General features: G+C 43.2%; 1 protein-coding gene across 1 annotated transcript; it reads left to right on the top strand.

Annotated features, from left to right (window-relative positions):
* The first annotated feature begins 1,388 nt into the window (after nucleotides 1-1,388).
* LOC124016424 (TOX high mobility group box family member 2-like) lies at nucleotides 1,389-92,705 on the top strand. Its single transcript, XM_046331986.1, has 8 exons — nucleotides 1,389-1,396; nucleotides 4,300-4,501; nucleotides 48,085-48,324; nucleotides 51,309-51,539; nucleotides 74,939-75,019; nucleotides 78,596-78,994; nucleotides 87,876-88,012; nucleotides 92,494-92,705. The coding sequence occupies exons 1-8, from the start codon at nucleotides 1,389-1,391 to the stop codon at nucleotides 92,534-92,536; spliced, it is 1,341 nt and encodes a 446-aa protein (XP_046187942.1). The 3' UTR covers nucleotides 92,537-92,705.
* The last annotated feature ends 29,229 nt before the right edge of the window (nucleotides 92,706-121,934 follow it).

The raw sequence follows: 121,934 nt of genomic DNA, 5'->3' as shown, positions 1-121,934 counted from the left end.
ATTTGATGAGCCCAGCTAGTTGAAGCAGCACTGTGGAAAGTTAGCTCAGTGCCAACAAAGATAACCTGGAAAGCTTCCCAATCGATGATATTTTCCCTCTCATTCCATCCCCACACCAACTGTCTGTTCATCTGTTTCTCTTAAATGAAAGGTGCATTAAAATGTGCGCCAAACTCTCTGAAGACCTCCGCACTTAATTAAAACAGAACAGACAGGCTGCGTCTCAAATGGAACCCTATAGTGCACTACTTTGGACTAGGAGCTTGTATAGGGAATAGGATGCCATTTAAGATGTAGAAAAAAATGTTTGCAACTTTTTTTTACCCAGAATAGATGTGGAAATGTTTTCTCAAATGGAATGCCAACACTACTGATCAAGAAGGAGCCACCCCCCTCTCCCTTTGTGAGAGTGAAGCCTACAAATTGTGTGAAATAAAATATGGCATTGTGCATTAGAATGGAATCCATAAGAGAAGAAGCGCTTCGAGAAATAGTGGAGGTGCCTTTGTTGGAGTCGACGCCGTACAATGAGGACAGACTCTGGCCTTTGTGAGCCATCAAACACATGCCTACAGATGTAGGATATGCATTTGATCACCCTGTTGCAGGATAACGTTCCTGCAGTGCAGGACATTTTAAAATAGTTGTGTATTTGAGGTTTAAAAAGACTTCTGAAGTTTCTCATTTCCACTTTGACATTTCAGACCTGCGTTACTAAAAATGTATCAACACCTACAAAAACATGTCCATTAATTATAATCCACATAATAATTTCCTGTTGCTGCAGGATTGTTTTTCTGCTGTAGCAAACTGGCTCAAATGAAGATCCTACATCTGTACATATTGTTTAGATGTGACTTTTAAAGGGGAAAGGAGGAAGAGTATGCATTAGCTGCAGTATAACGTGGCTCTGTGTACTATACATTCAATCTTAGTCTGTATAGAATATGAACGATTTATCCTGCAACTATTCAACTGGGACTGTCCTTGATATTTACATTTTACCATCAAGGTCATCCGACAAGGCTCCAGAGTAATGTAAAATGTTACTCTTATTACTCACTAGCCCTCTCTTACGAAGTTGAAAAAAGCTAAGGATTGGATTTGATTGGAAGAAGTGTTTCTCTACTGTGGAAAAACCAAACACATTGTCCATGGTTGATTAACATGCCCTTTGTACTTATGATATAGCATAAACTGTAAGATATTTAAGATAAGTGATGACTGTGCAAAGGGCCTGTCAAGGCTTAGAACAATGTCTGGTTAAGGCTGAGGCTGCGTACCAAACAGGGCTAACAAAATACTGCACTATGAAGGGAATAGGGTGTCCTTAGGGACATAGCCTCAATCTTAACAGTACCTAGTGTCCAACCTCATTGTGAAAGATCATGGAGATGTGAGTTCTCCCAGATGATTCAACGAGGTACTCACTTCACACAATGGCTCCAATGTTTACAACAGACAAGTTCGTTTCCTTCCAACAATTATGAGGGAAATTCAATCTCCGGAAATGTTTGTTTTCTTGTCCATTAGACCAAACAATTACACAATCCCCAAAGGTTTACAAAAACATTTGTCTTCAAAGGACAATTTAGAAAATGTATATCCACGCTTTCCCAGACAATGCAATTACATTTTTTTCCCCTTTTCCCATTCATGGTCACTAGTTGCGAGGAGATGAATGTTTAAGTGTTGTGTTCGTTCAACGTCTACATCCCTCCTTTACAATAAGTCATAAATTGCAATTGCAACTTCGTTGGCCGTGACCAGATTGAGGCTGGGTTTTTTTGTTGTATTTTTCAGTCTATGTCTTTCATTTGCTGTAGGGGTTATTTAGCATTATAAACTGGGTGGTTCGTGCCATGAATGCTGACTGGCTGACATCCGTGGTATATCGGACCGTATACCGCATGTGTGACAAAACATTTATTTTTCCTGCTCTAATTACGTTGGTAACCAGTTTATAATAGCAATAAGGCACCTCTGGATTACTGAAGTGATCAAAGAATCTAATGCATTCAAATGGCTCTAATTAAGCAATAAGGCACGAGGGGGTGTGGTATATGGCCAATGTACCACGGCTAAGGGATGTATCCAGGCACTCCGCGTTGCGTCAAGCAGAAGAACATCCCTTAACCGTTGTATATTGGCCATATACCACACCCCCTCGTGCCTTATTGCTTAATTAGAGCCAGTTGAATGCATTAGATTCTTTAATCACTTCAGTAAAAGCTATTGGTGGTGGGTTGACTTAATATGCTCTAGCGGTTTTGTAACATTGTACCCAGTTCAATGCATTTGATTATTGCATCATTTTGGTAAAAGCTACACAATAGACTGGTGGTGGGTTGATATGAAATAATTGTGTCTTACTACAGTACTGACAGTAGCTAGCTGTCTACTACCTTTCAGTTATTTACTTCAACTTTAGTAGAAAATGGTTCTCTGAGAATTCCTTTTTCCTTTGCTTTGCCTTGTATTTTCTGAAAAGATTCTCTTGAGATAAATGACCACTCCAGTGCAGAGGATGACAGCCTACACAAAGATGATATTGAATTGATTTCTGAAATGTTTCAGAACTGACATTTTTAGGTATACGCCAAGAAATGAATCATAAAAAATTGATTAAAAACCCCTTGAATGGCTGACACAGGAATATTATTTGTGATGATTAACTTGACTCAGTCATTACAGAGGGAGTCAAGTCAGAGTGCCTCAGACAAAATTGCTTTTTTCGTTCCCATTGAATTTCCCAGGTATTTATTTATTTTTTTTCCCGACTTTAGAATTCAGAATGATATTTTTCCTTATTGCAGCACGATGGACCTATTGATAGTACAGCAATACACATATATGCATACTGGTATTCTGAAAACATGGAAACAAATGATGTGCTGTATGTCATGTACATTTAGTGTATTCAGATGTCTGAAAGCTCATGTTACTGTTATGCACTAGAGCCTTTAAACATGAGAAGCTTATAGGTAGGGTGTAACTGGGGACTGTGGGTGGAGAGTGGGGTTATAGGGAGATGTACCCTCTATCATTGTCATAACAACCATCCCTGGGGTGGGGGGTGAGGGGCACCATTTCCTCATTAAATAATTGACTGTTCTCAAAATGACCTCTCCCCTACACACCTCAGATCGTCTAAAATCCTACAGTTCTCATGACTAACCTACCTATACGCTACATCAGTCCTACAGTTCTCATGACTAACCTACCTATACGCTACATCAATCCTACAGTTCTCATGACTAACCTACCTATACGCTACATCAATCCTACAGTTCTCATGACTAACCTACCTATACTACGCTACATCAATCCTACAGTTCTCATGACTAACCTACCTATAAGCTACATCAATCCTACAGTTCTCATGACTAACCTACCTATAAGCTACATCAGTCCTACAGTTCTCATGACTAACCTACCTATGCTATCCTACAGTTCTCATGACTAACCTACCATACATCAATCCTACAGTCCTACAGTTCTCATGACTAACCTACCTACATCACAGTTCTCATGACTAATCAATCAATCCTACAGTTCTCATCAATCCTACAGTTGCTACATCAATCCTACAGTTCTCTAACCTACCTATACGCTACATCAATCCTACAGTTCTCATGACTAACCTACCTATACGCTACATCAGTCCTACAGTTCTCATGACTAACCTACCTACGCCATCAATCCTACAGTTCTCATGAATAACCTACCTATACGATACATCAATCCTACAGTTCTCATGACTAACCTACAGTTCTCATGACTAACCTACCTATAAGCTACATCAATCCTACAGTTCTCATGACTAACCTACCTATACGCTACATCAATCCTACAGTTCTACCATGCTACATCAATCCTAAGTTCTCCTAACCTACCTATACGCTACATCAATCCTACAGTTCTCATGACTAACCTACCTATAAGCTACATCAATCCTACAGTTCTCATGGCAGTACATACAATCTCACATCATCTCCCTCTCTGTTTGTCCTTCCAGAGCTATTCCGGACAGGGAGGAGGAGGAGGCATGACTAACCTACCAGTTCTCACCTGGGAACGGTGCTACAGGACTAACCATCAATCCTACAGTTCTCATGAATAACCTACCTATACGCTACATCAAACCTACAGTTCTCATGACTAACCTACCTATACGCTACATCAATCCTACAGTTCTCATGGGGACAGTTCTCATGGACTACGAGATACAGTTCTCCCCCAGTTCTCATACCACGCGCTCCATCAATCCCATGAATAACCTCCTAACCACAATCCCAGAGCCCTCCCTACTCCACCTGATGGACCCAGAGTCGCTACATCAATCCTACAGGCTACCTGTGCCACTCCCATCATCTCCCTCTCTGTTTGGGCCCACCACAACGGCCTGCTCAACCCCTACTCCTACCAGGAGCTGCCCGCCCTCATGATGTCCAATATGCTGGCCCAAGAGGGCCACCTGCCCTCCAGCCAAATGCCCTCGGTGAGTCCCCCACAAGCGGTTTGCTTTGATATCACACCTGGGTTGAAATACTATTCGAAATCATTTCCAATACTTCATCTGTGCTCTATTTAGTTTTCCTGTTGCAACGGAGCTTGTAGACCAGTTCTACAAACGACTGGTCCGCCCACCTGGCAGACCAGGCAGCCTTAAGCAAACACAACAAAGTATTGCAAGTAGTCGGTCTGATACTGATTCACCCACTACATAATTTGGTGGTAGCAACAACTGGTGGTCAGAGGGTTGTGTTCCTTGTCGCTTGCCTGAGGAGACTAGTATGCCTAAAATAGTTTGCAGTTTGAAACAGATACAGTTTGAAACAACTGTCTCAAAATGGGCATTTCTACAAATAGTTTGGATGAGGAGAACATAGATGGTTTGGATCAAGGGAAAGTATATAGTTTTATTTTGCTCTAGACTGCCTACTCTTCTGCTTTGTAACTTTTTGAATAGTCAAATTTTACATTAACAACACAGGCTATGTAAATCATGTCTCTGTTGGTTTCATATGACATGCAATATCAAGAAGAAGGTAAAGTAAGAGATTGCCCTGTGAGCTCTGACACACAAAGGTTTGTGGGTAAATCCAGCAGTGTCAAACATCCAATATGAATACACTGATTGCTATAATGTATGAATACAGCCTCACTCAGCCTTTTTACACAAACTTCTTCAGTGTGCCACAAGTTGTCATCCTTAGCCATAATTGTATTCATGAGAAAAGGCAGGAAATCGACATTGTTTCCATATGTCTGGAATGAGATCATTCTCTATAAAACAGTCAAATGCATCCCAAATGGCACCCTCTTCTCTGCAAGGTTCACAACTTTTGACAAGGGCTCATAGGGCTCTGGTTGAAAGTAGTGCACTATGTAGGGAATAGGGTGCATTTTGGGACATATTTATCATCTACTGTATACACCATCAGTATAATGAAACTGTCTATATAGAGAGTAGAGACACTTTCATGTACCTGGTCAGAGAAACAAAGTGTCATTTTAATTGAGAAAATTAAATCTACTTTTTTTTATACAGAAACTGTATAGAGACTGAGAGTTCAAGGTATTAACTTAGGACCAGCATATCTGATTGTATACTTGGTCATACTGTATCATCAATACACACAATTATGGCTTTGGAAATGATATCCGCACAAAAACAAATATCAGCTTTTTTATTACTATTAAAAATATTATCCAGACAGTAAATATGGATATTTGATATTTCACAAAATAACTTTGGTTATGGTGTCTTTTGAGAGTCTTTTAATGTAGCCAAGTAGAGGACATGGAGGTATTTTCTACACTAAACAGGATGAGACCTTCAAGCGTTCAAGAGTTTATATGTCTTTGGGTTTTTGAAAAGCGCTATATAATAAAGTATTATTGATCAAGTATTACTATTATTTATTATTATTATTATTATTATTATTCACAGCCATACATGTCTTCCACTTATAGTAATGGCTGCATCTTATTTGATCCTTACAGATCATCCAGGTTGTCAATTTGTCTTTTGTAGAAGCATATACAGAGAGAGCATCCATACATTGTGTACTAGATAACATCATGATTGTATGTCATATACAGTGCCTTGCGAAAGTATTCGCCCCCATTGAACTTTGCGACCTTTTGCCACATTTCAGGCTTCAAACATAAAGATATAAAACTGTATTTTTTTGTGAAGAATCAACAACAAGTGGGACACAATCATGAAGTGGAACGACATTTATTGGATATTTCAAACTTTTTTAACAAATCAAAAACTGAAAAATTGGGCGTGCAAAATTATTCAGCCCCCTTAAGTTAATACTTTGTAGCGCCACCTTTTGCTGCGATTACAGCTGTAAGTTTGAAATATCCAATAAATGTCGTTCCACTTCATGATTGTGTCCCACTTGTTGTTGATTCTTCACAATAAAATACAGTTTTATATCTTTATGTTTGAAGCCTGAAATGTGGCAAAATGTCGCAAAGTTCAAGGGGGCGAATACTTTCGCAAGGCACTGTATATGTTTGCCCCAAATACATGATACACACAAGATTGTATACGTGGAGAAATATATAAATACTCATGTACACAGTATTGTTTCGAGGACAAGGAGTATATTTGAATGTGATTAATCACTATACTCATGTGACTTCACATCTGTATACTATATATTAGTGTTGGTGTATATAGTTGTGTATATATTGGTGTATATATTAGTGTTGGTGTATATAGTTGGTTTATATATTGGTGTATATATTACTGATGGTGTATATAGTTGGTTTTTATATTGGTGTATATATTATGGATGGTGTATATAGTTGGTTTATATATTGGTGTATATATTACTGAATGTGTATATAGTTGTGTATATATTGGTGTATATATTAGTGTTGGTGTATATAGTTGGTTTATATATTGGTGTATATATTAGTGTTGGTGTATATAGTTGGTTTATATATTGGTTTATATATTACTGATGGTGTATATAGTTCTATATGTTGGTGTATATATTACTGATGGTGTATATAGTTGGTTTATATATTGGTGTATATATTAGTGTTGGTGTATATAGTTGTGTATATATTGGTGTATATATTAGTGTTGGTGTATATAGTTGGTTTATATATTGGTGTATATATTAGTGTTGGTGTATATAGTTGGTTTATATATTAGTGTTGGTGTATATAGTTGGTTTATATATTGGTGTATATATTAGTGTTGGTGTATATAGTTGTGTATATATTGGTGTATATATTAGTGTTGGTGTATATAGTTGTGTATATATTGGTGTATATATTAGTGTTGGTGTATATAGTTGTGTATATATTGGTGTATATATTAGTGTTGGTGTATATAGTTGTGTATATATTGGTGTATATATTAGTGTTGGTGTATATAGTTGGTTTATATATTGGTTTATATATTACTGATGGTGTATATAGTACTATATGTTGGTGTATATATTACTGATGGTGTATATAGTTGGTTTATATATTGGTGTATATACTACTGATGGTGTATATAGTTGTGTATATATTGGTGTATATATTAGTGTTGGTGTATATAGTTGGCATATATTGATGTATATTTTAGTTTTCAAATCAGAATCAGAATCAAATCAAATTTTGTTTGTCACATACATATGTTTAGCACATGTTATTGTGGGTGTAGCAAAACGCTTGTGTTTCTAGCTCCAACAGGGCAGTAATATCTAACAAGTAATATATAACAATAGACACAATCTAAACTAAAGTAAAGTAAAGTAAATAGATATTCATTTTTTGACAAGCAATGTCAGAGCGGAATAGATTAAGATACAGTAGAATAGGACAGATTACAGTATATACATATGAGATGAGTAATGCATAGACTAAGATACAGTAGAATAGGACAGTATATTCATTAGACTAAGATACAGTAGAATAGGACAGACAGTATATACATATGAGATGAGTAATGCATAGACTAAGATACAGTAGCAATGTCTAAGATACAGTAGAATAGGACAGATTACAGTATATACATATGAGATGAGTAATGCATAGACTAAGATACAGTAGAATAGGACAGATTACAGTATATACATATGAGATGAGTAATGCATAGACTAAGATACAGTAGAATAGGACAGATTACAGTATATACATATGAGATGAGTAATGCATAGACTAAGATACAGTAGAATAGGACAGATTACAGTATATACATGTATATGGGGGTGACACTCTAGACCCAAACTGTTACAGACCAATATCCATCCTGCCCGGCCTTTCCAATGTCTTCGAAAGCCACAGTTAACAAACAGATCACTGACCATTTAGAATCCCACCGTACCTTCTCCGCTGTGCTCAAGGTACTAAATGATATCATAACCGCCATCGATAAAAGACAGTCGTCTTCATCGACCTGGCCAAGGCTTTTGACTCTGTCAATCACCGTATGCTTATCGGCAGACTCAACAGCCTAGGTTTCTCAAATGACTGCCTCGCCTGGTTCTCCAACTGCTTCTCTGATTGAGTTCAGTGTGTCAAATCGGAGGGCCTGTTGTCCGGACCTCTGGCAGTCTCTATGGGGGTGTCGCAGGGTTAAATTCTCGGGCCAACTCTTTTCTCTGTATACATCAATGATGTCGCTCTTGCTGCGGGTGATTCCCTGATCCACCTCTACTCAGACAACACCATTCTGTAGACATCTGGCCCTTCTTTGGACACTGTGTTAACAAATCTCCAAACTAGCTTCAATGCCATACAACACTCCTTCCGTGGCCTCCAACTGCTCTTAAACACTAGTAAAACTAAATGCATGCTCTTCAACCGATCACTGCCCGTACCCATCCGACTAGCATCACTACTCTGGACGGTTCTGACTTAGAATAAGTGGACAACTACAAATACCTAGGTGTCTGGTTAGACTGTAAACTCTCCTTCCAGACTCATATTAAGCATCTCCAATCCAAAATTAAATCTAGAATCTGCTTCCTATTTCGCAACAAAGCCTCCTTCATTCACGCTGCCAAACATACCCTCAAAAACTGACTATCCTACCGATCCTCGACTTCGGCAATATCATTTACAAAATAGCCTCCAACACTCTGCTCAGCAACCTGGATGCAGTCTATCACAGTGCCATCCATTTTGTCACCAATGCCCCATTTACCACCCACCACTGAGACCTGTATGCTCTAGTTGGCTGGCCCTCGCTACATATTCTTCGCCAGACCCACTGGCTCCAGGTCATGTATAAGTCTTTGCTAGGTAAAGCTCCGCCTTATCTCAGCTCACTGGTCACCATAACAACACCCACCCGTAGCACACACTCCAGCAGGTATATCTTACTGGTCATCCCCAAAGCCAACACCGCCTTTCCTTCCAGTTTTCTGCTGCCAGTGACTGGAACGAATTGCAAAAATCGCTGAAGTTGGAGACTTATATCTCCCTCACTAACTTTAAACATCAGCTATCTGAGCATTACATTTTTTTTTACATTTAAGTCATTTAGCAGACGCTCTTATCCAGAGCGACTTACAAATTGGTGCATTCACCTTATGACATCGAGTGGAACAGTCACTTTAAAATAGTGCAGGGGGGTGAGAGGGATTACTTATCCTATCCTAGGTATTCCTTAAAGAGGTGGGGTTTCAGGTGTCTCCGGAAGGTGGTGATTGACTCACCGATCGCTGCAGCTGTACACAGCCCATCTCTAAATAGCCCATCCAACTACCTACCTGTTCACCATATTGTTTTTATTTACTTTTTTTGCTCTTTTGCACACCAGTATTTCTACTTGCACATCATCATCTGCACATCTATCACTCCAGTGTTAATTTGCTAAATTGTAATTACTTCGCTACTATGGCCTATTTATTGCCTTACCTCCTTACTCCATTTGCACGCACTGTATATAGATTTTTCTGTTATTGACTGTACTTTTGTTTATCCCATGTGTAACTCTGTGTTGATGTTTTTTGTCGCACTGCTTTGCTTTATCTTGGCCAGGTCGCAGTTGTAAATGAGAACTTGTTTTCAACTGGCCTACCTGGTTAAAGAAAGGTGAAATATATATATATATATATATTTTTTTAAATAAGTAATGCAAAATATGTAAACATCATTAATATCAAGATTCAGGTATGACCCAGATGCAGACAGTGTTGAAGAATCAAACGTTTATTACTAAAACAGGTGCAGGAAAATGGCAGGCATATGACAGGTCAAAGGCAGGGATGGATCAATAATACAGAGAGGGTGCAAAGGGTACAGAACAGCAGGCAGGGTCAGGTCAGGGTCAGGGTCAGGGTCAGGGTCAGGGTCAGGGTCAGGGCAGGCAGGGGTCAATAATACAGAGAGGGTGCAAAGGGTACAGAACAGCAGGCAGGGTCAGGGTCAGGGCAGGCAGGGGTCAATAATACAGAGAGGGTGCAAAGGGTACAGAACAGCAGGCAGGGTCAGGGTCAGGGTCAGGTCAGGCAGGGGTCATTAAGCCAGTAAGGTGAGGTAAGGTACAGAACGGCAGGCAGTCTCAGGGTCAGGGCAGGCAGGGGTCAACAAGCCAGTAAGGTGAGGTAAGGTACAGAACGGCAGGCAGTCTCAGGGTCAGGGCAGACAGGGGTCATTAAGCCAGTAAGGTACAGAACAGCAGGCAGGCTCAGGTTCAGGGCAGGCATAATGGTCAAAACCGGGAAGGACTAGAATACAGGAGCAAGAAACAGGCATGAGCAGGGGAACGAACTCTAGTAGGCTTCATGAACAAAATGAACTGGCAACAGACAAACAGAGAACACAGGTATAAAGACACAGGGGATAATGGGGAAGATTGGCGACACCTGGAGGGGGGTGGAGACAAGCATAAAGACGTGAAACAGATCAGGGTGTGACAATTAAAGTGACTAGTGTTCCAATGCTTAAAGAGGCCAGTGACTTCAAGTCTATGTATATAGGGCAGCAGCCTCGAATGTGCTAGTAATGGCTATTTAACAGTCGGATGGCCTCGGTCCCAGCTTTGATGCACCTGTACTGACCTCGCCTTCTGGATGATAGCGGGGTAAATAGGCAGTGGCTCGGGAGGTTGTTGTCCTTTTTGCCTTCCTGTGACATCGGCTGCTGTAGGTGTCCTGGAGGGCAGATAGTTTGCCCCGGGTGATGTGTTGGGCAGACTTCACCACCCTCTGGAGAGCCCTGCATTTGCGGGCGATACAGTTTCTGTACCAGATGGTGATACAGCCCAACAGGATGCTCTCAATTGTGCATCTGTTAAAGTTTGTGAGGGTTTTAGGTGCCAATCCAAATTTCTTCAACCTGCCTAAGGTTGAAGAGGTGCCGCTGCGCCTTCTTCACTACACTGTCTGTGTGAGTGGACCATTTCAGTTTGTCAGTGATGTGTACGCTGAGTAACTTGAAGCTTTCCATCTTCTCCTCTGCTATCCTGACGATGTGGATGGGGGCGTGTTCCCTCTGCTGTTTCCTAAAGTCCACGATCAGCTCCTTTGTTTAATTTACATTGGGTGAGAGGTGATTTTCCTGGCACCACAGTTCCAGGGACCTCACCTCCTCCCTTTACTATTGGTATATATAGTTGGTGTATATATTGGCATATATATCAGAGTTGCTGTATCGGTGTGTATGCTGTTGTATTGGTGTTGTTGTGACAATCTTTTTCTACTGTATATATTTGTATCATGTTGTGTTGGAACACGGCTCAATGTGTTGTTGTGGCCTCTTTTTCTACTTCTTCCTCTCCATAAACAGTATCTCTGCTCTTGAAATGGATCTAGTACATCTGGAGGTCAGCCCTTACATTCAGTCTTGAGCACATTGAAAAAAAATCCATTAGGTTTCATCTTTCCTGCATCAGCCATTCTATTGTGGCTCTGCAGTGAGATCTGTTTTCATCAGAAAGATTCAATACGTGAGCTGGACAATGAAAATAGTGCAATGGGGATGGATGGAGCGAGAATAAGAGAGAGGGAAGGGGGAGAGAGAGTGAGAGAAAGAGAAAGAGAGAGAGAGAGAGAGAGAGAGAGAGAGAGAGAGAGAGAGAGAGAGAGAGAGAGAGAGAGAGAGAGAGAGAGAGAGAGAGAGAGAGAGAGAGAGAGAGAAGGGGAGAGAGAAAGAAGAGAGAGAGAGAGAGAGAGAGAGAGAGAGAGAGAGAGAGAGAGAGAGAGAGAGAGAGAGAGAGAGAGAGAGGAGAGAGAGAAAGAAAGAGAGAGAGAGAGAGAGAGAGAGAGAGAGAGAGAGAGAGAGAGAGAGAGAGAGAGAGAGAGGAGAGAGAGAGAGAGAGAGGGGAGAGAGAGAGAGGGGAGAGAGAGAGAGAGAGAGAGAGAGAGAGAGAGAGAGAGAGAGAGAGAGAGAGAGAGAGAGAGAGAGAAAGACAGACAGACAGACAGACAGAAAGACAGACAGAGACAGACAGAGAGGTATATTGCTGAAAGGGAAAATAGCTCTCATTCTAAATGGGCATTTATCATCAATTTTCAACACATTTATTTAAGGACTTGAGTATTAGATGTATAAGAAATGATGCAGTTCAGGAAAAGAGGTTCACATATTTGGCCCTAACATAAATACTGAAAGACTTATGGGCTTCAAACCAAGCCCTTCCAAATTCAGTAAACTAACAGAACACCAGAAGTAATACGTAGTTTGAAGGCAGAGCATAACTTGGGTGTATAAGACAAATCTTTGCATATACTGTAGCTTAGTATGTTATCTTATATTATATGCATATGTTATATGTATTAGCTCCCAGTGTTAAACATTTCAGGCCCAGCTGCCTTGTGGGAATATATGGCATTTAGTGTGGAGGATCAGTGGATGGTGCTGGTGTGAATTAGCATGTATTAGCTGAAAGCTAATGGTATTGTTAGCTAGTGATGAACCTGCAAGTACGCATTTCGTTGCACTGTGTTCTCCATGTATATCATGTGTATATGACAAATAAATTAACTTGAACTTGAAAACCTAATAAGCTAAAAACTAATAATAATAATAATAATAATAATAATAATAATAATATTAGCTAAAATCTTATAAGAGTGCGCACATTCATTTATCAACTAAAGCTGATAGCCTCTTCTTTCTGAACACTCCCAGACCGCCCTGTGTGCTAAATGCTAATGCTAAATGCTAGCTGTAGGTGCATACCTACTGTACAGCTTTACATCATCCCTATACACCCACACCTCTTCTCCACAAACATATGTCTTATGATTTGTGCTTCTTTTCAAAACTTTGCTCAGCTTCTTACCCAAACACACCTAAAAACACGTGTCAATCAGCAAGCCACAAACACAGAGTGCTGAGAGACAATAAAACGCTCCCTCTCATCTGCATAGGTAAAGTACTAACTATGCTGCTGTTGTTCTTCCCCCAACAATTAGGCCTGAAACATATCCTTGACTGTACTTCCCTGATTTGGTTGAGAGGCATTTTCAATTCATAAGGGCCTAAACTGATGGTTATTGTGTTGCAGTCCTGAGCCCGTCCTGGACGAACCCGATATCTTTCAGAGAGCCTTTTCTCTGATGCACTTGGCAAGCCCCCCACTCTCTCTGTCCAATGTGTTAACTGTCATAGCATCTTCCACAAGTTCCAAAACACATTAGACATTTAATATCCACGCTCAGGTTGCACTGAATTTATCCATACAGTTTAGGGAGATAACCATCGGCCTATGGTAGAGGGTTTCTGGACAAGAATTACGTGGTGGAGGGTTTCTGGACTAGGATTAGGTGGTGGAAGGTTTCTGGACTAGGATTAGGTGGTGGAGGGTTTCTGGACTAGGATTAGGTGGTGGAGGGTTTCTGGACTAGGATTAGGTGGTGGAGGGTTTTTGGACTAGGATTAGGTGGTGGAAGGTTTCTGGACTAGGATTATGTGGTGGAGGGTTTCTGGACTAGGATTAGGTGGTGGAGGGTTTCTGGAATAGGATTAGGTGGTGGAGGGTTTCTGGACTAGGATTAGGTGGTGGAGGGTTTCTGGACTAGGATTACGTGGTGGAGGGTTTCTGGACTAGGATTAGGTGGTGGAGGGTTTCTGGACTAGGATTAGGTGGTGGAGGGTTTCTGGACTAGGATTAGGTGGTGGAGGGTTTTTGGACTAGGATTAGGTGGTGGAAGGTTTCTGGACTAGGATTACGTGGTGGAGGGTTTCTGGACTAGGATTAGGTGGTGGAGGGTTTCTGGACTAGTATTACGTGGTGGAGGGTTTCTGGACTAGGATTACGTACTGGGTCCCACAGTTGTTTATTGTGCCCTGCCTTGGCTTGTGCATTTGCTTTGGAGGTGCCCTGTATGTGTTAATGACCAGAGTGCGAAGTTGTATTCCAGTTTATTCGTCCTGCTACTGGTCTGTACTACCTGGCCAGTCTACGACTGGTCTCTACTACCTGGCCAGTCTACTACTGGTCTGTGTTACCTGGCCAGTCGACTACTGGTCTGTGTTACCTGGCCAGTCTACTGCTGGTCTGTGTTACCTGGCCAGTCTACTACTGGTCTGTACTACATGTCCAGTCTATTACTGGTCTGTGTTACCTGGCCAGTCTACTACTGGTCTGTACTACGTGGCCAGTCTACTACTGGTCTGTACTACGTGGCCAATTCTACTACTGCTCTGTGTTCCACCTGGCCAGTCTACTACTGGTCTGTACTACGTGGCCAGTCTACTACTGGTCTGTACTACGTGGCCAGTCTACTACTGCTCTCTGTGCCACCTGGCCAGTCTACTACTGCTCTCTGTGCCACCTGGCCAGTCTACTACTGCTCTCTGTGCCACCTGGCCAGTCTACTACTGCTCTGTGTGCCACCTGGCCAGTCTACTACTGCTCTGTGTGCCACCTGGCCAGTGTACTACTGCTCTGTACTACGTGGCCAGTCTACTACTGCTCTGTACTACGTGGCCAGTCTACTACTGCTCTGTGTTCCACCTGGCCAGTCTACTACTGGTCTGTACTACGTGACCAGTCTACTACTGCTCTGTGTTCCACCTGGCCAGTCTACTACTGGTCTGTACTACGTGGCCAGTCTACTACTGGTCTGTACTACGTGGCCAGTCTACTACTGCTCTCTGTGCCACCTGGCCAGTCTACTACTGCTCTCTGTGCCACCTGGCCAGTCTACTACTGCTCTCTGTGCCACCTGGCCAGTCTACTACTGCTCTGTGTGCCACCTGGCCAGTCTACTACTGCTCTGTGTGCCACCTGGCCAGTGTACTACTGCTCTGTACTACGTGGCCAGTGTACTACTGCTCTGTACTACGTGGCCAGTCTACTACTGCTCTGTGTTCCACCTGGCCAGTCTACTACTGGTCTGTACTACGTGGCCAGTCTACTACTGCTCTGTGTTCCACCTGGCCAGTCTACTACTGGTCTGTACTACGTGGCCAGTCTACTACTGGTCTGTGCCACTTGGCCAGTCTACTACTGGTCTGTGTTACCTGGATATTTCCAGAAATACTGCATATGAAGGGTGCCCTGAGTTTTTGTTCTAGAAATTGTTCTTTCTGAACACAGTATGCTCATCCACCTTTCATCATGAAATTGCTGTCATCCTAAACACAAACAGTACTTCAACTTGAATCATGAATCTTTGACTGGGTATCTTATTCATACCTTGCATTTACTTATCTTAGTCATCATCATTGTCAACATTAAAGTGTTCATATTAAATAGTTATTGATCCATGCATAGATCACCAAGGGATTTTGTTATTAGCTTCATTTGAATATCAAGGTATTAACGCTACTAGCATGTTGTTATGCTAATATGCTAATATTTCTTCATTTGATTTATTGTGTGTTTATTGATAGATTAATGTTTTGTTGTGTTTAGGGCTCGCAAAAAAATATGTTACACTGTACTTGTGCACGTAACATTAACTTGAGACTTGAAACTATGCTCATGTACCCTGTTACAGGATGCATGAGGACAATGAGGGAGGGCAATTAGTTGACCCCCATTGTCATGGAAGTTAATTAACGATATTACAAAGAGGTAGACGCCAAGGATTCTCATATTCAGCTTGCAGCTTTATATTGGCTTTTGTTCCAATGTTTTAAATGCAAGACTGAATTAACAATCCTTTAATCTCCTAACTATTATTCCAAGGATGAATTGAACGGTATTAATCTTGACCCGGTTGTCATGTTAAAGGTGGCAGCGAGATGGGTTTCCGGTCTCCGGAGCTTAAGGCAGGTGTTCTCTGAGTGTATGTGAATGAAAGATGAGCCACAATGTCAACTTAACTTGTCACAGACAAAACTAATGAATTAAGGAAAAGATACTAGAGGTGCAGCTTAATGTGTTCTCCCTAATGCCAGCTTTCAGTCATTTAACTAGATTTGCACATTGCCTGCCAATGTGGAGAGATGATGCAATGTAGATTAGCAAATGGATAATGCATTTGACATTTATTATGTGCATTGTTAAAATAACAAATAGACCATGGCTACTTGCTGTACATTGATTTTTCTCTTGTAGTTTCAAATTATGTTTGATCAAATGTATTATTTTTCAAGGCAAGATGATTTCTTACCCAATCTACTTCAATTGAACTATTTAATGTAATTGAACTCATGAATTTCAAGTCATTGATCCATCTGGTAAATTCAAAGAGGTCTTAAGTGTCTGTTAAAAAGTCCATAGTACAATCACATAGTTAGGTTTTAGATTTCCGTCAATAACTATTTTTTTCAATTTTACCCCCCTTTTTCCTCCACCATTTCATGGTATCCAATTGTTAGTAATTACTATCTTGTCTCATCGCTACAATTCCCGTACGGGCTCGGGCATCCAACCCGGAAGCCAGCCACACCAATGTGTCGGAGGAAACGTTGTGCACCTGGCGACCTTGGTTAGCGCGCAATGCGCCCGGCCCGCTATGAGGGTTGGTGGTGCAGAATGAGACAAGGATATCCCTACCGGCCAAACCCTCCCTAACCCGGAAGACGCTAGGCCAATTGTGCATCGCCCCACAGACCTCCCAGTTGCGGCCTGCTGCGACAGAGCCTGGGTGCGATCCCAGAGTCTCTGGTGGCACAGCTAGGGCTGCGATTCCCTAGACCACTGAGACAGAGCCTGGGCACGATCCCAGAGTCTCTGGTGGCACAGCTAGCGCTGCGATGCCCTAGACCACTGAGACAGAGCCTAGTGCTGCGATGCCCTAGACCACTGAGACAGAGCCTAGCGCTGCGATGCCCTAGACCACTGAGACAGAGCCTAGCGCTGCGATGCCCTAGACCACTGAGACAGAGCCTAGCGCTGCGATGCCCTAGACCACTGAGACAGAGCCTAGCGCTGCGATGCCCTAGACCACTGAGACAGAGCCTAGCGCTGCAATGCCCAAGACCACTGCGCCACCCGGGAGGTTTTAGATTTCCATCAATAACTTCTATCGTGTTTACCAGGTAGTACTAGCCTGCTATAGATTTTCTGCAAAGGGATTGCTACTCTATTCTACCCTCTTTATTCAAATAGAATACATTATGGTTAATGGTATAAAACCCATTTCTCTATCTAGAGACCTTCATTCTCAGTGATTGGTTAAAAGGATTATAGCGTCTCTAGGGAAATGATAGATCAATTTCTTTAGTTTAGTTTTTTATCAATGTTCGACACGCATGACAAAGGATGTATCTTATATATTGTATGAAATATTACAATAGGCTCGGACAGATGATCAATGCCTCCAAAACAAATGGGGAAAAACATGTTTGTGTTTGATAGCCCTGTGAAACCTGTGAAAGAGAGAGAGAGAGAGAGAGAGAGAGAGAGAGAGAGAGAGAGAGAGAGAGAGAGAGAGAGAGAGAGAGAGAGAGAGAGAGAGAGAGAGAGAGAGAGAGAGAGAGAGAGAGAGAGAGAGAGGCCTGCTTCTTAAACAGATTTTCTTTTCACCTTTTGCGATTATTTATTTTCAAATAGTCCTTCAGGCTAATGTTCCATTTTCTTATTTCACAGGCCCTTTTTCCATAAATGAAGCATTGTCGTAATAAATCATTGGACAAACAGAGACTTGTGCAAACCCTGAAAGGTCTAAAGATTTATGTAACACATTCATGTTTTCCACTTCCTCATTTTAGTACTCCACTGGTAAAGCTTGGCTAATAAAAGGTCCTATTAATATTTCCTGTTGCTAAGCAACCGCCAGCAGTCAAGTAATAGCATTCTGGTGGAAAAATAGATGACCGATAAGGACAAATTCAATTATTTTATCATCTCCTGGGAAAAGGTGCCTTATTTCTCTGGAAATGTGATATGAAACTGTAGTTGTATATTGTGAAGAAATATTTGAGTGAAATAGAAAGTTATTTCCAATTTCATTGTGTCAAATAGGACTTCTTATTTATGATAAAGTCAATTAGCTTTAAGATTAATTAAGCTAATCAAGGGATAAGGTATGGAATACATTTTATGTTTCTTAACCTCTAAAAGTGTAACGGTTTTCTAGGTGTGTTGAAGGAGAGTCGGACCAAACTGCAGCGTGTAGATTGCGATCCATGTTTAATGAACAAAAAAACGTAACACGAATCTAAAACACAAAAATTACAAAAACAAAGAACGTAACGAAAACCGAAACAGCCTATACTAGTGAAAACTAACACAGACAGGAACAAGGACACTAAGTACAATCACCCACGACAAACTCAAAGAATATGGCTGCCTAAATATGGTTCCCAATCAGAGACAACGATAAACACCTGCCTCTGATTGAGAACCACTCCAGACAGCCATAGACTTTGCTAGATCACCCCACTAGCTACAATCCCAATATATACACACCAAAACCCCAAGACAAAACACACCACAATACAAAAACCCCATGCCACACCCTGGCCTGACCCAATACATGAAGATAAACACAAAATACTTCGACCAGGGCGTGAACGCACCTCAAAACAATAGGGAGGGTCCGGGTGGGCGTCTGTCCATGGTGGCGGCTCCGGCGCGGGAGTGTGGACCCCACTCAGTTAATGTCTTAGTCCCCCCTCCTTGCGTCCCTGGATAGTCCACCCTCGCCGCCGACCATGGCCTAGTAGTCCTCACCCAGAACCCCACTGGACTGAGGAGCAGATCGGGACTGAAGAACAGCTTGGGACTGAGGCAGCTCGGGACTGAGAGAAAGCTCGGGAGTGAGAGAAAGCTCAGGGGTGAGAGGAAGCTCAGGAGTGAGAGGAAGCTCAGGAGTGAGAGGAAGCTCAGGAGTGAGAGGAAGCTCAGGAGTGAGAGGAAGCTCAGGAGTGAGAGGAAGCTCAGGAGTAAGAGGAAGCTCAGGAGTAAGAGGAAGCTCAGGCAGGTAGATAGATCTACCAGATCCTGGCTGGCTGGTGGTCTCAGCAGATTCTGGCTGACTGGCGGATCTGGCGGATTCTGGCTGACTGGCGGATCCTGGCCGACTGGCAGATCCTGGCCGACTGGAAGTTCTGGCAGATCTGGAAGAGTCTGGTTGACTGGCAGATCTGGAAGATTCTGGTTGACTGGCAGATCTGGAAGATTCTGGCTGACTGGCGGATCCTGGCTGACTGGCGGATCCTGGCTGACTGGCGGATCCTGGCTGACTGGCGGATCCTGGCTGACTGGCAGTTCTGGCGGATCCTGGCCGACTGGCAGATCCTGGCCGACTGGCAGATCCTGGGCAGACTGGCAGTTCTGGCGGCGCTGGGCAGACTGGCGGTACTGGCAGCGCTGGGCAGACTGGCGGCGCTGGGCAGACTGGCGGCACTGGTGGCACTGGGCAGACTGGGGGCACTGGCGGCGCTGGGCAGACTGGCGGCGCTGGGCAGACTGGGGGCACTGGCGGCGCTGGGCAGACTGGCGGCGCAGGGCAGACTGGTGGCGCGGGCTGCGCTGGGCAGACTGGCTGCACTGGTGGCGCTGGGCAGACTGGCCGTGCTGGGCATACTGGCGGCGCTGGGCAGACTGGCAGTGCTGGGCAGACTGGCGGCGCTGGGCAGAATGGCGGCACTGGTGGTGCTGGGCAGACTGAAAGATCTGGCTGCTCCATGCTGACTGTCGGCTCTGGCTGCTCCACGCTGACTGGCGGTTCTGGCTGCTCCATGTGGGCTGACAGCTCTGGCGGCTTCTTACAGACTGGCAGCTCCTTGCAGACTGACAGCTCCTTACAGGACTGACAGCTCCTTGCAGACTGACAGCTCCTTGCAGACTGACATCTCTGGCTGCTTCATGCAGACTAACAGCTCTGGCTGCTTCATGCAGACTGACAGCTCTGGCTGCTTCATGCAGACTGACAGCTCTGGCTGCTTCATGCAGACTGACAGTTCTGGCTGCTTCATGCAGACTGACATCTCTGGCTGCTTCATGCAGACTGACATCTCTGGCTGATCCATGCAGACTGACAGCTCTGGCTGCTTCATGCAGACTGACAGCTCTGGCTGCGTCATGCAGACTGACAGCTCTGGCTGCTTCATGCAGACTGACAGCTCTGGCTGCTCCATGCACACTGACATCTCTGGCTAATCCATGCAGACTGACATCTCTGGCTGCTCCATGTGGGCTGACAGCTCTGGCGGCTTCCTACAGACTGGCAGCTCCTTGCAGACTGACAGCTCCTTACAGACTGACAGCTCCTTGCAGACTGACAGCTCCTTGCAGACTGGCAGCTCCTTGCAGACTGGCAGCTCCTTGCAGACTGGCAGCTCCTTGCAGACTGGCAGCTCCTTGCAGACTGGCAGCTCCATGCAGACTGACAGCTCTGGCTGCTCCATGCAGACTGACATCTCTGGCTGATCCATGCAGACTGACATCTCTGGCTGCTCCATGTGGGCTGACAGCTCTGGCGGCTTCTTACAGACTGGCAGCTCCTTGCAGACTGGCAGCTCCTTTCAGACTGGCAGCTCCTTGCAGACTGGCAGATCCTTGCAGACTGGCACTCTGGCTGCTTCATGCAGACTGACAGCTCTGGCTGCGCTGAACAGACAGGAGACTCCAGTAGCGCTGTAGAGGAAGAAGGCTCTCGCTGCGCTGAACAGGCGGGAGGCTCCGGCAGCGCAGGAGAGGCGAGGCGCACTGTAGGCCTGATGCGTGGTGCTGGCACTGGTGGTACTGGGCCGAGGACACGCACAGGAAGCTGGTGCGGGGAGCTGCTACCGGAGGGCTGGTGTGTGGAGGTGGCACAGGATGGGCTAGACCGTGAAGGCGTACTGGAGATCTTGAGAGCAGTGTTGGCACAGGACGTGCAAGGCTAGGGATGTGCACAGGAGGCCTGATGCGTGAGGCTGGCACCAACTTCACCAGCCGACTAACACGCACCTCAGGTCGAGTATGGAGCGCTGACCCAGGTGCCATCAAATCCCCGACACGTTCCGTCGGCCGAATTCCATGCAAAAAGCACCAACACAGCAACTCCCTCATTTCTCTCTCCTCCAATTTCCCCATTAACTCCTTCACGGTCTCTGCTTTGCTCACCTCCAACACCGGCTCAGGTTCTGGTCTCCTCCTTGGTTCCTCACGATAAACAGGGAGAGTTGGCTCAGGTCTGACTCCTGACTCTGCCACACTCTCCCTGAGTCCCTCCCCCCCCAATACATTTTTGGGGCTGACTCTCAGGCTTTCTTGCCAACCGTGTTCCCTCATATCGCCGGCTCCTCTCTCCGGCTGACTCTGCTCTCCTCGCTGCCTCCACCTGTTCCACCTTTGGGCGGCTACACTCCCTTGGTTTAGCCCAGGGTCCTCTCCCGTCGAGGATTTCCTCCCATGTCCAGAAATCCTTATTTCGCATCTCCTCTTTGGGCTGATCCTGCCTGTTGACACGCTGCTTGGTCCATTTACGGTGGGTGATTCTGTAACGGTTTTCTAGGTGTGGTGAAGGAGAGTCGGACCAAACTGCAGCGTGTAGATTGCGATCCATGTTTAATGAACAAAAAAACGTAACACGAATCTAAAACACAAAAACTACAAAAACAAAGAACGTAACGAAAACCGAAACAGCCTATACTAGTGAAAACTAACACAGACAGGAACAAGGACACTAAGTACAATCACCTACGACAAACTGAAAGAATATGGCTGCCTAAATATGGTTCCCAATCAGAGACAACGATAAACACCTGCCTCTGATTGAGAACCACTCCAGACAGCCATAGACTTTGCAAGATCACCCCACTAGCTACAATCCCAATACATACACACCAAAACCCCAAGATAAAACACACCACAATACAAAAACCCCTTGCCACACCCTGGCCTGACCCAATATATGAAGATAAACACAAAATACTTCGACCAGGGCGTGACAAAAGCCTAAGCTAACATATGGAATTGTTTTAAAATGGTCATACCATGGATCATTTAGCTATTTTATTTTGAATAATAGGACCCCTGTAGGTATTTTCATATATAAAAAAGGGGTACAACTATAGTCCATAGAATTGCATTGAGTAACACATTCATAAATGGTTTAAAAAAAAGACAGTCATAAAATATATCATAAGGAATAAGGTTTTGAAGTGTCTGTCTTACAGGACATAAGAAAGGTCAGGAAGACGTTTTTTTGGACACATATTTTTTTTGTCACTTAACTACCTCCATAATTCCATACATTGTTTCAACCGGTACCGGGTTACCTTCAGACGAGTCCCGTGACACTTGTAGGGGTTACCTTCAGACGAGTCCCGTGACACTTGTAGGGGTTACCTTCAGACGAGTCCCGTGACACTTGTAGGGGTTACCTTCAGACGAGTCCCGTGACACTTGTGAGGGGTTACCTTCAGACGAGTCCCGTGACACTTGTAGGGGTTACCTTCAGACGAGTCCCGTGACACTTGTAGGGGTTACACTTGTAGGGGTTCAGACGAGTCCCGTGACACTTGTAGGGGTTACCTTCAGACGAGTCCCGTGACACTTGTATGGGTTACCTTCAGACGAGTCCCGTGACACTTGTAGGGGTTACCTTCAGACGAGTCCCGTGACACTTGTAGGGGTTACCTTCAGACGAGTCCCGTGACACTTGTAGGGGTTACCTTCAGACGAGTCCCGTGACACTTGTAGGGGTTACCTTCAGACGAGTCCCGTGACACTTGTAGGGGTTACCTTCAGACGAGTCCCGTGACACTTGTAGGGGTTACCTTCAGACGAGTCCCGTGACACTTGTAGAGGTTACCTTCAGACGAGTCCCGTGACACTTGTAGGGGTTACCTTCAGACGAGTCCCGTGACAATTGTAGGGGTTACCTTCAGACGAGTCCCGTGACACTTGTAGGGGTTACCTTCAGACGAGTCCCGTGACACTTGTAGGGGTTACCTTCAGACGAGTCCAGTGACACTTGTAGGGGCCGTAAAGCAAAATGGAGAACACCATCGTGTTTGTGAGAATCTGACTTTTTATTCGTTTGTAGCCCAAACAGTTCGGTCGCTACAGACAGACGTTGGTACATCGGCATTACTGATTTCAGCCGAGTCCCGTGGGGGTTGTGGGGGTCATACGCAAAATGGACAACATCATCATATTAGGTTCTAGGCTAAACCATTCAGATGCTACAGACGTTTTCGTGAGAAAACCGATTTTCGTCTCTTGATCTGACAAACACCGCTGTAGCTCAGCCACCTTCCACCACAGATGGGATGTCTCCTGGTCTGACAAACACCGCTGTAGCTCAGCCACCTTCCACCACAGATGGGATGTCTCATGGTCTGACAAACACAGCTGTAGCTCAGCCACCTTCCACCACAGAAGGGATGTCTCATGGTCTGACAAACACTGCTGTAGCTCAGCCACCTTCCACCACAGGTGGGATGTCTCATGGTCTGACAAACACCGCTGTAGTTCAACCACCTTCCACCACAGATCGGATGTCTCATGGTCTGACAAACACCGCTGAACCTCGCCACCTTCCACCACAGATGGGATGTCTCCTGGTCTGACAAACATCGCTGTAGCTCAGCCACCTTCCACCACAGATGCGAATGCAGTGGATTGAGACACAGCCCATCTCTAGCTTAAACTGACAGATTTTTGTATTATGTTACTTAGACTGAGTCACGGGTACGTCAATAGACTCAATCATGCACACCCTCGAAAATAGTGTAGGATTGCATGTATAAGCATGTTATAACACGAGCCAGATCCATTGCATTACAGACACATAAGAGTGTTAATACATAATATAATTTTTTTCAATAGGTTGATTTCAATTAATCTATTGTGTTCATTGTTTCATTTCAATTACATTTCCATTGGTTGTTTCATTGTATGCCACTCTGTCTGTGGTCTGAGTGCCTACCTTCAGCCCACTCATTTCACTGTATCATATCAGTATGGTCAGGAAAGGTCAATGCAACAGAGTGGAAGTAAAAACACATCTCCAAACAAATTATGAGAACTCATAGAAAGCTTTCAATTCCTAAGTGCAGCTAGACAGAGTGTTGACATATCATCATGTTTATGCCCATCACCCGAGTTGACCATTTGGGAGGCATTAAAGCCTCATTGGGCAAAAAACAACAACAATGTGTGATAAATTGTACCCCATTCCCTGTACAGTAAATCCTATGGACCCTGGTCAAATGTAGTGCACTAAATAGGGAATAGGGTGCCATTTTGGGATGCAAGACAATAATGACACCAAACAACCCAGCTAGCACATTTGGTTCCCTGGAAGTTGTGGCAATGTCAGTTTTTGGTTTTCCATTGGTTCTGGGAATGAAGCCTTAAGTTTCCTGACCGGTAAAACTGAACGTTTTTTAAACATTCTAAGAACAGAAGTGAACATTTAGCCTATTCTGGGAATGTAGATTTTGCATGGAGGTTCTGAGAACGTTTTACTAATGGTTCCCTGAAAGTTTCCTGGGAGGTTTTATTAACGTTCTGAGAAGGTAAATTCTAAGTTATCTGGAGGTTTTTGAAACTTTCACTGAATGTTTAAATAAAACCTCTGACTTATTTTGGGTTAACATTCAAAGCGCAGATAGGACAAATTAAATGTATTTGATTCTATAATCTTCTGTTCTCTTTCCATGGAATTAGTCCACTGTGCCACCAAATTGGAGCTCACAAGCCATGCCATTCTTTTTTTAAATTTAACTAGGCAAGTCAGTTAAGAACAAATTATTATCTACAATGACGGCCTACACCGGCCAAACCTGGTTGACGCTGGGCCAATTGTGCACCGCCATATGCTACTCCCAATCATGGCCGGTTGTGATACAGCCTGGATTTGAACCAGGGTGTCTGTAGTGACGCCTCAAGCACTGAGATGCAGTGCCTTAGACCGCTGTGCCACTCGGGAGCCCCCCACATACAAAGCTGTTCATTTTTTTATTTTCAAACAGCCCACATTTCAAATCAGATCAAATGAAATCGTATTGGTCACATACACGTGTTTAACAGATGTTATTGGTCACATACACGTGTTTAGCAGATGTTATTGGTCACATACACGTGTTTAGCAGATGTTATTGGTCACATACACGTGTTTAGCAGATGTTATTGGTCACATACACGTGTTTAGCAGATGTTATTGGTCACATACACGTGTTTAACAGATGTTATTGGTCACATACACGTGTTTAACAGATGTTATTGGTCACATACACGTGTTTAACAAATGTTATTGGTCACATACACGTGTTTAACAGATGTTATTGGTCACATACACGTGTTTAGCAGATGTTATTGGTCACATACACGTGTTTAGCAGATGTTATTGGTCACATACACGTGTTTAGCAGATGTTATTGCGGGTGCAGCAAAATACTTGCACATTTCAAAGGAAACAAGCGTTCATTAAGTTCAGGTGTGGCCAATTAGTGGGTGCTGCCAACACACCAGAACACACTTAACAAGATAGAGGATAGAGAGTTTTGTTGATGCTGAGAACAGAATGTATATGTTTTTATATAATGTTCTTATAACATTCTCTGAACGTTACTAATGTTTTCTTGTGGTTTTTATGGAAAGTTTTCTTGACGTTCTCTGAACAATTTTAGAACATGTCTTTAATAAGAACCATGAGAGAACCTGTAGGAAACGTTATGCTGATGTACTAAAACCACACCCCCCCCCTCTTAATGTTCTCTCTGAACTATTTGAGAACCTTCCCAACGTCAAACCAGTTAGAGAACATTCCTAGAACATTACCAAAATTAAAATGAAACGTAACCACGTTTGAACTTTTAGGAAACGTTCTGTTAAATTAATGAAAAAGCAAGAAAATAACATGATTTTGTCAAGTTCCTTAAATGAGGTGAGAATGTTTCAAAGCCAATCAACTATCCTGCACCATTCCCAGAACGTTGTGGGAAGGTTGTATGCAAAATGACCATAGGACAACCACACTCTCACCAAGTTCTAACAAACATATGGTTCTCAGAACGTTGTGTGCTAGCTACGAAGACTCAGCTGCAGCAGAAGATGGTCCCAGTCCTGTGATGCAGTTCCACAGATAAAGGATTTCATATTTCACATTACATTCAGCCACAGGCCCCTGCTGCAACTTATCATCCCATGAAATCGTGTCCATATTGCTCGGTGCCATATCTTCACCATCTATCAGCTCATTCTGTTTCGTTTGGAGGAATATTCACCCCTGTTGGCTATTGGAGAAGATCCCACATGATCGCAGCTTCGCCCACTTCCTAATGTCTCCTCCAGTGACTAATGTTCCCTCCAGTTTGTAGTACTACTTTGGATAATAGGATGTGCAACTGTAATAGTGGGCAGATCCAAAATGGTAACACTATCTCAGCTATACCATTGACATTGCCCTGTCAGATGAGCCTATTCAGACATACAGTATGTCAGCTACTCATCGGTTTGGCATTTCTGCAGCTGGCTCTTCGGAGATCCACAGTTGCAGCAGGTGAAGAAGGTGCCTGTCAACAACAAGTGAAGACAGTGTGTGAGGAGTTAACACTCTCGCAAATCACCTCGTGGTTAACTCAATTGTTGCTGTGACTCCCTCGCCCCTGTGTGTGTGTGTGTGTGTGTGTGTGTGTGTGTGTGTGTGTGTGTGTGTGTGTGTGTGTGTGTGTGTGTGTGTGTGTGTGTGTGTGTGTGTGTGTGTGTGTGTGTGTGTGTGTGTGTGTGTGTGTGTGTGTGTGTGTGTGTGTGTGTGTGTGTGTGTGTGTGTGTGTGTGTGTGTGTGAGAAAGGGGGGTGGGGGACTTATTTGACTGTTAGTTGAGGCTCTCGTTAGAAGAAGCAGAGCTGCTCCGAGTCTGCGTCCCAAATCACACCCTATTCCCTACATGTACTACTGTAGACCAGAGCCCCGTGGCACTAGTGCACGGTGCGCCGCGGAACGAAAACAGGTGCCATTTGGAACACAGGCTCAGTCTTATAGGCGGTAGCATGTGTCCCCGCAGCTCCTGGCATGTCAGACGAGACGTTTGCTCAGATGCTCTCCCTTTGTAAAGGTGGAAGACAGTCATGGGATGAGGTGCTTTGAAAGAGAGAGAGAAAAGGGTCCCGCTGACATTACCAATAATGAGGAAAACAACGGTGGAAGATGCCGAAGGGGACACTACGACATTTCACATCTGCAGCTCACCATTTTCAAGGTAGTTGGTGGTTAGTAGTCACTATTCAATCATATGTGGTAGAATATCAACCCTCTTTTTTATGGTACCTGAAGCACTCCAATTTGTTCCTATTCTATTCAACGGCACAATGCTGTTGTAGTGCAGCCAAGCTTGGGAAATGTGCTTGCACCTATCATTGCCTTATTAGTGACTCTGTCTCAGCATATCTTCAAAGAGAGACTTAGTGACTTACACTCCTACTCAGGGCGGCTCAGGTGTGTTTAAATCAGCGCTGGTGAGACAAACTCAGCTGCTCTCAACTCAAAGCTAATTCCATGCTTCTATATGGAGTGCCAGGTTTGTGTACACTGTACAGGTCCTGAATGAAAAACATCCACATGGTTTAAAAAAAATCTCTCCCCAGAACTTTGACACTCAGGGATGACAGAATGATAAAAGAGACACTTGGAATGTGTGGACACATTGGAAATGAATTCCGCATGCTTTCGTTCCAATGTCATCGTGAGACATGATCAGCTTCGCTGAATTATATTCTGATACCGCTCATTTGAAGAGCTTTCGCCATTTCTCAGCCAAAGGGAGTGAACAAAGTACAGTATGTTTATCTTTGATTAGCGTCCAGTTGGAGGGATCTGAAGTTGTTCGCTTGGTTGTTGCTTAGTAAACACAGGTGACCTTTGGCATGTAAATGCTATGAATTCGATGTAGGATTTACAGCTAATTGGGAATGACTGAATTCATTCACAAAGAGCTGCCGTATTACAGTTCCTTTCACACAGAATGCTCATGTCCGTCTAGAATGATAACCTACCTTTCACACAGAATGCTCATGTCCGTCTAGAATGATAACCTACCTTTCACACAGAATGCCCATGTCCGTCTAGAATGATAACCTACCTTTCACACAGAATGCTCATGTCCGTCTAGAATGATAACCTACCTTTCACACAGAATGCTCATGTCCGTCTAGAATGATAACCTACCTTTCACACAGAATTCTCATGTCCGTCTAGAAGGAAAACCTACCTTTCACACAGAATGCTCATGTCCTAGAATGTCTCACACAGAAGAATGACAACCTTACCATGCTCATGTCCGTCAAGAATGACAACCTACCTTTCACACAGAATGCTCATGTCCGTCTAGAATGATAACCTACCTTTCACACAGAATGCTCATGTCCGTCTAGAATGACAACCTTCCTTTCACACAGAATGCTCATGTCCAAGAATGACAACCTACCTTTCACAGAATGCTCATGTCCGTCTAGAATGATAACCTACCTTTCACACAGAATGCTCATGTCCGTCTAGAATGATAACCTACCTTTCACACAGAATTCTCATGTCCGTCTAGAAGGAAAACCTACATTTCACACAGAATGCTCATGTCTGTCTAGAATGATAACCTTCCTTTCACACAGAATGCTCATGTCCGTCAAGAATGACAACCTACCTTTCACACAGAATGCTCATGTCCGTCTAGAATGATAACCTACCTTTCACACAGAATGCTCATGTCCGTCTAGAATGACAACCTTCCTTTCACACAGAATGCTCATGTCCGTCAAGAATGACAACCTACCTTTCACACAGAATGCTCATGTCCGTCTAGAATGATAACCTACCTTTCACACAGAATGCTCATGTCCGTCTAGAATGATAACCTTTACCTCATTCACACAGAATTCACACAGAATCTCATGTCCATCTAGAATGATAACCTACCTTTCACACAGAATGCTCATGTCCGTCTAGAGATAACCTACCTTTCACACAGAATGCTCATGTCCGTCTAGAATGATAACCTACCTTTCACACAGAATTCTCATGTCCGTCTAGAAGGAAAACCTACATTTCACACAGAATGCTCATGTCCGTCTAGAATGACAACCTTCCTTTCACACAGAATGCTCATGTCCGTCTAGAATGATAACCTACCTTTCACACAGAATGCTCATGTCCGTCTAGAATGATAACCTACCTTTCACACAGAATTCTCATGTCCGTCTAGAAGGAAAACCTACATTTCACACAGAATGCTCATGTCCGTCTAGAATGACAACCTTCCTTTCACACAGAATGCTCATGTCCGTCAAGAATGACAACCTACCTTTCACACAGAATGCTCATGTCCGTCTAGAATGATAACCTACCTTTCACACAGAATGCTCATGTCCGTCTAGAATGACAACCTTCCTTTCACACAGAATGCTCATGTCCGTCTAGAATGATAACCTACCTTTCACACAGAATGCTCATGTCCGTCTAGAATGATAACCTACCTTTCACACAGAATGCTCATGTCTGTCTAGAATGATAACCTACCTTTCACACAGAATGCTCATGTCCGTCTAGAATGATAACCTACCTTTCACACAGAATTCTCATGTCCGTCTAGAAGGAAAACCTACCTTTCACACAGAATGCTCATGTCCGTCTAGAATGACAACCTTCCTTTCACACAGAATGCTCATGTCCGTCAAGAATGACAACCTACCTTTCACACAGAATGCTCATGTCCATCTAGAATGATAACCTACCTTTCACACAGAATGCTCATGTCTGTCTAGAATGACAACCTTCCTTTCACACAGAATGCTCATGTCCGTCAAGAATGACAACCTACCTTTCACACAGAATGCTCATGTCCGTCTAGAATGATAACCTACCTTTCACACAGAATGCTCATGTCCACCTAGAATGACAACCTTCCTTTCACACAGAATGCTCATGTCCATCAAGAATGACAACCTACCTTTCACACAGAATGCTCATGTCCGTCTAGAATGATAACCTACCTTTCACACAGAATACTCATGTCCGTCTAGAATGATAACCTACCTTTCACACAGAATGCTCATGTCCGTCTAGAATGATAACCTACCTTTCACACAGAATGCTCATGTCCGTCTAGAATGATAACCTACCTTTCACACAGAATGCTCATGTCCGTCTAGAATGATAACCTACCTTTCACACAGAATTCTCATGTCCGTCTAGAAGGAAAACCTACCTTTCACACAGAATGCTCATGTCCGTCTAGAATGACAACCTTCCTTTCACACAGAATGCTCATGTCCGTCAAGAATGACAACCTACCTTTCACACAGAATGCTCATGTCCGTCTAGAATGATAACCTACCTTTCACACAGAATGCTCATTTCCGTCTAGAATGACAACCTTCCTTTCACACAGAATGCTCATGTCCGTCAAGAATGACAACCTACCTTTCACACAGAATGCTCATGTCCGTCTAGAATGATAACCTACCTTTCACACAGAATGCTCATGTCCGTCTAGAATGATAACCTACCTTTCACACAGAATGCTCATGTCCGTCTAGAATGACAACCTTCCTTTCACACAGAATGCTCATGTCCGTCAAGAATGACAACCTACCTTTCACACAGAATGCTCATGTCCGTCTAGAATGATAACCTACCTCTGGAATTGTCCGCTTCAAATTGCAAATAGCCCATGGATCCAATGTTCCAACACATGGAATACTTGAATTACTTCCATTATCACAAGCCTTGCCTGTCTTTTCCCTTCGTGAGCATCCAAGGCATCGTCTGCCAATCATACTTTATTACTTTGCATCCCTCTGATGACGCTCAGAAACCTAAAGAACCAGCAGCAGGCGGTTTGCCTTTTTTTGCTTTGAGTCTTTAAGCAGTGTATGATTTCTAAATCCACTTTCTTATTAGTGCTCCTGGCCTTTTTTAAATGACCCTCCCGGGTATATGGAAGCTTGATGAGGTTCAGAAATGAATGGAAGGAAAGGAGGAGGGGGAGTAGGGAAGGATGGAGGGAAGAAAAGAGCTTTGAGGAAGAGTGCTGTTCGCGCTTTTCCCCCGAGGGTGAATGAGGACTTTTCTTTGAGGGCTGGGTGGTAGGCGTTATGGGGGCCGGGTGGTAGGCAGTATGAAGGCTGGTTGGTAGGCGTTGTGAGGGCCGGGTGGTAGGCAGTATGAAGGCTGGGTGGTAGGCAGTATGAAGGCTGGGTGGTAGGCAGTATGAAGGCTGGGTGGTAGGCATTATGGGGGCCGGGTGGTAGGCAGTATGAAGGCTGGGTGGTAGGCAGTATGAAGGCTGGGTGTTAGGCAGTATGAAGGCCGGGCGGTAGGCGTTATGAGGGCCGGGTGGTAGGCAGTATGAAGGCTGGGTAGTAGGCCGTTATGAGGGCCGGGTGGTAGGCAGTATCAGGGCCGGGTGGTAGGCAGTATTTATTTATTTACCTTTATTTAACTAGGCAAGTCAGTTAAGAACAAATTCTTATGTTCAATGACGCCTAAGAACAGTGGGTTAACTGCCTGTTCAGGGGCAGAACGACAAGTGTGTACCTTGTCAGCTGGGTGGTAGGCAGTATCAGGGCCAGGTGGTAGACAGTATAAAGGCTGGGCGGAAGGCAGTATGAAGGCTGGGTGGTAGTCAGTATGAAGGCTGGGTGGTAGGCAGTATGAAGGCTGGGTGGTAGGCAGTATGAAGTCTGGGTGGTAGGCAGTATCAGGGCCAGGTGGTAGACAGTGTGAAGGCTGGGTGGTAGGCAATATGAAGGCCGGGCGGTCGGCAGTATGAAGGCTGGGTGGTAGGCAGTATCAGGGCCGGGTGGTAGGCAGTATAAAGGCTGGGCGGAAGGTAGTATGAAGGCTGGGTGGTAGTCAGTATGAAGGCTGGGTGGTAGGCAGTATGAAGTCTGGGTGGTAGGCAGTATCAGGGCCAGGTGGTAGACAGTGTGAAGGCTGGGTGGTAGGCAATATGAAGGCCGGGCGGTCGGCAGTATGAAGGCTGGGTGGTAGGCAGTATCAGGGCCGGGTGGTAGGCAGTATCAGGGCCAGGTGGTAGACAGTGTGAAGGCTGGGTGGTAGGCAGTATCAGGGCCGGGTGGTAGGCAGTATGAAGGCTGGGTGGTAGGCAGTATCAGGGCCAGGTGGTAGGCAGATTGAAGGCTGGGTGGTAGGCAGTATCAGTGCCAGGTGGTAGGCAGTATGAAGGCTGGGTGGTAGGCAGTATCAGGGCCAGGTGGTAGGCAGTATGAAGGCTGGGTGGTAGGCAGTATCAGGGCCAGGTGGTAGACAGTGTGAAGGCTGGGTGGTAGGCAGTATCAGGGCCGGGTGGTAGGCAGTGTGAAGGCTGGGTGGTAGGCAGTATCAGGGCCGGGTGGTAGGCAGTATGAAGGCTGGATGGTAGGCAGTATCAGGGCCGGTTGGTAGGCAGTATGAAGGCTGGGTGGTAGGCAGTATCAGGGCCGGGTGGTAGGCAGTATGAAGGCTGGGTGGTAGGCAGTATCAGGGCCGGGTGGTAGACAGTCTGAAGGCTGGGTGGTAGGCAGTATCAGGGCCGGGTGGTAGGCAGTATCAGGGCCGGGCGGTAGACAGTATGAAGGCTGGGTGGTAGGCAGTATGAAGGCTGGGTAGTAGGCATTATGAGGACTGGGTGGTAGGCATTATGAAGGCTGGGTGTTAGGCAGTATCAGGGCCGGGCGGAAGGCAGTATGAAGGCTGGGTGGTAGGCAGTATGAAGGCTGGGTGGTAGGCAGTATGAAGGCTGGGTAGTAGGAGTTATGAGGACTGGGTGGTAGGCAGTATGAAGGCTGGGTGGAAGGCAGTATGAAGGCTGGGTCGTAGGCAGTATGAAGGCTGGGTGGAAAGCAGTATGAAGGCTGAGTAGTAGGCGTTATGAGGGCCGGGTGGTAGGCAGTATGAAGGCTGGGTGGAAGGCAGTATGAAGGTCTGTGGTAGGCAGTATGAAGGCTGTGTGGTAGGAGTTATGAGGGCCGGGTGGTAGGCAGTATGAAGATCGGGTGGTAGGCAGTATGAAGGCTGGGTGGTAGGCGTTATGAGGACCGGGTGGTAGGCATTATGGGGGCCGGGCAATAGGCGATATGAGGGCCCAATAGCTGGATGACTGGCTCCCCTACTACCTAAGGTGTGTTTGCTGTTGCTGTTGAAGTATCAGTCTCGAACGCAGCCCTAATTAAAGCTGTCACGGCTGGGCGCCTGCAGAGATAATGTTCTATTATTATAGTAATTTGTTTCAATTAAACGCTCAGTGATTTTACAATAACAATTGTGAATCTCAGTCAGTGAGACATCACTCTCAAACAGGTTTGCTCCAATCAGGGAGGGTGTGAACAGGGGGATTGAAGGCTTAGTTAGTCTGGGCAGTAAAGCAGGGGCGCTATTCAATCACACTGCATTTGTACATTGTGTGAAAATGCTTTCTTCAGCCAAAGGAAGACATTGAGACCATCCTCCGCTCACGCTGTTTCTCTGTTTGACATGACAATGCTATGTATGGCCACACATACGGACAATGCTATGTATGGCCACACATACGGACAATGCTATGTATGGCCACGCATACTGACAATGCTATGTATGGCCACACATACGGACAATGCTATGTATGGCCACGCATACTGACAATGCTATGTATGGCCACACATACGGACAATGCTATGTATGGCCACGCATACGGACAATGCTATGTATGGCCACACATACGGACAATGCTATGTATGGCCACGCATACTGACAATGCTATGTATGGCCACACATACTGACAATGCTATGTATGGCCACACATACTGACAATGCTATGTATGGCCACACATACTGACAATGCTATGTATGGCCACACATACTGACAATGCTATGTATGGCCACACATACTGACAATGCTATGTATGGCCACACATACTGACAATGCTATGTATGGCCACACATACTGACAATTCTATGTATGGCCACACATACTGACAATGCTATGTATGGCCACGCATACTGACAATGCTATGTATGGCCACGCATACTGACAATGCTATGTATGGCCACACATACTGACAATGCTATGTATGGCCACGCTTACTGCAATCCTACCATTCCAATACAATACTACAACGAGCAAATAGTCCATGCATAGTGGTGGTCCAGTCAATGTTATTGTATAGTATTTAATCAATCAGTCAAATGTATTTGTAAAGCCCTTCTTACATCAGCTGATGTCACAAAGTGCTGTCCAGAAACCCAGCTTAAAACCCCAAACAGTGAGCAATGCAGATATAGAAGCACAGTAGCTCGGAAAAACTCCCTAGAAAGGCCGCAACCTAGGAAGGAACCCAGAGAGTAACCAGGCTATGAGGGGTGGCCAGTCCTCTTCTGGCTGTGCCGGGGGGAGATTATAACAGAACATGGCCAAGATTATTATTATTATATGTTCAAATGTTCATAGATGACCAGCAGGGTCAAATAATAATAATCACAGTGGTTGTCGAGGGTGCAACAGGTCAGCACCTCAGGAGTAAATGTCAGTTGGCTTTTCATAGCCGATCATTCAGAGTATCTCTACCGCTCCTGCTGTCTCTTGAGAGTTGAAAACAGCAGGTCTGGGACAGGTAGCACATCCAGTGAACAGGTCAGGGTTCCATAGCTGCAGGCAGAACAGTTGAAACTGGAGCAGCAGCACAATATTAGTATTGGCTCCTAATAGTGGTCCTTTGTAGCTCATCTGGTTTAGAATGGTGGTTGTAACCCCAGGTTAATGGGTTCGATTCCTGGGCCCACCGTTTTATGTCAAATATGCATTTAGTTGCATGTGTTAAATGTTCATATTGTCTCTTTAGCCCTCTAGTTATTGGGTCCTAAATACAATTACACATATGGAGATGATTTGAATAATGTGAATTCATTCTTAGGATAAAAAGTAAGAAGTATCCATTCCATACTGCCTCTCTCTGTGAAGCTCTAGCTCTGTAATTTCCTTCAATGTGGTATTACAGTTGCTGGTCAGATCTCCTTAGCTAAATCATATTGTGCAGGCAATCTGAGCTGCGACAAAACCATTTCAAAGGTAAAGCTAGAGGATCATAAGCTTTCTGATGTCCCTTTATAATTGAAAAGCTTTTGTTATTTGACTGTCATTTCACTATGATGCACAGGATGTGAATAGAAAACATGGCAACCATAACAACAGCGGAGAGAGGGGAACAGATTTGCCCCAAAGGTTTGTCCTGCTTGCCTTTGCATCACAGTTAGGGTCAGCTGGCTGTTCATTCGAGACGTTGGAAATGCAATATCAAACTGTCTCCCAGCCGCGTGTGTGTGCGTGTGAATTGTGTGTGTGTATGCATACATACATGTGTTTGTGTGACTTCTACATCCAGAAGTGTAAAAGAATAAAGCGAAATTCTCCTTTCACAATGGAGATGGCTGATTTATTACATCATCGCCCGTTGCATCATCATTGCCCCTTTTAGAATGAAGAAAACATGTTGTCTGTCTGTCCTGAGGGGGATGCGAGTCAGACAGTAATGGCCAAATGAAGCCTGTTACCCAGACAGCACCCCCCCACGTCTAGCGATGATACCGTTTACAAATTAGCATACAGTACCTATGGCAACAGGCAACCTTTGTGAGATTCCGTCATAATGTTTGTACATCCATCACCCACCTACTTTATTTAGCTCAGGGTGACTTCTCTCTCTCTCTGAGTCTGAAAACCCTCCAAAACATTTAATAAAAGTGCCTTAAAGATAACTATTTGGTTAGACAACTGTTGTGTAATTATGTGACTTCTGATCATGTCGCGTTGCACTAATAAGGTTTCTACATGTACTGTATAGAGGGTCTTGCATTATGGTGTTCATATCTTAATGCACTAATAGGGTTTCTACATGTACTGTATAGAGGGTCTTGCATTATGGTGTTCATATCTTAATGCACTAATAGGGTTTCTACATGTACTGTATAGAGGGTCTTGCATTATGGTGTTCATATCTTAATGCACTAATAGGGTTTCTACATGTACTGTATAGAGGGTCTTGCATTATGGTGTTCATATCTTAATGCACTAATAGGGTTTCTACATGTACTGTATAGAGGGTCTTGCATTATGGTGTTCATATCTTAATGCACTAATAGGGTTTCTACATGTACTGTATAGAGGGTCTTGCATTATGGTGTTCATATCTTAATGCACTAATAGGGTTTCTACATGTACTGTATAGAGGGTCTTGCATTATGGTGTTCATATCTTAATGCACTAATAGGGTTTCTACATGTACTGTATAGAGGGTCTTGCATTATGGTGTTCATATCTTTAATGCACTAATAGGGTTTCTACATGTACTGTATAGAGGGTCTTGCATTATGGTGTTCATATCTTAATGCACTAATAGGGTTTCTACATGTACTGTATAGAGGGTCTTGCATTATGGTGTTCATATCTTAATGCACTAATAGGGTTTCTACATGTACTGTATAGAGGGTCTTGCATTATGGTGTTCATATCTTAATGCACTAATAGGGTTTCTACATGTACTGTATAGAGGGTCTTGCATTATGGTGTTCATATCTTAATGGCGTGAAATGTAAAAGGTAATAATCTACTGAACAAAAATATAAAACGCAACATGTAAAGTGTTGGTCCCATGGTTCATGAGCTGAAATAAAAGATCCCAGAAACATGTAAAGTGTTGGTCCCATGGTTCATGAGCTGAAATAAAAGATCCCAGAAACATGTAAAGTGTTGGTCCCATGGTTCATGAGCTGAAATAAAAGATCCCAGAAACATGTAAAGTGTTGGTCCCATGGTTCATGGGACCAATAAAAATGAAATAAAAGATCCCAGAAATATTCTATGAAATATTTCTCTAAAATGTTGTACACAAATTTGTTTACATTCCTGTTAGTGAACATTTCTCCTTTACCAAGATAACCCATCCACCTGACAGGTGTGACATATCAAGAAGCTAATTAAACAGCATGATCATTACTCAGGTGTTACTTGTTCTGGGGACAATAAAAGGCAACTCTAAAATGTGCAGTTTTGCCACACAACACAATGCCACAGATGTCTCAAGATTTCATGGAGTGCGATTGGCATGCTGACTGCAGAAATGTCCACCAGAGCTGTTGCCAGATAATTTAATGTTAATTTCTCTACCATAAGCCGCCTCTAATGTCATTTTGACCTGACTGCAGTTCGGCATCTTAACTGACTTCAGAGGGAAAATGCTCACCTTCGATGGCTACTGGCACGCTGGAGAAGTGTGCTCTTCACGGATGAATCCCGGTTTCAACTGTATTGGGCAGATGGCGTCATGTCGGCCAGCGGTTTGCTGATGTCAACGTTGTGAACAGAGTGTGGTGGGGTAATGGTATGGGCAACAAACACAATTGCATTTTATCAATGCTAATTTTAATGCACAGAGATATCGTGATGAGATCATGAGGCCCATTGTTGTGTCATTCATCCGCCGCCATTACCTCGTGTTTCACCATGGTAATGCACGCCCCCCTGTACACAATTCCTGGAAGCTGAAAATGTCCCTGTTCTTCCATGGCCTGCATACTCACCAGACGTCACCCACTGATCATATTTGGGATGCTCTGGATTGATGTGTACGACATCGTGTTCAAGTTCTCGCCAATATCCAGCAACTTTGCACAGCCATTGAAGAGGAGTGGGACAACATTCAACAGGTCACAATCAACAGCCTGATCAACTCTATGCGAAGGAGATGTGTCGCGCTGCATGAGGCAAATGGTGGTCACACCAGATACTGACTGGTTTTCTGATCCACAACCCCTACCTTTTTTAAGTTATCTGTGACCAACAGATGTGTATGTGTATTTCCAGTCATGTGAAATCCATAGATTAGGGCCTGATTAATTTATTTCAATTGACTGATTTCCTTATATGAACTGTAACTCAATAAAATCCCCAAAATGGTTGAGTTTATATTTTTGTTCAGTGTATTAACAAGACGCGTTCTGTACTGCTCCTTAGTTTTTAGAGGGCCAAATTCAATTTCTTTGAATTGACAACATGCAAAAGAAACTATAGTGTATGTTGTATATGTTTACCTTATACATGGATGAAACCCCTTAGTTTCAATTGACACAATGCTTCTGCTATTTACTTCTCAATGTACGTTTTGCTCCCATAATTGCTATTTTCTTGTGTTGGCATGGTTTTGGTGATTGCACAAGGGAATACAGTCGATACAGTGTTTGCACACACTATCAGAACCCAATGCAAGGTGTACTAACCTTGGTGAATTCATTCAACTAATTTCTCACAAAGAGACTGTCATGCAGGTGAAAGAGGACCCAAAAGCGACTTGGCGAAAACAGAGTCTTTAATCCAGTAAAGTAAATACAATCAAAAAAACACAACTTTCACTCGAAAAGACGAGGACAAACTGGAGACTCGATCTTGAACAGCAGGTGAACAGCAGGTTGCCTCGGGAAGGCACTTGAACCAAACAGACTCAGACACCTGCTCACCACGCAGCATCTGAGGAAAACACGACACGACAGGGCGATACACAAACACAGCACGGTGAATTCTAGACAAGGAACCGACAGGGCAGAAACGAATAACAAGGAGAGAAATAGGGACTCTAATCAGGGAAAAGGATCGGGAACAGGTGTGGGAAGACTAAATGATTGATTAGGGGAATAGGAACAGCTGGGAGCAGGAACGGAACGATAGAGAGAAGAGAGAGCGGGAGAGTGAGAGAGGGAGGGGAGAGAGAGGGATAGAAAGAGGGAAAGAACCTAATAAGACCAGCAGAGGGAAACGAATAGAAGGAGAAGAACAGGGACAAGGCATGATAATCAATGACAAAACATGACAGTACCCCCCACTCACCGAGCGCCTCCTGGCGCACTCGAGGAGGAATCCTGGCGGCAACGGAGGAAATCATCAATGAGTGAACGGTCCAGCACGTCCCGAGACGGAACCCAACTCCTCTCCTCAGGACCGTAACCCTCCCAATCCACTAAGTATTGGTGACCCCGTCCCCGAGAACGCATGTCCATGATCTTATGTACCTTGTAAATAGGTGCGCTCTCGACAAGGACGGGAGGGGGGAGGGAAGACGAACGGGAGTGCGAAGAAAGGGCTTGACACAGGAGACATGGAAGACAGGATGGACGCGACGAAGATGTCGCGGAAGAAGCAGTCGCACAGCGACAGGATTGACGACCTGGGAGGCACGGAACGGACCAATGAACCGCGGAGTCAACTTACGAGAAGCTGTCGTAAGAGGAAGGTTGCGAGTGGAAAGCCACACTCTCTGGCCGCAACAATACCTTGGACTCTTAATCCTGCGTTTATTGGCGGCTCTCACAGTCTGTGCCCTGTAACGGCAAAGTGCAGACCTCACCCTCCTCCAGGTGCGCTCACAACGTTGGACAAACGCTTGAGCGGAGGGAACGCTGGACTCGGCAAGCTGGGATGAGAACAGAGGAGGCTGGTAACCCAGACTACTCTGAAACGGAGATAACCCGGTAGCAGACGAAGGAAGCGAATTGTGAGCGTATTCTGCCCAGGGGAGCTGTTCTGCCCAAGACGCAGGGTTTCTGAAAGAAAGGCTGCGTAGTATGCGACCAATCGTCTGATTGGCCCTCTCTGCTTGACCGTTAGACTGGGGATGAAACCCGGAAGAGAGACTGACGGACGCACCAATCAAATGACAGAACTCCCTCCAAAACTGTGACGTGAATTGCGGGCCTCTGTCTGAAACGGCGTCTAACGGGAGGCCATGAATTCTGAATACATTCTCGATAATGATTTGTGCCGTCTCCTTAGCGGAAGGAAGTTTAGCGAGGGGAATGAAATGTGCCGCCTTAGAGAACCTATCGACAACCGTAAGAATCACAGTCTTCCCCGCAGACAAAGGCAGACCGGTAATGAAGTCTAGGGCGATGTGAGACCATGGTCGAGAAGGAATGGGGAGCGGTCTGAGACGACCGGCAGGAGGAGAGTTACCCGACTTAGTCTGCGCGCAGTCCGAACAAGCAGCCACGAAACGGCGCGTGTCACGCTCCTGAGTCGGCCACCAAAAGCGCTGGCGAATAGACGCAAGAGTGCCTCGAACACCGGGATGACCAGCTAACTTGGCAGAGTGAGCCCACTGAAGAACAGCCAGACGAGTGGAAACAGGAACGAAAAGGAGGTTACTAGGACAAGCGCGCGGCGACGCAGTGTGCGTGAGTGCTTGCTTAACCTGTCTTTCAATTCCCCAGACTGTTAACCCGACAACACGCCCATAAGGAAGAATCCCCTCGGGATCAGTAGAAGCCACAGAAGAACTAAACAGACGGGATAAGGCATCAGGCTTGGTGTTCTTGCTACCCGGACGGTAAGAAATCACAAACTCGAAACGAGCGAAAAACAACGCCCAACGAGCTTGACGGGCATTAAGTCGTTTGGCAGAACGGATGTACTCAAGGTTCTTATGGTCTGTCCAAACGACAAAAGGAACGGTCGCCCCCTCCAACCACTGTCGCCATTCGCCTAGGGCTAAGCGGATGGCGAGCAGTTCACGGTTACCCACATCATAGTTGCGCTCAGATGGCGACAGGCGATGAGAAAAATAAGCGCAAGGATGAACCTTATCGTCAGACTGGAAGCGCTGGGATAGAATGGCTCCCACGCCTACCTCTGAAGCGTCAACCTCGACAATGAATTGTCTAGTGACGTCAGGAGTAACGAGGATAGGAGCGGACGTAAAACGTTCTTTTAGAAGATCAAAAGCTCCCTGGGCGGAACCGGACCACTTAAAACACGTCTTGACAGAAGTAAGAGCTGTGAGAGGGGCAGCAACTTGACCGAAATTACGAATGAAACGCCGATAGAAATTAGCGAAACCTAAAAAGCTCTGCAACTCGACACGTGACCTTGGAACGGGCCAATCACTGACAGCTTGGACCTTAGCGGAATCCATCTGAATGCCTTCAGCGGAAATAACGGAACCGAGAAAAGTAACGGAGGAGACATGAAAAGAGCACTTCTCAGCCTTTACGTAGAGACAATTCTCTAAAAGGCGCTGTAGAACACGTCGAACGTGCTGAACATGAATCTCGAGTGACGGAGAAAAAATCAGGATATCGTCAAGATAGACAAAAACAAAGATGTTCAGCATGTCTCTCAGAACATCATTAACTAATGCCTGAAAAACAGCTGGCGCATTGGCGAGACCAAACGGCAGAACCCGGTACTCAAAATGCCCTAACGGAGTGTTAAACGCCGTTTTCCACTCGTCCCCCTCTCTGATGCGCACGAGATGGTAAGCGTTACGAAGGTCCAACTTAGTAAAGCACCTGGCTCCCTGCAGAATCTCGAAGGCTGATGACATAAGGGGAAGCGGATAACGATTCTTAACTGTTATGTCATTCAGCCCTCGATAATCCACGCAGGGCGCAGAGTACCGTCCTTCTTCTTAACAAAAAGAACCCCGCCCCGGCCGGAGAGGAAGAAGGCACTATGGTACCGGCGTCAAGAGACACAGACAAATAATCCTCGAGAGCCTTACGTTCGGGAGCCGACAGAGAGTATAGTCTACCCCGAGGAGGAGTGGTCCCCGGAAGGAGATCAATACTACAATCATACGACCGGTGAGGAGGAAGGGAGTTGGCTCGGGACCGACTGAAGACCGTGCGCAGATCATGATATTCCTCCGGCACTCCTGTCAAATCGCCAGGTTCCTCCTGAGAAGTAGGGACAGAAGAAACGGGAGGGATGGCAGACATTAAACACTTCACATGACAAGAAACGTTCCAGGATAGGATAGAATTACTAGACCAATTAATAGAAGGATTATGACATACTAGCCAGGGATGACCCAAAACAACAGGTGTAAACGGTGAACGAAAAATCAAAAAAGAAATAGTCTCACTGTGGTTACCAGATACTGTGAGGGTTAAAGGTAGTGTCTCAAATCTGATACTGGGAAGATGACTACCATCTAAGGCGAACATGGGCGTAGGCTTCTCTAACTCTCTGAAAGGAATGTCATGTTTCCGAACCCATGCTTCGTCCATGAAACAACCCTCAGCCCCAGAGTCTATCAAGGCACTACATGTAGCACCCGAACCGGTCCAGCGTAGATGGACCGACAAAGTAGTACAGGATTTTGATGGAGAGACTTGAGTAGTTGCGCTCACCTGTAGCCCTCCGCTTACAGATGAGCTCTGGCTTTTACTGGACATGAATTAACAAAATGTCCAGCAACTCCGCAATAGAGGCACAGGCGGTTGGTGATCCTCCGTTCCCTCTCCTTAGTCGAGATGCGAATCCCTCCCAGCTGCATGGGCTCAGTCTCTGAGCCAGAGGAGGGAGATGGTTGCGATGCGGAGCAGGGAAACACCGTTGATGCGAGCTCTCTTCCACGAGCCCGGTGACGAAGATCTACCCGTCGTTCTATGCGGATGGCGAGAGCAATCAAAGAGTCCACATCTGAAGGAACCTCCCGGGAGAGAATCTCATCCTTAACCACTGCGTGGAGTCCCTCCAGAAAACGAGCGAGCAGCGCCGGCTCGTTCCACTCACTAGAGGCAGCAAGAGTGCGAAACTCAATAGAATAATCCGTTATGGACCGTTCACCTTGGCATAGGGAAGCCAGGGCCCTAGAAGCCTCCCTACCAAAAACTGAACGGTCAAAAACCCGAATCATCTCCTCTTTAAAGTTCTGGTACTTGTTAGAGCAATCAGCCCTTGCCTCCCAGATAGCTGTGCCCCATTCTCGAGCCCGGCCAGTAAGGAGTGAAATGACGTAAGCAACCCGAGCTCTCTCTCTAGAGTATGTGTTGGGTTGGAGAGAGAACACAATCTCACACTGCGTGAGAAAGGAGCGGCACTCAGTGGGCTGCCCGGAGTAGCAAGGTGGGTTATTAACCCTAGGTTCTGGAGGCTCGGCAGGCCAGGAAGTAACAGGTGGCACGAGACGAAGACTCTGGAACTGTCCAGAGAGGTCGGAAACCTGAGCGGCCAGGTTCTCCACGGCATGGCGAGCAGCAGACAATTCCTGCTCGTGTCTGCCGAGCATGGCTCCTTGGATCTCGACGGCAGTGTAACGAGCGTCTGAAGTCGCTGGGTCCATTCCTTGGTCGGTTCCTTCTGTCATGCAGGTGAAAGAGGACCCAAAAGCGACTTGGCGAAAACAGAGTCTTTAATCCAGTAAAGTAAATACAATCAAAAAAACACAACTTTCACTCGAAAAGACGAGGACAAACTGGAGACTCGATCTTGAACAGCAGGTGAACAGCAGGTTGCCTCGGGAAGGCACTTGAACCAAACAGACTCAGACACCTGCTCACCACGCAGCATCTGAGGAAAACACGACACGACAGGGCGATACACAAACACAGCACGGTGAATTCTAGACAAGGAACCGACAGGGCAGAAACGAATAACAAGGAGAGAAATAGGGACTCTAATCAGGGAAAAGGATCGGGAACAGGTGTGGGAAGACTAAATGATTGATTAGGGGAATAGGAACAGCTGGGAGCAGGAACGGAACGATAGAGAGAAGAGAGAGCGGGAGAGTGAGAGAGGGAGGGGGAGAGAGAGGGATAGAAAGAGGGAAAGAACCTAATAAGACCAGCAGAGGGAAACGAATAGAAGGAGAAGAACAGGGACAAGGCATGATAATCAATGACAAAACATGACAGAGACGCCTTTTATTTGCAATATATGAAGAGAAGAGAATATATTTTAGAAATGAACTATTTTAAGAGTTTAGATTTGTAATAAATTCACAGTCTGAAGCTCCTGACATGTAGAAATACTACAACATCCTGCTTTCCAAGTGATTGATCAACTAATCAGAATGAGGTTTATAAGGTCATATTTTGTATAATATTTTGTATAATATTACTATCTGACTTTTATGCCCCATATTTCACATCTCAGCTTTAGTGAAAAAGGAACTAGAATTGAAGCAAATGCTACGAAGAACCAGTTATGAATAGTGGCAAAATGTGTCTATTACTGCATTCCAAACAAATATCATGAATTATTAATGTTTGATTGAAAGGGAAATGATTGAGTAGTCTGCTATGGCCTCTTCTTCCTCAAACAATAAGAATTAGATAGGTAATTCCTCTTGTTCCAAGAACCCCGCCACAGTTCTATTGAAACAGATAGATCCAAATAGGAAACTACAGAGGACCCCTGTACCTTGCCACTCTGTTCCACAGGTCTCTGTTGTTTGTTTATATGAAGCATAGTGTGCTCAGATTAAAGGGTGATACTTTCACCCAGAGGCTGTTGCTATGGAAATAGGTCTGCAGTAGTTATAATAGGCCATTCATGTTTGATTAATTGTTTTTTCAACGCTTCTTGGTTTGTGAAGACCCTTAAAGAGCAGCTCCACCGAAAATGGAAAATTAATGGATTTTTTTTTTCCTTTCTCTTTTTTTGCTAAAGCTATTCACTATGTTTGAAAAGTAGAGTGATGGTGTTTTGAATTATGATTTGAGTTTGGAAAATACTGTTTTGTGTGGGGTGAGGTTCAAATACGGTTATTTGAAATGCAAGAGGAATGTCTTTGTTCAGGCAGCTTTTTGTAAGCTGCTGCCGAGGGAAACAAAAAAAATCTTACGTCCTGTAAATATTTTGTGGGTTTTCAAAGCATAGAGTCTGTTAAACATTACATTACCAGTACATTTTATTCTCAGCAACCTACTGGGGCCAATTATGATTACAGCGCTGTAGACCCTTCATCTCAGAGGCTCTACTTGTGTTTATCAAGATCTCATATGCTAGGGCCCCTGCAATTAGATCTTTTTAGCACAGCACTAATGTGTAATGTATTATTTAACTCATGAATGTTTAACAGGGCTTATAAATGCTAGTTGATCACTTTCTGATCTGTAAATTGACAAACATTCCCAAGTTATGCTTGCATTACGGCCTGTTTTGGTTGTGTATGTCCTGATAGATTTTGAATGTATTTGATTTGAGATCTGTTAGACTACGAAGGGTGTTACTTCATGAGGACTCTCTTTAAGCAGTGGAACGCATGTATCCTCCATTAAATGGGTCAACTTCCAAAAATGAACTTGGAAGTGCAGTGTTTTTTCTACTTGAATGACCAACCAGAGTCATTTTAGTCTATAGGCCAATGTTCTATGAGCAGAGCTTGTGCTCTGAACCATCCTGGTAGTGTAAAATCAGACTAAACGTTGACCATGTTGTGCTCTGAACCATCCTGGTAGTGTAAAATCAGACTAAACGTTGACCATGTTGTGCTCTGAACCATCCTGGTAGTGTAAAATCAGACTAAACGTTGACCATGTTGTGCTCTGAACCATCCTGGTAGTGTAAAATCAGACTAAACGTTGACCATGTTGTGCTCTGAACCATCCTGGTAGTGTAAAATCAGACTAAACGTTGACCATGTTGTGCTCTGAACCATCCTGGTAGTGTAAAATCAGACTAAACGTTGACCATGTTGTGCTCTGAACCATCCTGGTAGTGTAAAATCAGACTAAACGTTGACCATGTTGTGCTCTGAACCATCCTGGTAGTGTAAAATCAGACTAAACGTTGACCATGTTGTGCTCTGAACCATCCTGGTAGTGGAAAATCAGAGTAAACGTTGACCATGTTGTCACCTAGGGGTCCCAAATGATCCTAATGATGCCGTACAGTGGCAAGACACCTCCCATCTGACTTTGAACATTATGTGATTTATTCAGTTGGGTTTGGAACAGATAGTCTTTGATTGCTGATTGTTGGTGTGATTGTTGGTGTGATTGTTGGTGTGGTTGTTGGTGTGGTTGCTGGTGTGGTTGTTGGTGTGGTTGTTGGTGTGGTTGTTGGTGTGATTGTTGGTGTGATTGTTGGTGTGGTTGTTGGTGTGGTTGTTGGTGTGATTGCTGGTGTGGTTGTTGGTGTGATTGTTGGTGTGATTGTTGGTGTGGTTGTTGGTGTGGTTGCTGGTGTGGTTGTTGGTGTGGTTGTTGGTGTGATTGTTGGTGTGGTTGTTGGTGTGGTTGTTGGTGTGGTTGTTGGTGTGATTGTTGGTGTGATTGTTGGTGTGATTGCTGATTGTTGGTGTGATTGTTGGTGTGATTGTTGGTGTGGTTGTTGGTGTGATTGCTGGTGTGATTGTTGGTGTGGTTGTTGGTGTGATTGTTGGTGTGATTGCTGGTGTGATTGTTGGTGTGATTGCTGGTGTGATTGCTGGTGTGATTGTTGGTGTGGTTGTTGGTGTGATTGCTGGTGTGGTTGTTGGTGTGATTGTTGGTGTGGTTGTTGGTGTGATTGCTGGTGTGGTTGTTGGTGTGATTGTTGGTGTGATTGCTGGTGTGATTGCTGGTGTGGTTGTTGGTGTGATTGTTGGTGTGATTGCTGATTGTTGGTGTGATTGTTGGTGTGATTGTTGGTGTGGTTGTTGGTGTGATTGCTGGTGTGGTTGTTGGTGTGGTTGTTGGTGTGGTTGTTGGTGTGATTGTTGGTGTGGTTGTTGGTGTGATTGCTGGTGTGATTGTTGGTGTGATTGTTGGTGTGATTGTTGGTGTGGTTGTTGGTGTGATTGTTGGTGTGGTTGTTGGTGTGATTGCTGGTGTGATTGCTGGTGTGATTGTTGGTGTGGTTGTTGGTGTGGTTGTTGGTGTGATTGTTGGTGTGGTTGTTGGTGTGATTGTTGGTGTGATTGCTGGTGTGATTGTTGGTGTGGTTGTTGGTGTGGTTGTTGGTGTGATTGTTGGTGTGATTGCTGGTGTGATTGCTGGTGTGATTGTTGGTGTGATTGTTGGTGTGGTTGTTGGTGTGATTGTTGGTGTGGTTGTTGGTGTGATTGTTGGTGTGATTGCTGGTGTGGTTGTTGGTGTGATTGTTGGTGTGATTGCTGGTGTGATTGCTGGTGTGATTGTTGGTGTGGTTGTTGGTGTGGTTGTTGGTGTGATTGTTGGTGTGATTGCTGATTGTTGGTGTGATTGTTGGTGTGGTTGTTGGTGTGATTGTTGGTGTGATTGTTGGTGTGATTGTTGGTGTGATTGCTGATTGTTGGTGTGATTGTTGGTGTGATTGTTGGTGTGATTGTTGGTGTGATTGCTGATTGCTGGTGTGATTGTTGGTGTGATTGTTGGTGTGATTGCTGATTGCTAGTGTGATTGTTGGTGTGATTGTTGGTGTGATTGCTGATTGCTGGTGTGATTGTTGGTGTGGTTGTTGGTGTGGTTGTTGGTGTGGTTGTTGGTGTGGTTGTTGGTGTGATTGTTGGTGTGGTTGTTGGTGTGATTGTTGGTGTGGTTGTTGGTGTGATTGCTGATTGCTGGTGTGATTGTTGGTGTGATTGTTGGTGTGATTGCTGATTGCTGGTGTGATCGTTGGTGTGATTGTTGGTGTGGTTGTTGGTGTGGTTGTTGGTGTGATTGTTGGTGTGGTTGTTGGTGTGATTGCTGGTGTGATTGTTGGTGTGATTAATGATACTGTATGTTGTTCAAGGTCATTTGCACCTCAGGACTAGACTTGACATTTAACACATCAAATCTTGCCTCAAAGCACAATCAAGATAAAAATGGCCAGAAAAGTGCAATTTAGTGGAGGAACTCATGGTGTGTGTTTCAATTGTGACTGAGGAGAGTGGGAAAATCAAGATAGGTTGGCTTCTGGCCAGTCCTAAGGAGATCAGTGGGACCAGTGAACCTGGGAACGACACACTCACTTTCTCTGATCTCCTACCTACCGCTTTCCCTCAACGCAGGCGCCAAGTTTTTAGGCAAATTGGGAATATACTGTACAATTGATGAAGTTAAAGTAGTAAAGCTGGTCTTCTTCTCTCACCCAGATCCAGGAGATGACTCGCCACGACGGCTCACATTATGACCTCAGCCGTCACAACCCCCATCTGATAAACAGGTCACCTAGGATACTGTCCCATCAGCCCATGAGTGCACTGTCCCAACTGAACTCTCAGGTTGGCCGGAGCGCTCTTACCCATGGTTCTCCCTCACCTCCTGGAAGTAAACCAGCCACACCCTCTCCCTCGAGCTCTACACAGGAAGAGGAAACCGATTCCCACCATAAGGTACTGATGTGGCAATGCTTCTTTGATTTCGCTGAACCTAGGGAAAGTCAGGGTGTTGCTGTCGTTGGTGTTGGGTGTTGCACGGCTGAAGGAAATTGTCAAATATTGGTGCATCTATAACTAGATTTTTATTCAGACAGGATTGTGTGACTTGCTGTCACATTGTTGAATTTGTGTATGTATGGCAGAATGACAGTGATTTTATGGCAATTATTCAACAAGCTAGTGTATTTCTGAGAGCCTGCGTATCTCCAATCTCATAGGTAATAAAGGACCATCTGGTGTTTTTTTAAATATTGGCGTCAAATCCAAGTTCAAACTAAAAGTAATGCAGGTTTTTATTTTTTATTTTTGTTATAATTGTTTTGCTGTCTAAATTATTTCACTTGAAATGTTCCCGTAATGTGGGATTTGCTGAGAATCTGTTATCACCATGTCACCTCTTAATTGCACATTGTTAATTGTCACATCAAGAAAGGATTATGGACAAACAACTTATTACTCCCTTTCCAGTTATGTTGTGGATCATTTTGTTTAAATTCCCTTGTTGCTTTATATATGTTCACATAACTGGTATTGTTGCTGTTCTCTAGGCCCTCTCCATAGCGATTAACAGAAGCTCTGTTCAATTCTTTATATATGTTCACATAACTGGTATTGTTGCTGTTCTCTAGGCCCTCTCCATAGCGATTAACAGAAGCTCTGTTCAATTCTTTATATATGTTCACATAACTGGTATTGTTGCTGTTCTCTAGGCCCTCTCCATAGCGATTAACAGAAGCTCTGTTCAATTCTTTATATATGTTCACATAACTGGTATTGTTGCTGTTCTCTAGGCCCTCTCCATAGCGATTAACAGAAGCTCTGTTCAATTCTTTATATATGTTCACATAACTGGTATTGTTGCTGTTCTCTAGGCCCTCTCCATAGCGATTAACAGAAGCTCTGTTCAATTCTTTATATATGTTCACATAACTGGTATTGTTGCTGTTCTCTAGGCCCTCTCCATAGCGATTAACAGAAGCTCTGTTCAATTCTTTATATTGCAGCAATGGCAACAGGGATGCATTTGGATGTTTCTGTCTGTATTCGTCTGTAATACGTCTCTATTAGATATGGGAGATAGAACTTGAGGCAACGTACTGTAATTCCAAACCAAATGTCTTGAAGCAACACTCTTCTATATTGTGTACTGTGGTGTTCTAGACCTCTACACACCTATCAATAGATGTGTTTCTCCACTGTGGGGTAAACAAGTTGAAAAGGACAGGGAAGCTTGAGGGAGTATATGTGTGCCTCAATCCCTCACAGCTCTTTCATTTGAAACAAGGACACAGGAATAAATACTCAATAAGTGACATTCGTTTAATTTATGTAGATCCATACAACAGAGCATACAGAAATGACTCACCAATCAGGGCTCTCATTGGATTTGTTTCCATTAACCCGGGGGATTAGAAAAGAAGAACATGAACGTATAATTGAATCCGGGGGTTTCTATAGTGTTGTTGCATATTTATCAGCCTCAAGCACAGAGTGATTACAACATTAGACCAGCACATTTTCTGCAACACAATATTTTCTCCACCATACAAGCTCCCCACTGTGCATGACTGTCCATGTAGGAATAAAAAACGATTACCATCAGTATAGAATTCCATTAGCCTCCAATGTATTCAACATCCACATCAAAGCTCGTAGAAACAGAGGTGATTTTGAATACATTTTGCTCCGTTGCACAAAAGTTGGAATCTATTATCTTAATGAAACTCTTTAAAGAAGACTGCCGTCAGGAATTCTACAGTTTTACCTAGTCCGGGGAGAAATGTACAGTTTTACCTAGTCCGGGGAGAAATGTACAGTTTTACCTAGTCCGGGGAGAAATGTACAGTTTTACCTAGTCCGGGGAGAAATGTACAGTTTTACCTAGTCCGGGGAGAAATGTACAGTTTTACCTAGTCCGGGGAGAAATGTACAGTTTTACCTAGTCCGGGGAGAAATGTACAGTTTTACCTAGTCCGGGGAGAAATGTACAGTTTTACCTCGTCCGGGGAGAAATGTACAGTTTTACCTCGTCCGGGGAGAAATGCGTTTGTGTTGTTTTGATAAATCATTTTTGACAATGCTGAAGAAAAACGCACAGTTTAAGTTGGAATGGATAATGGTAGTGTTATATTCGATTTGAGAGACTGTATCTCAGGTTATTTTCATAGAGTACAATTCAAAGCAAAAGAGTATCATACTGTAAATACATGTTCTTACAAGTAAATACAATGTTCTGTGGTTGATGTGAACAGGTTTATCTTGTTACATTGAATGTTTCTTTCCTGAGAATTCTAAATCAAACCCGAGTACTACTTTAAATCGTAGTTTAAGAGGGGAGTTCTTTGCAATTTATTTTTTCACTGTGGATGTCTCTATTACTTATTATTATTATTACTTGTAATGGATTTAATCAAACAAGTCATTACGATGAAAATGGAATCTAAATTAGTTTTCTTTTGTTTTTCGCAGCAAAAGTTCATAAACATTATTGTCTATTAACTTAGTAAGTAAGATAAGCGGTAAGTCATACTTATGCTTACACTGGACTGGCAACTCATCTCTTGATGTTGGGGATGCAAGCTTGTTTGAGCTGTCTGGTGGGCATTGACACAGATGAGTTGGCACACTGACCATGTTCATTTGTCTACGTGAGGCAGTGAAACGTTACCAACGGAAGGAGCTGTGCACTGAGGTGTGAAGTGAGAGGAGTGGGGAGTGTCTTGTCACTGTGTTCTGTTGCTCTCCTCAGGTAATAGAGAGGAGAATGTACATAATAATAGCATACCATTGTGGAGAGCACTGTCGAAAGGGAACAGTTGATACTGTGTTTCTTACCCGTGTCATACAGTATAATTCTCTGTGAGTGAGCAGTTGTCTTATTGGTCAGTCTTCAAACAGAAAGACAGGTGACAAATGCATCGTTTTAAATCTTCTTCCAGATGACGGGCGAGAAGCGGCCTTCCTCAGAGATGATGAAGCCCAAGACCAAACCGCAGAAGAAGAAGAAGAAAAAGGACCCCAACGAGCCGTCGAAACCCGTGTCGGCCTACGCCCTCTTCTTCAGGGACACCCAGGCGGCCATCAAGAGCTCCAACCCCAACGCCACCTTTGGGGACGTGTCCAAGATCGTGGCCTCCATGTGGGACAGCCTGGGAGAGGAGGCAAAACAGGTGCACACCAATACATACACGTTTATACACACACACACTGAACACACACACCAATACATACACGTTTATACACACACACACTGAACACACACACCAATACATACACGTTTATACACACACACACTGAACACACACACCAATACATACACGTTTATACACACACACACTGAACACACACACCAATACATACACGTTTATACACACACACACTGAACACACACACCAATACATACACGTTTATACACACACACACTGAACACACACTGAACACACACACCAATACATACACGTTTATACACACAAACACTGAACACACACACCAATACATAAACGTTTATACACACACACACTGAACACACACACCAATACATACACGTTTATACACACAAACACTGAACACACACTGAACACACACATGGGGTGGCAGGGTAGCCTAGTGGTTAGAGCGTTGGACTAGTAACCGGATGATTGCAAGTTCAAACCCCCGAGCTGACAAGGTACAAATCTGTCGTTCTGCCCCTGAACAGGCAGTTAACCCACTGTTCCGAGGCCGTCATTGAGAATAAGAATTTGTTCTTAACTGACTTTCCTAGTTAAATAAAGCTAAAATAAAAATACATACCGGTACACGTTTATACACACACACACACTGAACACACACCAATACATACATGTTTATACACACACACCAATACATACATGTTTATACACACACACAAATACATACACGTTTATACACACACACCAATACATACACGTTTATGCACACTGAATACACACACCTATATACACACACACACTGAACACACACACCAATACATACACGTTTATGCACACTGAATACACACACCTATATACACACACACACTGAACACACACACCAATACATACACGTTTATACACACACACCCACACACTCCAAAATGAGTGGTTAACGTTTTGCAGCTCTTAATGACATAAATGCATTCCTGATATAATAACATTAACTTTAACGTCATAACACTTTGACAAATATATATATATATATATATATATATATATATATATATATATATATATATATATATATATATATACAGTCCTGACCAAAAGATTTGAGAATGACACAAATATTAATTTTCACAAAGTCTGCAGCCTCAGTTTGTATAATAGCAATTTGCATATACTCCAGAATGTTATGAAGAGTGATCAGATTAATTGCAATTAATTGTCAAGTTCCTCTTTGCCATGCAAAAGAACTGAATCCCCAAAAAACATTTCCACTGCATTTCAGCCCTGCCCCAAAAGGACCAGCTGACATCATGTCAGTGAGTCTCTCGTTAACACAGGTGTGAGTGTTGACGAGAACAAGGCTGGAGATCACTCTGTCATGCTGATTGAGTTCGAATAACAGACTGGAAGCTTCAAAAGGAGGGTGGTGCTTGGAATCATTGTTTTTGTCAGTCATGGTTACCTGCAAGGAAACATGTACCGTCATCATTGCGTTGCACAAACATGCCTTTTTCAGGCAAGGATATTGCTGCCAGTAAGATTGCACCTAAATCAACCATTTATCGGATCATCAAGACCTTCACGGAGAACGGTTCAATTGTTGTGAAGAAGGCTTCAGGGCGCCCAAGAAAGTCCAGCAAGCGCCAGGACCGTCTCCTAAAGTTGATTCAGCTGCGGGATCAGGGTACCACCAGTACAGAGCTTGCTCAGGAATGGCAGCAGGCAGGTGTGAGTGCATCTGCACGCACAGTGAGGTAAAGAATTTTGGAGGATGGCCTAGTATCAAGAAAGGCAGCAAAGAAGCCACTTCTCTCCAGGAAAAACATCAGGAACAAACTGATATTCTGCCAAAGGTACATGGATTGGTCTGCTGAGGACTGGGGTAAAGTCATTTTCTCTGATGAATCCACTTTCCGACTGTTTGGGGCATCCAGAAAAAAAGCTTGTCCGGAGAAGACAAGGTGAGCGCTACCATCAGTCCTGTGGCATGCCAACAGTAAAACATCCTGAGACCATTCATGTGTGGGGTTGCTTCTCAGCCAAGGGATTGGGCTCACTCACAATTTTGCCTAAGAACACAGCCCTGAATAAAGAATGGTACCAACACATCCTCCGAGAGAAACTTCTCCCAACCATCCAGGAACAGTTTGGTGACGAACAATGCCTTTTCTAGCATGATGGAGAAAGTGATAACTAAGTGGCTCGGGGAACAAAACATCAATATTTTGGGTCCATGGGCAGGAAACTCCCTAGACCTTAATCCCATTGAGAACTTGTGGTCAAACCTCAAGAGGCGGGTGGACAAACAAAAACCCACAAATTCTGACAAACTCCAAGCATTGATTATGCAAGAATGGGCTGCCATCAGTCAGGATGTGGCCCAGAAGTTAATTGACAGCATGCCAGGGCGGATTGCAGAGGTCTTGAAAAAAGATTCTTTGCATCAACATGTAACTGTCAATAAAAGCCTTTGACACATGAAATGCTTGTAATTATACTTCAGTATTCCATAGTAACATCTGACAAAAATATCTAAAGACACTGAAGCAGCAAACTTTGTGCAAATTCTCAAAACTTTTGGCCACGACTGTATGTATGTATATATATATATGATCAGTGAAACACAACATAAAGGTACACAACATGGCCAACCTTCACTTAAGGTGTTTCTTCTAGCCAGAACCATGGAGGCCTACAGTATATTGAATAATTTTACTTTTTACCTTTATTTAACTAGGCAGGTCAGTTAATTAAGAACACATTTTTACTTTCAATGACGGCCTAGGAACAGTGGGTTAACTGCCTGTTCAGGGGCAGATTTACAGATTAGTACCTTGTCAACTGGGATATTTGAACTTTCAACCTTTAAATTACTAGTCCAACTTTCTAACCACTAGGCTACCATGCCGCCCCGGCAATCCCAATCCCGTAATCCCGATGTAGCTAAATGTCAGTAAACACAGTCATCTCTAGCCAACACCTCACGTGTCTGTCAGAACACGAGCTCCATAGAATCTCCTGTCAATGAGAAGAAATGTTATATTCACACAGTCGTCACAGAAAATAATAGTTGAACCAACAACAAACCTTAGACAATCATCTTTGTTCTCGCCGTAGATGGGGAGGCACAATAAAGGCTCACGTCAAAGAAAATCAATATCTCATTCGTAGTCACAAATAGTAGCACATCCAAAGTGATAGTTCACTTCAAAATCAAAATGTGTCAGAATTTTCCAGACCTCGTCCATATAGCTGCATCTACGCTACCGATGGTGTGGATATGGACTGATCCCATTAATAGATCCATTTTTAAGCCTGATAACATCTGATGAACTTTGATTTCGGGCTGAACTGTCAACTTAATATCTCATTTATTAGTATCTGTCCATTTCAGCCCATGGGAGGGGTTTGTAGAAGAAATGAACGCTCCCAGATTGTGTCAATGCTGTCTGTTGTTAATGGCATGACGAGCAGTGAAAGGGCATCACGATTGTCATGAAAATGTCCTTATTTGCCTTGATTTGAACTTTGAACTGTGGAACACATACAGGTACAGCAACAGTATCATTTCCATGTATTTAATTTTAATATTTAGCACCTTTATTTACCAATAAATGGTGAATACTGTGAAACACGGCACCATACGAATTGCACCATAGATTAAAAGGGTTGGAAACAAAACAACCAAAGACTAGACACCAAATATTATTCTGAGATAATTGGCTTTAAAGTTCCGAACCCTCATTGGTTTGAATGGTATCAGCAATGTTTATCTTGTATTCTTTTGAATTTAACAACATGCATTGCGGTATTTAGAGTAATACAGTGCATTCGGAAAGTATTTAGACCATTTAACTTTTTCCACATTTTGTTACGTTACAGCCTTATTCTAAAATGTATTAAAATGGTTTTATTGCTAATTTATAAAATATTTAAAACTAAAATATCACATTTACATAAGTATTCAGACCCTTTACTCAGTACTTTGTTGAAGCCCCTTTGGCAGCGATTACAACCTCGAGTCTTCTTGGGTATGACAAGCTTGGCCCACCTGTATTTGGAGTGTCTCCCATTCTTCTCTACAGATCCTCTCAAGCTCTGTCAGTTTGGATGAGGAGCGTTGCAGAGATGTTCGATTGGGTTCAAGTCTGAGCTCTGGCTGGGCCACTCAAGGACATTCAGAGACTTGTCCCCAAGCCACTCCTGCGTTATCTTGGCTGTGTGCCTAGGGTTGTTGTCTTGTTGGACGGTGAACCTTCGCACCATTCTGAGGTCCTGAGCGCTCTGGAACAGGTTTCCATCAAGGATCTCACAGTACTAGTCTCCCAGTCCCTGCTGCTGAAAAACATCCCACAGCATGATGCTTCCACTATCATGCTTTACCATAGGGATGGTGCCAGGTTTCCTCCAGACGTGACGCTTTGCATTCAATCTTAGTTTCATCAGACCAGATAATCTTGTTTCTCATGGTCTGAGCATATTTAAGTGCCTTTTGGCAAACTCTAAGCAGGTTGTAATGTACTCTACCATAAAGGCCTGATTCGTGGAGTGCTGCAGAGATGGTTGTCCTTCTGGAAGGTTCTCCCATCTCCACAGAGAAACTCTAGAGCTCTGTCAGAGTGACCATCAGGTACTTGGTGAGCTCCCTGACCAAGGCCCTTCTCCCCCTGACTGCTCAGTTTGGCCGGGCAGCCAGCTCTAGAAAGAGTCTTGGTGTTTCCAAACTTCTGCCATTTAAGAATGATGGAGGCCACTGTGTTCTTGGGTACCTTAAATGCTGCAGGTCCCACAGTTGACAGTGCATGTCAGAGCAAAAACCAAGCCATAAGGTGGAAGGAATAGTCCGTAGAGCCCCAAGACAGGATTGTGTCAAGGCACAGATTCGCAGTCTGAGGTCCTGAGCGCTCTGGAGCAGGTTTCCATCAAGGATCTCACAGTACTAGTCTCCCAGTCCCTGCTGCTGAAAAACATCAAAACATTTCTGCTACAGTATATAGACAGGTGTGTGCCTTTTCAAATCATGTCCAATCAATTGAATTTACCACAGGTGGACTCATCTCAAGGATGATCACTGGAAACAGGATGCACCTGAGCTCAATTTCGAGTCTCATACCAAAGGGTCTGAATACTTATGTAAATAAGGTATTTCTGATTGTTATTTGTAATACATTTGCAAATAAAAAAGGGTTTTTGCTTTGTCATTATGGGGTATTTTGTGTAGATTGCTGAAGAAAACAATTGATTTAATCCAGTCCATGGGTCTGAATACTTTCCGAAGGTAGAGAACATTGAACAGAACAAGGCTAACGTCAATAACTACATTTAGACAAAGATGCAGATAGAACTGTATAGTCCCAAGCTCTCAATATGCTTATTTGATGCCTGACTTATGTGATACCTGGTTAATGTGATGCCTGGCTAATGTGATGCCTGGCTAATGTGATGCCTGGCTAATGTGATGCCTGGCTAATGTGATGCCTGGCTAATGTGATGCCTGGCTTATGTGATACCTGGCTAATGTGATGCCTGGCTAATGTGATGCCTGGCTTATGTGATACCCGGCTAATGTGATACCCGGCTTATGTGATGCCTGACTTATGTGATGCCTGGCTAATGTGATGCCTGACTTATGTGATGCCTGGCTAATGTGATGTCTGGCTTTTGTGATGTCTGGCTTTTGTGATGCCTGACATATGTGATGCCTGGTTTATGTGATGCATGGCTTATGTGATGCCTGGCTTATGTGATGCCTGACTTATGTGATGCCTGGTTTATGTGATGTCTGGCTTTTGTGATGCCTGACTTATGTGATGCCTGGTTTATGTGATGCATGGCTTATGTGATGCCTGGTTTATGTGATGCATGGCTTTTGTGATGCCTGGCTTATGTGATGCATGGCTTATGTGATGCCTGACTTATGTGATGCCTGGCTAATGTGATGTCTGGCTTTTGTGATGCCTGACTTATGTGATGCCTGGCTTATGTGATGCCTGACTTATGTGATGCCTGGTTTATGTGATGCATGGCTTTTGTGATGCCTGGCTTATGTGATGCCTGACTTATGTGATGCCTGGCTAATGTGATGTCTGGCTTTTGTGATGCCTGACTTATGTGATGCCTGGTTTATGTGATGTATGGCTTACGTGATGCCTGGTTTATGTGATGCATGGCTTATGCCTGGTTTATGTGGTGCCTGGATTATGTGGTGCCTGGTTTATGTGGTGCCTGGTTTATGTGATGCATGGTTTATGTGGTGCCTGGCTTATGTGATGCCTGGTTTATGTGATGCCTGGTTTATGTGGTGCCTGGTTTATGTGATGCCTGGTTTATGTGATGCATGGCTTATGTGATGCCTGGTTTATGTGGTGCCTGGTTTATGTGGTGCCTGGTTTATGTGATGCCTGGTTTATGTGGTGCCTGGTTTATGTGATGCCTGGTTTATGTGGTGCCTGGTTTATGTGATGCCTGGTTTATGTGGTGCCTGGTTTATGTGATGCCTGGTTTATGTGATGCATGGCTTATGCCTGGTTTATGTGGTGCCTTGTTTATGTGATGCATGGCTTATGTGATGCATGGCTTATGCCTGGTTTATGTGATGCCTGGTTTATGTGATGCCTGGTTTATGTGATGCCTGGTTTATGTGATGCATGGCTTATGTGATGCCTGGTTTATGTGATGCCTGGTTTATGTGATGCCTGGTTTATGTGATGCATGGCTTATGTGATGCCTGGTTTATGTGATGCATGGCTTATGTGATGCCTGGTTTATGTGATGCATGGCTTATGCCTGGTTTATGTGGTGCCTTGTTTATGTGATGCATGGCTTATGTGATGCATGGCTTATGCCTGGTTTATGTGATGCCTGGTTTATGTGATGCCTGGTTTATGTTATGCCTGGTTTATGTGATGCCTGGTTTATGTGATGCCTGGTTTATGTGATGCCTGGTTTATGTGATGCCTGGTTTATGTGATGCCTGGTTTATGTGGTGCCTGGTTTATGTGATGCCTGGTTTATGTGATGCCTGGTTTATGTGATGCCTGGTTTATGTGGTGCCTGGTTTATGTGATGCATAGCTTATGTGATGCCTGGTTTATGTGATGCCTGGTTTATGTGATGCCTGGTTTATGTGATGCCTGGTTTATGTGATGCCTGGTTTATGTGATGCCTGGTTTATGTGATGCCTGGTTTATGTGATGCCTGGTTTATGTGATGCCTGGTTTATGTGATGCCTGGTTTATGTGGTGCCTGGTTTATGTGATGCCTGGTTTATGTGATGCTTGGTTTATGTGATGCCTGGTTTATGTGGTGCCTGGTTTATGTGATGCCTGGTTTATGTGGTGCCTGGTTTATGTGATGCATGGCTTATGTGATGCCTGGTTTATGTGATGCCTGGTTTATGTGATGCCTGGTTTATGTGATGCCTGGTTTATGTGGTGCCTGGTTTATGTGATGCCTGGTTTATGTGATGCCTGGCTTATGCCTGGTTTATGTGGTGCCTTGTTTATGTGGTGCCTGGCTTATGCCTGGTTTATGTGGTGCCTTGTTTATGTGGTGCCTGGTTTATGTGGTGCCTGGTTTATGTGATGCCTGGTTTATGTGATGCATGGCTTATGCCTGGTTTATGTGGTGCCTTGTTTATGTGGTGCATGGCTTATGCCTGGTTTATGTGGTGCCTTGTTTATGTGGTGCCTGGTTTATGCCTGGTTTATGTGGTGCCTTGTTTATGTGGTGCATGTCTTATGTGATGCCTGGTTTATGTGGTGCCTGGTTTATGTTATGCCTGGTTTATGTGATGCCTGGTTTATGTGGTGCCTGGTTTATGTGATGCCTGGTTTATGTGATGCATGGTTTATGTGATGCCTGGTTTATGTGATGCATGGTTTATGTGATGCCTGGTTTATGTGATGCCTGGTTTATGTGATGCCTGGTTTATGTGATGCATGGTTTATGTGATGCCTGGTTTATGTGATGCCTGGTTTATGTGATGCCTGGTTTATGTGATGCCTGGTTTATGTGATGCCTGGTTTTTATGTGGATGTGATGCCTGGTTTATGTGATGCCTGGTTTATGTGATGCCTGGTTTATGTGATGCCTGGTTTATGTGATGCCTGGTTTATGTGATGCCTGGTTTATGTGATGCCTGGTTTATGTGATGCCTGGTTTATGTGATGCCTGGTTTTTATGTGATGCCTGGTTTATGTGATGCCTGGTTTATGTGATGCCTGGTTTATGTGATGCCTGGTTTATGTGATGCCTGGTTTTTATGCCTGATGCCTGGTTTATGTGATGCCTGGTTTATGTGATGCCTGGTTTATGTGATGCCTGGTTTATGTGATGCCTGGTTTATGTGATGCCTGGTTTATGTGATGCCTGGTTTATGTGATGCCTGGTTTATGTGATGCCTGGTTTATGTGATGCCTGGTTTATGTGATGCCTGGTTTATGTGATGCCTGGTTTATGTGATGCCTGGTTTATGTGATGCCTGGTTTATGTGATGCCTGGTTTATGTGATGCCTGGTTTATGTGATGCCTGGTTTATTTATGGTTTATGTGATGCCTGGTTTATGTGATGCCTGGTTTATGTGATGCCTGGTTTATGTGATGCCTGGTTTATGTGATGTGATGCCTGGTTTATGTGATGCCTGGTTTTTATGGTGATGCCTGGTTTATGTGATGCCTGGTTTATGTGATGCCTGGTTTATGTGATGCCTGGTTTATGTGATGCCTGGTTTATGTGATGCCTGGTTTATGTGATGCCTGGTTTATGTGATGCCTGGTTTGGTTTGTGTGATGCCTGGTTTATGTGTGCCTGGTTTATGTGATGCCTGGTTTATGTGGTGCCTGATGCCTGGTTTATGTGTGCCTGGTTTATGCCTGGTTTATGTGATGCCTGGTTTATGTGATGCCTGGTTTATGTGATGCCTGGTTTATGTGATGCCTGGTTTATGTGATGCCTGGTTTATGTGATGCCTGGTTTATGTGATGCCTGGTTTATGTGATGCCTGGTTTATGTGGTGCATGGTTTATGTGGTGCCTGGTTTATGTGATGCCTGGTTTATGTGGTGCCTGGTTTATGTGATGCCTGGTTTATGTGATGCCTGGTTTATGTGGTGCCTGGTTTATGTGATGCCTGGTTTATGTGGTGCCTGGTTTATGTGATGCCTGGTTTATGTGATGCCTGGTTTATGTGGTGCCTGGTTTATGTGATGCCTGGTTTATGGTGCCTGGTTTATGTGATGCCTGGTTTATGTGGTGCCTGGTTTATGTGATGCCTGGTTTATGTGGTGCCTGGTTTATGTGGTGCCTGGTTTATGTGGTGCCTGGTTTATGTGATGCCTGGTTTATGTGATGCCTGGTTTATGTGATGCCTGGTTTATGTGATGCCTGGTTTATGTGATGCCTGGTTTATGTGGTGCCTGGTTTATGTGATGCCTGGTTTATGTGATGCATGGTTTATGTGATGCCTGGTTTATGTGATGCCTGGTTTTTGATGCCTGGTTTATGTGATGCCTGGTTTATGTGGTGCCTGGTTTATGTGATGCCTGGTTTATGTGGTGCCTGGTTTATGTGATGCCTGGTTTTTATGCCTGGTTTATGTGATGCCTGGTTTATGTGATGCCTGGTTTATGTGATGCCTGGTTTATGTGATGCCTGGTTTTATGTGATGCCTGGTTTATGTGATGCCTGGTTTATGTGATGCCTGGTTTATGTGATGCCTGGTTTATGTGATGCCTGGTTTATGTGGTGCCTGGTTTATGTGATGCCTGGTTTATGTGATGCCTGGTTTATGTGATGCCTGGTTTATGTGGATGCCTGGTTTATGTGGTGCCTGGTTTATGTGGTGCCTGGATGCCTGGTTTATTGATGCCTGGTTTATGTGGTGCCTGGTTTATGTGATGCCTGGTTTATGTGATGCCTGGTTTATGTGATGCCTGGTTTATGTGATGCCTGGTTTATGTGATGCCTGGTTTATGTGGTGCCTGGTTTATGCCTGGTTTATGTGATGCCTGGTTTATGTGATGCCTGGTTTATGTGATGCCTGGTTTATGTGGTGCCTGGTTTTTATGCCTGGTTTATGTGGTGCCTGGTTTATGTGATGCCTGGTTTATGTGGTGCCTGGTTTATGTGATGCCTGGTGCCTGGTTTATGTGATGCCTGGTTTATGTGATGCCTGGTTTATGTGATGCCTGGTTTATGTGATGCCTGGTTTATGTGGTGCCTGGTTTATGTGGTGCCTGGTTTATGTGATGCCTGGTTTATGTGATGCCTGGTTTATGTGATGCCTGGTTTATGTGATGCCTGGTTTATGTGATGCCTGGTTTATGTGATGCCTGGTTTATGTGATGCCTGGTTTATGTGATGCCTGGTTTATGTGATGCCTGGTTTATGTGATGCCTGGTTTTTGATGCCTGGTTTATGCCTGGTTTATGTGATGCCTGGTTTATGTGGTGCCTGGTTTATGTGATGCCTGGTTTATGTGGTGCCTGGTTTATGTGATGCCTGGTTTATGTGATGCCTGGTTTATGTGATGCCTGGTTTATGTGGTGCCTGGTTTATGTGATGCCTGGTTTATGTGGTGCCTGGTTTATGTGGTGCCTGGTTTATGTGATGCCTGGTTTATGCCTGGTTTATGTGCCTGGTTTATGTGATGCCTGGTTTATGTGATGCCTGGTTTATGATGTTTATGTGGTGCCTGGTTTATGTGATGCCTGGTTTATGTGATGCCTGGTTTATGTGGTGCCTGGTTTATGTGATGCCTGGTTTATGTGATGCCTGGTTTATGTGGTGCCTGGTTTATGTGGTGCCTGGTTTATGTGATGCCTGGTTTATGTGATGCCTGGTTTATGTGATGCCTGGTTTATGTGATGCCTGGTTTATGTGATGCCTGGTTTATGTGGTGCCTGGTTTATGTGATGCCTGGTTTATGTGATGCCTGGTTTATGTGGTGCCTGGTTTATGTGGTGCCTGGTTTATGTGATGCCTGGTTTATGTGGTGCCTGGTTTATGTGATGCCTGGTTTATGTGATGCCTGGTTTATGTGATGCCTGGTTTATGTGGTGCCTGGTTTATGTGATGCCTGGTTTATGTGTGCCTGGTTTATGTATGCCTGGTTTATGTGGTGCCTGGTTTATGTGATGCCTGGTTTATGTGGTGCCTGGTTTATGTGATGCCTGGTTTATGTGATGCCTGGTTTATGTGGTGCCTGGTTTATGTGGTGCCTGGTTTTTGCCTGGTTTATGTGTGCCTGGTTTTGTGTGATGCCTGGTTTATGTGATGCCTGGTTTATGTGATGCCTGTTTATGTGATGCCTGGTTTATGTGATGCCTGGTTTATGTGGTGCCTGGTTTATGTGGTGCCTGGTTTATGTGATGCCTGGTTTATGTGATGCCTGGTTTATGTGATGCCTGGTTTATGTGATGCCTGGTTTATGTGGTGCCTGGTTTATGCCTGGTGATGCCTGGTTTATGTGGTGCCTGGTTTATGTGGTGCCTGGTTTATGTGGTGCCTGGTTTATGTGGTGCCTGGTTTATGTGGTGCATGGTTTATGTGATGCCTGGTTTATGTGGTGCCTGGTTTATGTGATGCCTGGTTTATGTGGTGCCTGGTTTATGTGATGCCTGGTTTATGTGATGCCTGGTTTATGTGATGCCTGGTGGTTTATGTGCCTGGTTTATGTGATGCCTGGTTTATGTGGTGCCTGGTTTATGTGATGCCTGGTTTTTATGCCTGGTGGTGCCTGGTTTATGTGATGCCTGGTTTATGTGATGCCTGGTTTATGTGATGCCTGGTTTATGTGATGCCTGGTGGTTTATGTGATGCCCTGGTTTATGTGTGTCGTGTATGTGATGCCTGTCGTGTATGTGATGCCTGTCGTGTATGTGATGCCTGGTTTATGTGATGCCTGTCGTGTATGTGATGCCTGTCGTGTATGAAGGAACGAGATGTTATTCATCAAGTATATACTCGATGTAGATCTCATTATTACACATCAATTACAATGGCAATGCAAGCGTCTTTCCCATAGAGTTACAGCAATGTCACGTTTAAGAAACTTGGGCACCATAGCAACAAATGAGGTCCAAAACAAGAGTGTTATTTTTAGAATATCCACTCGGGCAGGGACCTATTGCGTGTCAAATAAAAGCACCTGTCTCTATGACAAAGTGCATTGCCATCTCACACCGTAAGTGTGTTTTTCCCCAAACCTACTTCATACAGCTGGACATTGGGAGGCTGGGTGTCCTTTTATTTGCAGTTAATTCTTGCCTCCTTCACCAGGCCCTCTTCAGCATGAATCTTCATTTTGCTCCTGACACCCTTGAATGTGAATTCTTCATTTCCTGTCCTTTTTATTTATATCTGTCGCCCTGGTGATTTGATCATGCTGAGAATACTAGATTAGCAATTGCCTCGTCCTTGAATCCGCCTCAAGGACATCTGTTCCTGAAATGTTATTGTTTGCTTGGTTCTTAACCCTCTGGTGTCCAGAGGCTCTTTCAACATTTTATGTTCAACACTCTCTTTTCTGATGTACTTTTATTCTCCAAACAAAGATTACATTGAAAGGGATTTGTTCTTCACAGGAGGATTATCTGTAAAAAAATAATAATAATAATAATAAAGACTGTTAAAGGGAACTCTTCCGTTGAAATAATCATTTGATATGTTGTCCTATACAGTGTACTCAATTGGGTTGTGCTGTCATGTGTTAAATCACGTTCTTTAGCCCACAACGGCCAAATCAACTTGAGATGATGATACAGATCATCATGATACAAAGTTGATGATTACACATACAGAGATTATGCAAAGGGGAGGAGCTTCTTCTTCTGAGTGACACCATAAATTCCATTAAAAACACTTTCAAACTGATGATTGCTGTTTCTTCTAGAGTTTGACTGTTGTCAGTTCTACAGTACTGATGAGGTGTACTTTCATGCCACAGACCCTCTGGATCCAGCATAACTAGAATGTAAACACATTCCCTTGCCACAGACCCTCTGGATCCAGCATAACTAGAATGTAAACACATTCCCTTACCACAGACCCTCTGGATCCAGCATAACTAGAATGTAAACACATTCCCTTGCCACAGACCCTCTGGATCCAGCATAACTAGAATGTAAACACATTCCCTTGCCACAGACCCTCTGGATCCAGCATAACTAGAATGTAAACACATTCCCTTGCCACAGACCCTCTGGATCCAGCATAACTAGAATGTAAACACATTCCCTTGCCACAGACCCTCTGGATCCAGCATAACTAGAATGTAAACACATTCCCTTGCCACAGACCCTCTGGATCCAGCATAACTAGAATGTAAACACATTCCCTTGCCACAGACCCTCTGGATCCAGCATAACTAGAATGTAAACACATTCCCTTGCCACAGACCCTCTGGATCCAGCATAACTAGAATGTAAACACATTCCCTTGCCACAGACCCTCTGGATCCAGCATAACTAGAATGTAAACACATTCCCTTGCCACAGACCCTCTGGATCCAGCATAACTAGAATGTAAACACATTCCCTTGCCACAGACCCTCTGGATCCAGCATAACTAGAATGTAAACACATTCCCTTGCCACAGACATATTTGTTTTAACAAATGAATGCCCTCTGTTTCCAATTACCTGTGTTAGAAAACAAGCAATTCCCAATGATAAGATAGCAGCACTGAATCTTATTTAGTATCAGATTTATCAACATCATAAACTATGTTATTCTGTGAGCTCGGTTCACGTTTAGTTATTTTGTACTGCATGACTTATTGTTCACCAAGCTGTGCTTGAGCGTATTAGAGGCATCTTTTTAATGGATTTTACGTTCGTAGCCTCATTGGAAACTTTTCTCATATAGAGTATTTCATCCCCTGAGGTCTGTGGTCTAAGATCAATCGGTGTATTTGTCTTTGTTATTCCTCAAGGTGACTATGTGTTCCAGCCCCCTCCCAAAATAAAAAAAAAGTTATTTTTTTGTTGTTCAGATTCAGATCAATCCCCAGTTTTACGGCTATAAAGGAAAAAGAGTTAGAAAGGGGAAAGAAGTGCTTAGCTTTATTTAATTGAGTCTGATGTGTTGTAGATGTGCTTCCGTGAAAGGTCAGAAGAGAGAGAGAAACACGGTCGTTCTGGCAAAAGACAAGCTTTTGAACATAACCCTCTCTATATCTCTTACTCTCCTTTCTGTATCTCTCTCTCTCTCTTTTCTCCATCTCTCTTTCTTTCTAACTATTTCTTAATCGCTCGACCTCCTTTAATCCCCCTCTTCCTCTCTTTTTCCACTCTATTCTCCTCTCCCTCGCCCCTACCTCCTTCAATTAGCTCTCTCTTTCCCTTTCCCCTCTCCCTGACCCTGCCTCCTTCAATTTCCCCTCTCTTTTCCCCTCATCCCCATCCTCTTCCTCTCTCCCTCCGTCTATCCCTTCTCTGTATCTCTCTATCTCTCCCTCTGTCTATCCCTTCTCTCTCTCTCCCTCAGTCTATCCCTTCTCTGTCTCTCTCTATCTCTCCCTCTGTCTATCCCTTCTCTCTCTCTCCCTCTGTCTATCCCTTCTCTCTCTCTCCCTCTGTCTATCCCTTCTCTGTCTCTCCCTCTGTCTATCCCTTCTCTGTCTCTCCCTCCATCTATCCCTTCTCTCTCTCTCCCTCTGTCTATCCCTTCTCTCTCTCTCCCTCTGTCTATCCCTTCTCTGTCTCTCCCTCCATCTATCCCTTCTCTCTCTCTCCCTCTGTCTATCCCTTCTCTCTCTCTCCCTCTGTCTATCCCTTCTCTCTCTCTCCCTCTGTCTATCCCTTCTCTGTCTCTCTTTATCTCTCCCTCTGTCTATCCCTTCTCTCTCTCTCCCTCTGTCTACCCCTTCTCTCTCTCCCTCCGTCTATCCCTTCTCTGTCTCTCCCTCTGTCTATCCCTTCTCTGTCTCTCCCTCATCTATCCCTTCTCTGTCTCTCTCTCTATCTCTCCCTCTGTCTATCCCTTATCTCTCTCTCCCTCTGTCTAGCCCTTCTCTGTCTCTCCCTCCATCTATCCCTTCTCTCTCTCTCCCTCTGTCTATCCCTTCTCTGTCTCTCCCTCCATCTATCCCTTCTCTGTCTCTCCCTCCGTCTATCTCTTCTCTGTCTCTCCCTCCATCTATCCCTTCTCTCTCTCTCCCTCTGTCTATCTCCTCTGTCTATCCCTCATTCTCTCTCTCCCTCTGTCTATCCCTTCTCTGTCTCTCCCTCCATCTATCCCTTCTCTGTCTCTCCCTCTGTCTATCCCTTCTCTCTCTCTCCCTCTGTCTATCCCCCTTCTCTCTCTCTCCCTCTGTCTATCCCTTCTCTGTCTCTCTTTATCTCTCCCTCTGTCTATCCCTTCTCTCTCTCTCCCTCTGTCTACCCCTTCTCTCTCTCTCCCTCCGTCTATCCCTTCTCTGTCTCTCCCTCTGTCTATCCCTTCTCTGTCTCTCCCTCATCTATCCCTTCTCTGTCTCTCTCTCTATCTCTCCCTCTGTCTATCCCTTATCTCTCTCTCCCTCTGTCTAGCCCTTCTCTGTCTCTCCTCCATCTATCCTTCTCTCTCTCTCTCCTCTGTCTATCCCTTCTCTGTCTCTCCCTCTGTCTATCCCTTCTCTGTCTCCCTCCCTCTCTGTCTCTCCCTCCGTCTATCTCTTCTCTGTCTCTCCCTCTCTCTCCCTCTATCTATCCCTTCTCTCTCTCTCCCTCTCTCTGTCTGTCTCTCCCTCTGTCTATCCCTCATTCTCTGTCTCTCCCTCTGTCTATCCCTTCTCTGTCTCTCCCTCCATCTATCCCTTCTCTGTCTCTCCCTCTGTCTATCCCTCCTTCTCTGTCTCTCCCTCTGTCTATCCCTTCTCTGTCTCTCTCTATCTCTCCCTCCGCCTATCCCTTCTCTCCCTCGCCCTCTCTCAGTCTATCCTTTCTCTGTCTCTCCCTCCGTCTATCCCTTCTCTGTCTCTCCCTTCATCTATCCCTTCTCTGTCTCTCCCTCAGTCTATCCCTTCTCTGTCTCTCCCTATCTCTTCCTCCGTCTATCTCTTCTCTCTCTCTCTCTCCATAACTCTCCCTGCGTCTATCTCTTCTCTGTCTCTCCCTTCGTCTATCCCTTCTCTGTCTCTCCCTCTGTCTATCCCTTCTCTGTCTCTCCCTATCTCTTCCTCCGTCTATCTCTTCTCTCTCTCTCTCTCCATAACTCTCCCTCCGTCTATCCCTTCTCTCTCTCTGTCTGTCTCTCCCTCTCTGTCTCTCCCTTCTCTGTCTATCCCTTCTCTGTCTCTCCCTCCAACTATCCCTTCTCTGTCTCTCCCTCTGTCTGTCTCTCCCTCCGTCTATCTCTTCTCTGTCTCTCCCTCTCTCTCCCTCTATCTATCCCTTCTCTCTCTCCCTCTGTCTGTCTGTCTCTCCCTCTGTCTATCCCTTCTCTGTCTCTCCCTCTGTCTGTCTGTCTCTCCCTCCGTCTATCCCTTCTCTGTCTCTCTCTCCGTCTATCTCTTCTCTGTCTCTCCCTCTCTCTCCCTCTATCTATCCCTCTGTCTGTCTCTCCATCTGTCTATCTCTTCTCTGTCTATCCCTCTCGTCTCTCCCCCTCTGTCTGTCTCTCCCTCCGTCTATCCCTTCTCTCTCTCCCTCTCTCTATCCCTCTCTGTCTCCCTCCCTTCTCTGTCTCTCCCTTTGTCTATCTTCTGTCTCTCCCTTTGTCTATCCCTCTGTCTCTCCCTGTCTGTCTATCCGTCTTCCCTCTGTCTCTCCCTCCGTCTATCCCTTCTCTGTCTCTCCCTCCGTCTATCCCTTCTCTGTCTCTCCCTCCGTCTATCCCTTCTCTGTCTCTCCCTCCGTCTATCCCTTCTCTGTCTCTCCCTTTGTCTATCCCTTCTCTGTCTCTCCCTCTGTCTGTCTCTCCCTCCGTCTATCCCTTCTCTGTCTCTCCCTCTGTCTGTCTCTCCCTTTGTCTATCCCTTCTCTGTCTCTCCCTCTGTCTGTCTCTTCTCTGTCTCTCCCTCCGCCTATCCCTTCTCTGTCTCTCCCTCCGTCTATCCCTTTTCTGTCTCTCCCTCCGTCTACCCCTTCTCTCTCTCTCCCTCTCTCTATCCCCTCTGTCTCTCCCTCTGTCTCTCCCTCTGTCTGTCTCTCCCTCCGTCTACCCCTTCTCTCTCTCTCCCTCTCTCTATCCCCTCTGTCTCTCCCTCTGTCTCTCCCTCTGTCTGTCTCTCCCTCCGTCTATCTCTTCTCTGTCTCTCCCTCCGTCTATCCCTTCTCTGTCTCTCCCTCCGTCTATCCCTTCTCTCTCTCCCTCTCTCTATCCCCTCTGTAGTCCTCCGTCTATCTCTTCTCTGTCTCTCCCTCCGTCTATCCCTTCTGTCTCTCCCTTTGTCTATCCCTTCTCTGTCTCTCCCTCTGTCTGTCTCTCCCTCCGTCTATCCCTTCTCTGTCTCTCCCTCCGTCTATCTCTTCTCTGTCTCTCCCTCCGCCTATCCCTTCTCTGTCTCTCCCTCCGTCTATCCCTTTTCTGTCTCTCCCTCCGTCTACCCCTTCTCTCTCTCCCTCTCTCTATCCCCTCTGTCTCTCCCTCTGTCTCTCCCTCTGTCTGTCTCTCCCTCCATCTACCCCTTCTCTCTCTCTCCCTCTCTCTATCCCCTCTGTCTCTCCCTCTCTGTCTCTCCCTCCGTCTATCCCTTCTCTGTCTCTCCCTCTGTCTATCCCTTCTCTGTCTCTCCCTCCGTCTATCCCTTCTCTCTCTCCCTCTCTCTATCCCTTTTCTGTCTCTCCCTCCGTCTACCCCTTCTCTCTCTCCCTCTCTCTATCCCCTCTGTCTCTCCCTTCGTCTATCCCTTCTCTCTCCCTCTCTCTATCCCTTCTCTCTCTCTCCCTCCGTCTATCCCTTCTCTGTCTCTCCCTCCGTCTATCCCTTCTCTCTCTCTCCCTCTCTCTATCCCTTCTCTCTCTCTCCCTCCGTCTATCCCTTCTCTGTCTCTCCCTCCGTCTATCCCTTCTCTGTCTCTCCCTTCGTCTATCCCTTCTCTGTCTCTCCCTTCGTCTATCCCTTCTCTGTCTCTCCCTCCGTCTATCTCTTCTCTGTCTCTCCCGTCGTCTATCTCTTCTCTGTCTCTCCCTCCGTCTATCCCTCTCTGTCTCTTCCTATCTCTCTCTCCCTCCGTCTATCCCTCTCTGTCTCTTCCTATCTCTCTCTCCCTCCGTCTATCCCTCTCTGTCTCTTCCTATCTCTCTCTCCCTCCGTCTATCCCTTCTCTGTCTCTCCCTCCGTCTATCCCTTCTCTGTCTCTCCCTCTGTCTATCCCTTCTCTGTCTCTCCTTCCGTCTATCCCTTCTCTGTCTATCCCTCTGTCTATCCCTTCTCTGTCTCTCCATCCGTCTATCTCTTCTCTGTCTCCTCCGTGTGTCCCTCTCTGTCTCTTCCTGTCTCTCTCTCCTTCCGTCTATCTCTTCTCTGTCTCTCCATCTCTCTCCCTCCGTCTATCCCTTCTCTGTCTCTTCCTCCGTCTATCTCTTCTCTGTCTCTCCCTATATCTATCCCTTCTCTGTCTCTCCCTCTCTCTCCCTCTGTCTATCCCTTCTCTGTCTCTTCCTCCGTCTATCTCCTCTCTGTCTCTTCCTGTCTCTCCCTATATCTATCTCTTCTCTGTCTCTCCATCTCTCTCCCTCTGTCTATCCCTTCTCTGTCTCTCCCTCTGTCTATCCCTTCTCTGTCTCTCCCTCTGTCTATCCCTTCTCTGTCTCTCCCTCCGTCTATCCCTTCTCTGTCTTTCTCTCCATCTTCTTTGTGGGGGAGATGGGGGAGATTGTGGGGGTAATCACTCAGTTGGTGTCGGCAAGGGTTCAGGAGTTATTGTCTCCTATAATTAACTGGTTATCAAACAAGAAGATTTCATTAAGGTACAATTACTGGCTAATTCTTGTGGGACACCCCCCCGTGTCAGGATTACGACCGTGGCATATGCTCCCTTGAAGCTTTGTTATTTCTAATTCATCCCGACCTGCAGCCTCTGACGGCTTCAATCGCTAATGAATCCACTCACTTTGGAATAATTAGAGAATCCTTAGGCATGGTAATTTATTTAAAAGTATCCGTCGTCGGACTAATCATTAGCTGTGTTAAATGAATTTTAAATGAAAGCTGCTGGGAGTACTTAGGGGTTCGTTAAATAGGCAGCGCCGGCTCTATCATTATTTAAGGGCTGAGGAGCTAAGGTTGCAACTTCCAACCCAGAAATATCATCACAGTCTGTTCAATTTTTTTGTTCTAGGATTAAGATATATGTCCAGATGTTTTTGTATATATTAACAGATTTCGATATGAATATTTGTAATGTGGAAACAAATGATGGCACATCACCATATATGGTCACTCCTCTCCTCCTCCCTCCGCTCTATTTTGACGTTCATGTCATTAGAGGGAGAGAATAGAATAATGCAGATATATGATTGAGATGGGAGGATAAACATCAGCCTATCAGCAAAAGCCTCTTTTTACTCCCCCTATAGAAGGCTGCAGTGCAAGTGTGCGTGTGCGTGTGTGTGTGTGCCTTATCCACCGTGTGTGTCTGTGTCTTTCAGATGTGAGCACATCCATGTGTTCGTTGCTAGCTTGTCTGTGTGCATTTGCAACGTATGAATGCCTAATGGTAATTCTGACCCATCTCTATCAGAGAACGACCTGTCTCTAAGAACTCTATGAAGAGAACTTTAATTATCCTCTCTCTGCTCATGCAGTCTATTTTGTAGAAGGACTCCCTAGAGAATCCAAGAGCGGGAATGTGCATGGAAGAAAGCCAACTTATTCCCTACACGGTGCACTACTGTACTTAAAAGTAATGCACTATTTAGTAAATAGGGTGTTGTTTGGGACGTAGGCAAGGGATTTTACATCCATTTAAGGATGGACTCTTGTTTTCTTACCATCAAAAAGGAACGGGGGCCTCAGTCTCAGCCTCGGCAAATGCTGGCAACCCCACATGACTGACACAGTATTATATTAACCTGAATTCCCCTTCTGAACGTGTATCATTTGAGGTTTGTTCGGCGGATGTCCATTGCCTAATGCTGTTTGGAATTTTTGTCTCGTCTAGATGCTTTGATGGGACATCAACTCTAATTTAGCGATGTGTTGCTTCAATGGAGGCAAAAACGGTGTAGCAAAATGCAGTGACAAATGGTGTTTTCTACCTTTATTTCATCATACCCCTATCTCTCTCTAAACGCCACGTCTCCCCCTGTTATCCCTCTCCTCCTCCCTCTCTTCCTCAACTGCACATCCTCTTCAGACATATTCCATCACTGTGGGAAAAACAACACAAAACTGAATGGGATGTTTCTTTTTCCAGTGGTTCACATGGTATTGATACCATATGCATCATTGAGTCAAATATTGTTTCTTCTAGGTTGGGAAGGAATAGGGACCAGAGTTGAATTCAGTGTGGTGAAAAATTCAGAATGTTGCAGACAAAATCCTCAATTCAACCTGACAGACAAATCTGTTCTGTTCTATCTGAAAGTTCTGTAACACCCTCCTGAACAGGACCCCAGGGTGTTTAGCCCTGCACTTAAAGTGTCTGCTAAATGATACAAATGTATGTAAAATGCCTAGCCATTAAAAAGAGCATTTCTAAATGATAAAAATGTATGTAAAATGCCTAGCCTAGCCATTAAAAAGAGCATTTCTAAATTATAAAAATGTATGTAAAATGCCTAGCCTCAAAAAGAGCATTTTCTAAATGATGAAATTGTATGTAAAAAAAAACAGACCACTGCGTTGTTTCTGTTTGTCTCTTGCAGGGCAACAACAAGAAAACAGAGTGATTTTAGTCTAACCACATTTAAAAAAATACTACCTTTTACTATACAATACTACTGTGCTTACTATAGAATTCTATAGTAAACTGTAGTATACTGCAGAATACTACACTACACACTGTAGTATCCCTTAATCATGTGTAGTACTTACTATAAAATGGTGTAGTATTCTTTAGAATAGTATAGTGCTTCTTCACCTGCATTGCTTGCTGTTTGGGGTTTTAGGCTGGGTTTCTGTACAGCACTTTGAGATATCAGCTGATGTATGAAGGGCTATATAAATACATTTGATTTGATTTTGATATAGTAAATGCTACAGTATTATCTGGGGAAAAATACAACTGTAGTAACAACTGTCGTAAACACTACAATAATGTCCACAAAAACACTTAACTATAGTAAATACTAGAGCATATCATTTACATATAAACTTTCCATCCCCCCTCCACCATATCCCAATTTGTGACACCTATAAGTTAGAAACCTATATGCCAAATATAGACCATATATTGTGTTCCCTACAGGTTGTAAAAAAGTGTAGAAGCTCTGAACTATCTGTTCAGACTGCAGTCTTGCTCATCTACAGGTTATGGAAAATTCGCTCTTTTCGCGTTTCTCCAGTAGGTTTCCTGAAAGAGAAAACCTCAGTGATAAAGATAATAAACCAAAGACACTATAGTAAATACTACATTCATCTGCAAAAACACTATAGTAAATACTACATTCATCTGCAAAAACACTATAGTAAATACTACATTCATCTGCAAAAACACTATAGTAAATACTACATTCATCTGCAAAAACACTATAGTAAATACTACATTCATCTGCAAAAACACTATAGTAAATACTACATTCATCTGCAAAAACACTATAGTAAATACTACATTCATCTGCAAAAACACTATAGTAAATACTACATTCATCTGCAAAAACACTATAGTAAATACTACATTCATCTGCAAAGACACTATAGTAAATACTACATTCATCTGCAAAAACACTATAGTAAATAAACATCTGCAAAAACACTATAGTAAATACTAATTCATCTGCAAAGCAAAAACACTATAGTAAATACTACATTCATCTGCAAAAACACTATAGTAAATAAATTCACTAGTAAATACTACATTCATCTGCAAAAACATTAAATGCAAAAACACTACTACATTCTGCAAAAACACTATAGTAAATACTACATTCATCTGCAAAAACACTATAGTAAATACTACATTCATCTGCAAAGACACTATAGTAAATACTACATTCATCTGCAAAAACACTATAGTAAATACTACATTCATCTGCAAAAACAGTAATTACTTAAGTGATAATGCCCAAGAAGCCAGTTTACATTTTTTAAATGTATTTTTATTTCACCTTTATTTAACCAGGTAGGCCAGTTGAGAACACCTTTATTTAACCAGGTAGGCCAGTTGAGAACACCTTTATTTAACCAGGTAGGCCAGTTGAGAACACCTTTATTTAACCAGGTAGGCCAGTTGAGAACACCTTTATTTAACCAGGTAGGCCAGTTGAGAACAAATTCTCATTTACAACTGCAACCTGGCCAAGATAGAGCAAAACAGTGCAACCAAAACAACAATACAGAGATACACATAGAATAAAAAAACGTACAGTCAATAACACAATAGAAAAATCTATGTACAGTGTGTGCAAATGTGTATGGAGTGTATGGAGGATATATTGGCACGGGTGTTGTTAGGCCGAGAAGAAGCCGAGGGATGGCAAACCATGCCAATATATCCTCCAAACACTGTCTTTAAGGGCATTATCACTTTTGTAGAGCCGGTTACCAACCTATTCAAATAATGATTGACAAATTTGAATTAAAAACGTTATTTTGATTAATATATTCATAACATTTCTAGGGTTGCTACCCAAGCCGGCTGGTCATTTGTTCTATCGGTTCAGTTGCTAGAGACGCGACCCAGTTGTTCAGACTTTTTGTTCTGTATCTATGGATGCGACCCAGTCGTTCGTTCTAAATGTTCCATTGCCATACTGACTGGCAACGTTCGTATCCCTTGCTTGGTAGCTAGCCAATACAAATCGCTGTTGAAAACTAAATGTTAGGCTAAAAGAAATGTTAGATCATTTCCAGATGTTTTTCATAGTGGAGATCAAGTTTATAAAGTACCTGGCTGGGCTGATGAGACAGTGGATTGCGCAGTCAAATGGAACAGAATAAATAGGCATTTTAACATCATAGATTTAGCCAGTGGTAACTTGTGGTATAGACACTGGCTGGAATGCGGTTTTAACCAATCAGCATTTAGGATTAGACCCACCCGTTGTATAATATAGTATATACTACAGTTTTATTTTACTACAGTATTTATACTATAGTTAACTGTAAATACTACAGTATATTACAGTAAATACTAGAGTGAGTACTTTGGGAAAGGCCGCAAAAACACTACAGTGAATACTATAGTATTTATATCATAGTATATACTGGAGTATTTGTTCATGTGTGTCTGCTAAATGACCAAAATGTCATTTAAAATGCTTAGCCTAGCTTAGCGCCTTGTCACTTACCACTGCTTTCTTGCTGTTTGTCTCTCTCTCGCAGGGCTACAAGAGGAAAACAGAGGCGGCGAAGAAAGAGTACCTGAAAGCCCTGGCCACGTACCGAGCCACTCTGGTTACCAAGGTAATGGCGGGGGGGGGGTCACGTCTCTGATAAACATGGTTCAGTGGTGATATAAGGGATAATAAATTAGATGGAGAGTTCTTCTCTCCTCCTGGGGTAGGGGCTGCTGGAGAAGGTTTATGTGTGTTTGCTTTGAAGAGAACGGTGAAAATTAGGGCCCAAACACACACACATGCACACAAACATAGACACACACACACAGACATGCTCACACACACAGAAACACACACGCACGCAGACACACACACCTTTATTCGTCTGTGTTATTTGCAACACGTCAAGAGGACGGGATGGACGAAAGGTGTGTGGGGGGGGGGACTGTGTGTGTGTGTGTGTGTTCGTGTGTGTCTATGTGTGTGTCGGTGTGTGTGTCTCTGTGTGTCTGTGTGTGTGTCGGTGTGTGTGTCTGTGTGTCTGTCTGTGTGTGTGTATATATCTTTCTGTGTGTGTGTGTGTGTGTGTGTGTGTGTGTGTGTGTGTGTGTGTGTGTGTGTGTGTGTGTGTGTGTGTGTGTGTGTGTGTGTGTGTGTGTGTGTGTGTGTGTGTGTGTGTGTGTGTTTGTCTGTGTGTGTGTGTTTGTCTGTCTGTGTGTGTCTGTGTGTGTGCATGAGAGAGGGTGTATATGCCTATGTGCGTTCTTACGTATGCATGTTCATGTGTGTGTGTGTGTCTGTGTGTGTCTGTGTGTGTGTGGAGGCATGAGTGAGCATTGCTTAGTATGGTGGCTCCTGGTTCTGCCACCTGAGGAACTGCCTGAGGAACTGCCTGAGGAACTGACTGAGGAACTGCCTGAGGAACTGACTGAGGAACTGCCTGAGGCTGCCTGAGGAACTGACTGAGGAACTGACTGAGGAACTGCCTGAAGAACTGATTGAAGAACTGCCTGAGGCTGCCTGAGGAACTGACTGAGGAACTGACTGAGGAACTGACTGAGGAACTGTTTGAAGAACTGACTGAGGAACTGCCTGAGGAACTGTCTGAGGCTGCCTGAGGTACTGCCTGAGTAACTGTCTGAGGAACTGCCTGAGGAACTGACTGTGAAACGGCCTGAGGAACTGACTGAGGAACTGCCTGAGTAACTGCCTGAGGAACTGCCTGAAGAACTGCCTGAGGAACTGCCTGAGGAACTGCCTGAGAAACTGCCTGAGGAACTGACTGAGGAACTGACTGAGGAACTGACTGAGGATGCCTGAGTAACTGCCTGAGGAACTGCCTGAAGAACTGCCTGAGGAACTGCCTGAGGAACTGCCTGAGACTGCCTGAGGCTGCCTGAGGAACTGCCTGAGGAACTGCCTGAGGATCTGCCTGAGGAACTGACTGAGGATCTGTCTGGGGCTGCCTGAGGGACTGCCTGAGGAACTGCCTGAGGAACTGCCTGAGGAACTGCCTGAGGATCTGCCTGAGGAACTGCCTGAGAAACTGCCTGAGTAACTGCCTGAGGAACTGACTGAGGATCTGTCTGGGGCTGCCTGAGGAACTGCCTGAGGAACTGCCTGAGGAACTGCCTGAGGAACTGCCTGAGGAACTGCCTGAGGAACTGCTTGAGTAACTGCCTGCGGAACTGCCTGAGCAACTGCCTGAGTAACTGCCTGAGGAACTGCCTGAGTAACTGCCTGAGTAACTGCCTGAGGAACTGCCTGAGTAACTGCCTGAGGAACTGCCTGGGGCTGCCTGACGAACTGCCTGAGTAACTGCCTGCGGAACTGCCTGAGCAACTGCCTGAGTAACTGCCTGAGGAACTGCCTGAGTAACTGCCTGAGTAACTGCCTGAGGAACTGCCTGAGTAACTGCCTGAGGAACTGCCTGGGGCTGCCTGACGAACTGCCTGAGTAAGTGCCTGAGGAACTGACTGAGGAACTGCCTGAGGAACTGACTGAGGAACTGCCTGAGGAACTGCCTGAAAAACTGACTGAGGAACTGCCTGAGGAACTGCCTGAGGAACTGCCTGAGGAACTACTGTATTCAATACTGTATTCAACTTATCATATATACTTTGATATTTAGACTTTAGACAAGATAATCAATTCATGTCTGTTGTTTCTCAACTATGAGTCTTAAAGTACAAATTCAGAACCAGATTGGATACATAATATACAGTAGGATTGCATCATAATACATCCTACTAACATTTTTTGTGTGCCAGTCTTAGTGCCAAGCAACCTATGTCTTCCATTTCCATGTCTTCACTCCATTGTTTTCGCTTCACATAAACCCAAATTGCATTACCATGTTAAACAGCCTCCCACCGGTCCCCATGGCCTCACACTTCCTCCAAGGCTTACAAGCCCAAAACAAATGCCTTGATTAAGGCATGAACAGTTTATTCATCAACCTCTCTCTTTACCAGTTGCAAGTTTTTCCCCTTTAATAAAGCTCATTCTCACCACTCATTTGCGTAATTAAATATTGCTTTCTGACACATCTCGTATTCAAGGGCTTGATTGATGCGTGTGCAGATTGGCAGGCCTTTAAAAGAAATTAAAACAGGCAGAAAAAAACAGCAAATCTCCCATTCATTCACCACCACTCACAACAAGACACATCGTACATGTAGCCATTCAAAAGGATTCCTCTTTAAATAGTGTGTTTAAATTGCTGAAGAGAAGTGGGAATCAAGGACAGAGGAATTGAAGGTAATTAGAAATCGTCAGAGTGACATTTTTGGACGAGTCACGTGCCCGGTGTGTTCGGCGTGCACCTGTTACCATTTTGTTTGTGACGCACACTGATGATCTATGTTGGGGGGAAAAGAACACACACAAATAGAGCTTGATGACTACAGTACATGTCTCATTTAAAAGTACCAAGTTAACGAGGTTCATTCATTCAGAAAGTCAAAATGGAGGTTAGTGCTTTTCAACCCACCAAGGGACACATAATGGGATGGTTCACCCAAATGATACATTATTGGTTTCCTTACCTTGTTACTACTGCCTGTCCCTTTAAAGTTTCACATTTCTAAATCTCCACAAATAATATTCATAGAATAGGCTTAGTAGTATAGTATAGTATAAAATAGTACTGCTTTCAGTTGTGGTTGTTCAGTGCTTGGAAGGGAGCACACACACACTTCACTCCCACCCATCTCTCACCATTCTTTACCATTTCATATTCCACTTGACCTGCAAATGTCCCTTGTCTTTAGTCTTCTATCCATCTTTTCATTGATTATTTCTCTGTCTCTGTTCAATAGACAGTATGTACGCCATTACCAAATAGGATACATAGCTCACGTCAACAACTGTGACAGATAATGAGAGGGCCTGAACATACTTCATACCGCAGCAAAGTATACATATACGCTTGCTATTTCAAATCTATGAAATGAAGCAGCTCAGGGGATGTGACTTCCATGCTGAAATGAACTCAACATCATGATTTTCACATAGAGGGACCTGAGTGGATGATGTAGTCATATGTCCTACTAATTTAGTGTATTAGTTGTGTAATGTATTGGGTAATATATTTACATTGACATACCTGTATCTCACCAATATAAATGAGCTGTGTAATATATTGGGTAATACCTATTTTAACTGTCCTTTTTGTCCCTCTTGTCTTCCCCTCTGTCCTCAGAACTACAATGACCCTGTGGAGACGAAAAGTATCCAGACGAACCAGCCTTCTTCCCACATGATGCCCCCCAATCCACCCCTGTACAGCGTGCCACCCCAGCCCTCCTCCCCCTACAGTCTGGGGCCGGGGGGCTTCCCCCTGTCGGACATGCAGGGCTACGCGGGGGCTACGCGTCACGCACTCTCCCGGACCCTCAGCCAGTCTCAGATGCTGCCCAGCATTAGTGCCTCTCCCCCTTCCTCCTTCCAGATCAGCCCGCCCTTGCACCAACAGCTCTCCATGCACCAGAACTCCCTCCTCAACCAGCCAATCCGCATGCAGCACGGCCAGTCCCAGCCAATCATCTCCCACCAGATGGGACTCCAGGCATCCCTTCACTCACCTCCTCCTGGCCAGCAGGTTAGTGTGACTCTGCATATATCATATCTTATCACCAAATTATATGAAGGAATACTGGACATGCTCACTTTTCAGTAGGCTAGTGTGGAGAGTATGGACCATAGAGATCCAATTAAATTACTCATTCCTAATTCCAAACCATTTATAACCGTTTGGTTCTCTGTAACCTTAGCAACTAGTTTGGATCAGCAATCCATTACCAATTCCATTATTAGTCTAAACAGTATGACTGGTCCAGAATCAGAATTAGGTGGGGCGATACATTTACATTTACATTTACATTTAAGTCATTTAGCAGACGCTCTTATCCAGAGCGACTTACAAATTGGTGCATTCACCTTATGACATCCAGTGGAACAGTCACTTTACAACAGTGCATCTAAATCTTAAAGGGGGGGGTGAGAGGGAATACTTATCCTATCCTAGGTATTCCTTAAAGAGGTGGGGTTTCAGGTGTCTCCGGAAGGTGGTGATTGACTCCGCTGTCCTGGCGTCGTGAGGGAGTTTGTTCCACCATTGGGGGGCCAGAGCAGCGAACAGTTTTGACTGGGCTGAGCGGGAGCTGTACTTCCTCAGTGGTAGGGAGGCAAGCAGGCCAGAGGTGGATGAACGCAGTGCCCTTGTTTGGGTGTAGGGCCTGATCAGAGCCTGGAGGTACTGAGGTGCCGTTCCCCTCACAGCTCCGTAGGCAAGCACCATGGTCTTGTAGCGGATGCGAGCTTCAACTGGAAGCCAGTGGAGAGAACGGAGGAGCGGGGTGACGTGAGAGAACTTGGGAAGGTTGAACACCAGATGGGCTGCGGCGTTCTGGATGAGTTGAAGGGGTTTAATGGCACAGGCAGGGAGCCCAGCCAACAGCGAGTTGCAGTAGTCCAGACGGGAGATGACAAGTGCCTGGATTAGGACCGCCGCTAATGCAAACGGGCCACCGCCTTGATGTTGGTTGAGAACGACAGGGTGTTGTCCAGGATCACACCAAGGTTCTTAGCGCTCTGGGAGGAGGACACAATGGAGTTGTTAACCGTGATGGCGAGATCATGGAACGGGCAGTCCTTCCCCGGGAGGAAGAGCAGCTCCGTCTTGCCGAGGTTCAGCTTGAGGTGGTGATCCGTCATCCACACTGATATGTCTGCCAGACATGCAGAGATGCGATTCGCCACCTGGTCATCAGAAGGGGGGAAAGGAGAAGATTAGTTGTGTGTCGTCTGCATAGCAATGATAGGAGAGACCATGTGAGGTTATGACAGAGCCAAGTGACTTGGTGTATAGCGAGAATAGGAGAGGGCCTAGAACAGAGCCCTGGGGGACACCAGTGGTGAGAGCGCGTGGTGAGGAGACAGATTCTCGCCACGCCACCTGGTAGGAGCGACCTGTCAGGTAGGACGCAATCCAAGCGTGGGCCGCGCCGGAGATGCCCAACTTGGAGAGGGTGGAGAGGAGGATCTGATGGTTCACAGTATCGACGGCAGCCGATAGATCTAGAAGGATGAGAGCAGAGGAGAGAGAGTTAGCTTTAGCAGTGCGGAGCGCCTCCGTGATACAGAGGAGAGCAGTCTCAGTTGAATGACTAGTCTTGAAACCTGACTGATTTGGATCAAGAAGGTCATTCAGAGAGAGATAGCGGGAGAGCTGGCCAAGGACGGCACGTTCAAGAGTTTTGGAGAGAAAAGAAAGAAGGGATACTGGTCTGTAATTGTTGACATCGGAGGGATCGAGTGTAGGTTTTTTCAGAAGGGGTGCAACTCTCGCTCTCTTGAAGACGGAAGGGACGTAGCCAGCGGTCAGGGATGAGTTGATGAGCGAGGTGAGGTAAGGGAGAAGGTCTCCGGAAATGGTCTGGAGAAGAGGGGAGGGGATAGGGTCAAGCGGGCAGGTTGTTGGGCGGCCGGCCGTCACAAGACGCGAGATTTCATCTGGAGAGAGAGGGGAGAAAGAGGTCAGAGCACAGGGTAGGGCAGTGTGAGCAGAACCAGCGGTGTCGTTTGACTTAGCAAACGAGGATCGGATGTCGTCGACCTTCTTTTCAAAATGGTTGACGAAGTCGTCTGCAGAGAGGGAGGAGGGGGGGAGGATTCAGGAGGGAGGAGAAGGTGGCAAAGAGCTTCCTAGGGTTAGAGGCAGATGCTTGGAATTTAGCGTGGTAGAAAGTGGCTTTAGCAGCAGAGACAGAGGAGGAAAATGTAGAGAGGAGGGAGTGAAAGGATGCCAGGTCCTCAGGGAGGCGAGTTTTCCTCCATTTCCGCTCGGCTGCCCGGAGCCCTGTTCTGTGAGCTCGCAATGAGTCATCGAGCCACGGAGCGGGAGGGGAGGACCGAGCCGGCCTGGAGGATAGGGGACATAGAGAGTCAAAGGATGGAGAGGAGGGTTGAGGAGGCAGAATCAGGAGATAGGTTGGAGAAGGTTTGAGCGGAGGGAAGAGATGATAGGATGGAAGAGGAGAGAGTAGCGGGGGAGAGAGAGCGAAGGTTGGGACGGCGCGATACCATCCGAGTAGGGGCAGTGTGGGAGGTGTTGGATGAGAGCGAGAGGGAAAAGGATACAAGGTAGTGGTCGGAGACTTGGAGGGGAGTTGCAATGAGGTTAGTGGAAGAACAGCATCTAGTAAAGATGAGGTCGAGCATATTGCCTGCCTTGTGAGTAGGGGGGGAAGATGAGAGGGTGAGGTCAAAAGAGGAGAGGAGTGGAAGGAAGGAGGCAGAGAGGAATGAGTCGAAGGTAGACGTGGGGAGGTTAAAGTCGCCCAGAACTGTGAGAGGTGAGCCGTCCTCAGGAAAGGAGCTTATCAAGGCATCAAGCTCATTGATGAACTCTCCGAGGGAACCTGGAGGGCGATAAATGATAAGGATGTTAAGCTTGAAAGGGCTGGTAACTGTGACAGCATGGAATTCAAAGGAGGCGATAGACAGATGGGTAAGGGGAGAAAGAGAGAATGACCACTTGGGAGAGATGAGGATCCCGGTGCCACCACCCCGCTGACCAGAAGCTCTCGGGGTGTGCGAGAACACGTGGGCGGACGAAGAGAGAGCAGTAGGAGTTGTCTGTGGTGATCCATGTTTCCGTTAGTGCCAAGAAATCGAGGGACTGGAGGGAGGCATAGGCTGAGATGAACTCTGCCTTGTTGACCGCAGATCGGCAGTTCCAGAGGCTACCGGAGACCTGGAACTCCACGTGGGTCGTGCGCGCTGGGACCACCAGATTAGGGTGGCCGCGGCCACGCGGTGTGGAGCGTTTGTATGGTCTGTGCAGAGAGGAGAGAACAGGGATAAACAGACACATAGTTGACAGGCTACAGAAGAGGCTACGCTAATGCAAAGGAGATTGGAATGACAAGTGGACTACACGTCTCGAATGTTCAGAAAGTTAAGCTACGTAGCAAGAATCTTATTGACTAAAATGATTAAAAATGATACAGTACTGCTGAAGTAGGCTAGCTGGCAGTGGGTGCGTTGTTGACACTACACTAATCAAGTCGTTCCGTTGAGTGTAATAGTTTCTGCAGTGCTGCTATTCGGGGGCTAGCTGGCTAGCTAGCAGTGTTGTTTACGTTACGTTGCGTTAAAAGAACGACAATAGCTGGCTAGCTAACCTAGAAAATCGCTCTAGACTACACAATTATCTTTGATACAAAGACGGCTATGTAGCTAGCTATGTAGCTAGCTACGATCAAACAAATCAAACCAAACCGTTGTACTGTAATGAAATGAAAATGTGATACTACCTGTGAATGCGACCGGGTTGTTGAGTTCTATTCAGTAGACCTTGGCTAGCGTTGGCTAGCTGTTGGCTAGCTAGCAGAGTCTCCTACGTTAAGGACGACAAATAGCTGGCTAGCTAACCTCAGTAAATTAAGATAATCACTCTAAGACTACACTCTAAGACTACACACTCTAAACCTAAACAACACAATTATCTGGGATACGAAGATACGAAGACAGCAAAGACAGCTATGTAGCTAGCTAACACTACACTAATCAAGTCGTTCAGTTGAGTGTAATAGTTTTCCCAGTGCAGCTAATCAGTGGACGTTAGCTAGCTGGCTAGCTGCTGGGCAAATAGCAGTGAAGACTACGTTAGGACGGCGAAATACGATAATTACGCAATTATCTTTGATACAAAGACGGCTATGTAGCTAGCTGAGAAGAAATTGCTAAGATTAGACAAATCAAACCGTTGTGCTATAATGAAATATAATGAAATGTAATGAAAAAGTTATACTACCTGCGGGAGCGAAGTGGGATGCGACCACTCGCATCCCACTTTGAATGCTAAGCTTGATTTAACATTTTCTTGTTAACAAACTATAGTTTTGGCAAGTCGTTAAGGACATCTACATATGACACAAGTCATTTTTCCAACAATTGTTTACAGACAGATTATTTCACTTATAATTCACTGTATCAAAATTCTGGTGGGTCAGAAGTTTACATACACTCAATTAGAATTTGGTAGCATTGCCTTTAAATTGTTTAACTTGGGTCAAATGTTTTGGGTAGCCTTCCACAAGCTTTCCACAATTAATTGGGTGAATTTTGACCCATTCCTCCTGACAGAGTTGGTGTAACTGAATCAAGTTTGTAGGCCTCCTTGCTCGCACACGCTTTTTCTACTCTGCTCTATAGGATTGAGGTCAGGGCTTTGTGATGGCCACTCCAATACCTTGACTTTGTTGTCCTTAAACCATTTTGCCACAACTTTAGAAGTATGCTTGGGGTCATTGTCCATTTGGAAGACCCATTTGCGGCCAAGCTTTAACTTCCTGACTGACGTTTTGAGATGTTGCTTCAATATATCCACATAATATTCCTTCCTCATGTGCCATCTATTTTGTGAAGTGCACCAGTCCCTCTTGCAGCAAAGCACCCCCACAGCATAATGCTGCTAACCCCGTGCTTCATTTACATTTACATTACATTTAAGTCATTTAGCAGACGCTCTTATCCAGAGCTGGGATGGTGTTCTTCGGCTTGTAAGCCTCCCCCTTTTTCCTCCAAACATAACGACAGTCTTTATGGCCAAACAGTTATATTTTTGTTTCATCAGACCAGAGGACATTTCTCCAAAAAAGTATGATCTTTGTCCCCATGTGCAGTTGCAAACCGTAGTCTGGCTTTTATGGTGGTTTTGGAGCAATGGCTTCTTCCTTGCTTCCTATGTCGATATAGGACGCGTTTTGCTGAGGATATAGATACTTTTGTACCTATTTCCTCCAGCATCTTCACAAGGTCCTTTGCTATTGTTCTGGGATTGATTTGCACCTTTCGCACCAAAGTACGTTCATCTCTAGGAGGCAGAACGCGTCTCCTTCCTGAGCGGTATGACTGCTGTGTCGTCCCATGGTGTTTCTACTTGCGCACTATTGTTTGTACAGATGAACGTGGTACCTTCAGGCATTTGGAAATTGCTCCCAAGGATGAAACAGACTTGTGGAGGTCTACCATTTTTTTCTGAGGTCTTGTCTGATTTCTTTTGATTTACCCATGATGTCAAGCAAAGAGGCATTCAGTTTGTAGGTATGTCTTGAAATACATCCACAGGTACACCTCCTATTGACTCAAATGATTTCAATTAGCCTATCAGAAGCTTCTAAAAGCATTTTCTGGAATTTTCCAAGCTGTTTAAAGGCACAGTAAATTTAGTGTATTTTTATTTTTTTAATTTTTAATTTTACCTTTATTTAACCAGGCAAGTCAGTTAAGAACACATTCTTATTTTCAATGACGGCCTGGGAACAGTGGGTTAACTGCCTGTTCAGGGGCAGAACGACAGATTTGTACCTTGTCAGCTCGGGGTTTGAACTCACAACCTTCCGGTTACTAGTCCAACGCTCTAACCACTAGGCTACGCTGCCGTATCTAAACTTCTGAAATAATCTGTCTGTAACAATTGTTTGAAAAATTACTTGTGTCACAAAGTAGATGTCATAACCAACTTTCCAAAACTGTAGTTTGGTTTGTTAACAAGAAATTTGTGGAGTGGTTGAAAAGCGATTTTTAATGACTCCAACCTAAGTGTATGTAAACTTCCGACTTCAACTTTATATACACTGGCAAGAAAAAGTATGTGAACCCTTTGGAATTACCTGGTTATCTGCATATATTTGTCATAATTCACAACAATGTACAAACACAGTGTGCTTAAACTAATAACACACAACGTATTGTATTTTTCTTGTCGAAATTGAATGTATACTTTAACATTTCACAGTGTAGGTTGGAAAAAAATCTGTGAACCCCTCGGCTAATGACTTCTCTAAAAGCCAATTGGAGTCAGGAGTCAGCTAACCTGGAGTCCAATCAATGAGACGAGATTGAAGATGTTGGTTGCCCTGCCCTATAACGAACACTCACAAAATTTGAGTTTGCTATTCACAAGAAGCATTGCCTGATGTGAAACATACCTCAAACAAATTTGATCTCAGAAGACCTAAGATTAAGAATTGTTGACTTGCTTAAAGTTGGAAAGGGTTACAAAAGTATCTCTGAAAATGTGATGTTCATCAGTCCACGGTAAGACAAATTGTCTATAAATGGGGAAAGTTCAGCACTGTTGCTACTCTCCCTAGGACTGGCCGTCCTGCAAAGAGCAGAATGTTCAATGAGGTTAAGAAGACTCCTAGTGTGTCAGTTAAAGACTTACAGAAATCTCAGGAAAATGTTAACATCTCTGTTGACGAGTCTACGATATGTAAAACACAAAACAAGAATGGTGTTCATGGGAGGAAGAACCCATTGCTGTCCAAAAAAAACATTGCTGCATGTCTGAAGTTCGCAAAAGAGCATCTGGATGTTCCACAGCGCTACTGGCAAAATATTCTGTGGACAGATGAAAATAAAATTGAGTTGTTTGGAAGGAACACACAACACTATGTGTGGAGAAAAAAAGCACAGCACACCAACATCAAAACCTCATCCCAACTGTAAAGTATGGTGGAGGGCGCGTCATGGTTTGGGACTGCTTTGCTGCAGCAGGGCCTGGACAGCTTGCTAACATCGACGGAATAATGAATTCCTAAGTTTATCAAGACATTTTGCAGGAGAATATAAGGCTATCTGTCTGCCAATTGAAGCTCAACAGAAGTTGGGTGATGCAACAGGACAACGACCCAAAACACAGAAGTAAATCAACAACAGAATGGCTTCAACAGAAGAAAATACGCCTTCTGGAGTGGCCCAGTCAGAGTCCTGACCTCAACCCGATTGAGATGTTGTGGCATCACCTCAAGAGAGTGGTTCACACCAGACATCCCGAGAATATTTCTGAACTGAAACAGTTTTGTGAAGAGGAATGGTCCAAAATTCCACCTGACCGTTGTGTAGGTCTGATCCGTGAACTACAGAAAATGTTTGGTTGAGGTTATTGCTGCCAAAGGAGGGTCAACCAGTTATTAAATCCAAGGGTGCACATACTTTTCCCACCCTACACTGTGAATGTTTACACGGTGTGTTCAATAAAGACAGGAAAACGTATAATTGTTTGTGTTATTAGTTTAAGCAGACTGTGTTTGTCTGTTGTTGTGACCCAGATGAAGATCAGATCAAATTTTATGACCAATTTATGCTGAAATCCAGGTAATTCCAAAGGGTTCACATCCTTGTTCTTGCGACTGTAGTTACAATACTTAGGGTTGATGCATGATATCTGCTTTAGATGTAAACAGCTCTATTCATATTTCCGTTCCTCAGCTTTGCATCTCAAGCATGTATACATTATACTCAGTAACTATCTCTCCCTTCCCCTCGTTACACTCTCTCACTCTCTCTCTCTCTTTAGTCTCTCTCTCAAATTGAACTGTACATGTTATTGGCTTGCTTGAGGTACTATGCTGCCAAACCAATTAGCATTTAAACTCATCTAAAATAGAAATGTAGCAGAATTTGGCATTCAGACCTTAAGTAAAGAGCAAGCCTCCCCCTCCTCCTGTTTCTTTCTCTCTCTTTCTTCCTATCTCTTTTCCTCTCTTCCTATGTCAATCCCTTCCCCTCCTCCTTCTGTCTCCCTCTACTCTCTCCATAAATCAGGATAAGTTGTCAGAGAACTAAGAACAACCAGCCTGGTCAGAGCAAAAATGGTTTAGTCTACCTGTGGTAAATTAAATTGATTGGACATGATTTGGAAAGGCACACACCTGTCTACATAATTGAAATAGGAAAGTCAGTTAGGAACAAATTGTTGTTTACAATGACGCCCTACCCTGGCCAAACCGGGGTGACTAGTAACCGAAAGGTTGCAAGATTGAATCCCCGAGCTGACAAGGTAAAAATCTGTCATTCTGCACATGAACAAAGCAGTTAACCCACTGTTCCTAGGCCATCATTAAAAATAAGAATTTGTTCTTAACTGACTTGCATAGTTAAATAAAGGTCAAATAAAAACCTGGACAGCCCTATGGGGCTCCCAATCACACCCGGATGTGATGCAGCCTGGATTCAAACCAGGGACTGCAGTGATGCCTTTTGTACTGAGATGCAGTGTCTTAGACCGCTGCACCACTCGGTCTGAATACTTTCTGAATGCACTGTACATACTACAATTCATATTATTTTGTACGATCGCTATTACATTGGTAATCCAACCTAACATAAAGTTACATATAATGCTAAACGGAGTGGCACATATTTTAGTAATATATAATACGTTTTGCTCTGAGGCCAGGTTGGAATAACACATCAACTAAAAGCTGCAAAGCTAACATCATGACCCCTATGTTTTATCCATTTGTGGCTGGAATCTCTCCCTTTCTCTCTGTCTCTCCCTCTCTCTCTTCCTCTCCCTCTCCACTCTCCCCTGCATCTCTCTCTTGTTCTCCCCTCTCCATATGGCCAGTATACATTGTCAGAAACTTAAACTAATGCCATGGCCTCGCTCTCTCTTTCTCCTATAGGGATTTTCCCACCTACAGTCAGAGTACCATAAAAGTGTGGGTTCCCAGTCCCCAGGGGCCCCGAACCCTGGAGGGAGACAGAACCACGAGTGGGACAGTGAATACTGCGATCGGGAGTGTGGTGGCAACCACTGCAGGTGAGATAGCCCAGACCAATATCGGCTTTGTAAAGGAAACTATTTTTAATTCAATACTATTTATACCTTAGAATAGGGACAGTTTTCTAGACCCAGAGTAAGGCTAGCTTGGGACTAAGAAACTATTTCAATGGAGATTTTCCATTCAGAATTATTATTTAGTCCAATACCTAATACTTATTCAATGCTATTTTAACAGTTTATGCCTTTGAGTACACAATTGTGTTATTTAATGCTGACTCAAATGTTTATTCAAAAAGACCTTTGATACCACTGCTTTGTGTCCTTGAATTGACTTTGTACCGTTTCAGTCCTCAATTTTGGCTCAGCTACAGTAAGTGTCAATATGACAGCAGTCAAAAATAGTTGATTATTGTCAGCTCATGTTTACATCCAAATCATCTTGGCTCCTGGACTCTGTCCACACATTTCAAGGCTGTGTTGAGACGATGACTCATCAATGACCCAAGAACAGCTCAGATAATCTCTACCACTGTGTCGTTGAGTTGTAGTAATGCTGCAGCAAATGTACATTATCCCGTTGGGCGTTGGCAGTCACAATGTAATTAACTTCATTATGTCCCTGTAACTGTCCAGAATGCCTCTGTCAATCTTACAGCTATTGTATACAGTAATCATGTGCCTATGAACCAGAGTCATACTGTTAGCACTGAGGCGGTGTGCCCGAGTAGGAAGTTCACTGTGTGCAGCTCCCTCTGCACTATCAGCTCAAACAGACATAATATGTTGATGTCTGCTTCTGACAAGCTTCCCAGTAAAGCGATTAAATAAATCAAGCATTGCAAAAAGGTGCTCAAAATAGCCCACATTAACATATGTAGCCTATGAAACAAGTTTCATGAAATCAATCTCCTAAACTCACTTAGATAATTCCTTTGATGATACAGTGGTAGCAATACATGGCTAGAATTTCTACAGAAATGTGAGAAATGCCACTGGGGGCGGTGTTGTGACCTATATATACAGTGTGGCAAAAAAGTATTTAGTCAGCCACCAATTGTGCAAGTTCTCCCACTTAAAAAGATGAGAGGCCTGTAATGTTCATCATAGGTACACTTCAACTATGACAGACAAAATGAGAAGAAAAATCCAGAAAATCACATTGTAGGATTTTTAATGAATTTATTTGCAAATTATGGTGGAAAATAAGTATTTGGTCACCTACAAACAAGCAAGATTTCTGGCTCTCACAGACCTGTAACTTCTTCTTTAAGAGGCTCCTCTGTCCTCCACTCGTTACCTGTATTAATGGCACCTGTTTGAACTTGTTATCAGTATAAAAAACACCTGTCCACAACCTCAAACAGACACACTCCAAACTCCACTATGGCCAAGACCAAAGAGCTGTCAAAGGACACCAGAAATAAAATTATAGACCTGCACCAGGCTGGGAAGACTGAATCTGCAATAGGTAAGCAGCTTGGTTTGAAGAAATCAACTGTGGGAGCAATTATTAGGAAATGGAAGACATACAAGACCACTGATAATCTCCCTCGATCTGGGGCTCCACACAAGATCTCACCACGTGGGGTCCAAATGATCACAAGAACAGTGAGCAAAAGTCACAGAACCACATGGGGGGACCTAGTGAATGACCTGCAGAGAGCTGGGACCAAAGTAACAAAGCCTACCATCAGTAACACACTACGCCGCCAGGGACTCAAATCCTGCAGTGCCAGACATGTCCCCCTGCTTTAGCCAGTACATGTCCAGGCCCGTCTGAAGTTTGCTAGAGAGCATTTAGATGATCCAGAAGAAGATTGGGAGAATGTCATATGGTCAGATGAAACCAAAATATAACTTTTTGGTAAAAACTCTAGGGTCTGTGCCCCCCCTTCACCAACAGTAGGGTCTGTGCCCCCCCTTCACCAACAGTAGGGTCTGTGCCCCCCCTTCACCAACAGTAGGGTCTGTGCCCCCCCTTCACCAACAGTAGGGTCTGTGCCCCTCCTTCTTCCAGAGCCTTGTGGCACAGGCTCTGAGTAAAGCCTGTGCCACAAAGAAGGACTTTCAGAAATTACAATTGGCTCAGAACAGGGCAGCACGGCAGGCCCTTAAATATACACGTATCACTAACATTAATAATATGCATGTCCGTCTCTCATGGCTCAAAGTAGGGGAGAGATTAACTTCATCACTAATTGTTTTTGTAAGTATTGACATACTGAATGCACTGAGCTGTATATTTAAACTACTAGCACACAGCTCGGACACACATGCATACCCCACAAGACATGCCAACAGATGTCTCTTCATGTGAAGGGGGCACAAGTGAAGGGGGCATATTAAAATGGATCGGTACAATAGACTGGCCCGCCCTGTTCTTCATTCACAATTGGTGATTACAGAATTATGCATTTGCTTGCCCACGCTCATCAACTCATCCTCATTCTCCTCTTTTCTCCCAATCATAATTTGCTTAATTTATTTCATCTGTTGGTATATGTGTGAAATTCATTTCGGGTAGAGTTTAGGTTCAGTTTCAAGGCAATTATAAGGGTTATTACCAGCTGGGTGCTGCACTTTCAACTGTTGGAAGGAGGAGGGGCACAGACCCCACTGTTGGGAGGAGGAGGGGAACAGACCTACTGTTAGGAGAAGGAGGGGCAAAGACCCTACTGTTGGGAGGAGGAGGGGCACAGACCCTACTGTTGGAAGAAGGGGTGGCACAGACCCTACTGTTGGGAGAAGGAGGGGCACAGACCCTACTGTTGGTGAAGGGGGAGGCACAGACCCTACTGTTGGTGAAGGGGAGGCACAGACCCTACTGTTGGAAGAAGGAGGGGCACAGACCCTACTGTTGGGTGAAGGAGGGGCACAGACCCTACTGTTGGGTGAAGGGGGGCACAGACCCTACTGTTGGTAAAGAGGGGGGGCACAGACCCTACTGTTGGGAGGAGGAGGGGCACAGACCCTACTGTTGGGAGAAGGAGGGGCACAGACCCTACTGTTGGGAGAAGGAGGGGCACAGACCCTACTGTTGGTAAAGGGGGGGCAGTCAAGGACAGAGGGGGGCATGACTTAAAAAATGGCGGAGTATAAAAATAAATAAATAATGTGCAGTCAAAATGACCTCTTTAGCGGTTCTAGTGTTCACTGAATAGCTATCAAGACTTCTGTTAGGCACATCTGTTTGGAATGTACTTCAACACACACATGGCACGCTTTATTCCTTCAATTTTAGTTTTATAATTGTCCCTACTGTACTTCAAAGGGGAAGGGGAAATCTGTCTTTTATTTATTCCTTCTCTTCACACCCTTTCTGTCTCTTCTTGTTTTCCGATTCCTCCTTCTCTTCTCACCGTCTCCCTCTCTTCTTGTTTTCTGATTCCTCCTCTTCTCACCGTCTCCCTCTCTTCTTGTTTTCCGATTCCTCCTTCTCTTCTCACTCCCTTTTCTCCCTCTCCTCCTTCTCACCGTCTCTTCTTGTTTTCCGATTCCTCCTTCTCTTCTCACCGTCTCCCTCTCTTCTTGTTTTCCGATTCCTCCTCTTCTCACCGTCTCCCTCTCTTCTTGTTTTCCGATTCCTCCTTCTCTTCTCACCGTCTCCCTCTCTTCTTGTTTTCCGATTCCTCCTCTTCTCACCGTCTCCCTCTCTTCTTGTTTTCCGATTCCTCCTTCTCTTCTCACCGTCTCCCTCTCTTCTTGTTTTCCGATTCCTCCTCCTCCTTTGGAATGTACTCCAACACACACATGGCACGCTTTATTCCTTCAATTTTAGTTTTATAATTGTCCCTACTGTACTTCAAAGGGGAAGGGGAAATCTGTCTTTTATTTATTCCTTCTCTTCACACCCTTTCTGTCTCTTCTTGTTTTCCGATTCCTCCTTCTCTTCTCACCGTCTCCCTCTCTTCTTGTTTTCTGATTCCTCCTCTTCTCACCGTCTCCCTCTCTTCTTGTTTTCCGATTCCTCCTCTTCTCACCGTCTCCCTCTCTTCTTGTTTTCCGATTCCTCCTTCTCTTCTCACCGTCTCCCTCTCTTCTTGTTTTCCGATTCCTCCTCCTCTTCTCACCGTCTCCCTCTCTTCTTGTTTTCCTATTCCTCCTCCTCTTCTCACCGTCTCCCTCTCTTCTTGTTTTCCTAGTCCTCCTCCTCTTCTCACCGTCTCCCTCTCTTCTTGTTTTCCGATTCCTCCTTCTCTTCTCACCGTCTCCCTCTCTTCTTGTTTTCCGATTCCTCCTTCTCTTCTCACCGTCTTCTTGTTTTCCGATTCCTCCTTCTTTGTCTCCCTTTTCCGATTCCTCCTTCTCTTCTCACCATCTCCCTCTCTTCTTGTTTTCCGATTCCTCCTTCTCTTCTCACCGTCTACCTCTCTTCTTGTTTTCCGATTCCTTCTCTTCTCACCGTCTCCCTCTCTGCTTGTTTTCCGATTCCTCCTCCTCTTCTCACTGTCTCCCTCTCTGCTTGTTTTCCGATTCCTCCTTCTCTTCTCACCATCTCCCTCTCTTATTTTTTTCAGTGGCAGCATGATAGCCAGGGACAAGCCACTCTACCTCACTTGAAACTGGAGGTCGCCGTCGACAAGAAAAGACAACAGGGAGTCAGCCCTCAACCTCCCCACATTCACCACCTCCCCAACCCACTCCTACCACCAGCTCCCCAACCCACTCCTACCACCAGCTCCCCAACCCACTCCTACCACCACCTCCCCAACCCACTCCTACCACCACCTCCCCAACCCCCCAACCCACTCCCCAACCCACCTACCACCACCTCCCCAACCCCCCCACCTCCCCAACCCCCAACCCACTCCTACCACCACCTCCCCAACCCACTACCACCACTACCACCACCTCCCCAACCCACTCCTACCAACACCTCCCCAACCCCAACCCCCCAACCCCCAACTCCTACCACCACCTCCCCAACCCACTCCTACCACCACCACCCCCAACCCACTCCTACCACCACCTCCCCAACCCACTCCTACCACCACCTCCCCAACCCACTCCTACCACCACCTCCCCAACCCACTCCTACCAACACCTCCCCAACCCCCCAACCCACTCCTACCACCACCTCCCCAACCCCCCAACCCACTCCTACCACCACCTCCCCAACCCACTCCTACCACCACCCTTTTTTTGTCATTGTAATCTTTTCGGTTTTTAGAAAGATTTGTGCAAAGTTCCGATGACTACTAGCAATTTTTTTCTCAGCGTATTTCTTCACCTGCCTGATTCTAGAGCTCTCATATTTGTCTCAGAGTAAAGGAAAATTGAAGAACCATGAAAATAGTCCCCCTCAGGGACTAAACTGAGCTTTAATTGGAATAAAATGAGCAAAAAGCATTCTTCTTCTTTTCCTCCTTCTTCTTCTTCTCATTTAATCATTTTTTAAATTTATTATGTTTTCTTTTCTTGTTGTTGTTTTTATTTCTTTCTTGCTTGCTACATTTTCTTTTACTTTTCTGGTAGGTTTCAGCACACAGGCCTTGATGTTACTGTTGCTTTGCTTTAGGGTTTGTGACTTATTATAATACAAAGTGAATGGGTGGGATAATTACATAAATTCAACCTTTTTTTAATGAAAGACCTGTGGAGGTTTACCAAGCTGTCACGGTGTGATTGTAAATATCACTTTGATCAAATTGGGAATTCAAAGTCCAGATAGCTTTTCTTCTTCTTTAGTATTACCTGTAAGTCATTGGTTTGTATTTCAAAGTGTATCTTGTGTGTGTGGTTGCGTGCCTGCGTGTGTGTGGGAGCGTGTGCATTTGGGTGTGTCTGTGTGCATGTGAGTGTGTAAGCGTTTGTGTGTGTGTGTTTTGTGAATTTTAACAGGCTGCGCAGGTGGATTTCAAAGGACTACTTCACACACTCCATCTTGCATTAAATCTGTGCTCACTGGTATGATTTTTCCAATAAAGTTACATCAAAAACACAATACAGAGTCTGTGTCCTGCAGATCATTAAATGGAAAGAGAGAGAGAGAGAGAGAGAGAGAGAGAGAGAGAGAGAGAGAGAGAGAGAGAGAGAGAGAGAGAGAGAGAGAGAGAGAGAGAGAGAGAGAGAGAGAGAGAGAGAGAGAGAGAGAGAGAGAGAGAGAGAGAGAGAGAGAGAGAGAGAGAGAGAGAGAGAGAGAGAGAGAGAGAGGAGAGAGAGAGAGAGAGAGAGAGAGAGAGAGAGAGAGAGAGAGAGAGAGAGAGAGAGAGAGAGAGAGAGAGAGAGAGGGGGAGAGAGAGAGGTGGGAGGGAGAGAGAGGGGGAGAGAGAGAGGTGGGAGGGAGAGAGAGAGAGAGAGAAAATGGGAATGAGGAAACGCGAGACAGACACATACTGAACACTCATGTTGCCTCAAAAATCCTAGGCTACAGTCTTTGTTGATTAGATTTTTTAAATTCACCTGGTCATGTAAATTGTCAATATTCACCCACTCAACATGAAGAGGGATCTAAAAAAACAAACTACATGTGAATGACAGTAACATAGCTGTGGGTTTCAAGGTTTCCACTATTTTCTTGGGTGTGTCTGTTGTGTCTCTCTCATCTTTAAGTTCTGTGATAAATATTTGATGAGAAAGATGGTCTTATTTTCACTGTAGCATAATTAAAAACATTTGTTGTAATGGAAATATAATAACATTCAAGTTAATATATAAGCCTGACAATTGTAGTTATTTAATTTGTAAAGCCGTTATTTTTATTTTGTAATTGTTATCAACATATTTTTTTTTAAGTTGCCCATCAGCTATTTGACAGGTTTGCTATTTACGAAAGAACAAGCATATTTTTTTTGCTTCTTAGAATGGACGTGCATTTTTATAAAATTTTATTGTTTAGCTTTTAGGTTTGATGATGATGAGGATTGCTTTGGTTTCTTCCTCTTTTTTTCTGCTGGTTCTTTCTTTCCTTGCCAGTGACATAATTTTGTGTCACAATCCTTCTTTTATTTTAAATCTCCATAATAATAAAAAAGTGAAAAGTGATATAGGCTTCTACCGACTCTTTTTTTCCGACACAGAACATTATTTTCTTCCCTTCCGTCAAGTATCCAAATCTAAAACATCAGCCACTTAACACTTATATCCTAGAAAATATCCTAGAACATAATATCACTCACTTCCTTTTATTCCAACCAGAACATGTTTCCTATACTTAAATGTAGTTTCATGGCTGGACTCAAATCAAATACTATGGCTTTACTAATTAGCTGTTATCACTAAAGCTAACACCATCCCAATCTGAACTCTTGTCCTCAATGTATCTCCACAGCCATGAACAGATGCAGGATTGAATTTGCTTTGCTGCTATGTGAAAGTGGTGGGGTGGTGGGCGGCAGAGATAAAGAGAACAGAGAAATACATGGCTTAAGGTACACAAACTCGGGCATCCATCCTAAATACAGATTTTACCCACAATTGCACACAAGTCTTCCAGATAGACCCATATGGAAAAAATGTACATTTCCATATACACTGCTCCAAAAAATAAAGGGAACACTTAAACAACACAATGTAACTCCAAGTCAATCACACTTCTGTGAAATCAAACTGTCCACTTAGGAAGCAACACTGATTGACAATACATGTCACATGCTGTTGTGCAAATGGAATAGACAACAGGTGGAAATTATAGGCAATTAGCAAGACACCCCCAATAAAGGAGTGGTTCTGCAGGTGGTGACTACAGACCACTTCTCAGTTCCTATGCTTCCTGGCTGATGTTTTGGTCACGTTTGAATGCTGGCGGTGCTTTCACTCTAGTGGTAGCATGGGACGGCGTCTACAACCCACACAAGTGGCTCAGGTAGTGCAGCTCATCCAGGATGGAACATCAATGCGAGCTGTGGCAAGAAGGTTTGCTGTGTCTGTCAGCGTAGTGTCCAGACCATGGAGGCGCTACCAGGAGACAGGCCAGTACACCAGGAGACGTGGAAGAGGCCGTAGGAGGGCAACAACCAAGCAGCAGGACCGCTACCTCCGCCTTTGTGCAAGGAGGAGCAGGAGGAGCACTGCCAGAGCCCTGCAAAATTACCTCCAGCAGGCCACAAATGTGCGTGTGTCTGCTCAAACGGTCAGAAACAGACTCCATGAGGGTGGTATGAGGGCCTGACGTCCACAGGTGGGGGTTGTGCTTACAGCCCAACACCGTGCCGGACGTTTTGCATTTGCCAGAGAACACCAAGATTGGCAAATTTGCCACTAGCGCCCTGTGCTCTTCACAGATGAAAGCAGGTTCACACTGAGCACATGTAATAGACGTGACAGAGTCTGGAGACGCCGTGGAGAACGTTCTGCTGCCTGCAACATCCTCCAGCATGACCAGTTTGGCGGTGGGTCAGTCATGGTGTGGGGTGGCATTTCTTTGGGGGGCCGCACAGCCCTCCATGTGCTGGCCAGAGATAGCCTGACTGCCATTAGGTACCGAGATGAGATCCTCAGACCCCTTGTGAGACCGTATGCTGGTGCGGTTGGCCCTGGGTTCCTCCTAATGCAAGACAATGCTAGACCTCATGTGGCTGGAGTGTGTCAGCAGTTCCTGCAAGAGGAAGGCTTTGATGCTATGGACTGGCCCGCCCATTCCCCAGACCTGAATCCAATTGAGCACATCTGAGACATCATGTCTCGCTCCATCCACCAACGCCACGTTGCACCACAGACTGTCCAGAAGTTGGGGGATGCTTTAGTCCAGGTCTGGGGGGAGATCCCTCAGGAGACCATCCGCCACCTCATCAGGAGCATGCCCAGGCATTGTAGGGAGGTCATACAGGCACGTGGAGGCCACACACACTACTGAGCCTCATTTTGACTTGTTTTAAGGACATTGCATCTTTGCTCAAATGCATGTAATGCCTGACAGAAATGCATGGCTACGACATCTAGTCTACAGAGTGGACAAAGTGGTTCTTAATTCCACATAGTTTTGCACTTTAGAAGATCCTTAGATCTTCTAGGCTGAGAGAGGCTGGACTGAGGGCTTGTAGGCCTGTTGTAAGGCAGGTCCTCACCAGACATCACCGGCAACAACGTCGCCTATTAGCACAAACCCACCGTCGCTGGACCAGACAGGACTGGCAAAAAGTGCAGTTTTGTCTCACCAGGGGTGATGGTCGGATTCGCGTTTATCGTCAAAGGAATGAGCGTTACATTGAGGCCTGTACTCTGGAGCGGGATCAATTTGGAGGTGGAGGGTCCGTCATGGTCCAATATGTCCCATAAGCATCACAAATGGTCCTTTTGTTCGATTAATTCCGTCGATATATATCCAAAATGTCCATTTATTTGGCTCGTTTGATCCAGAAAAACACTGGTTCCAACTTGCGCTAAGTGACCACAAAATATCTCAAACGTTACCTGTAAGCATTGTCCAAACATTTCAAACTACTTTTGTAATACAACTTTAGGTATCCAGTGGAAGCAATAGGAACTGCAGGAAAGTCGATTAGAAAATAACAATGAAAAGTCATTGAAAAGGGAGTGACCTCAAAAAAAAAATCTGAATGGTTTGTCCTCGGAGTTTCGCCTGCCAAATAAGTTTTGTTATACCCACAGACATGATTCAAACAGTTTTAGAAACCTCAGAGAGTTTTCTATCCAGATATGCTAATAATATGTATATTTTAGCTTCTGGGTCTGAGTAGGAGGCCGTTTACTTTTGACACGCTTTACATCCGGACGTGAAAATTCTGCCCCCTGTCCCAAAGAAGTTAATGCAGCTGGTGGCCACACCAGATACTGACCGTTACTTTTGATTTTGACCCCACCATCCTTTGTTCAGGGACACATTATTCCATTTCTGTTAGTCACATGTCTGTGGAACTTGATCAGTTTATGTCTCAGTTGTTGAATCTTGTTATGTTCATACAAATATTTACAGATGTTAAGTTTGCTGAAAATAAACACAGTAGACAGTGAGAGGGCCAATTGTGTGCCGCACTATGGGACTCCCAATCACGATACATCCCGGATTCAAACCAGAGTGTCTGTAGTGATACCTCTAGTGCTGAGTTGCAGTGCCTTAGACCACTTTGTCACTCAGGATGGATGTAGATGGAGTCATCACGTGAGCGATAGTGTATCATGTTGGTTAGTCATTTTTGTAGAAATTTAAATGTATTTAAATGCATTTTTAGTGCTTTTGGTATGTGTCAAGTACAATAAAATAGATTTTGATCAAGTATATTGTGGCTGCAGCTGCCCGCTAGAGGGTTTGGAGGAGTGGTTTGTTGGAGGCGTGGCCTTGACTTATCTCTCTTTGGGCCTCCCATTGGAGAAAGTGTAATGCCAGATGTGAATTAATCAAGAATCATGCAAGAATCATGCCCAAACCGGCATCTGCGAAATACTGTAGATTCTGAATACTTTCTCCTTTGAGGCAAGTGTGGGAGAGATAATTACATGTTACGCTCCTGAAAACCCTGAGCAGGTGGCGAAATGTAATCTGAAGAAGAAGAACCTGCGCCATTAAGTGAGGGGAAGGCTTCCGTGCCTCACCAATGATCAGGAAAATGCCAGAAGCGACTCTGGCCCAGTGGGAGAATTACCTTTGACCGATCCGTTTGTGGTATCAGGCTGGGTAAAGTTCATTGTTATTTTTGTGATATACTGTACATTTGACCTACATTTGTATATACTCTTGAAATACATTCCGTAATATATGTACTGTATAATGTACTGTATTTCAAATGTGAAATACAGTATATATTTTTTAAACACATTATTTAATTATTATGATTTATTTTATTTAAATATTTAAAAAGTATCCTAAAAAATGCATCCCAAAATATGTTTTTAATGTATTTTTCTCTCATATGGAGAGAAAAGAGGGAAATGTCACTTTCACTCCATTTGATGTTTAATTCATTTGAGGCTGGAATCTCCATCTCTCTCTGCCTCTCTCTCCCCGCCTCTCTCTCCCTGCCTCTCTCTCCCCGTCTCTCTCTCCCCGTCTCTCTCTCCCCGCCTCTCTCTCCCCGCCTCTCTCTCCCCGTCTCTCTCTCCCCGCCTCTCTCTCCCCGCCTCTCTCTCTCCCTGTCTCTCTCTCCCCGCCTCTCTCTCCCTGTCTCTCTCTCCCTGCCTCTCTCCCTGTCTCTCTCTCTCCCTGCCTCTCTCTCCCCGCCTCTCTCTCCCCGCCTCTCTCTCCCCACCTCTCTCTCCCCGCCTCTCTCTCCCTGTCTCTCTCTCCCTCTCTTTCTCCCTGCCTCTCTCTCCCCCCTCTCTCTCTGCCTCTCTCTCCCTCTCTCTCTCCGTTCCTCTATCTCCCTCTCTCTCCCTGCCCCATCTCCCTCTCCCTGCTCTCTCTCTCTCTCTCTCTCTCTCTCTCTCTCTCTCTCTCTCTCTCTCTCTCTCTCCCTGCCTCTCTCTCTCCCTCTCTCTCTCTCTCTCTCTCTCCCTCTCTCTCTCTCTCTCTCTCTCTCTCTCTCTCTCTCTCTCTCTCTCTCTCTCTCTCTCTCTCTCTCTCTCTCTCTCTCTCTCTCTCTCTCTCTCCCCCTCTCTCCCTGCCTCTCTCTCTCTCTCTCTCTCCCTCTAGATCATTATTGAACAATTGGAAAATGTGAACTGCCACTTCATGATATGACACACATTACATGAAAATCACAGTCGTACATTTGTGTCTGTGTGAGTGTGTCCATGCATGCGTGCATGAACACAAATGTGTGGGAAGGTGGGGGGTGATTTGCTCCTCTGTGTTGAATGTTGAAATAGACATTATTGTCCCTTTCTTTGCAGTCACAATGCCCTTCTTTTATGTGACAGTTTTTCAACCTTGATGCTCACTATTCTCCATGGACATTCTGACAGTCATTGTTTAAACCAAACAGCAAATACTGAGCTTCTAGCCTTAATTTGATCATTTTGTCAGGTCCCGTTATCCAATCCTCCTTCACAAAGTCAATCTAGCGAGGGAAAAGTCTAATTAAACCTTCCATTTCTAGTAAAATAAGTCATTGTAAAGAGTCAAAACACTTGTATTCATAGAAATAAAAGAGGTACAGTTTTCATGGACCTGGACCTGGGCCAAGTACACATGGACCTGGGCCTGTATTCACAAAGGTACGGTTTCCTGGGGAACCTTCACCTGTGTACTCCTACTCCTACACTTTATGAATATTGTTAAACAGCCATCACTAGCACATTAGAGGCTGCTGCCCTATACACATAGACTTGAAATCACTGGCCATCACTGGCCACTTTAATAAATGAAACACTAGTCACTTTAATAATGTTTACATATTTTGTATTACTGATAGAGGAAAATATAGTTTAGATGATCAATTATGTATACATTAATGATTAGAACCATTCATGCTAACACTATTATGTTATGATTTGAAAAGTATGGGTTCTTAATTGTACTGTTATTGAAAATGTAAGCAGAAATGAATTGTGTCTGTGTCTTCTGGGAAAGTTTTAAGGAGGAATAAGATAGTTTTTCAAACAGATAAGAATGTTTTGGTTGGATTCCATTAGTAGAGAGAAGTATATCCTTTAGGCAGGTTGGAATGTAGTTTATGAGGGGAGTGAAACTATCTCCATCTTCAAATGTAATGTTCTTTGTATTTTGGGTCAGTACTCATCAAGAATAAATGCTGAACTTGTTTTTAAGACTGGTCTCTTGCTAATTCATGCAAATGATAAACTTACAACTTATCATGAATTAGAAATGAGTGCGAATTGAATTGATTTTGACAATAAAACATAAAGGGATTAAGAATTCCTCTATCAATTTGGTCCTTCGAGCCGGATCTAAACATCTCTCTCTGTGCCTGGAGGTAGTAAGCTGGAAAATTGTGCACGGACGAGTTTGACTCGATTTACTAAAGACCTGACCTCTGAATTGAGGTTAAAATTGAAACAGGCCTGCGTATTATCACAGAGGACAGAGAGAGTGACTAGATACAACGAATATTGCTTTCCCAGTCGGCGATAAGGTCAGTATTTTTTATTCTCGATTCTGGGGGGATTTGAGCTCTTTAATTGATGTTCTGAAATTTTCAGAAATCATCAATAATGGGGGCCTTGCTATTCCCACAGGGTATGTATGACCTTCATACACTGGGTTTTGTATAACCGATATACACTGAAGCAGGTTCGAAAATAACCTGTGGTAATGTGCACTACCGTAAATAAACTAAACTTAATCATGAGAGGTAAAAACGCCCGAGATTAGGACGGGATATTAAAATAGGTACTGGGGGATAGGACGGTGATCTTGTAAAAATACTAGACGTGGGGAGACGGCAAGAATGCGCAAGATAACTGGATTGGTCATTTGAATAGTGGCAGCATTGATCACCGTCCCGATTCAACTAATACTACGGGAAATATCCAAATAAGGAGGAGAGGGAAACTTAAATAAAAAAAAATGAGATAAAAGCCATATTTGTAGACATGAGGTTTCCAGGCGAGAGGGAAATATAACAATTAGTGGCGTGAGATAACGATTATTAGCGTTCTTTAAAAGCCCTCTGACACAACCGGAAAATACTAGGGCTTTACAAACCCTGGGCTTATGGTTGTAAGGTTAGACCTAATGTTTGTTTCAAAAGTCAAAGCTATTTGTAAGATTTCCATAAAAGAGCTAAACTTAATCATGAGAGATTACGACAAAAAAAGGAAGGATTGTTTAGCCGAATAAGGGGGAGAGGGAACTTAAATCTAATGTGAGAGGGAAATATATCAATTAGTGGCGTGAGATAACGATTATTAGCGTTCTTTAAAAGCCCTCTGACACAACCGGAAAATACTAGGGCTTTACAAACCCTGGGTTTATGGTTGTAAGGTTAGACCTAATGTTTGTTTCAAAAGTCAAAGCTATTGGTAAGATTTCCATAAAAGAGCTAAACTTAAATCATGAGAAACGCACCCGACCGAGATGGAAAATACATACTGATTATTTTTAAAGGAACACACACATAGGCAGACAGGATAGTAACTAGAAGTAACTAAGTAACGGTAAATTACAAATTTATAGAACTGCACGCACATAGAATTTAAAATTATATAGAAAGGCATAGATAAGTGATTAGATACCATAGCTACAAAAGAACGGCAAGGATTTATAATGGGTAGTAACACTTCTAAACTGCTTTCTGCAAAGACGGAAGATTACCGTTATATGAAACAAAAAGATAGAAGGAATGTAGATTTCTGTCCTAAATGGGAAAAAGGTATGGTTTTGACGGACGCATAGATGTCGAAAAGTTAGAATCCCTTCTAAAACAGATACAAAGGGAGCGAGATTAATGAGAATCCTAAACTGAGAGAAAACGTTGGGCGTTTAAATTTGGGTTATTTTCTGTTGTCTAGATGTCGGAGTAACAACTTCAGATAACTGTAAAAATGGGTATATTTGCGGAGAGTCTCAGTCAAATTCAGAGCGCTGGTAGTATAGTGGCGAGAGCAACAGTCTCGCCAATGGGAATCCACGGTTCGGTTCCCGGCCGAGGGTTTAACTAAAATTGATTTTAGATCGTAATCGACCTACTTGCATGTTTTGCCTGAAAAATACGGTCGCCAGTGTTTGCAAAAGATATAACTGAACGGATATTATGTGTTCCAGATAGAACTGATAAAAGAAGTCATTAAAAATAACGACGAAACAATTTCGATGTAAAACGCTATTTCGCCCAAAATGATCTGGTGGAATAACGTATTGAGATGAGAGTCGTAATTAAATAGATGTATCATAGAAGAGAGTTACCTAAAGTTAAATGGAGGGGATACCGGAGAGATACAATACAATTCCAGCCTGCCTGGACGTTACGGCTAATTATGAATCAATTGACATGAGAAGTTTAACACAAAAACATGGTACGTTTAATGTTAGGGTATAGTAAATTGAGAAATTCGGTTGAGTTTACTCTGATGATTAGAATTTAAAACTGAACTCAATCTGAATAGGGAATATATATTTTACAAAGGCGGGCAGATTTGTGCCTACAGCCAAGCAAAGGAATTGCTAGACACTCAATGGGGCTATATAGTGCAACGCTTTGGACTATAAATTAGGTAAGAATAGTTTAATCGTAAGAAGTTGTCATTGTTTTTCTGATTATTGATCTTTGGTTAAGGTAACACCAGTGAATTTGAACAAAAAGTAACGTATTCTAAAAATGATCTGATTTCCGTTCTCATTGCGGGGAACAAAGGAAAAGTCTTATCTTAAAGGGACAGTGCACGGTAATTACAGTGGTTTGAGTGTATGACAGTGGGAAAAAATATTGTGGGACGACAATTCGAAGAGAGAAAAATAAGTTACATGATACATCAAGAGATTTAAAACGAACGACGTGAAGGGATCATAAGAATTATTGGGTGTCGTTGTAGGAGTAAATGTTTGGGTTAAGGGGATTTCCCTGTTCCCAGAGACAAGGCATTTTTAAGGCGAGCACTCGCTAATGCTGGTCTGAGTTGTAATTAGACAAGTGAATAACGTATTGGGAATAGAGTTGTAATTAAAATACTAAGTCAAAGACGAGACAGGTATTTAGAGCAAAATGGATTCTAAATGATAACAAAGAGACAATTAGGATTTATGCCCATCGAAAAGCTTTTATAAAATTGGCGAATTTAGAGATGATTGGTTGGGGTGGTAAATTATAATTCAGGATTTGAACAGATGTGAAAAATTAGGTTTGGTTAATCGAACAAGAATTATTTACAATTCATTTGAAGTCGCTACAAATTGGCAGATTGAGCGCTTGATGATGACGTCACTAGCGCGACACTTTTGTCACCAGAAAACTGGGAATAACGGAGCAAACTGTATGGCTATTAGAGTGTGTATCGAGGCTTCGAGTAAACCTTTCAGAAGTTGAGATAAAAGTGTTTTGTTTATTTGTTTATTGGTTATAGTCAATTTTTGGGTTTGATTTAACTTAGTTGAACAGTGTGTTCTGGCGGGTTTAGGTAGAACTCTTTGTTCCGGAACGGATGAAAGTTACTCAAGATAAGTAAATTAAAGGAGCCATGAGAGAATGCGAATGCATATTTATTAAATATCGGGGATTAAATTACGGATTCCTTACACTGTGAAATGTATGACATTTGCGGCAGAGAGAAAAAGTAATGCATTGGATAATAATGTTATCGGGTTAATTGTATCTAAAGGTAGCATGGTCATTTAAGTAAACATATCCGTAGACAATGTTTAAAACTTATGATTAATGATTTGAGTCAAAGGGGAATTATCATTAGGTTTAGTTATAGTTCACTTATTGAGTTTCTGATTCGAAATAGCATTAGGGAATGATAGTTAGGGGTGAGGTGGCTCACTTTAGAGGCCTCCTGGGATTATAACTTTGGGGAGAGATAAGCTTTAAACGACCAAATTGAAAAAGGTCTGCAAATTATACACATGGAACAACTGTTAGAACTGTTTGTTTAGTGCAAGGGTATTTTAAAGAGGCAGGCTCACATATGGAACCTTATGAGATGTTTTTTTTATGGGTTTGAATTATACAGGTGACTATTTCTATTCAAAAGATAAAGGGTTCTTTATGCCTAATATGGTATGACCTTTTGACCTTATCATGACTGGCTCCCAAGGTCTGATCAGCCTCGGGGGAGAGTCATTTGTATAATGAATGGGGTCATATTGAGTTACAAGTTTTAGGGTAAATTCATTAGAAATGAAGCAGTTTTGGTTGAGGGCTTAGAATTACTGTTTGAACCGCAAATGAGAAAGTGGTTCAGGATTCTGTCTTATAACATTAGCTGTGAAGTTTTTTGAAATGGGCTATTAGGGATTTGGTATTGTAACAGAGAGAAAGTCATATTTATCATTGAGAATAAATAGGGGGATTACATGATAACCAACTTGGGACAGTTCTGGGATTGGAGAAGAGGATATCCTTATAGTATAGGGAATACCACAAATGTGGATAGGTTTTCCATGATATGGGGGAAACCTGGGAGCACTGTTGAACTTTGTAAAGGTGATGAAATCCTACTAACCATCAAAACTATTAAGCTCTCTGATGCAGGCACTTACACCCCCGGACTACAAAGGACCGGGACAGACACGGTGGGTGTGTTTTCTATTAAGGTACTGCCAAAACCAGAGGTTGGGAGCCTGGTTTGGTAAGTATACTGGTATGGTGGTTACTGGATTTCTGACCCTAATTCCTGTATAATTTGTTATTGATGTGATGTGCTGCTTGCATCATACCATGTTTTAAGAAGTCTGTTACAGATGTGGAAGGCTTCAGGCATGATGCCTTTGCTTGATGCTCCAGTTGGAGAGGCTGAGGTGAAGCATGCTTTCATAAGACTGACTGAGGATGACCCATGTATGTTTGTTCTCCCTGTCGTGAAGGGTGGCATGGTGCCCACCTGGTGCTGGATAAGAATAGCTGAGAGGACCAGATGGGTTATAAGAATGCTTTGTTCTGCTTTACTCTGTTTTACAGGACCAAAGTTTTATTCCACACTTTGCAACACATTAAATCCATGTTATTGTCAGTGTAGGAAGGATTTTTAATATGGTTAGCATCTATTCGATTATAAGTTTTTAAATAGTATTATATTTAACAGGAATATAGGACATCTATGAGGAGTTAGGATTATTGTTAGGATTAAGATAGATTGATTAAGGAATTTGGAGAAAAGCCGCTCATAGACATTTTTTTTTTCTAAAAGAGGGTCCATGGGTTTGTAGTTCCCATGTAGTTCAAATTTGGAAAACATGAGAAACATACAAAGGAGCCTGCCCCCGCACTGCAGAGACCTTGAAGGTGGGAGAGCAGAGAAGTTAGAGGGGGGGCCAGGAAGAGCAAAGATAACATAGTGGGTAAATAAGTTACTAAATGGGTCAGAATGGGAGCTGTAGATAGAGGAGGTATTTGGCATAAAGGGAATCTACCTGTTTTACCTAAGTCACTGTTTAAATATGCTGCTGTATTGATACATGGGCAAAGCCATGTATCAACAGGGGGGATGGTAGGAATGGTTAAACAGCACTTTGTAGCATATGGAATAACTAACTATTTTAAAAACTTTTGCTCACGGTGTACTATATGTGCACAAAGTAACAACCAAGGTGCAGTAAGGGTACCACAAGGAGTTTACCCAGCAGCTAAGTACCCATTCCAACAGTTGGAAATGGACTTTATTGAATTAACTAAGAGTGAAAACAAGAAGTGGTGTTTAACAATAATTGATAAATATACCAAATGGGTAGAAGCGTTTCCTACATCCTTAGCAGACGCAGAAACAGTGGCTAGAGCATTATGTCAGGAGATAATTCCGCGATTCGGATTACCAGAAACTATTTATAGCGACAATAGTTCCCATTTTTCTAATCAAGTAATTGATCATATAGGTCAGAAATTGGATATAAATATGAAGAAACATTGTTCTTATCACCCCCAAAGCGCTGGCCTTATCGAGAACATGAATCGATCGGTAAAAGGTCGATTAAGGAAAACACACCTAAGTACTGGAATGAACTGGGTAAAATGCCTGCCCATAGTGTTAATGACTATTAGAATAACCCCTGATAAGGAGGGGCTATCTCCATTTGAGAAGGTTTTTGGTAGACCCTATAGAATGCCCCAATTAGGGCGATTGGAGGAAGCAAATGTAGAAATAGAAAGCAGTATGGTGGAACACATGAGGAGGTTGTTCATTAATCAAACCCGTATGTCCAAGAGTTTATGCACTACAGAGGAACTACAGGTGAAGACACTCCATCCAGTCCCGTGGGCCACCCGGATTCATATCGCACTGCGGGGGGGGTAAGATACATATTTCACTGTCGAACAAATAAACAGTGTTCGGAGGAGAACTGGAATTAACAGAATTCCAGGGGCCATCTCTCGAATGAAGTAACCCTCCCTGTCCTGTCACCCCTGTTTTTGTTCATAGAAGTGAAGATGTGTCTGGCTCTGGCTGTTGATATGTTCTCGGGGAGAGGGTGGGACTTCACGTGTGCACTGACCGTCCTGAGCTGTTTTATTGTGGGGGCCATATTCCTGATTCACCATGATCCCCCGGAAAGTGCCAAAGATGATAATTTGACTCGTGCTAGATGAGGGAAATGGGATGTTACCTAAGATTCTCAGAACGTCACTGAAACAAAATAGTAAGGAAGTGAGGGTGGAATTGGGCAAGGATCTCTCAGTAGAATTTTGTGTAGATCAATTGGGGTCATTCACCCCTTGGCAGTCTAGAACCATGGGACTCTATGGGACGTATTTGTATAAATCACCATATTGATCGTGGACAGGTCATAGCTCACACTGAAAGGGATGGCTACGTAAACCCATACACTCAATTTGGGACCAGGTGGAGTATAGTAAGGGTTGGCGTTTTGGACTGTGTTCCTGAACAGAGGAAGTATTGTATAAAGGTACGAATAGTTCAGACCAAAGACCTCAAAGAAGTTATAGAAGTGGAGACTGGGTTTGGGGAGTCCAACTTATGGTTGGAATGGATTCAATATGGCCAGATCAGTGGCTAAAGAAGAATGTTATGTCTGTGCGAACGCTAAACCCCAGTTAACAACTATCCCTTTTCCACTGAATGGAATTAATATCCCTAAGGGAATGGCATGTATGGTAAAGCTGTTCATGAAAGCAGGAATGCCAGATAATGACAGTTGTCACTATTTATATCCCCAGGAACCAAGTTGGTACAGAGAAAATGACCACTGACGAGACCATGTCTGAATTGACAGGCTGGTTGAACTCTGGGGATTTCAATTAAATAAAATGGGCCAGTGTCGCCATCTGGTGGTTGTGCGGGGGAATGAGTTTGACTGATTGGACGGGTTAGGAATGCCTTTTACACTCATACAACACCAAGACATGAAGTTAGCTAAAACGAGAGAGAAGAGATGCTCCATCTGGGTCTTTTGACGACAGAGTATATATTGATAACATTGGGGTTCCACGAGGTGTGTGATTATAGTTATGGTAATCAACAGCGCTTTAGCAGAAATACCAAAGGTGTTATTAAAGGTTTTGTAGAACAGACTGAAGAAACCAGCTGGAAGACCTGACAGAATAGAATTGCATAGGATAAAAGGAGGAAGTGGGCGTGGTAATCAGGACCATGTCTTACATCCCAGGTAGCACAGCTCCGGACGAATCAGTGCCCGAAGCCTCAGCTGGTTTGACCACCCTGGCTCACGGGTTGGCAGAAACTCTGGGGTGGATACTTCTCTGAACTAAATTGGGTAGACAGTATTTATGGAAAAATGTGGGGTTTTGGGCTGTATCAACCTGTATGACTGTTTTAATTTTATGCGGCTGTTGTCTAATTCCCTGTGTGCGAGGCCTTGTTTCCAGGACTCTGGAAAGATCAATGACCCAACAGATGGTGCGTTATGGGCCGATTCCAGATTCTGACCTGTGGAGGACTGACGGCATGTCTACAGAGGAAGTGGACAAATCCGGATCTGTCATTTGTGGGGAATTTATGTTTGATGAGGCTAGTGTTGAGATAAAGGGGAATTAGATTGTAATCGGTTTCCATGATTAAACTGTTTTTTTTTAATGAAGGTCGTGACGAAAATCCAGAAGGAAGAGTTATGATTCTGATGTAGGTTTAAAAACAGTTGGAGTTAAGTTTAGAATTGATTAATGAAATGTGGAGAGTTGGATGAACATTTATAATTGATTTGTTGATTATGTGTCTATTCATATGATAATCTGATAAACCTCTATAAAAAGGTTAGTTAAGCTCGTTTATACTTTCATTTTTTATGATTAAATAAAACTAGATGTAGAATTGAATGTATAATATTTGATCAAAGGGAGGATTGATAGAGGAAAATATATTTTAGATGATCAATTATGTATACATTAATGATTAGAACCATTCATGCTAACACTATTATGTTATGATTTGAAAAGTATGGGTTCTTAATTGTACTGTTACTGAAAATGTAAGCAGAAATGAATTGTGTCTGTGTCTCCTGGGAAAGTTTTAAGGAGGAATAAGATAGTTTTTCAAACAGATAAGAATGTTTTGGTTGGATTCCATTAGTAGAGAGAAGTATATCCTTTAGGCAGGTTGGAATGTAGTTTATGAGGGGAGTGAAACTATCTCCAGGACCGAATACTACGCCATTGTAAGGCTGGGAGAGGGGTGTAACTGATGACGTCATTTTATGTCTTCTTTAGATTTCAAATGTAATGTTCTTTGTATTTTGGGTCAGTACTCATCAAGAATAAATGCTGAACTTGTTTTTAAGACTGGTCTCTTGCTAATTCATGCAAATGATAAACTTACAACTTATCATGAATTAGAAATGAGTGCGAATTGAATTGATTTTGGCAATAAACCATAAAGGGATTAAGAATTCCTCTATCAATTACTCATCTCATATGTATATACTGTATTCTGTCCTATTCTACTGTATCTTAGTCTATGCCGCTCTGACATTGCTCGTCCAAATATTTATATATTCTTAATTCCTTTACTTTAGATTGTGTGTATTGTTAGATATTACTTGTTAGATATTACTGCATCGTTGGAGCTAGAAACACAAGCATTTCGCTACACCCACATTAACATCTGCTAAACATGTGTATGTGACAAATACAATTGTATTCAATTTTTTTTTTTTGATGCATAGATACAATAGGTGAGTTAGTTTCTCTGTTTGTCTGTTGAGATTGGTAGTGTTGAGCTGTATGGTGTCCATATTAGGACATGCATGAATTGTTAAAGCAGGTACAGGGGTGTGACATTTGAAGTGGACACAGTGTGCTGGCCTTTCTGGCCTTGGTTTTGAGATGTCAACATGGAGACAAGAACGGAAACTGTTTGATCTGAACTTTTCCCACCACGATGGAGGCCTTTCTCATTGTGATGCAACGGTTTCTCACAAATATGTTTTTAATTCAATTTTTACCTCCTCTGTTGTGGTTGCATAATGTACCAACTCTGGTATACAAATCAACATTTTTAGCTCAACCGACCACATGAGATGGTACCTAGCTAGTGAGCCACAGTTAGTGAGCCACAGTAGAGGAATACCTAGGATAGGATAAGTAATCCCTCTCACCCCCTCTCACCCCCCCCCCCTTAAGATTTAGATGCACTATTGTAAAGTGACTGTTCCACTGGATGTCATAAGGTGAATGCACCAATTTGTAAGTCGCTCTGGATAAGAGCGTCTGCTAAATGACTTAAATGTAAATGTAAATGTAGAGAGTAAGAGAGTAGATGGTCAGTGTTAGGTGTGGCCTTCAAAGTCACAAGGCCACCTGACTAAAAAAGTTGCAACTTTGGTTCTGTGGCAGAGCATGAACAGGAAATGTAGGCAGTTTTGACAAGAACAGGGTTTCACTTTGTGTTCACTTCTGTCATGGGGTTTGGAGATTCAACAGTGGAAAATGTTTCCAAAAAGAGCTACTTGCATTTCTACAGAGTAATCCAGCGAGAGAGAATCATGTACATGTTCTATGTTAGGATGGAGTTGTCATGAAGCTAATATTTGATGTTATTTGATATATAATTTTTTATATTTTATTTTATTTTAAATATTTTTGTAGGAATGCAGCTATTACAGTAAAAGGACCAGGCTGTGAAAAATATGAATAGTTATCATAGAGCAGATGTTATATGTGTAGTTATGATAGAGCAGATGATATATATATATATATATATAGTAATCATAGAGCAGATGTTATATATATAGTTATATATATATATATAGTAATCATAGAGCAGATGTTATATGTGTAGTTATCATAGAGCAGATGTTATATGTATAGTTATCATAGAGCAGATGTTGTATGTATAGTTAACATAGAGCAGATGTTGTATGTATAGTTATCATAGAGCAGATGTTGTATGTATAGTTATCATAGAGCAGATGTTATATGTATAGTTATCATAGAGCAGATGTTATATGTATAGTTATCATAGAGAAGATGTTATATGTGTAGTTATCATAGAGCAGATGTTATATGTATAGTTATCATAGAGCAGATGTTATATGTATAGTTATCATAGAGCAGATGTTATATGTATAGTTATCATAGAGCAGATGTTATATGTATAGTTATGATAGAGCAGATGTTATATGTATAGTTATCATAGAGCAGATGAGAGCAGATGTTATATGTATAGTTATCATAGAGCAGATGGTATATGTGTAGTTATCATAGAGCAGTTGAGAGCAGATGTTATATGTATAGTTATCATAGAGCTGATGTTATATGTATAGTTATCATAGAGCAGATGTTATATGTGTAGTTATCATAGAGCAGATGTTATATGTATAGTTATCATAGAGCAGACGAGAGCAGATGTTATATGTATAGTTATCATAGAGCAGATGTTATATGTATAGTTATCATAGAGCAGATGTTATATGTATAGTTATCATAGAGCAGATGATAGTTATCATAGAGCAGATGTTATATGTATAGTTATCATAGAGCAGATGTTATATGTATAGTTATCATAGAGCAGATGTTATATGTATAGTTATCATAGAGCAGATGAGAGCAGATGTTATATGTATATCATAGAGCAGATGTTATATCATAGAGCAGATGTTATATGTATAGTTATCATAGAGCAGATGTTATATGTGTAGTTATCATAGAGCAGATGTTATATGTGTAGTTATCATAGAGCAGATGTTATATGTATAGTTATCATAGAGCAGATGTTATATGTATAGTTATCATAGAGCAGATGTTATATGTGTAGTTATCATAGAGCAGATGTTATATGTATAGTTATCATAGAGCAGATGTTATATGTATAGTTATCATAGAGCAGATGAGAGCAGATGTTATATGTATAGTTATCATAGAGCAGATAGAGCAGATGTTATATGTATAGTTATCATAGAGCAGATGTTATATGTATAGTTATCATAGAGCAGATGTTATATATGTAGTTATCATAGAGCAGATGAGAGCAGATGTTATATATAGTTATCATAGAGCAGATGTTATATAGTTATCATAGAGCAGATGTTATATGTATAGTTATCATAGAGCAGATGTTATATGTGTAGTTATCATAGAGCAGATGTTATATGTGTAGTTATCATAGAGCAGATGTTATATGTGTAGTTATCATAGAGCAGATGTTATATGTATAGTTATCATAGAGCAGATGAGAGCAGATGTTATATGTATAGTTATCATAGAGCAGATGTTATATGTGTAGTTATCATAGAGCAGATGTTATATGTGTAGTTATCATAGAGCAGATGTTATATGTTATATGTGTTATAGTTATCATAGAGCAGATGAGAGCAGATGTTATATGTATAGTTATCATAGAGCAGATGTTATATGTATAGTTATCATAGAGCAGATGTTATATGTATAGTTATCATAGAGCAGATGAGAGCAGATGTTATATGTATAGTTATCATAGAGCAGATGTTATATGTGTAGTTATCATAGAGCAGATGTTATATCATAGAGCAGATGTTATATGTAGTTATCATAGAGCAGATGTTATATGTGTAGTTATCATAGAGCAGATGAGAGCAGATGTTATATGTATAGTTATCATAGAGTTATCATAGAGCAGATGTTATATGTTATATAGTTATCAGTAGAGCAGATGTTATAGTTATCATAGAGCAGATGTTATATGTATAGTTATCATAGAGCAGATGAGAGCAGATGTTATATGTATAGTTATCATAGAGCAGATGTTATATGTGTAGTTATCATAGAGCAGATGTTATATGTATAGTTATCATAGAGCAGATGTTATATGTGTAGTTATCATAGAGCAGATGTTATATGTGTAGTTATCATAGAGCAGATGTTATATGTATAGTTATCATAGAGCAGATGAGAGCAGATGTTATATGTATAGTTATCATAGAGCAGATGTTATATGTGTAGTTATCATAGAGCAGATGTTATATGTATAGTTATCATAGAGCAGATGTTATATGTATAGTTATCATAGAGCAGATGAGAGCAGATGTTATATGTATAGTTATCATAGAGCAGATGTTATATGTGTAGTTTATCATAGAGCATAGAGCAGATGAGAGCAGATGTTAGATGTTATATGTGTAGTTATCATAGAGCAGATGTTATATGTGTAGTTATCATAGAGCAGATGTTATATGTATAGTTATCATAGAGCAGATGAGAGCAGATGTTATATGTATAGTTATCATAGAGCAGATGTTATATGTGTAGTTATCATAGAGCAGATGTTATATGTGTAGTTATCATAGAGCAGATGAGAGCAGATGTTATATGTATAGTTATCATAGAGCAGATGTTATATGTGTAGTTATCATAGAGCAGATGTTATATGTGTAGTTATCATAGAGCAGATGTTATATGTGTAGTTATCATAGAGCAGATGTTATATGTGTAGTTATCATAGAGCAGATGAGAGCAGATGTTATATGTATAGTTATCATAGAGCAGATGTTATATGTATAGTTATCATAGAGCAGATGTTATATGTATAGTTATCATAGAGCAGATGAGAGCAGATGTTATATGTATAGTTATCATAGAGCAGATGTTATATGTGTAGTTATCATAGAGCAGATGTTATATGTATAGTTATCATAGAACAGATGAGAGCAGATGTTATATGTATAGTTATCATAGAGCAGATGTTATATGTATAGTTATCATAGAGCAGATGAGAGCAGATGTTATATGTATAGTTATCATAGAGCAGATGTTATATGTGTAGTTATCATAGAGCAGATGTTATATGTGTAGTTATCATAGAGCAGATGTTATATGTGTAGTTATCATAGAGCAGATGTTATATGTATAGTTGTGATAGAGCAGATGAGAGTAGATGTTATACATATAGTTATCATAGAGCAGATGTTATACGTATAGTTATCATAGAGCAGAAGATATATGTTTAGTTATCATAGAGCAGATGTTATATGTATAGTTATCATAGAGCAGATGTTATATGTATAGTTATGATAGAGCAGATTTTATATGTATAGTTATCATAGAGCAGATGTTATATGTATAGTTATCATAGAGCAGATGTTATATGTATAGTTATCATAGAGCAGATGTTATATGTATAGTTGTGATAGAGCAGATGAGAGCAGATGTTATATGTATAGTTATCATAGAGCAGATGTTATATGTATAGTTATCATAGAGCAGATGTGTATTATAACATGCACAATATCAGACATGGCACTTTGAAATGCATTTATTTTATTCCTTCATAACAATAATGTCAAATATCTAATCTGTTTTACCATACAGCTTATTTTTCCAACCCGCTGTCAAGTTCACTGTAAATAAGTGAATATGTACAGTATTGTGACAGAATTCTCTAAGAAGGTGCTATGTTTAAAATGCAAAATCTCCCTAAGAGAGATTCTGAAACTTCAAGTGAGACTGAACTTCTCTCAATGACTGGTCACTCACCAGAGCAGTGTGCTTGAATAGTACTGTTGCTTTTGAATGACCGTATCACCTCCCCTTCAGAATCTCTTTAAGATATGCAGTAGATAATGTTACCTCCTACAATGTACATTCGGAGAGAAAGAATTGCCACTTGCTCTCAACCCCCTTTGTTTTGTGTTGCATCTCAATCCACCACATCCGCAGATGTCACACTTTTACTGTTTGTCAGACCATGAGACATCCCAAAAATCGGTCTTTTCACAAAATCGTATGTATTGTCCGAACGGTTTGGCCTAAAAACTATTATGACCTCTCTATTGAAAGATGTGGCTCGTACGAACACGTCGGTGTTCAGCGGATCTGCCAACTTCTGTCTGTATTGATCGAACAGTTTGAGCTACACTTCCCTCTGTGGAAAGGTGAGACTCTCACGAATACATACAATACCAATCAAAAGTTTGGACACACCAACTCATTCAAGGGTTTTTCACATGGCACCTTCTCAATATGAATTGTTCGGAGGAGACTGTATGGATCAGGCCTTCACAGTCAAATTGATGCAAAGAAACAACTACTAAAGGACACCAACCAATAAGAAGAAGAGACTTGCTTGGGAAATCTGTCCGTTGGTCTGATGAGTCCAAATTTGATATTTTTGGTTGCAACCACTGTGTCTTTGTGTGACACAGAGAAGCATGGAGGAGGATGTGTGGTGGTGCTTTGCTGGTGACACTGTCAGGGATTTATTTTGAATGTAAGGCACATTTAACCAGCATGGCTACCACAGCATTCTGCAGCGATACGTCATCCCAACTGGTTTGGGCTTTGTGGGACTATCATTTTTCAACAGGACAATGACCCAACACATCTTCAGGCTGTGTAAGGGCTATTTGACCAAGAAGGAGAGTGATGGAGTGCTGCATCCGATGGCCTGTCCTCCACAATCACGCAACCTCAACCCAATTGAGATGGTTTGGGATGACTTGGACCACAGAGTGAAGGAAAAGCAGCCAACAAGTGCTCAGCCTATTCAAGACTGTTGGAAAAGCATTCCTCATAAAGCTGGTTGAGAGAATGCCAAGAATGTGCAAAGCTGTCATCAAGGCAAAGGGTGGCTACTTTGAAGAATCTCAAATATGAAATACATTTTGATTTGTTTAACACTTTCTTGGTTACTACTTGATTCCATGTGTTATTTCATAGTTTTGATGTCTTCACTTTTATTTTCCAATGTAGAAAATAGTAAAAATAAAGAAAAATCCTTGAATGAGTAGGTGTGTCCAAACATTTGACTGGTACTGTACATGTGGGTTGTTATGCTCTAGGACGCCCACAGGCCTCACAAGCCTCGTCTGAAGGTTCCCCCTGTACCAGTTGAAAAAATGTATGGAAGTACGTAGTATATGGAAACTGTTTAGTGCCAAAAATAAGGGGTTAAATACATTTAAAAATATATATATTTATATATATATAAAAAAAAAATCCTGATCTTTCTTATATCTTTCAGATATAGGACAGATACTTCAGAACAAACTTCCTTTTGATTACTTTTTTGGGGACTATCTGTTATTCCATGCGTTTGTATGGGTAATAGCAGTAAGGCCCAAAAACATTTTTATCAAGTAATGTTTTTATATTTTTAGACTTGAAGGGGTTTTAACATTCAAAATCAAATCACAAAATTATAATTGGTATGACCTTATTGAAACAATTCCATTATAGCTTATTAGAACCCCCCTCCCCCGGCTTAGACAGGTCTTAGACTTTTATGGGTTAAGTGCCTTTTAGCCTCTTGCCTGGTTTATTGCTTTTTCTCCATTCTTGTTTTCCTGACAGTTGAATGCCTTTCTCAGCTTTGCAAAGGTACTACACCTATGGCCTTAACAAAATAATACATGAACACAACGTACTGTATATTGAATTAATTCAGGATCAATGACCGTATGAATGAACTACATACAGTCTGTTTCTCATATACGCTATCACTCTTAAAGTTCTTTAGACCCTTCACATTGAGTGGGGATACCAGCCATTTATGTTTTACATAAAAAATAGCCGCTATTTTTCAACTTCAGGAAATCAACAGCATTGTTCATCAATGATTGTTTATAACACATGGCCAGAGGAAGCTTCTGTATGTTATTCAGCTCGCTGTCAACTTAGTTAGGTTGATGAATGATCTCATATAATGTGTATGTGGGCGTCCTTAGTAGTATGGAATGTTAGAAGAAACCTAAAAGAAAGCTGGCCATCAAAAAAGAGCAATAAGTGATGTGATCAACCTTATTTTGTTAGATTGAAATACTTTTGTAAAGTGTCAATATTTTTGACTGATCTCTATGGGAGAATTTTCGATCTTCACATAAAAACAGTGTGAAAAGTTGAATTGACACTTTCATTCTATTTGGAAACGGTTATGGTGGTTAGGAACATTGAACTGTTGATGGCCGGAAAAGGCTTTACTGACAAGTCCTTGTTCGTTTATTAACTCTGTTTCATTTAGCTGCGGGCTGCACAAGCCCACATCCAAGCAGAGAAACCACCGTGCTTCCTTACTTACTCTGAGGAGAAAAAGAAGACTTTCAGTGTCAGTTGTTGCTAACTCTCCCCTTGAGGATGACTCAAATGAAGAACCGCAGACAGAAGTCTTTTCTTGTCACATTGTGTACTGTGAAAGTAAGATTGTGTTATTTCTCTGAGATCATTTTTTATGTTCACCACAAATATGGCCATAGATAAACCCAAATTACAACAAGTCAAGATGGAACAGATGTTTAGTAGTCATTTCAAACACTTAATAAGCATTAAGTTTCACTATTTGAACAATATCACCCACACTTATATTTTAGACTCCGTAGCAGAATGTTTTAAATGTTAAGGATCGATATGTGTTTGATCCATTTACAGTGCCTTCAGAAAGTACTCACAGCCCTTGACTTTTTCCACATTTTGTTGTGTTAAAGCCTGAATTTTAAATGGATAAAATTGAAATTTTGTGTCACTGGTCTACACACAATACCCCATAATGTCAAAGTGGAATCATGTGTTAAGATACTTTTACAGATTACTTAATAATAACAGGCTGAAAAATCTTCAGTCAATAATTATTCAACCCCTTTCAACCCCATCTATTGGTAGATGTGTAAAAAATGTTGAAAAGCAGACATTGAATATCCATTTGAGCATTGTGAAGTAATTAATTAACACTTTGGGTAGTGTATCAATACACACAGTCACTACAAAGAAACAGGCTTCCTTCCTAACTTAGTTGCCGGAGAGGAAGGAAACCGCTTAGGGATTTCACCATGAGCCAATGGTGAGTTTAAAACAGTAACAGAGTTTAATGGCTGTGATAGGAGGAAACTGAGGATGGCTCAACAACATTGTAGTTACTCCACAATACTAACCTAAATGACAGAGTTGAATGGCTGTGATAGGAAACTGAGGAGGTTACTCCACAATACTAACCTAAATGACAGAAACTGAGGATGGCTCAACAACATTGTAGTTACTCCACAATACTAACCTAAATGACAGAGTTGAATGGCTGTGATAGGAGGAAACTGAGGATGGCTCAACAACATTGTAGTTACTCCACAATACTAACCTAAATGACAGAGTTGAATGGCTGTGATAGGAGGAAACTGAGGATGGCTCAACAACATTGTAGTTACTCCACAATACTAACCTAAATGACAGAGTTGAATGGCTGTGATAGGAGGAAACTGAGGATGGCTCAACAACATTGTAGTTACTCCACAATACTAACCTAAATGACAGAGTTGAATGGCTGTGATAGGAGGAAACTGAGGATGGCTCAACAACATTGTAGTTACTCCACAATACTAACCTAAATGACAGAGTTGAATGGCTGTGATAGGAGGAAACTGAGGATGGCTCAACAACATTGTAGTTACTCCACAATACTAACCTAAATGACAGAGTTGAATGGCTGTGATAGGAGGAAACTGAGGATGGCTCAACAACATTGTAGTTACTCCACAATACTGACCTAAATAACAGAGTGAAAAGAAGGAAGCTTGTAAAGAAGGCAAACAAAGCGAATACAAAGCGTTATGTTTGGGGCAAATCCAACAACACATCACACTCACATCACATATTTTTAGGCATGCTGGTGGCTGCATGATGTTATGAATATGCTTGTCATTGACAAGGACTATATGTCATGTATTGTCATAGATTGTCATGTCTTGTCCCTGTGCTTTCTCTTCTATTCGTTTCACCCTGCTGGTCTTATTAGGTTTCTTTCCCTCTCTCTTTCCCTCTCTCTCTATCGTTCTGTTCCTGCTCCCAGCTGTTCCTCATTCTCCTAACGACCTCGTTTACTCTTTCACACCTGTCCCCTATTTTGCCCTCTGATTAAGTCTCTATTTCTCTCTTCGTTTCTGCTTCTGTCCTTGTCGGATCCTTGTTTGCTGTGCTGTGTTCTTGTTCCGACCTGTCGTGTTTTTGCCTTCATCAGATGCTGCGTGTGAGCAGCTACGGCCTGCGCCTACCCGAAGAGACCTGCAGTCTGTGGCCGCTTATCCTGTTATTCCCCTCTACAGACTAGAGGATTTCTGTTATTCCCCGTTTGGACATTTCCTGTTAAGGATTCAGGATTTGTTATTTTCTGTTTGGACTTGAATAAACTCTGTTTCTGTTAAGTCGCTTTTGGGTCCTCACTCACCTGCATAACACTATATGGTTTTTTTGGATAAAAATAAATGGAATAGAGCTAAGCTAAAGCAAAATCCTACCAAGACAACATGGAAGGTTTCTGAATGGCCTAGTTACAGTTTTGACTTAAATTTGCTTGAAAATCTATGGTTAAGACTTGAAAATAGCTGTCTAGTAATAAACAACAACCAACATGTTTTCACTTTGTCATTATAGGGTATTGTGATTAGATGGGTGAGAAAAATAAATATTTAATACATTTTGAATTCAGGCTATAACACCATTTTTTAAATGTATTAAGTCATTGTATGAATACTTTCTGAAGGCACTGTATGTTTGTGAACAGGACTTTGGTTCAAAGTTGTGTTTATTTGGAGTTAAAAACATGACGTGTTATGCCATTAAAAAAATATTTGCCCATCGTTTGCCCAATTAATCAAATCACTGCACTCATAACAGTTTCTTAATTCACTATTATATCAAAACAAGCCAGAGGTTGTGTGTTTTAAAATATAATGTGGTGAAAGAAGGTGGAATTGAGAATCAACCCAAGAAGAGAAAGACAATGTCATTACTGCCAATCAAAGTAAAGCAGAGGTAATACCATGTTTGAAAAGCTACACGTTAATTATACCAGAAGTAATACCATGCTTACAGAGGGTACATGATCTTACGGCCATATCTTGGAAATTGCTAGTGATGACAGCCCTTTTTGAGAGGGTAGAAGAGTGAAAATGCCTCTTCTTACAGTTTGCTCAAACTGGCAGTGTACTTTTTACCTTCTACCTTGTGTGCATTCTCTTTTCTGACATTTGTGGGTGTTTCCTGTGAACCTTCATGCAAATTCCAAGCACCAAAACATCATAGCAGCACCACAAAGCTGCATACTAAAACATACCACTTCATTATAATCTCATCTACTGTCATTTTATGATTGACGAAGATCTAAAAGAATCCACGTCTATGTTTACCGATGAGATATAGGCCTGTAGTTAGTCACTCAGTCTAGAGTATCAGGCTGAAACATCACAAAGATGGAATGTCTATGTTTACCGATGAGATAGGCCTGTAGTTAGTCACTCAGTCTTGTAGAGTATCAGGCTGAAACATCACAAAGATGGAATGTCTATGTTTACCAATGATATAGGCTTGTAGTTAGTCACTCAGTCTAGAGTATCAGGCTGAAACATCACAAAGATGGAATGTCTATGTTTACAGATGAGATAGGCCTGTAGTTAGTCACTCAGTCTAGAGTATCAGGCTGAAACATCACAAAGATGGAATGTCTATGTTTACCGATGAGATAGGCCTGTAGTTAGTCACTCAGTCTAGAAACATCACAAAGATGGAATGTCTATGTTTACAGATGAGATAGGCCTGTAGTTAGTCACTCAGTCTAGAGTATCAGGCTGAAACATCACAAAGATGGAATGTCTATGTTTACCGATGAGATAGGCCTGTAGTTAGTCACTCAGTCTTGTAGAGTATCAGGCTGAAACATCACAAAGATGGAATGTCTATGTTTACCGATGAGATATAGGCCTGTAGTTAGTCACTCAGTCTAGAGTATCAGGCTGAAACATCACAAAGATAGAATGTCTATGTTTACCGATGAGATAGGCCTGTAGTTAGTCACTCAGTCTTGTAGAGTATCAGGCTGAAACATCACAAAGATGGAATGTCTATGTTTATCACAAAGATGGAATGATGAGATATAGGCCTGTAGTTAGTCACTCAGTCTAGAGTATCAGGCTGAAACATCACAAAGATGGAATGTCTATGTTTACCGATGAGATATAGGCCTGTAGTTAGTCACTCAGTCTAGAGTATCAGGCTGAAACATCACAAAGATGGAATGTCTATGTTTACCGATGAGATATAGGCCTGTAGTTAGTCACTCAGTCTTGTAGAGTATCAGGCTGAAACATCACAAAGATGGAATGTCTATGTTTATCACAAAGATGGAATGATGAGATATAGGCCTGTAGTTAGTCACTCAGTCTTGTAGAGTATCAGGCTGAAACATCACAAAGATGGAATGTCTATGTTTATCACAAAGATGGAATGTCTATGAGATATAGGCCTGTAGTTAGTCACTCAGTCTTGTAGAGTATCAGGCTGAAACATCACAAAGATGGAATGTCTATGTTTACCGATGAGATAGGCCTGTAGTTAGTCACTCAGTCTAGAGTATCAGGCTGAAACATCACAAAGATGGAATGTCTATGTTTACCGATGAGATAGGCCTGTAGTTAGTCACTCAGTCTAGAGTATCAGGCTGAAACATCACAAAGATGGAATGTCTATGTTTACCGATGAGATAGGCCTGTAGTTAGTCACTCAGTCTTGTAGAGTATCAGGCTGAAACATCACAAAGATGGAATGTCTATGTTTACCGATGAGATATAGGCCTGTAGTTAGTCACTCAGTCTTGTAGAGTATCAGGCTGAAACATCACAAAGATGGAATGTCTATGTTTACCGATGAGATATAGGCCTGTAGTTAGTCACTCAGTCTAGAGTATCAGGCTGAAACATCACAAAGATGGAATGTCTATGTTTACCGATGAGATATAGGCCTGTAGTTAGTCACTCAGTCTAGAGTATCAGGCTGAAACATCACAAGGATGGAATGTCTATGTTTATCACAAAGATGGAATGATGAGATATAGGCCTGTAGTTCTAGAGTATCAGGCTGAAAGTCACTCAGTCTAGAGTATCAGGCTGAAACATCACAAAGATGGAATGTCTATGTTTACCGATGAGATATAGGCCTGTAGTTAGTCACTCAGTCTAGAGTATCAGGCTGAAACATCACAAAGATGGAATGTCTATGTTTACCGATGAGATATAGGCCTGTAGTTAGTCACTCAGTCTAGAGTATCAGGCTGAAACATCACAAAGATGGAATGTCTATGTTTACCGATGAGATAG

Source organism: Oncorhynchus gorbuscha, linkage group LG03 (genome assembly GCF_021184085.1).
Source record: "Oncorhynchus gorbuscha isolate QuinsamMale2020 ecotype Even-year linkage group LG03, OgorEven_v1.0, whole genome shotgun sequence".
NCBI classification, from domain to species: Eukaryota; Metazoa; Chordata; class Actinopteri; order Salmoniformes; family Salmonidae; genus Oncorhynchus; species Oncorhynchus gorbuscha.
Note: the sequence above shows the minus strand (reverse complement) of the source record. Positions and strands in the feature narration are given on the sequence as shown.

Excerpts from the sequence above, each read along its gene's own strand:
- LOC124016424 (XM_046331986.1), top strand. Across the intron at positions 75,020-78,595 it reads GAGCCACTCTGGTTACCAAG|AACTACAATGACCCTGTGGA; the intron begins GTAATGGCGGGG and ends CTCTGTCCTCAG. Across the intron at positions 88,013-92,493 it reads TGTGGTGGCAACCACTGCAG|TGGCAGCATGATAGCCAGGG; the intron begins GTGAGATAGCCC and ends TATTTTTTTCAG.